Here is a 120,884-nt window from a genome sequence, read left to right on the forward strand (position 1 = left end):
GTTAACGTGATTGAGATTAGAAGAGTATTGGATTGAGGATAAGAAGGGTTGGTGTCTTGGAGTTCGTTAGGATTAAAGGTGGATTACGTCGAGTTCGGATGGAAGATTTAGGATTCTTCTCGTAGTACTTTCGACGGTAAGTGATTATAATATTGTTGGAGGTTGTTAATTGATTATGTAGAATTTCTTTCTATATATAGATCTGTGAAAAGAATTTCTAATTGTATATTTAATAAATATTAGAGTATAAGAATATCCTACTATTAGAATATAAAAGTAGGAAGCAAATTTTTTTGTAGATAATATTACTTCTTTGCATAATTTGCATGGAATTCTATACGTTTTTAGTAACACAGTCGTTAATTTTTTTTTTTTATCGATAAGACAGGAATTAGAATGGGAGATGAAGAAAAAAAAAAAAATAAGAAATCAAAGTCAGTCAGAGTCGAAATTGAATTTTGATTGCCAAGCTAACAGATTTTCTGACAATTTAAAATTGAATGTGATAAAATTATAGGTTGACAAACGATTGATTTATCTGTACAAGGAACAAGTATTATTTGTTATAACGTTTTCAAAATCGATTGTGCAATAGGACACCGAGAACAATTAACGATCACGATCACTCTTGGTGATAATTAATACGAACTGATTTCGTACAATTTCTCGTTCCAGATCAAACTAAATCGATCCTGAACGTAGCACAAAAACTTTTTTCCCCCCAACCAATTCGGACGTTTCCTCCGCTCGGGGTCTCTTAATCCTAACAAATCGAATTCAACCGTCTCGACGGCACGAGCATCGTGGAAAAAGAAGCGGGAAACACGATGATAGCGGCGAAACGATGCTGGAGGGAGGAGGAGAAGGAAAAACGGCAGACAGAGATGCGAAATAGGAGTTGAGCGCGGAAGAAAAGGAAATAATAAAGCCTCGAGTCGATGCCAGGTGCATGGACGGCTGGCGTAAGAACGCGTCCAAAAGCAGTGCGTGTCATTAGAGAGCGTGAAAGACGTGACAAATGACAGTCTGTCTCGTCTTGAATGCGCATTGGCGCCCCCTATCGTTGCCACTCGTTTGTTTGCGGTCACACATTGTCGTGTGACGGAGAAAAGGTACTTCCACTTCTTCGTTGGAACGTTGGCTTCTTCGGGTACGGCCTCCTCTCCTTCCTTCCGTGTCGCTCACACCGCGTGTGAGAATGTGATTCGCCATGGATCCTTGGGGATGTTTTGACGGCCGGTTGACGAGCGATTGTCCTTCCTCTCTGCCTTCAGTTCACTTTTTTTTCCCTCTCTCCCCTCTTCTCTCCTTTATCGCGGACGGATCGTTTTCCATTCCACCTTTCGAGTGGCTCCTCGATTAACGAGCGCGCTTTTTCTCGCCCCTGATGGACCTTCGACGTGGAATATAAATCGACGCAGGGGGATACGACGCGTTCCTTGGAAAAAGAGAATTTCTACGATCCAACGAGACAGATCCAACTATGTTCGCACACGAATCGCTGTACTTCATCCACACCTACGACTCACCCCCCACTGACCACCACGCATTCCAACGTTCCTTCCTTCCTCGAGAAAGCCCTTCCTCAACGCAGCGTAACTTCATCGGCCCCCTGGATGGGGCCCGATACAACGGCGCGATAAGGGGTTTATCGAGTAATCGTAACCTTAAATCCAATAAAGTCGGCCGCGAGCAACGACCGCGCTCCACGTTGGTGGCCGAACGTTTAACAACCGCGGGCGCGTGTCCAGCGATCCGAGAAGAGGGAAAAATCTGATCGACCACCCCGACGGGTGGTCATTGCGCTATTTCGCAATTATAGGAAGAGAGGAGAGTGGTGGAAGCCCGGTTGAATGGAGCTCGGTGGCGGCTCAGCTCTCACGGATCCATGTTAACACGGACGGCCACTAATCGTTCACGTTTTCGCCATAAGGGCTGATTCACTGGCAGCCCCGCTTCTTTACGGCATTGTTCCCGGTCGGCCCGCTCGGATCGCTATCTTAACTAGCCTCGTGCGCGCCGCGAGGAACCGTAGCCAGCTTCAAGCTCTCGAGGTGAGGTGGTGGTAGCTGGTAGCTCCTAGCTACCTAGCTCGTAGACATGATCGTTCCTCCGCCGTGTTCTACGCCGTGCCACGGCCTACACGTGACGGCAGTAAAGTAAACGTTGGCCGGCCGGGTCCGGGTGGATCGTCCGGGGTCGTCTGGAAGCAAGAACTGGGGGGGGGGAGGGGGGAGCAGCAACAACGGCCGCGAGCGTGGAAAAAGCGTTCTGGGAGAAAGAAAGAAAGATCGGGGAACGATAGGGGGGCAGAGGGAGGGAGGAAGGAGCTCGAGGAGTGTGCAGAGCGAAAGGTGCGAAGAGATGGGATTGGCCGGTGCTACTGTGGCCCCCCCGTGGAACCCCTATCGCGAGGATGCGAGCAAAGGTCAAGTTACGTCAAGTTGTAACCCTCCTTCTTCCCCTGTCGCTTCCTCGCCACGAACCGATGCGCTCTCCGCATCCCTGTCGCGTGCACCGTGCTGCTCCTTTTTCTCTTTCCGCCCGCCTCCTCCTCGTACTCCGCTTCCTCGAGGTCACGTCCTTCCCGCGCGAGACGATTTGCGGTTATGGGGGCCGCATCGTGATCGCCCGATCGGGTGCGAAGCAACGCCGTTTCGTGGCTTGCGTTGGTTAAGCACGGTTGTTTCGGGGGTTGCCTACACACGATTTGAAGATCGAGATCTGACAATTTTCTGGATGAATTATTGACCATCGCTCGCCAGTTTTTCCTTTTAATTTTTAATTTTAGTTACGTGGGTTAGTTTTGATCTTACCAGTAATGTTACTTTAAGAGGGGAATGTGTTGTAAATTTGATAAATTTGCACAATTTAACACTCGTTTCGGGGGGGGTGGGAGGGGAGGAGGGGGGACAGGACGATGCTTGCTATTAAGAATCGATTTTTTTCGAGATGGATTATTTAGAGCGACGCATGTGTGCAGGGTAAACAGTACGACGTTTGAATCGTAAGATATCGATCTTAATCGATTGCCCATCAGCCATGATCTATCATCGACGGGCTCTTTTCGAAAGAATCAACGTGTGGCGGTTTTTGCTCGAGGTAATTTTCGTTTCGAAAGAAATACAGGGTACGGCGATAAAAATTTGTAAAGCATCGGTGTAAATACGTCGATCATTCATGTCGATCCTATTAAGAATGACACGTGAATGGCATCCCGTTGTATCCTATCCAAGATTCGATATTACTTTTTATAACAAAGCCATATCATAATTTCTTCTATCTGGAATATATTTTTCCAAAACTTAAACTTTGAGATAATTGAAAAATGATAAGTGACTTCTCTTTAACGAAGAATCATCATTATATAATTCTTCTCTACATTAATTTAATTTATTAATTTTCTAATATCATTAGTCAGTTTATTTCGCAATAGAGTTTAGAAAGGATAATTAGGATATGCGTTTTCGAGAAAGTTAGAGAAAGAGAAGAGCAAATCGATGAAAAATAAGTTACGATCAATTAAAATGCAAATAAACGTCTCAACCTATTTGAGAAGCACAATTCTAATAGAAATATTTTACGCGATAAGATCACGTTAAATTTCCATTTTGCGAAACGACAAATGCAATCTCATTATTTAATCAGCACATCGTACAACGATATCTCGTGAAACGACCAACGAACGGTTTGAATTTACAATTATACCGCGGTTACAATCGTCGTAAACGTGGCCCACGTGGTTTTTTTCTTTTGCGGCTGCACCATGACTTTTGCCCGGTTTGGAAAAAACGATTAGATGACCGCCAGAAAATTTCACTCTTCACTTCGAATAATAATCGATGATGGAGGACACCGCGCGGATTTAATATCGTTCCAGACAAATTGATTTCACTTTCATAAGTGAATATTACCGTTCTAATGATGACAGAACCTTTGTGTTTCATCCGCGTTTCGGCGATGAAATATCGGGATACTTTATCATACATCGTTGCCTCGTGGTTTTTTGCCACTTTACAGGTTTCGAATCGGTCTCTATAATTCAACGTCATGGACACTATCGACGTGGCAACGTCCGTTATATATAAGAGAGATTGAATTCCGACGTTTTTTTTTTTTTTTTTTTTTATTTTATTATCCGCTCGTTAATTTGTCTCGACGAGGATGATTTCGAGCTGTCAGCTCGAAAACCTAGTTTCGGATCGAGAAACGATGGGTAACGATTTCCTTATCTCTGCTACAATTAGTGTTCCGTGTTCAGTATAAAAACGTTCCTTTATATTTAGAAAAAATACGCATTGTATAAATAAATTTATTTATTTATTTTTATTTATATCAGATCGTATTAACGAAATCTCGAAATTACGACACGTTTCCAAACGTTGGATTGATGGAAATAATTATTCGTGAACATTAATATCTGAGAGTATCAATTACAATTATGGCAGATATTTACGAAACAATTTAATCTAATCTAGCCTTAAATCAAATCATTTTAATATACGTAGTATGGGATAGTTTCCACGAGTTTAAACAATTTTTCCAATAATAATATCGCGATAAATATCAATTTTCGCGAAATAACTGTCTGCTCGTGATCCATTTTTAAGTATTAACGATTAAAACGATTTAAGGGTTATAGCGAAAAAGTAATATATCCATATGATTTATGTTAAAATCGTTGGAACTTTCTCGAAGTATACTACCTTGGTTTAATCGATTATTGAGAGGACAAATTCGAGAAAGGCTCGAAATAAAAATTGAAATTACTTCTAATAGAAATTCTGTCTGAGAAAATATATCAATTATTTAAATGGTTATTGCCAGATAGAAGATTAGAAAGCGATACCAATATTTTCTCTTTAACTTTACCTGCACTTTTTATAAATGCCAACAATGCCAGAAGTATGGTTAAGAACCGTTATGGACAATAAAATATTTGGAGCGTCCAGAACAAGTTCTTGGAAAATTCTTTTATATTCTTCAAACTTTGTGATATTCGATCAATTGTGCGGTTTTAAAATGTCATAAATAAATTTAGAGATTAGAGACGAAATCGCGAAAGTTACTTCTCTCTCTCTCTCTCTCCCTCCCTCCCTCCCTCCCTCCCTCCCTCCCTCCCTCCCTCCCTCCCTCCCTCCCCCCTCTCTTTTTCCTACAAAGAATTCCTGCTGTGCTTCATCCCTTTGTATCCTTTTGTATTGATCGTGTTTGGTTTCCATCGGAGTCCTAAATAAAATTCGACCGAATGACATGCATCATAATGTCTCGCGCAGATTTACGATTCGGTAGTGCGATTGTAATTCTATCTTGGAGGTTAAGATAGCTTTGTTGGCGAGTACAGCACACGAGATAAATTCTCTCTTTCGAGGTGGTGGAAGGTTAACGGTCAGATATCGGACACATTTCGAATTTTTTATTTTATTTTTTCGATGGCCTTTTAGCTTTGCCAAAAGGTGATTAAACGTTTCTCCAATTTTTACACACGTTGATCCAGAATCGAAGATTCTCTCGAACTTTGGTATTCCATTTCTAATTTTCGCATAATATGGTAAAGGAAAGGTAGTTGAGGGAGTTGAGAAAAGATGTGGGCGATAGCTACGCGTTCAGGTAAAATTCCTGAAACAGGCATAAGCGAAAGAGATTCTTGGGAAGAGATTATCTAACAATGGAAAGTACGCGATCTCTTCGAGATTGCTCATTGAAAATCTACGCTTGCCCACAAAATTTGCGTCAACAATCCTCAACAATCCTTCTTCAAACTTCCCTCTAATGTTACGTCGTTCGAACGAAATTGAATTCTATTCTCGAAACACGAAAACATACGTAAATGAAATTTGATCCTTTTCTTCGAGTTCAAACCATAAAATTCTCTCTCGATCCTCTAAAATTAAAAAAAAAATCACTCAGAAGGTAACGATTCGGAAGCGTTAAACAAATTAAAAGGGAAAAAAGGAGAAATTTAAAAATAATGAAAAGAAAAAACAGATCTGTCTGTTAAAACAAACGCAAAAGAGAAGGGTAGAAGCTTATTATTCATTGTTCTACCGGTGAGCAAGAGACGACAATTTCTCAACGTATTTATTAGTATTAGGATAATCCCATTTCTCGCCAATGTCAGTGGAACACCACGCCCCGCGCGTCCACGATTCCGGGGGCAAAGTCGCCTTTAGAGCACGAGGAAGGGTAGAGAACGGGTCGGTGCTACCGATGGATGCGTCCCCGGGGATACTTGCAACCGCGTTTGTTCTTCTTCCGTCGTGGCAATATTGAATATGAACGAAAATGGGCTGAGGCGAAAAAGCCAATTCACCGGTTCTTAAACCGCGTACCGTTACAGATGTCGAGCAGAGGAAGGAAGGGACAACGATGGCTCGGTTCACCCGACTTGTTGTCCGCTTGTCTCTGCGGGAACGAACGAAAGGCTTGTCCTAATGCTGGAAAATTTAGGGCCGACACTTGCTCACAGATGGAACACTCTGCTCGTTCCGACAATTTGTCTTCGTCTAATTTCTCGTTGTCGTCGAGCGATCGATCCGATCCTCCTGAAATCCTAATACCTCACGTATTACATTTCCTCGATTCTTTCCTGACGCAATTAAAGTTTGCAAACATATTAGAAGAAAGATATTTTAAACTTCGCATCGTCGATTTTACAAAAATTTTACGTTCGAAATATAAAAATAAGATAAATTTGTGACAAGTTGCTCCTCCAAGAATAGGAGGCAAGAAATCTCGAGGAAGCGGGGACGAGTGATTCGCAATTGCCCCTAAGACGCGCATAGTATAGCCACCCTTAATCCCATCTCGACCGATGTGTAATCCCATTTATGGGAATTGTGCGCGTGCAGTATCGTCGCTCGAATCTTATCTCGGGGACTTTGAACCAGCAATCTGGTTAGCCGGCACGCCGGCTCGCCTCTAATCCGCGGATTGACCGTGGAGAGGAGAGAAAGAGAGGGAGAGAGAGAGGGAGAGAGAGACGGGTTAATCCTCGCCACGGGGTCACCGGTCGTGAATGATCATACCGAAAGCAAATAATCGTAAATATCGTGATGGTGTTGGTGCACCTACGATTCCTGCGCTGGAAAGGTGCGCTGCGTTAATCCCAATTTAAATGGGATCCATCTACGTGGACAAAGGGTAGGAACAAGAGGCAAGAAATGGGCGGTGCTAGCTCCGTGGATTAGGATGAAAATCTGAGAAAGAAGATTTCGAAGCAGGTCTACTGTGAAATTGTCAACATTTCGAACGGACGGACGGGTTGGTGGATAACTGTGAAACGCTCGTTTTGTTTCGGTTACACCCGCACGGTGTATACCAATTGGGAGTCTTTGGTGTTTTGGGACAAATGGTGCTCGATTTTGATGGTGATTGATTTAGGAACAAGTTTCTCGGTGGACGTTTCATTGTTTATAACGTCGAATGATAATAATGGATATCAATGGTGGTGGTAGCTTTTGCGGTTTCGGTGCTATGATATGAGAGAAATCGAAACATCGTTAACAACGAGGTATTTGCTAAAAGGATTCGAAGGATTTTTAATTTATTTCGTGATGTCACCTCTCCTTTTTATTTCCATTCCAACTTACTTACACTTTCATGAATAACGTTAAAAAGGATTCGTGAAAGGATAATAATTTGCGCTTTTCTTAATTCATCTATTCATTCATTGTCCTATCACAATAACAATAATAATAATACCACCACAATAATACCTCGTATTTAAAAAGTGTATATAATACCATAAAAATTCCCAATGACGAGTTGGAAAAAAAAAAAAATCGAATTAAAACTCCCTTCCTCCGATTCTTGGTGATTAGCTATTCGCATCAGAGGCATCGCGTAAACGTCACCCGTGCTTCCAGTGATTGATACCGCGCCTCGAAACGAGTGACGTTAACGAGAATAGCCGGCGGAGGGGAGGGGAGATACGAGGCGAGCGATTAGCGTTTTCAAACGTTGGTCGAAAGCGGAAACACGCTTTTAAAAACACGGTCGTAATTGCCGGATCGCGGCGCGCGCTAGAACGAAGTGGAGAATCGTGTCTGCGTCGATATCGCAATCGGCCAGCCGGGATCGGGGCCTCCCCACTTCCTAGGCTTCTAGGAAACGAGTTGACGGCCCAGTACGACGAGTATACGATCGAATTTAACGGTGGATCGTGTCGCGAATACTATAGCGCTTCGCGGAAATGAGGATGACGCGGGGGCAAAAGAAGCCGCCGCGAAATTTCCCGCGGCTAACCTTTGACCCTTCCCCTCGAGGAGCACTATTGCTCACCTTTCTCCGTGCTACGGATCGCGAATACCGATTTTACGATTGTGTTCGGGGAAGCGAATATTTATCTATGGATTTTTTTTGTCTTTTTTCCCGTTTTTTTCGAGCCAGTTGGATTCTCTCGATATTCCAACTGTTGGTTGGAGCGAAGTTGTTGCTGGGAAGTGTACTCGTTCGAAATTATTCGAGCAATTGAACGGGAGAAGTGAAATCGAGGATGGATATATCAAATTAGAAATTTCTCTAGAATTTAGAGAAGAATTATTTTTTGAAAGTGAAGAGATGATTTATTATTTGTTGCACAGGTTTGTCGGAAAACATTTGGACGATCTTTTGATGAGAATCGGTTTCTTGTTTAGGAAGGTGAGCATTTGGGGAAAATTAATCGAGTAATTTAATGGAAGTGAGATTGAAAGGAACTGCTAAATGAATTAGAAATTTCTCGAGTGAGGATTTCTTGCCGGAATTACGCATTATTGCGTAACTTTTTAAAAATGAAATGATTTATTATTCGTTAGATTGATCAATTTCGCTTCTAGCTGAGATAGATGGCAGATTTTCTTGATGTTAACTATTAAATATCGTTTATTCCCTCTTCGTCCAACTGCAGATACGCGCTATTGCAATGTTGCAAGTTTTTATTCTATTTTTTTACTTTTTTTTTTTTTTTTTTTTTAAACTTTCTTCATCGTATAATTCAACGGCTGAATATTTCACAATAATCTTATTTGTAATTTTATAACTACTAGTTATTGATATCGAAAGAAAAATAAAAAAAAACAAAGAAAGAAACAGGGAAAAATAATGATAATAATAAGATGAAAAAGAAAAAGAAGAAGAGACGTGAAAAATCCAAACGAATAAGATGATATCAATTATTGTGACGAATGAATATTTTGTAATCTGTTATCGTATTGATCAAATATCAATCATTACGAATATTTAATCTCTAAAAAGAATAATGCAGAAAATCATCCCTGATACCGTATTATTAAAACGTTTAATCAAAATGTTCAGACATTTTTTTTTTTTCTTCTTGTATGCCAATAGAAACGAACAACAATCGAAATCGATCGATCAATTACAAAATCCTCTACTAAAAGAGGGAAGAGAGAATTCGAAAAATTTATGCCATCTATACGCTACCTGCTCATGCATTTTCTCTCTAATTAGCCATTTCTCCATCATTTCTAATCTAAAATTTAAAACCCTTCATTCTTTTTTCGTTAATTGACAATGCACCATTTGTATTGCGGATGACCACATGACTAGAAGAAAGGATGCCACAAAATATAGTAGAGAACTGCTCATAAATCTTTGCCTCACTCATCATTGTGGTACCGTAACGAAACAGGATCGATTTGATTTTTCAATGAAACACGAAACGCCTTTCTCAGAATTTCCTCTTTATATTTACATTCCATCGAAATCGAAGAAAGGACAATGTAAACTGTACACTGATGACAAAATGGCTTTGTACTCGGTACAAATGTAGCCTACATTCTATAAATATAAAAGTAAATATAAATATACAATAATAATTGAATTCGTTCCGTGAATATTTCGAAATGATTTCGCTTCGATTTGTTCAATTAAACGAGAAATAATTTATTTATTATTCAACACTCAAGCGTACAAGTTCCAGACAAAAAGCAACGTGCTTTTCCAACTTTGCGCCAATTTCTGACTCGCTCAACGATTGTGAATAATAATAATAATCTCCCAAACGTGTGAACAAATCTACACCACGCTGTATAATGAAATCCTCGAATTCTGTTTCATCTTCTTAACCCCATCGCGTCAAGTTATCGCATCGAACGAACACGCTTCTTTTCAACGGTGTCGGCTCGAAGAAAAATTGCAAAATCATCGAACGCAACGCGTTAACGAGAATCGAACGCGTTGCACCGTCCGCGAACGTTATAATTTTAGTGATGAATCTCCTTGGAGCAGAGAGGATTACGCAATTACGGCCTCGTGGCCGTGCCGATCGCGGGATCGTTCTAATGTAAACCGCGATGACGACGCGACTTTTCGATGTAACGATGATTTATTAATCGGATGCAGCCGGACGCGCACGGCCGCGTTTCCCGAATCGGCGCATCCCAGGCCGATCGGGTTTCATTGGAAGCGAGGCCGAGGGGATTAGCTCGAAAGGAAAATCGGGCGAACAACTGGATTTCCCGACTCGATGACACTGTAATCCGCTTACCATGTTTCGCACGATCATGTTTGAACCGGATCGATTTCATCGAAGCCGATTAATCGTTAATTTTCTTGAATAAATTAACGATGTACCTGCTTCAAATTTCAAATTAGTGAAGCTGGGCTTGCGATTTTTATTAATTATCGAACATAAAAATATGTACTTTTCTTCGTGAGAATTTTTTAAACACGTATGACGTTATATTTTGTCGTCCATCCTGGATGAATCGTTTACATCATAAAAGTTCTATATAAATTGCACGAGTTTACTGAACAAATGATACCAGTAAGCCACAAAGGAACGGGAAATTAATATCCGTGTTCAACATATTTATATTTATATCTTGCCTCGATATTCCAACAACCGAAGCATGTATAAAATGTATAGATGTATAATTAAAGAAAGCCGTAACATAACTTTTCTTCCAATTCGACTGAAATTAATCGAAGACATTAAAGAACCTATTTAAATTATCCATCCAAGTTTCATCGAAGCCGTGTGGAATTCGTGTGAAAAGAAATTCGTACGCGTTGCGACATCCGAAACATACTTCCTCGGTTCTCGAGATTAAAAATCGAAAGTTAAACCCGTTCCTCCTAGCGAAAATACATCACGGAATGGATATGGTATCGATATGCTTGGGCAATTCATTCGCACAGGTATGCGTGTCTCGTTAACGCGTTTCCCGTTTCTTCCTCTCCATCTTCATCCAGGTAATCTCTCGAGGGGACACTGTTGACCGGCTGTGTCCCTTCTTCTGAGGATGCTGGCCCAATTTCTATGGCGACTCGCCTTATAAATCGGCCTCGGCTTTTTTACGAGCTTCTTCTTCTTCTTCTTCTTCTTCTTTCTTCTTTCTTCTCTTCTCTGGGATCGTTTCTTTTTCTCCACGTCCACAATTTCGAGTTCGAGCAATATGTGTATCGTTGAAACGGAAGATCGGTGTTTCTTTTTTTTTTTTTTTTTTATGATTTCCATCGCATTCGTAGGAAGAAAAAGAAAAGAAAAACATGGAACAACGGGTTGTCACTATTAAAACGTCGCGACCTCGTTCCTACACGAGAGGAGATGTTCGATTTAACGACCGTTCATTTCGGGTTTCGAGAGGAGATCGGTTGATTTGTATAATCTCGTAAAAACAGGTCTGGATACTTTCAGGTTGATTATCTTTCTGTTATTGGACGGATATTTAATAGAAATAATTGCGTTATAGTGTGAATCGTTGCGAGCAAAACGATGTTTTTCTTTCCTTGAGCTTGTTTAAAATTTTTTCTCTCTCTTTCCCTCTCTCTCTCTCTCTCTCTCTCTCTCTCTTTTCGATTGGTCATATTTCGTTTCTATTAACGACCAGTTATGTTTTTACGTGTTTTTTAATTGATAAATAGGTGTCGGATTTATTACGACGTTCGGGTGATTTATGGGACAGTTAAATGCCGAGTTTCAGAATCGAAATTATTTAAATTCCGTCCTCCTCTCTTTATCGATCGAGTTTGGAATTCAAAATTAATAGGGGAAGCGATTACCAAATGATTCTCGAGTTTGTCCAGAATCGGAACTCTCCATAGGAGAAATAAATATCCCCCGTTAAATTTATTAGTATGCCGAGTTAATGTCCGATAATGCAATACACATTATTATAAATTTCACGTGTTACAATCCCCGTTCCAAATTTTTACTAAAAATTCAGGGAACACGCTGCTCCCGTGATATCATTACAAACGGATCCGTTTCACTGTATAACTCGAACCTAATTTCCCATATAATATATATTTCATAAATTTTCACACCGAGTAATCCTTGCAACAACTCCTCGTCGTCCCTTCGATCAGTACAGCTGCAGTACATATATTTCCTCCAAATTTCTCCAAAGTTCCCTTAGCTTGGTTTCGAAGCTGCTGCTTTCCACTCCTTGCTCCTTGTTCCACAATACCAAGAGAGGAGGAAGAAGAAAAAAAGAAAAAAAAAAAAAAAGAAAATAGGGAACGGGCCGAATGGATCCTCCACTCCCTCAATATTTTGACTACCGTGTCAACGAGGCGGCGTGGCGCATTCAGCGTGCTCGTCGGCCCGTGACGCCATTCATTCATTCGGCCGCGTTAACGCTCCCGAACGGGGCAGATTTATCGAACGGCGCGCGTCGCCGCGCTGAAACGGTGCGCGTCACCGTGCGGTTAGATTTGTGGCCGTTGCGGTTTTGTCCCGCGGGATGAAAAGGGACGTCCTCCCCGCAAAAGGGCAATTACCGAGAGTGGCGCAGCAGCCAGGCCACCGTGCTCGCATCCTCCTCCCCTCGATTACGCGTCGCCGGACCGTATCTGTTCGCGCGAGCGGCCCGTTTACCGGATTTTATACGACGACCAGTCTCTGAACCTCGTTGCTATTGTCACGGTCCACGCTTCCATGATGCCTCCTTCCTTCGACGCCTGGTTTTGCCGTTTCGTTCTTCGGACGAATTTCATCGAATTTATACCGATTCGTGGCTGTTCTAGAATTAGTTAACAATTACGTCCTTTTACAAACATTCCCTTTTTTCTAAGTTTCTGAACTGATATTTCGTTCAATTCGTAGAGTTTAATGACTATTGATAATATTGATTGTCATAAGCTTGATCCTCCTTTTTATTCGAACGAATTTTATCGGTTAGAATTGTTAACAATTATACCTTCTTCCATTGATATTTCGTTCAATTCGTAGCTGTTCTATAGAATCCAGTGGCTATCGATAATATATCGGGTTAATAATTATACTCTCTTCCATTACAAACATTCCCTTTTCTCAATTTTCTGAACTGATATTTCCATGATATTTCGTAGTGTTCAATTCGTAGGCTATTGGTGTAATATTGATTACGTATCATAAACTCGATGATCGATACGATTCATTAAACGGCGAGAGAATATTCACGATGGTGGGCGAGAGGGTTGCCGAGAAGGTCTCGCTATAGGGTGCATTTTGTAACGTGGAGAAACAATGGGGGAGCGAAGCGACAGCGAAGAGGTTGATCGAGCGAGAGTGAGGCAGTTACGAGAGGTACCCTCTCGAAGGAGCGCTCAATCGTGCGGAACGATATTCACCGTGTGGTTCCGTGTTATGTACTAGCCCGGTAGTTTATAGTTGTCATCCATTAAGCCTATTTAGACGGAGGGGTTCCTCGCCACTTCCTCGCTTTCCGTTGCTTCCTGTCGTCGATCCGAAAATATCTGAGAAAGCCTCGGTATTCGGATCCCGATTCGAAACGATCACGTTGTAAAATTGTAAATTCATGATCGTGAAGTGTATTTTCCATTTATAGGTGTATTGTATTTAACCCTTTCGCCGCTACGAGCGACTGTAATCGCTCTGCCGCATATCGTATAATATGACGATTGGAGTTATTGCACATCGAATATCTTTCTCTAGAAATGTAGCATTTTTGATATAGATATGATGTGATAGAATTTAATGAAAATTATTTTCGAAATATCTTCACATCTCTTCAATTTCAAAATCTCATGATAAATCTCGTGAATTAGATACAATTGGGCTCCATTCAACTAAAACCTCGATCATTTGTCCAGTTCGCGGACAGTTGAGGGCTGCGAAAGAAGGAGGTGAAAAAGTGATCTTTCCGAACGAGATAAAATCTGAGATGGATCGAGCGTCCCGGATGGAGCAAGGAGGGGTCGAGCAAGCGGTAATTATCGATTCGTTCGCGTTCGGTTCGTCCTTTGCGGGAATTCATTAAGGCTCTTTTGTTCGAGGATGGAGCGGGTTCACGGACAGCGCGTCCGATTCTGAAACATGCCCTCACTCGCGGCGTGGACGCACGTGAAGGGAGGTCCGCGCGAAGGTCGAGCGATTTTCTGTAATTAAATATGCCGCGAGTGGGCGGTAGGCGGTGGGCAGTCGATTTATCGCGAAAACCGCGAGGACGCGATATTAAATTTCAGATAGGGCCCTTGGTAGTCCCTTGCGCGTCGCCGGATTACGTTTCAGGGCCCGTGCCGCCCTCCATGCATCGGGCCTTTTGTCTCGATTCGTAGCTGTGATACTCTTCTTCTATGGAATCTTTTTCGAATATATTTTTCGTATCGACAACTTGAAAGAATTTAATTAGCAGAGAATAGTATCGAAGTGATTTTTTTTTTGATAACGAATCAAGAGAAAAATTAAGGTAATAAATTAATTGAAACGGTAGAATTTCGTTAACTAGAATTAGCCAGGAATGGAACTTAATTAAGATCCATTCAGATTAGACAGATAATTCTTCTTCCTTCGATCATTTCATTATCCTCTGGTCGATCGAAATTGGGAAATTTTCAAAAAATACGGGATAAATTCGACGTGGATAAATAATACGCGATTCTCCGTATTTTCACCCCTCGCGTAATCAATGTAATCAACCGCTACTATATCCCAAGCAGTAGCGCGTTGATCGCCGCTCGTTCAAAGAAGAATCTGCCAAACGATTAATCAGAAGTCGGCGATTATTTAGTCGGGCGTTGAAAAGCCGTTTGGATGGAAAAAGCAACGTACGGATTTTCACCCCCGTGGTCATAAATTTCTGCTGATTAAGGGCGCGATACAATGTACGGCTCGAGAGGCTTAGGCTTCGTTATTACGCGTATCGAATACGTCTGAAACGCCGTTCTCACGGATCCTCTTCCGCCGGCCGCAAAACGCGCGCGATTCGACGCGGCTCGAGAGAGAGAGAGAGAGATTGTTGGCGCGCGTCGTTCACCACTAGAGTCTCATTAGCGTTATTCAACAATTATTCACAGGGATGCCGCTGTGTCGAAACGGTTGTATCGATACACTCTGGAAAAACGTCACCGTGACAAATGGAACAGATGTTTTGGAGGGATCCACTAGTTAGGCCCGGGCTACTTTGTCACTCGAACGTCACGATCGATGTTAATCATTGGCTCGATCGTCATTGCTGATTCGTCATCCGGAGATGCCAGCACTTTTCTCCTTCGCCGGGGGGGGTTCTGCGATTTCCTTTTTGAAATCCAGAAATCCAGTCGATCGAGGGTCGATAGAAGAAAATAGGAAATTCAATTTATCGTATTCACCGTATTTTCGTTGCGACTTTGATATTTCTATATAACGATAGCAAGATCTAGATAGTGGAGAATTTTCGAATCAAGATTGTGGATAAAATAAAATTCGCAGAAACATTGATAGTATTTTACGTTTCATCGTTTATCAATGAAGAATAATAACCTAATATATCTACGACTGGCAACTAAAACTAAAAAATATTATAATTATTTCCTAAAAAAGGAAAAGGAATAGTTTAGTTCATAATTCTCTATTGATTGACAAGTTTAAAGATATATATATATTTCATACAAAAAAAAAAAAAAAAGAAAGAAAGAACGATCAAATATTTGATCTATATACGTTTCACGCTTCGTTTTAAAAATTCTCTTATTACCCGGATCGATATACATCGCGGCCAATAAACCTGGACAAACGACGTCCACGGGGGCGACGGATCTCGCGACCTCTCGAAAACTCGGGTATCTGCGGGATATCGGTGAAAGGGTTCAGCAAGTCCGTGGAATCCCGCGGGGGCTTCGATCCAGCCTGGCCGTAGATCATTGAAACGTATATCCCGGCGATCGCCGGCCTGTACCTGCGCCGCTCACGGCTTGGAAGGACACAAAGTAGATTCGAGATATCGAAGACGGTGCACTCCCAGTTCCCGTGGGGTCGCGGCGGTCGTATATGGCTTGACTTCCAGCTGCCGAGTTTCGAGATCAGAGATTCGCCTACGCCCGCGGAAGGATCCCTCTCCCGCGACGAAGGACGCCACGTTCGAGATCCTGTTTCCCCGCGAATCACTCGAAATAATTCGTCGGCCGTGGCTGAAATCGATACGCCGATGTACGACTAACTGTTGGACCCCCCCTCCTTGAAAGAAGAATTATTTCCTGGGGGGAGGGGAGGGGGTGGTTGCAGTGACCGATAAGTCTCGACCGATCGCGACCGGTCGCCCGGTTGATAGCGGCCCTCGTGCTGCTGGGAAAGGATCGTGGCCCTCGTGGCCTTGGTCCTTCGAACACGTGGAGATGCGAAACGAAAACGAAACCGGTTGATCGAAATATCGGCGCGCGATAACAATCGTAAGTTGGAGACCGGAGCGAAGGAAATTCTATTTCTTCCGAAGTTGGTACGCGCGTCTCGAAGAACACGTGAAAATTAAATAAGAAACTTTTCGATTATTTATATTTTGGATTTTAATCTCTTTTCGAGGCGAGTAAATCCAACGATTGTCCACCATTGGCAAAACCGTTTTACCATTTTCAACGATATTTCAAATCCCAAGATTTGGCTTTGAATAAGATGAGAAGGTTGAAAATACGAGGAATCTCGCATTTCTGTCGCAGTTGGTAAGCCAAGATATCCGTTACGCGGCGATTTGGTCCGAAAGAAGCTCGAACTGTTTGGCGGATCGAGGAAAGAGCCGCTTTAACGAGGCCTAATAGGATTCTCAGTAGCGTGAATTTCTTTGGGGAATCCGAAGGGATTCCGGTCAAAACGTCGTTCGAGATCAAGTCCAAACAGCGTGAGCCACTTTTCCGACTGCACTCGTGACTGGCCGGTGATGATCCTTTGACGCAGGACCTCCATTGCAGTAGGTATGGCCTGAGTGAATGGTCACTCGAGAGCGGGCCCGTCCACTGACTAAGCGATGTTTGGCCACAATACGATCGTCTCCAAGATGTTCAAAGCATCCCTTTAACCGAACCATTTCTCATTTTTCATTTCTCGTGTTCCATCAGGTTTTGTTTTGTCGATAAGCAGGCGCTTTTTCAAGTATCTGGATACGAGTGGAAAATTTATTTTCGGTCTTCTTCTTTTTATTGTAAAAAATTGGAGGGAATTTTATGCAAAGGATAGTAATGAAACGTGTGATTAGATTTCTATTTGCCGAGCAGCACGTTTGTTGTGTAAATGCTTTCTAATAAAGTTGTAAGAGATTTATGGATTAATTAGAAAGCGTATTCTGATCGAGCTCGATAATTCCACAAACGAACGTTTGTTGTTAATTATACCGCACGGTGGAATATAATTTATTAACGGATCAGATAGGATATCGAATCAGGGATGCCGCATTCAATATTCATTTCCGATAATTCATAACGCGGAGGAGGTTTCATCCTCTGTCCACGCCAATGGAAGTACGACTAAATTAAACGATATGAAAGATGGCTGTTACAATCGAGTGTCTTCACACGCGAAAAATCCTTATATATCAAAGAAACATGCCGATTTTTTTTTAAAGAAAATTCCTTTGCGAAATATATTCACAAATTCTCTCGAGAGAAAAAACCCTCTCTTCACCTTTCAACCCGACGATTCAATTACGTTCGACCACGAACGAATCATCCCTCGAGAAAGCACCGGTCAACAACCGAATCCATCTTCGTTTAACCCACGCCAACAATTTTCCCGGCTGAGCCAGCGGCGCTCGCAATTAATAAGCGCGATGCTTTCGAGACTTTAACGCCGGCGACATGCGCGCGTGAGAGAAGTTTTCGCGGCGAGAAGTCGCGTCGTGTCCCTTTGACCTCCTCGCGCGTTTCCTCGGCTCGCGAGGAACTCGGCGACGCTTAATAATCCGGCGCTGGTAATCGATTATCTCGACGACGACGACGACGACGACGACGAGCGTACGTCGTGCTGGGTCGTCGCGACGGCTGGGAAACCCGCGCGAAACAGCTCGTACGACATTCCGTACGCCGTACGCGTTCGATTAATGAGGTTGAGAGGCAGGTTTCAGCGGTGCACCGCGCATGTGCCAACCCCGCGGAATTCAATTAATCGTCGCCGCGTTCTTGAAATCTCGGGGATACCGCGGCCAATCCCGCTCCAGGGATACCGCGCCACGGCACGCTTGAACGTCATAATTCAGCGGCACGGATAGCCTGAATTTCAACGGATTGTAATCATCCGGCTCGATCGTGCCGCGGCGAGATTGATCGCGCCGCGATCAGAGATCCCAGCCCGAGATTCGTGGAGATCGAGAATCTTTCGAGGATTCGCGGAAGGAAGGATGCGCGTGAGAGATTATTTTGTTGTTATCATTATCACGTCTTTGTTCCGGTCTTTTGTTTTTAAAATTTTAATAGTGTGGAAAATAATAGTGTTGCTTCAAGCTTCGTAGGGATGGAGAAAGGTTTTTCGTATTATTTTAAATTCATTGCGGGTGATTAATTGGTACGATAAATTGGGAGAATAATGACGTTGTTAATCATATTCAGAAAATAATCAATTTCGAGAATTCAAAGGAGAGAGAAAAATGTAGGAAGATTTTGAATTTGTTGTGATTGTGAAAGATCGCGTTTATGTGCGATTTTTAATTTATTTTCATTTCGTTTGATTCGTAGTCTAGAAATCTTGCATTTTATTTAAAATAATTTAAAACGGGCTGGATTAATGATCGCGCCAGTTTGTCATTCATCATGGAAAAAATCGTGAGTGTGAGATTCACTGGAACGACTCTGGGCTTAAAAAAATATGTCACGGCGAACCGTTTTACCCGACAGGAGGTGACCGCTCTCCTCGTGCTCGGAGAGAGGACGATAAATCTCGTTTCCTTCCGTGTCGATGAGCAGACACCTTCTGGAAAGAATGAGTTCATATCTTCGGGGGCAGAATCGAGTTCATATTAGCCCCATCTGCCTCCTCGAGAAGGGCTTCTGCATGAGCGAGCATACACACAGGGACGAGACAACGATGGACAAAACGACGAAAATACATCCGGATTATTTTCGACCAATTGATCACGAATCCGATGTAGCTAGCCGCGCCTCTCGTGTTTGATACACACCGTCGGACATACCGTGAAGCTCTTTTATGTCGCTTCTGTTCGTTGGCCGACAGTCGAAGAAATTATTTATGACGCTTCGATATAATATCTGTTCCTTTTTTTTTTTTTTTTTTTTTTTTTTTACGCAACAGGAACATTTTTTAAATGACTTGCGCGAATCATGTGGATCTTGAGTTTATTTATCGAAAAAGATTTCTATCCGATGTTAACGATCAAAAGTTATAAACATTATTATAAATTATATTAACACAAATGGTCAAAGTAATTTTATAATACGATACGAATATTCCATGTTTCGTGGATAAGATTATAAGTATAACAATCGAATCAAAATTTGAAAATTCTTTAAAAATTCTTTATTATTTTCTCTCGAACAAAATGATTCGATCTTTATTAAATTACACCTTCCTGTTGTGACACGATCAAAATATTCATTTATCTGAATCACATCTATTCGTGCGTATACATTAAGATTCGACCGAGCAATGTTTTTCGATCGATGACGAGAAAAAGATCCCCTGATCTATCCACGTGACGCAATCCTCACTTCGGGATTCTCCAAACCTGAAGAAACATTTCGTAGCCTGTATCGTTCTCCATCCAGAGGACATTAGATCCGACATCGACATCATCGGCTATCAGGCTCGTAAAAAAGAGAAGAGAGAGAAAGAGAGATCGAACACAGCAGACTTTCCCAGATTCGTAGCTCCTCGCTCGTTCCTCTTCTTCCCTCGGGCGCTATCTCGATAAAATGAAATCGGTCGTTAAACGAGGAAGAAGCGAGAGACAGCTCCGAGGAGAGGAGACACGAGCACAAAAAAAACAGCGGCCTCACGAGGATTCATAGGGTCAAGGCGCGGGTAGAGGGGTCGAAGGGAGCGACAGAGAGGCGAGGATGAGCGTGGAGACGGAGAAAAAGAGAGTTCGGGGCCGAGGGATCGAGAGCAGAGAGGAGAGAATCGTTTTACGTTCAGAAACCAGTTTCTATGGTTTAATTTCTACGGGTGGACATCTTCTTTAATTTATGGCGCCGTCCAACCCCGTCCTTCCTGCCCTCCTACTCTCCCCCTTGAACGCCTTTCGACATTTTATTGGGTCGACCAGTTTCTCCGTAACTCGTATATGGGATTCCACACGAGTGCCACCTTCGAAAAATATCTCGAACGTGATATAAACGCGTCTCCAAGGAATCCCAAAACCCTCGCTCAACTCGCTCCATCTCCATTCGATCCTCTCCATCCTCTCTTTCCTATGCGACTGCGATTAGACGCCGGCCCAATCTGATTTCGCAAGGCCGATTCGTTCTCCCAGTCGCACCTGTGTGCACCAAGCGACAAGATCAACCAACTCTCCAACTGTGTTACATCGGTTCTGTACGTTAATTGAAGCAGCGAGCGGGCAAATAGCTATGATTACGTCTTGCAGACTAAATTATATGGGCGAGTCTCCTCTCTCTGTGTGTACAAGATACTACACACGCCGTTATTGGAGCGAGACGGTGAGGAGGGGTGGCTCTCCGGGGACGAGTCTATAAGTTGAAACTTTAGAAAGGATATTACGAAGCGGGATAAGGATCGTTATTATTGAGATTATCGCGTCTCATCTTATTTACGCCACGAAAGCGTAAAAACGATGTCTAGATTTTTCTCAACTCCCACTAAGAAGAACAAAGGGAATCGCATCGATCTCGAGACGCTTAGAACGAGGTGTTCAACAAACGCATTCCACGCTATCGATGCTTCTTTTTATTAATATTCTTCCATGTATAATTTCAGCTCCGTGGTCGTCATGTTTGAAGGAGTAGAGATCGTTCCACGAGTGGGGAGGGGACGGGAGATCTGAACGCGAGTCTGAAGGAAAGGACGAGAGGTTGGCCGTTTCTCACACAGGCCGGGAAGCAGCTCAGTCCGCTCGGCCGGCAATCGGTTCTCTGCGGGGGCATCACCGGCGACGCGAGAAATAGCGGAGGCTCGAGAGTGGAGGAGCGCACGACCTCGGCCGAGTGGGGAAGAGATGGGTGGCACCTGGACAGCCGGTCTCCAGGGACCCAGCCGCGTAGGATTGGCGGAGAGACAGGGGCCAGTCGGGGCCTATTGGCAGGCCAGGCTACAGGCGTGTATCGGGGGGCAGGTACAAATGGCCCCTACCAACGGGGGAAAATCGGTTCCCGTCGGTAAACCCGTGGCTCTCCTTAGGCGCCTTCGATGCAGTCGAACAGGTCGCAGCGATCGCGAAGCGCCAGTCCTCTCCCGTCCATCGACGTGGCCGCACCGTGGATCGTGGATGTTCGAGAGAGACAGAAAGAGGGAGAGACGAGAGAACAGAGAGAGAAAAATCGGGGGAAAAAATCGTTGGATCGGGGACGGGCAAAGAAAGGAGGGAGAGGGAGAGGGAGAGAGAGAGAGAGAGAGAGAGACGATTGGAGAGAAGGAGGCGCGGTGAGTAGAGAGCCACGCGAGTACGAGCGTGGATCATCCGGAGCAGAGTTACTCGGGGGCAGTCGAAGGATTTGCATCGAGGGGAACGGTGCTTGAGAGACGGTCGCGTGTCTTTTGAAAAAAAGGAGACGAAGGAAGGAAAAAAGGGAAAGAAGGAAGAAGAAGAAGAAGAAGAAGAAGAGGAAGAAGAAGAAAAGGTGTAAATCGATCCGCGTGACATCGCGCTGAAAAAGAAAAAACGTGAAAAAAGAACGGAAACTAAGGATTTGGATCGAAGATCACGTACGTGTGTGCACGGTGCGCGGTACCACGAGCCATCATCACCACGTGACCGACCGAAGAGAAACATTGGGAACATTGTTTTTTTTTTTTCTTTCGGGCAGTGTGTGACTCGTTCGAGAATCCAACGATTCTTGTGAAGATTCTTCGACTGTCGGGGAGGAAGGTTATGGTGTGTAACGTGTGAAAGGGGACTCGGACAATTGTATCGTATAGAGGAGAAAAGTTATTTTTGTTCGTTTGTTAGTGAACCGAGACACCGGTTAGCCTGCTCGCAGTGTTATCGTCTGCCCTCTAAGGTGAGTGAAACTTTATATTTATGTTATGTTTGTTTAGTGATTCTGCGTCGCAACGTCCCTGCGCGGGCGTTGATGTCTCCGACAAGAATTGCGCCCTGCGTTCAAGTCTCCCCGCGCTTCTCACTCTTTATTTGGGAATTTGTGAAATATCGTAGAAATATCGCTTCTAATTTTCTATTCTATTCGTGAATTCTATTTGTTACGAATGTGCGATTTTTCTTTTCTTTTTTTTTATTTTTTTTCCTTCTTCTTTGTTGACTCGTGTTTACCAAAACTTGGAGCATCGTGTTCGACGGGGGAAATTGAATATCGTGTTTTGTTTCGTGCGGTGAGAAACTATAGGCGGAGACACAACGGGAGGGGACAACCAAAAAAAGGACAAAAAAAAAAAAAAAAAAAAAAAAAAAAAAAAGGACCGACTAATGATAGTTATAAAAACTAGAGAATAAATCATTCGCGTTCAGCCGGTAATCACCGGCGTTTCGTCAATCTTACAGTCCATTCACCGCTCCATTTATCCCTCGTAAATTAAAGTCTACATCCAAAGTGTCTGCGTTGCTCGCGATTATACCATGGCGTGAAATTGATAATGCAACGTAATAGCAGCCTAAGTACGCTCGGCCGTAAAAAATATCCCTTCGACTAGTAAATTTTGATTGGATTATAATTGCGAAACCACGAGGCCGCGTGCTGTACGCCGATCGTTGTTATCTCATCGAATGAAAATAACCGCGCGGGGTTTACTATCCCCCGGTTTTATTCTTAACACATCGAGTTTTCAATCAGGTAGCCAAGTTCCTTCCGAACGTGTCGTTTCATAGATTCATGCGCAAAATTCTATAAATATTTATCCTATTTTATTATTCTTTATAACAATCCTCACTTTAGTTACGAAGAAGCTAGGGATCCTATCAGATCGATTAATTAATTCTCTTCAAAGAAATATTCGCAGCTCGTTTATCTTTATTTTTTTTTTTTTAATTTATAACTTATTATCGTTTCAACAACGATCGATGGATAAACAATTTCAGAAGAAACCAATCCGTCATTTTCGTTCGCGGATTTATATCGCGCGTTCGATATAAAATTTCGTTTCATATTCATATTCATGCTTGAACGGAACAAACATCCGCGCGACGAAATCATCGACCGCAAACTTTCATGTGTCCCTTTCGTCCCTTTTTTCGCACTCTTGAACTCCTTCGAAACGATGCGGTCGGGCGATGGGGTTAGTCGCAAATGAAAACATTATCGTCACCCCTCGCGGCATCCTGTTGCTATAATATTTGCCTACTGGTAGACAGTGGCGTAATTCGGGCCGCACAAAGGCCAACACTTTTGTCGTGGAATAAAAGCGAGCAAGAGTCATGCGGAAGCGTGTATACGCGCGCACGTGTGCACCGACGACGAGGAGGGAACGAGAGAACAAGGAAGCGAGACAGATCGAGCCGAGCGTTACAATTACTATGCATAGATGCCCCGTCTAGGGTCTCCCATGTCAAAATATATTTATTGCTCTCCCCCCCTCCCCTCCCTCCTTCCCTCCCTGCCCTCCATCCCCTCCCTTCTTCCTTCTCCTCCTTTTAACCTGGTTGCGGTGTGTCACTCATCATTGTTACCCTTTCATACGGTTATTACCCACTTGTACATCTGTAGAAGCTTTGAAGAGCCTTTGAAAATAAAGCGCCGGTTTCTTCGCGGTGTTCTTCGTGCGGCGTGTATTTAAAAAGCGGTAAATCGAAGTCGAAAAAGAGAGTTTCTCTCCTCTGAGAGGAAGAATTTTTTCGAGGAAGCAGAAGTTTTCGTGGCTAATTTTTTTTAGGAGAAAGTTCGTTCGTGAAAAAAAAAAAAAAAAAAAAAAGAAGAAGAAAAAGAAAAAAACTGCACAATCGCTGTGAACTTTGAAAACGACCGTCTCATCGGGAGAAAGCGTGAATATAAATAATAGGTTTAAGATTTCATCGGCGACTCGAGTCTCTCGGGGAAATAACGATCAGCCTTAATTCGAACGATGGGGACAGTACATTGCTCTCCTTCTACTTTCTTCCCCCCTCCCCTTCCTTTTTTTTTTTTTTTTTTCGAAGGGACAATTAACGGCTCGGATCCCTTGGTCACGATCTCCGTAAGCCGACTAAGAATCGTCGATCCTCATTTGCATGTCAACCCCTCGTGTGTCGTGTCGCCGACCAGGGTGTTTGCGATCTGACTTTAACGCCTTTTCGCCTTCGCCGTTTTCCCTTCCCTTACAATTGAAATCGTAAAAATCCTCGCACGAATCCACGCATACTTAAGTACTTACGCGTCTCTACCATTCCCATTGGCGGCAGAGGACGCAACGGAGGATCATGACCAGGTGGATCATTTTCGAATCCAATCTGTTGAAAACTGGTCACGTCGAATCGAACTTTTTTCTTTTTCTTTTTTTTTTTTTTTTTTTTTTGGTAGTCGACAGAATTCGAATTTAGAAAGCGTTTCAGAAGGATGGCGCGTTTTCCAGTTAGTCCTTATCTCGACAGTCCTCCCGAACATGCATTTAACGGTACAGGGAATGGCTCGATTCTACGGATCCGTTACTTTTCTAATCTGAGCCGATGCACTCCAATCCGATACGCGATAATTCGCGAATTACAGGGAATCACACTTCCCCGGGCTTCCTCCCATTTGCATTTTCCAAGTGCACGGGGAGGGGGGAGGGGGGAGGGAGAAGGAGGAGGAGGAGGAGGAGGAGGGAGGGGGAGAGGTGGAAACACTCGGTTTTATCGCGTGTGCTCGACTCGAGTTTAAGCCAATCGCTTAGAAAGTAACCGAGAGAATACGTTTCTTTCTTTTTTTTTTTTTTTTTCTTTTTTTTCTCTCTCTCTCTCTCTCCTTCTTTTATCTCTCTTCTCGTACGTGAAAGAAATAGTCGATCGTCCCGTTGCCGCGTGTGAACGCGGGAAAATGGTACAGTTTTCACCGAAAAGAAATTTAACGGTCATCCTGTGCCGCGCGTAGTATGCGAGAAATGTAGCTAAGAAACGCTTCTTTTACACGGTTGGTTATTCCGTTCGGACGCAAAGAAATGGTTGTTTATAGAGATTAGAATAGAAATTTAATTTTCATTCCGTATCACATTAAAGGAAACACGCTTCTTTCTATCCATTAGTAATTCCGCGTGGACGCAGGAAAGTAGCGAAGGAATTCGTTCGTTCACGTGTTGAAAATCCGCAGTTAATGCGGATGGATACGTGTTCAAAATTGTCGATTATTCATCCGAGCGCTAGATAATGTTGCAAGTTTTTAGACATCGAAGTAATCGAATACCACATGCGTCACACATTTTTATTAGTACACTTCTTACGGGAATATTCTTTCGATCTTAAAGGTAAAATACGCTCGAGTCTTGGAGATGTGGCGCGTTTACGCGAAAAAAAATTCGGAAAAAAAAAACTCATTCGAATAATCATAATTATTCGCGAGTATTTTATGCATTTATTCATTTCCAACAATTTCGTTGCAATAACTGAAAATGATTATTCCTAGAACCGGAATAACTAAGTATCCCCGATAACCTATCATCAGGAAGGTTAATAGTCGATCATTTTTCTCTAAAATAGCATGCCATTCAGCGTTACACATTTTCAGAAACGAGCAAAGCCATTTAACCGTTACTATAAAAACTTAAAAACTTATTATCCAACCCGAAAGAAGTTTAATCTTCTTTAGAGACACAGCTAACGTAATTTTTCAAGCGGACGAATTTGGCGCGATTTCCCGTAAAATAAAGAAGAAATTTAGAGTCGATACTGCGTTCAAGTTGAACGCTTTTCGACTTTGCGCACGGCCGTCTCGAGCTTCCGAGACAATTTGAACGCGATATCCTTGGGGCCGTTTGCGTCGCGCGTTTACGATACCGTAAATCAACGACGCCGCGCTTAATCGTCGAATAAAAGGAGATTAAATTGCATAGGGACCCGCGTCGCAGATCCATGGATCGTTCCGCCGGCGAGAAAAGCGCGCGCGTAAAATCGCGTGCTCAAAATCGAGCGTAAATCAATGGAGGAGCGCGATTAAATCGAAGTTTACGACTGTACGTTCATTCTGTTGCTATTTGCCCATATGTAAAGCAAATTGACAGAGATTTTTCAAAAGGCTCCATTAAACGGTCATTGTTTAATTTAACATTCCATCGTACGAGGCTTTTCATAAAGCCTTCTCCGTTTACGATATAGGAACGTGCATAGGAACGGGTAGAGGAGGTATTATTCAATTTTGCAGTCGATGATAATTGTACGAGTCCATAAGAATAAATGTTAAGTATCGTTTATCCTCGATTTTTCTATTCAACAATAATTCCATTTTCTCGCAAGAAATTCCTTCTCCTACTTCGATGTATGCGCGTATTAGATACAGGTCATCATCGACGCTCCCACCTTAGTCTCTTGCTCTTGTTTCGTCTTTGCTCTTTTTCTTAGCGAGACGGTTCGTAAACTTGGTCATTTTACGAGACGAGACGGTTTCACTTCTCGCTTCGTGTATCGTGTTTTGAAGCAAACAAGTTCATCGCATTTTCTTATGAAAAAATTCAAGAGAGTTATTATTCGTAAATTGATATCGAAATCGATCGAACAAAAAGTTCTCCATATTTTATCACCGAATCAAACTCTTTTCTTTCGTATGCAAAAAAATGTTGTGCATCGATGAACGTGCCACACTCGAGATCCTTAACCCCTCGTCTCTCACAATTCCTCGGCATAACGAATTCCTCGAATGCTATTCCGGAAGAGGATTCTCACAGGCGGCAAGGGTTGGTCGCCGTCGATTAACTTCGAGTGGTTGAGGAAAATCGTCTGCAGAGAGAGAGAGAGAGAGAGAGAGAGAAGAAGAAGAAGGTAGAGAGACGGTGTTAAAAATTGGATCGGTCACGGGACGAGGAGATGAACAATACTCTTGGTCGGTTCGTCAGCAGCGAGGTTTCTCCTTCACGTAAGTAAGAGAGAGCGAGCGGGTTCGGCTTCGTGGGGCTAAACTGTCGCGATAAATGATCCTACAGAAGGTTATTAATTGTCTTTGACTCCCAACCGGGCGCTTTATGGATCGCGAAAACATATTAACCGAAAAGAAGCTGCCGTCCTCCCTTGCCATATGCTCGGATGCAGCGCCAGTGTGAGTGACAATCCGTGGACTCGAGTGTCTGAACGCGTATACAACGATCTGGAGCATCATTTTTCAAGGACTCGATCGACGTGCCGCAGCGAGGCGCAGCAGCCATCATCCATCAAACCGATCGTTAAAAACGCATCCAGAACGATACAAATTGCGCGACCTGTTCCTGTCCCTCGCATTCTCACTCCAGTTTTCCTTTCTAACCGATTTTCCTCCATCTTCGTCCCTTTTGAAAACGTCGTAAGAGCCTGCGGTGCAATTTCCAAGGCTAAATTAATTTTTACAAATCTTGTAGAAGTCGGATGGATAGTTGGATGGATGTTGGTGCAAATTTTTTCGTAGTTTTCTCCAGTATAATATTGAAAAGATATCGCCCCACGATTTCGTGTCACCGTGTCTCGAATTATAAATATTATTGTCAACAATATTGTACAATAAAAATTTCCTCCCGCGATATAATTCAATTTCCTTCCTAATTTTTCCAAATTATTCCGTTACCATTAATATCCTTGCAACGTTGTTGCATTTCAATTAAATTCACCGCGAATTTCACCTTCGCCAATTTAATCTTCATCTAATACGAGTAATCCCTAATTTATCGATACACGGTAATAAAGTGAACTACTCCTCGTAGAACATTCCCCACCCATCTCCCTACGATAAAGTAATCCAGAAGCAGTAAACGATCTTGTTCCAAGGCTCGCGCCTCGGGTAATAGCAAACGAAATCGTCCCGTCCGCTCCCCCTAATTGGCGATAAACGGGCATAATCGTCGGTATATTTTAACCAGGCCGCATGATCCACGCGCTCGTGGCCGCGTAACTGCGCCTCGCGATAAGATCGCGAGCACCGGGTGAGTTTCTCGCGCGAGAAATTCCCTCGACGTACGTACACGCTCGTGCGCGGTGATATATCGACTCGTTCCTTCGACCGGACTCATTAACTCATTAACTTAGCGAGAAAAATGGCCGGCCGTATATCAAACGGCGGCCGGTAATCAAGCGGTCATTCTTAACGCGGTCGTAAATTCGCGAATTAATATAACCGCCGATTAATTAAAATGGCGCGTTACGCTCTCTCTCTCTCTCTCTCTGTCTCTTCGAGACGGAATTGTAACAATCGTTGCCGCTCCTGTCAACCCGGTTAATTGCGCATCACGCGAGCCGGGGAAACTCGTTTGATGAGGCGGGGCGCTGCCATCGCCGTGGGGAACTCGCAATCGACGAAAGATTATTCCAGCTCTCGAGTTTAATTGGACGATTATCTCGCGCGCACGCTTTTCGAGTTTTTGCCGTGTCCCTTTGCCGCCTCCTGTTAGGGGGGAGGGGAAATTAATTTCGAGGAAATGGAACGGTCGTCGAAGCGAGCGACACGCGTCTCACGGTTTATGGACGGCTTGCTTCTCGGAACTTGGATCTTGATGAAGGTGTCTTCTTCGCTTTTCCTCCTTCCGTTTCTCGGAAACTTTTTTCTTCAGGCATCGTGAATCCGATTTAACGATGTTTATTAGGAGCTGTAGAATTTTTAGATGGTCGAAATTCTGAACGACACCGAGGCACAAGATTCGGAATATAGCGTATGAATTTCGAAAACAAGTAGAAGATTCGAATTCGAATCATTCAAGTTGTATATACACACTACTCTAGGAATATAACTCTAGAATTTTTTTTTTTTTTTAACATCGAGCAAACAAATTCACGATTTTAAATTTATAAATTACTATCGTATCCTCGACGTACGATCAACGAGAAATCCGAACGTCCACACGTATCTTCCATCTCATCATTCTTTTCTATATATATCCGTTCCTAACAAAGAGAAGATCGGAGAAAGGGTTGCACGAAGGGGTGTCGGGGTCACAATGGCAAGGAGGAGGAAGTCATCGCGGGGATCGTTCTTAGGAAAGGAAAAAAAAGGAAGAGGAAAAAAAGAAAAACTCTCATAAAGGGATAAACGTCACACGGGACTCGAGTTTAATGGCGCGTAAACGTTCGACGTGCCCCTGGACGTGCGCGTGGAAGAAGGGTCTGTTCCCCCCCTCCCCTCTCTCTACCTCGTTCCCTTTCGTGATCGTTCCTCTTTGCACGGATACGCGGGCCGGCTTCGACCGTAAGCCGATATTTGGAGCAGGTCGATCGACTTCATTAACGGACGAGTGGCGGGCAAATATTGACTCTCCTCGTGGAAACTGGGGTACGAGGCGCGCGTGCAACACAAGCCTTTGTGCAACGTCCGCCGATGAGAAGTCGATGGGCAGATTGTGGATTCGTCCGCCTTTTTGCTCCTCTCCATCGCCTCCGGGCACTTTTGCATATATCAATGCGCTCGTTTATCCGATGCTTCGTGATAAGCGTCGTGATATGCAGTACTCCTGGAAACCATGAAAAGAAATATTTCACGATATATCTTATTGATCTAATTAACAGTAACGTTGGTTGGTAACGTTAATTCCTCTCGTCCAATAAATATATATATGATTGTATTTCACGATACTTTCTCTTTTCTGTCGTGCAAAATTTAACGAAAATATATCTTGTGGAATATCTATGAACGAACGATCCTGTTCCAATCCATGAGAAGATCATCCAGGAAGCCTCGCATATTTTAGGATAAGGATATTCATTAAGAGAAGGAAAAAAGAAACTTCGAGATGCATAAATCTGGTAAATTTAACGAGACACTTTAGGGCCGATCCGGTCGGACTCCAGCCTTGGCCCGAATCACGCGAGCTCGTGGGATAGAATCGATATCGGGCCGTGCACGCTTGTCCAGATCCTTTGTAAAATCAATAGGCTCGGCTACTTAAATGGTACCGTTCGCTGGTTATAGTCACCGGTCGGTTACGGGCCACGGATACGGTTACTGAGAAGGCTAAATCGATGCGCTCTGTGATTTACTGTTAATCGCGAGACCACTGTTAATCAACGTCGGTCGGGCACTCCGATATTCCTCACGCGGTTGCGCATCGATGGAAAACAACACGTCTCCCGATATTAGCTCCGCGCCCCGCTTTTTGCACCGCTTAACCTTTCCTCCTCCTTTCCTCGTCTCTCTTCCTCGAAACACGGATAAAGAGAGAGAGAGAGAGAGAGAGATATCCGCTCGAAAGCTCACGCTCTCACGCGTTCCTTCGATGTGTGTTTCTGCCCGCCTTGAAACGGAATTATGGAGGCTTGTATTTCGTTGCTCCAGGCAAATGTCAGAGTTCGAAGTGTATTTTCGGATTTAAGGAAGACACTCGAGTTCTCCCCTCCCTCTTTCGACGAGAGGATTCGAATTGCCAAGAGGATTCTTCCTTTCTACGTGTAATATAATGCAGGGAAGATTGATGAAGAGAGATCTTGCGGGGCTTAATGAAATCTACGTAATATGGTTTTTCAGTGGAGGAGGCTCGTTAAACCAAGCAACCTTTAGATGACATAATATATTGCAGCTTTTAACGCGGTGATCGTCAGGTGCATCGTGTTTTATATCATCGGGGTATAATATAAATAATCTCTTACATAATCCCGTTCCACTGTTCTGCCTCTTATTCTTGACGCATCATCCCGGCAGCGGCAATAAAACAGATGATAATTCTTTTTCCTTCGAGGGAAGAGGATATTAAGATCGATTTTGATATTGCATAGAAAAAAAAAAAAAAAGAATCTTACGATCATAAGGAAATCCATCCAAGTGTTATATTCCAAGGCAACGACTTCCGGTTCTCTCGAAAGAAACATGGCGAATAGATCATTGTCGTGCGGTGAAAAGGGAAACATGGAAGAAGGGAAAGGAGAGAGAGAGAGAGAGAGAGAGAAATAAAAAAGAAGAAGAGACACCTATAGCGCTGTCTGTTTCTTCGAGGGGAAGGGAAAAGAGGATGGTCTCGGCTCATCAGCAAGCGGAATGAAAGAAAGAGCGGGCGTCAAACAACTGCGTCGAGGAAAAAACTTGGAAACCTTAACGAACCCGTGAGTCGACTCCTCTTTTTCTCCATACCTCTTTCACGGGCCTCTCTTCGATGCCCCATACCGTTTCTCCGTGTCGGTCGGTTTAATACAGGAGACTACCGTTCGCGGGCGCCAGCCCCCTTTCCTTTCGAAGAACAATCGTCGAGGAGGAGACGATTAGAAAGAGGAGGACTTAGCTGTGTCTTGGCTGGACACTAATTACGGTCACTTTGAATTCTCGTCGCAAAAACGCCCCTTTCCACCAGATTACCACCCTTCGAGGGCTCGTTTATCGCGATACAATACGCGATACCTTGTCTATTTCTTGTCTTCGAATGTCTCGAACGGGTATACGTATATATATATATATATATACACGCCCGTCATTTAAACATTCATCGTGAATCAATCAGCGGTTTATAAAGGTTGCGTGAATAAGGATGGATGGAATCGATCGTGTTTAGAGGCAATCGTGTTTCTCCCTACGATTCCTCCCAGTACGGTCATTTTTTTAAGTGGCGACAACAAGAGGAATGAAAAGGCCTGAATCCTTTAGGCTAGAATTGGAAAAGTTGGACAACTCGGTTGAATTTCAAAAAGCCGGCACAATTATGTAATTAAATGTCCCCTTTTCCAGCATATTAGAGAACACAGTTAGTTCGGTTGTGTCGCGTTTCGCAAGGTCTTCGCGAATGATTTGAACCGGCCATCTTTGGCCAAGATAAACGCGTTGCGACATTAGAGGAAGCCAGGTGCGTGTTCGAGGCCCCTGATAGGTAAGCTTCCCTTATCGGATCATCGATGGTCTAATTTTATTCCGGTTTTACCCGAGAAACGCGACCATCGCCCTGACACGGGACAGATGGCGATGCCTTTTACCCGAGATAGCGCTGATTTATGAACGCCATTGCTGCGATCTGGCTCGATGCGCTGACACCGAGAAAAAACGGATTCGATTGGATTCTGGTCAAAGGAAAAGCTCTTTAATGATTCTCCGTCAATATCGTGGCGATTAAGGTTGGGAATTGAATGAAGTTAAGACCGGGATTAAGAGCTTCGATAAAATGTGCGCAATAGAAATGCAAAAGTGTAAAATGAAGGGAAGTGTAAAATGTAACAATTATAAAAATTCTCTATATATCTTTTTTTTACTCGTTGTATAAGAATAACATAATACACAAGATTGATAGATATAATAATATATTAATGATATATCCTTAGAAATAACTTTAATATTTTTCTTCAGGGCCATATAACGCCACGTTTAAATGTCGAATACGTATGAAAGTGGAAAGTGGACGTATAGATAATCGTTTATCTAATTAGAAGAAACAATTGGAAAGGAAAGAGGAAAAAGTTATTTCTAATGATAGAAGATTAAAAGATGCACAATGGAAATTCGTCGCAGGGAAATTGAGTTATTTTTTAAAAGGCAAAGGTAACAACTATCATAATGGATACGAGGAAATGGCTTATTGATCAGTGCCACCCTCTATGAAGTATTTATAGAAACAAGAGAGTTGCATATTTGCAGATAGATGTCACTCGTGTATATTGCATAAAAGAAATTTTACGTATAGCAATCTTTTTTTACCAATACTTTTGAAAACTGTGTGACAATTATAGAATACATTTTTTTCCCCTTCTCAAACAATGAAATTTCGTTAATTCCCCTTTTTTTCATTTGACACAAACCAATGTAAAATTATAGCAACAAATATAACGTACGATCGATCTTCTTTCTTATTATTAAAGAATTATACATGCGCATAAAATATAAATATAAAATCTTATCTTATCTTAATATCTTATTTGCGTATTGTCTTTTTCAATGTTTAAATACAGCCCAAACCCTTGGTTAAAATTTTTATTTAAACCACTACGAGGAAGAGTCAAAGATCACAATGGGCGAAGGACAGAGGATAGGATGAGAAGTTGAAAAAGAAATCGATCGCTATGTGTGAAGGATGGCTGAGGCATTAGCGCAACGTTGAACCGTGTCGGGGGGCGATAATGGTCGTAAAGAAAGCTCGGCTCAGCTAGAGGGGAGAATAATTTTTCAGGCTGTTCTCGGTAATCCAAATAGCATTGGAACATCCGTAAGATATTGTGGGAGGAATAAAAATCGAAGCGAACGTGGAGAACCGGTTCGTCATCCCTCCTCCTCTCCCCCTTGAGAGCCTCCTTCTCCGTTCCATACTCCCTGTTCCTCTTCCTCCTCCTCCTCCTCCTCCTCCTCTTCTCGTCTCTTTATCTCGCCAAGGATGGGACTAAACTGACTGACATGACGCACGTCCTTCGAATAATATAATTTCTATAATTGCAGATGAACCAGCAATGCAAGGTTTGCGGCGAGCCGGCGGCCGGTTTTCATTTCGGAGCGTTCACGTGCGAGGGTTGCAAGGTAAGGGGTGTATTTAATCATCGTTTGAACGCGTATTGTAAGCTGGTTTATCACGTTTGAAGGAATGCGTTAGAGTAGTAGGTATTACTACCCTTATTGATTTCTTTGGAGATTTTGATTTCTTTCTTTTTCTTTTTTTTTTTTTTTTTTAAATCTTTATCGATTCATTATTCTTTTCTTTCTTTGATGAGTTTGTTAATTATTTGTATCGTTTCACTTTCGTTATAAAAATTGAATAGAAACGGGAGAAATCAGTTATCACAGTTAACTCAAGGAAGGTTGAAACGTCAATTTACTGTTTCGCTTATCGCGTGAAGTGAAGAAATTTATTTCGCTACGAATTGACGCGTCACGCGACCTCTTCACCCACTCGTTCAAATCACCAATGAGAGATCGAAGCGACGTGTATATATATATGTATCTCGTATCGGATCGAAGTTGCGCCTCATCGCGTTCACTCCGATTTAAAAAGGCGGGAAGTTTAATAAGCCATGACGAATCGCGAGAGGGAAGAACAGTCACGTACACGTCGGACTATCGGCGTGGAAGGTGAGAAAGTCCCATTCGAATGGACGCGAAAAACATTCGCCCGGCTCGAATTTGTAAGTGGACGGGAGAATCGAGCGCGACTAATCGATTATCTCAGATCGTCCCCCTTCTCGGACGGTTTCGTGGGCACAACGCGATTGTCTTAGAAATCGTGACACATGGCGGAGACCATCGTGACTTTTTTCTCTACACGTGCCATACGTGGTTGTCAGTCGAGTGTTTCACTCTTTTTTCAGTTTTTTTAGCAATTATCAGATTCTTCAATTAATTCAATAACGGAATTAATCGTGAACGTGTAGTATAATAATGATTGATAATCAATTTGCGAAGAACGGATGTTTTACATCAAATGTACGAATTTCTTTCCTTAAAGGAAAACTTGAAAAAAATCTTCTTCGAAATGCATAAACAAATTCGAAAGAGATTTCGAAAGATCGAGAAAAATATCCGCGAATTTCGTCATTGATTGCGAGCCAGGTTTCGCTCAATATGCAAATAGTTGTTCGATCAACGGTCGTTTCATTTTCAATAAATAATTTTCCAGCAAGAAAAGGCTTAAGCACGAATATCGTAATGCAAGGAAAATTCACGTATTTATTATACATTTATATACAGATTTCAAATAAGAATTCATGAACTTTGAATTAATTTGAAAAAAAGTCCCAATAATGATTAGAAAATATCTGTATGTGTATTAAAGAAATACCAACTAATCTCAACATCTTGCAAAATAGAATAAACAAAGTTGAATAAATGAATGTTTAGCGACAATTAGATGAATATTAATCAAAATATAAAACAACTTTTTCTCGTATTTATTGGACAATTATGAACTTCCGATTATAAATTGTTATTTTATTTATCTAATCTTTCACAATATATTTCCAGCACACATTTTATGCCGTAATGCAACGAGACCTTTACTTTGTTATAACCTCTGTATTAACTATTTTCGTAACAAGAATGGATAAATTATATCGTGATAGAGTAATATTTTCAATGAATAATTTCCACATTTTTGAACACAAATTCTTATCGATTTACACGCGTAAACGAAGGCTTAATTAAATCTTATAATTAAATACGTATTACATCTCTGATGAAACGTACATATATTATTAGTTGTTACAAAATTAAGAAAAAGCAAACAGATCTAAAGATCCTTATACTCGTTTCACCTAACCAATTTACCCGCTTATCTCCGTAGATTATTTTTCTTCGATTTTTAGAGAGAAAAAAAAAAAAAAACAGAGAGAGCTCAAAAACCCAATCCCTTCTTATTTCCCAGAATGATCTTAAAAATGATCCTCCCCTCGTTCGACGAGTCCCTGAGAGCCGCGTTCGGACGTCAGAATGGCAATAGAACGTAGAGGTGAACACGGCAAAGCGGGGACCGCGCTTTCATCGCGATGTCCTTCGACGTTCCCGCGGCGGCAGCGATCGATAAGGGCCGCAAATAATATTCAATCGGCGGATTCCGCGGCCGCACGTGCGCGTACGAGTCGTGAACGAGCGACAGGAACGAGCGTTTCTCTCTTTCTCGTTAGGCCGCGCGTTCCCTTCGCAAGGGTGTTGACCCTTGCCTCTTCTTCCCTCCCTTTCCTCCTCCTCCCTTTCCCCTCGTCCCACTAATGTGGTGCACCGTGGAATATCGGTACCGCATACTAAGTGACCCATCCGATAGTAATTGGACCTCATTAAGGCAACCACGGGGCCACGGCTGTCTCCGTTTTCTTCGCCGCGTGCGTTCAGGTTTCCCGGAGAGACCGACCGAGCAGATAACGCGTTTTAGGTAAATTAGAATCCCTCTCTTTCCCTCGTCCCATCGTGGAATCGTGGGATCTCTCCTAGGATCGAACGTACCTACGAAAGAAAATACGGCCTACACGTGATACGGATTTATGTGTGGATGCCTATCGGTGGCTTTGAAAGCCTCTTTGCCCGCGATCGACCTCTCTCTCTCTCTCTTTCCTTCTCCGTTGCGTGATACGCTTCCCTCCTTCCTCTTACGGTTTTCTCGCCCTCGTTCTCCATAGTGGATACACCTTGAAGATAAGAACGGCGACGCTTACGTGTTTATTAGTGGTTGATGAGTGGAGAATGGAGTTTTGAGGTTATCGGGTGTGGTTTTTTTTTATTGGGGAGGGGGGACAGGTTTATGGGCGACGTTGAGCAATTGTGAATAGTTGGTCTTCTTCTTAACTTTGGTTAGGTAGTATTTAAACGATTCCTTTTTCGGGGGGAAATTTCGTCAGAAATTTTAATACATGCAAATGATCCTTCGGTCCAGATACACGTTGTAAATGGTTGTGTGTGTGTGTGTATTCTTTCTTAATCATCCTCGAGTAATTTGTTCAAGTACATCGAATCTCACAATTATAATCGAGCAAAGAATTTAAGAATTTACTGGAAAAGCGAAGGAATGGAATTAAAGTAAAGATAATCTCGATTATCTACATTTATCTCATCGAGTATCTCTTGCAATATCGATGTATCGAACCACATTACGACCTCCTTTCTCGGGCGAGCATCATCACGGGCGAATTTTTTTCGTGCCTCAGGTTCCCGTTAGGAGGACAAATCGCCGCTCGCCGCGTTCCCGGAACCTTTTTCCCGCCCCTGATCCAACATCGATCAACGTTCCCCCGGAGCGAGGCTGGGTCGATCGCGAAAATTTCTCATACAAATTGAATGTTTAATTAATGATCGCGGATCGCCGCCGCGGGATCGCATGAAAGACGATACGCCGGCACGAGGAATTAATATTATCATCGTGTACACGGGGCACGAGAGAGAACGAGTCTGGAACGTTGCTCTCACGCCGTTTTCGATCTTATCTTGCCGGGGATATATAACGGCGCCATCGGGGCCCTGATATCGAGAGTCGCCACGAAAGTCCAGAGGTGAGAATTAAAGGCAAAGAAATAAAGGCCACGGCGACCGATCTTTCATTACACACACACACACACACACACACACAAAAGTCGTTGTAGAGCGTCGCGCGCGCCTCTCTCTGCCGGGCGGGAAGATGGTCGGCAGGGGCTGTCGTTCGTTCAAAGGATTTAATCGGTGAGATCAAGTTGTTCCGATATCACGAAACTGAGATTATTTTTCGGAATACAGTATCGAATATGATGCTGTTCCTCTCGGTTCGAGAATTAAGGATCGTCGAAAATAACGTGCAGTAATTAAATCTTGGATCCCAGAAGAATAATTCACGATAACTTTCGAAGTTGCAACGAAAGTAACTGCCTAACCTTTCCACGTGAGAGTCGTGCGTAATATTCCCAAGCGTTTGTCGAGTGGGGATCTAAGAAAGAAAAAAAAAAGAAGTTTCAAGAGAGGACATACATGCAAGCAGTTACAACTTCGCGCGTTCACAAAGAATTCTACTTTTCCATTTATAGTCCAGTGAAAGGAGAAAAAATGAGGGTCAACTTTGACATTGTCGGCTCGAGCGTCGACAAATCGCGCGCGATCTATCTAAACTTTTTACATGTATTCCGTTTCAACATATAAGAGGAGAGCCTCGTGGAGGCGCGCTCGATTCTCACGGAGAGACGCTTAGAGACGTTGATACGGGGAATAGGTGGGGACCAGTATTCGGGAAATATTTGAAATAATTTACCGAACCACGCATTACGAGAGCGAGCCCAGCGAAGAAACGATGGACACTCATTAGCATACTAACGACTGCCTCGAATTCTTGGCGCTACATCAGCCTCTCCCCCTTTTCCCCTTTGGACTTCTTCCATTTTTTCGGTGACATCACGTTCCCCGGATATGTACACGAGCCACGATATTTCGAGCCTTCGATAGATCCGAATAATTAGATTCAATAATTTCTTTGAACACGCAAAGGGAAGCATTTGATGCTTAAGTTCATCCTTCATCCTTCATGTCATGTATCCTTCAACAAGGCTTGGATACAAAAAAGTGGTGAGGCGAACAAATTTTTCTATAAATGTACACGAATGTTTGTACATTTAATTCGATTCACCGTCCGTGTTCTTTGTACGCGCGTAAAAATTATCTTCGTAAACTAAAAGAAAGGAAAAGGAAACACATAGAGAGCATAGATAACGTAAGATATGATACTTTTGACACAAATTCTCAATGCCAATCACACAGCGAATGATCCACAATTCTCCAGCCCACTTATCCTCCGAATTCTGCGACCATTCCACTGCGTGGCGGCGAAGAAAAACAAGTCACATCGGTCGGTGGAAGGTCGTTGGAAGCGAATGTATAGAGGCGAAGCGTATGAATATTAACATTCGTGGCCCGGCTTCCATCCTCCACCTCCTCGCTGCACCTCGATCTCCAAACCTCGACACGCTCGTTAACGTGTCCCCCGGCCGGAAGGGGAGGAGAATTCGGGGATTCGCCGCGCGTTCTGATGCAAATCGAACCCGCGAGGACCATTGTTTTCCGCAGCCCGATTATGCGCGACCGACATCGCGACAAATTTTTCGCTCCGTGGCCCCGTCTCTTATATATATATATATACAATGATTCACGTTTCGGGCCCTCGTTATTCATCGGGCGACAATGGAGCCGCGACGGATCGAGGACGCCGATTTCGTGGCGAAATCGCTTTTCACGCCGTCCTCGTCCATCCTTGCCGAGCCGGTGTCGACGCTTCGGCCTGGAATTCGAGCCACTTCCGCTGGAAGTACCTGAGAAAGCACTTAGCACCGAGTGGAAGTTGTCGAGTTTTCCGGACCGGTGATTACCGGGAAGAGCGTTTCATTGCGGAGGAACGATTAGGCGATTGGGTGGGTTGACGTTTTGTGCGACGGAGAAGCGTTTATTATAGGATATTCGCAAGTGGATCTTTTTTCTTTTTTGAAATGTGTAAATATAATCTTTTAGAAGTCACTGCATTGGAAAAATTGCTCGAAATGATATTAAAAATCTTACACTCCTAATAATACTACTTGTGTATTGTATGTACAGTGATCGATGCATGATCGAAACCTGTAAGAGGAGAAAAGAGAAAAAGGAAAGAAGAAAAGGATTAGCACGCGTATAAATCAATCATCGCGTAATTGATTTATATATTCGTACGAATCCCGCCTTTTGTATTCCCGTAATAACCGAAAGATTTATCACCATCGACGCGAGACGTTCCTCAAGATCAAATTTCCCATTCAGAGCCGGCCGCCAGAAACGATCAGTCCTCTCCTTATGCAACGCAACAATACAACGACTCGTGTTTCTTTCGCAAAAATACCCCGGAATCGGATCCAGCCGGCGTACGCTGTGTTACATCACGAAGAAGTAGATTACCAGAACGATCGTTTTATGCAACGATCCTCGAGGAGAACGGTTTCTTCTTCGCTTCGTGTCCAAGTGGCACACGGTAGAAGTCGATAATGGCACGGGACCAGAAACCGTTTTCCAGGGGAAACGTAACGATTTCCATTTTCGTTGCGGATTTCTCGATTAGCGTTCCTCGTCACGATCGACAGATTAGTTGGACCGGTTCCTCCATTTTTTTCTCCTCTCTTTTCCTTTTTTCCCTCTTCTCTCCACCGGCTTTATTGCCTGGGAGTGTCACCTCGCCTCGCCGAAGAATATATCGACTCGATAGTCCCTCTATATATATATATATACGAAACTGTCACGTGCCGTATTTTATCCTAGCCACCACGGTGAGAATCGGGCCTCTCCTTTCGTTCCGTGCACGCTCGTCGCAAATCGTAACGATTCCGCGGCCGACCGACCGACCAAACGGTTACGCAAACGCGTGGAACGCCGGGGACTTTCGACGTTGGCTGCGAGTCTTTGCAATTGTATCGTCGACGCGCGTTTGCGAAATCGCGCGTTCGCCTTCGCGAGCAAATGAATTGCCAACGACAATCGCGACCCCTCTTTTCCTTCTTAAGTTTTTTAGATTGCTCCTTCAAGATCGAGGAACAATTGTGGATGAAATGTGGAAGATTCGATTTCAGAATCTTCGGTTCGTTGAGAAGAGGGATGAGAAGGTTTTATCGCGTTTTTTAAAATCATCATCAGAACCGCCGTATCGTTTCTTCCGTGCATCCGGATGCGGAATTCATAAAAGGTCGCTTCTGTTATGGACGATCTCCGTGTTTATCAGGAGGATCTATTTGCAGCGGCGGCGGTGTTTAAACGGGCGGCAATTAAGGGGACGTAATGGCGGCAGTTAAGAAGGAAGAACACGAACGGTGTTGCACGGACCGAATTACGATTTAAGACGTGGAGAGGAGGAAAAGTGGCACGGTGGAGGCGGAAGAGCGCGCACGGATTCCCCCCGTGTGTTAACACGCGCCACCTTGCGCGGCTAGAGCCCGTTTTATGAGGGAGCTAATTGTACCAACCGAGATATAGAGGCGAGATTAGCCTGGTAATCGAGTTTACGGCGTTGTTCGAGACGCTGGATGGAACTGGAATGGTCGGTTGCGTTCAATTTCCCTGTGGTTGATTCGGTTCGAAACTGCGTGTTTTCTTGTTATTCGGGTGTATAATACGATTTAATAGAATTGGATGTAATTTATATCGATCAACAGGGAGGGGGAAATGTTGTTTCTCAAATCAATGGCCTTGAATTTATCCATTAACGTTGTTATTAACAGGTACGGGATATTTAGATTGATTTTTAACGTGTTATTATTTTATTATTAGAAACATGCGAATCCATACGCCGATTTTCATCAAATTTGTGGGAAAGGTAGTTCTCCAATTCTCGTGTTATTATTTGATCAATCTACGATACCAGCAAAGCGAATTCAATCGGTTTATGAGTCGATTTTTTACTTTCCTCACTTTTCATTGTGTTGTTGAAAGTTGAAGCCATATATATATATATATGTGTGTGTGTGTGTATATGTGTGCGTGTATATGTTCGCGGTTTCGAATATACACACAGACGGTACGAAATCTGTGAAATTAACGAAAGAGTTATTGATAATGAAAGAGGTATATAGTTATGAAAAAAAATTTTTTTCCCTAATGTTTCTGATAACGTAGTTTTATTACTCGATTTCAGGAAAGGATACAGCGAGGAGGTTGTACAAAGACAAACGCAGGAGGACAAACAATTGAAAATATAAAACAATTCCAAAAGATATGACGCCACACTTAATCAACCTCTTGACTTAGGTAGGTCGCATTTGGAAAAATTTTATCCGTAAAAAAAATTGGTGACCGTGCTAAATACGAGATTTACAACTCGAGAATTAATATAATTGATAAAACGCAGTCGTTGATCAATTTCAATCGAAGCTACATATTACAGGCAACTTGGTTTCGCTTGATTTCACACCGGCTATACGAATAATCGATCGAGAAAATTTAATAAACCCTCTACTCTTCTACTTCACCACATTTCCCATAAATTTCATCGACATTGGCGTGTGAGGATTCGATAGTTTAATTAATTCAGAAACTCGTTGACGAAAATTCGATGAACGGGGAGAGTTGCAACGTAAGAATCGAGCTGAGTAAATTCAAAGTGAAATTTTTCTCTCTATTCTAAATTGCAATTTGGATATCCTGAGTATTTCGAATGATAAGTAACAGTCAGACGACAAATGTGACAAGCGAGAATCGAGTACGAAAAAAAGAAGAAAAGAAATTTCTGTTGTATAACATTAGACGGCAGCCATGAACGTGTATTGTTGGAAGCAGCGTTAAAGCTTCGACAATGGTCATGCATGTCGAACGTGAAACATATGACGGGGAGGAAACCGCGAACCAAAGTTGCGTCGCTGGCATAAAATCGCCATTTACGACCAAACAGGATGAATATCATCGCGGAAACGCCGCTTTTCTTCTACGCGAGCCAAATTGTGGCGACGTTTTCTCTACCTGCACTTTTACGAGCCAATAAATCGCGATCTATCGATCGTCGCCAACCTGCTCCTTCTTCTATGCCTCTTTCGAAAGCGTAATATTTCGCGGCATAATTCAACACCTGCTGTAATTTACGATCGCTTTGCAAATTAGAATTAGTTAGTCAGTTAGCCGAGAGAGTCTCTTTTCGAATTCGAGGGGCGTCGAAATCTTATAACGGAACCGAGTTTAGTTTTTCGATTAGCTTCACAGGAGATTCGATTTTTCGACTGCTCTTTATTTAGAGGTGACGAGAGCTGTGAACTTTGACGATGATGATTGAAGAATGGATAGATCGTGGTGAGAGAGTGTGGATTACGATGCGTTTCTCTTCTTTCTTTCTCTTTCAGGACGAGGTTCTTACTTCTTAGGATGAAGTTGAGATAAATTATTTTATAACAAGGAACTCGAAAGTTTATTGAGAATAATGGAATAATAGTAGATCATTAAATTATTATACGTTATTATTAAAAATTTTATCTTGATTTCTCGATTGCTTCAAGAATTCATATACACACATATATACATATATTTATACACACCGAGTCAAGATAAAAATGAAATCAAATGTAATTTCACGACCTCATCGATACTTGTAAACCAAAGAAAATCAATGCTACGTAACATACGTATAACAACGCTATATAATTATGCCTGATAAACACTTCAACAAAAAAGAAAGAATTTACTTTTGAAAGAATTCTACCAACAGAATAAAAAGTTTCTTTGAATTTAGATGACGTCTGAATTTAAAAGCAAGATCGAGATGGCCCGATTCACGCCCGAACGATCGCCACGTCGCGCCCTTGAGGATGCTCGTTTAACATTCAGAGCGACGCCCTGCGACGCTCACGTCCCGATCTTTTTCAGAACAATTGCGCAAAAGCGGAGCCACCGATTGACGCAACCTGCGAATTCCTTCGAAACTCACGGCTCTTGGAAGTCCCTAGACCGAGTCTAATTCGCGGGGGAGGAGGGGGAGGAGGAGAAAAAAAAAAAGGAGACGACGTTCCTTTCGACAACGTTTCAATGGACAACTGTCGAAAAACGGCGGCGCTCGATGGAACGGAAACGCGTGATGAGTTGCGCGTGAAATCGTTCCAACTTCTCTGGCTGAATACACGACGTCGGGAGAGAAGGAACATTTGCATGCGACGCGAGCATGCTAGTTAGCGATGACCTGGATGGATCCTTGAAATTATCGATCTCTCGACGATTTCGTGAACGATTTTGGGAACGAAGATATTGCGTAAATGATGTTTAAAGATGTAACGAAAAATAGAAGGAGATTTATAATGCCGTAAAGAAAAAGTTGCGTGGAAATCATGCGACGAGATTCAATTTAAATTAATTCGAGAAAGAAGCGTATCGACGCATGCACACATGTTTTAATCCGCGAGCAATGATTACACGCGCACCTGGCCAAACGTTCATTAACTATTCAACGACTTCCTCGTGTCAGCGTTTAATCATCATTTATTACGTTTTCAGTTAATCATAATCGGGCACTACTGAAAAATCATCGTGCCCGCCTGTCCTCCGCAATCTTTCACTCTTCTGCTTTCACTTTTCGAAAGTCATCGAAGACCCGGTTAACAAACAAAAGATGTTCATTTTCAACGGTTATTCAACCGATAACGTGCCGCGATACGGCAAATCTCGGAGAAAACGACGTAACCTCAGCCGGGTCTCCTCCGAGTTAAACTCCAAACTGCCAGAAAGGCAGTTCTTTCTCGATTCGAAAGATAACGCTTGGTTGCTCGCGTGAATCCCGATCCTCCTCCCCCCTCGTGATAATCGTTGGACGAACGCTTTCCACGACTGCGCCGATATTTCATCCGTGGCTCGCGTGACTGAGAGAGGCAACCGGTGGTCGAGGCCAACACGACGATTGTCTCGCGGACAGGGAGACAGATTTAGCGAAGAGCGGGGCCGCCGCCAACGTAGAGCCAGCCTCAACCCCGAGACGACCGTTTATTTACGAGGTTGAGAGCTGCCAGACGCGTGTCTCTTGGCCGAGGACTTCCGGTGAAAGCCGGAACATCGTCGGGAAGTATCGATACCCGACGATTTATTTCCTCCGAGATTTTGAATAGGAGAAACTTTGGATTTTAACTTTGGTTGATAATTTTTTTCTAGACAGACGTTTTTGTTTCGCTCTTTCTTTACAATTGAATTTCAATACATTTGAATTGTAGATATCATCAACACTGTCAACAATATGGCGTGTCCAAGCTACTTTGTTACAGAAGAATAAATTCTTGTCGCTACTTTTTCTAACGAAACGATTAGAAAGATATACTATATGTGTGTGTGTGTGTGTAAGTACACGTCACGCGCAATACAGCATGACCCAATTCCACCCTTCCGACCGGAATCGATGACAAATAGCAAGTACGAGTTGCGCCATAAGCGACACACGATATTCCACCCTTCCGTACATCCACCGCACGCCAGGTGAAATTTGATACGGGCATTCTTTCCCTCGGAGACATAATGGAGAACGTAGGCAGGGAACGATCGGAGATTACGACTCAAGGATTAAGCAACAGTTCGGTAGCGATTCGATAAACAATCGATGGCTGTCCCCTGTGAACCCGTGCAATTTATCGCGATCCTTGCGAAATCCCCCCTCGACGCTGTTGTCGATCGTTCGACATTTTCCACGTGCACTTTCCTCCATTCCCTCTCTCTCCCTCCCTCCGTTGAATATGATCAAAGCAATTAAATCCATCTCGCGGGACGTAATGGCATGCGCGCGGCCTTTACGCCGCGACATCCGCGCGGGTAGACATTTTCCAGCCGCGCGCACGCAACGAATAAATCACGGAATCCCCCGATCCATCCCACAACTCTCTCCTTTTTCGGGGTGACCAGGCTTTCCTCTCCTTCGCCATCGTGTTTCGACACATTCTTCTTCGAATTCGAATATCGCAGACTCGGCCAGATTCGATCGACTCAATCGCCTCGTGTCACACGTAGTTCCAACATTTTATTATTCGATGGCGTTCTCCTCTCCATTTTACCGTTCGAGAGACTCGTATCTCACGCAATCCGAGGCGGAGATCCGCGGCTAATGTAAGCAAATAGCTCGCGCGCGGACAAATTCCCCATATCGGAGGGGAAAAAATCGGTGACGTACGAGCGTGCACGGGGCCATAAAGCGCCCCCGGCTGCTCTCGAGACAGACACGGACGAGGAGGAGGAGGAGGAGCATTGAAACACTGGCTCGTCCCGTCGCCCCAGGATCGATGACTTCCTGAACGCTGCTTCTTCTTCTCCCCCTTCCCTTCGATGTCGACGAGTGTCAGATCGGTTTGACTCGTTTTGGAAATTGGAAATTACGATTTTTAGCAGTTTATTTTTTAAAATTAAAAAACTCTTTATTTCTACTCGTTGAAACTTGAAACTTTTTCGAAGAATTTCGAAAAAAGGATAAAGTGCCGCAATAATGCAATTAAATCGATGAAGATTTAATTCTTTAAGATATACGTATATGTTTCGAAGAAATGTAATGTGTGGGGATAAAAATATTGGGAATAATCTGGTTTCGAGTTGATGGAAAGATTCCTCGAATGCGTAATATTCAGATTTTATTATAACGCGGTTTCATCCGGAATGGAAGAATGTAGTCGATGTGTCATAAATTAGATGCATCGTGCTCGTCGTGTTAGCATAAGCGTACGCAACCTTTTGCCATTTTATCGCTTCAGATACAAGTAATAGACTAGTGATAATCAATTGCGGCCCGTCTAATGCTATGCCTCGTACGTAAAGAAAGATAAATTATGATGTTGCCGGGCACGTGTGCTTAAACCAGGAAGTAAGCTGGATCATATTGTTAACGTCGTGAATCGGAAAATATGCTTCTAATAAGCTATGTTTATTCAGCAGTTTTTTTCTCTCTCTCCTCGAGTTAGGCTCCATATTTTCCATATTTTAATATTCGCGTTAAATTAAATGTCAACAAGTGATAAAAAAAAGATATAAAAGGAATTCTTCGATTTTTTATACATAAAAATATGTATACATATATATATATATATAAGAAGCAAATATAAATATAAAAAATATAAGATTAAAGTTGCACAATTAAAAAATATCGACTTAGAAATCAATTCAAAATTAAAATAAAAAGAAAATACGATACACGAATACACGAAAATTCCAAAAAAAAAAAAAAAAAAAAAAAGATAATGCAATCACAATATTTTTAATTCAAAACGATCGACTCTGCTATTTGTGCTTTGTTTAATTCAAGATGGATGAAATGACAAGAGAAAAAAAATTATGTAAATTTTTTTCCAAGTAAGAAATTTGCATAATCAAACAATTCCAGATTCTCAATTATTTTTTGTGGAAAACGTTATTGAACGTTTACGGCGTCATGCTCTTCAGAAACTTCAGATCGATCTTAAACGTTCCACGAGCTGTTGAATTTCCCCGAACGTTCGAGATTATTAAGAGATTACCACGAATTCTTCGCGTTTCGTAGAAGAAAGTAGAAAGAGTAGCTTCAAGTTCGAGTTTCGTTGAACTTTGTTTCCGTCGCACGAGCGAGACAAACCTACGAAATCGCGATACAGAACATCAGCATACAATGACAATCGTTCATTGTTCCCGCAGTTACGAACTGTCGACACACAATCTGCAATTCAATCTGGTATACCAGATAGGACATGGAAGCATTCAGTGTCATAAAAAACGCGCGAAACCGCGCGAACTCGAGTGACGAGGCATTAAAATTACTGTTAACACCGTTGGCGACGTGTCTATGATCGGTGGTGTTACTTCCGGTAAATTATTTTTTCGTTCGAGAAAATAGAATTCATTGTCCGTTAGAGATAGGCGTTTAGTTTCATAGTGAAATTATGATAATTAAGATTTTCGACCTGAAGAAGATTTTAAAAATTATATGGGGCAAAATTTGCACCAATATCTTTTTTCGAACAATTCAGATTTCTTTCGTTATAAGAAATTCCAATTTTCTTTCTTACGATACGATTATCTTGACGGATAATTTTACTATTTTGGTTATTAATTTTAACCAACTTCGAGTTTCCATTTATAACATTTATTATATATGGGAACGAACGTTGGGCTAATATTTCGTTTCTAATTTTCTTTCCGCGAATGTCTTCGCACGTGACGAGACATTTACTTCATTATCACGTAGGAAACCGATCCTAACATTGACTTTAAATGCGAAGAGAAAACCCAACGTCCTCGCACATAGAGAGAGACAATTTTTCTAATTCAATTTCTCTATCGCGTTTCATCGAACCCGTCGAACGATGCCGCAATCGCGACGCTCGATCTGTCGTGCGACGCAACGCTTCAACTCGACGAAACGAAAACGAGAGTGGTGACGGCGTTCAGCATGCAGAGCGTACATCAGCCAAGGTCTCGCTGGTGGCATGATGTCAGACCGAGTCCATCGCTTTTCAACGATCCCGTTTCAGCTAGGTTTCCCTGGCCTCTTGCCAAAAATCCCCTAGATTTGAATCTGACTCGAAAAAGAAGAAGAAGAAAAAAAATCTCCTTCTCCAACAACCGATCTATCTCATATTCGTTTCTTCTTTCGTGCAATCGAAACGCATCATCAGTCAAATCGAGTAATTTACTCGAAATGATCCGATTGACTTGAACTTGCAGAGAAATCGAATCATCGTTCACTCTATGCTTTTCCTTTTTTCATTTATCTCTTCAATCCTCGGAACCAACCATGCCTCGGCCAATTAAGACAATTAGAAGCTAGAACCTTGTCCAGTTTCTGAAAAACCAAGCATCGTTAATATTTAAAAATTAAATATCCTCCACAATGATTATTCCGATTATTCACTTGAGATGCGATCACGGAACTTCACAAGCCTTTCATAAAAATAACATCCTATCATCTCTCTCTCGTTTCTCTATTCTTACCGTTGCATCGATTAAATCGCGGTGCTTAACCCAATCTCCCAGAGCCGGAAAACCGGAAATCCCAACGTCGCGGGGGAAAACGTGTATCGTTCCAAGTGATCGTCCATGCGTGGAATCGATCGATAAAAGCCGCGGGACGTGCCGTTCTCGCGTGGCGGCCGCCGGCTCGCTAGAAATAGCCGCCAGAGATCTAGATAACTCGTTACGTGGAACGCGGCGGCCTTTATCATCGACGGGAGGAAAACGCGATTTCCCGACGGCTTGGAGGGAGAGGAGGGGAGGAGTGGAGGGGGCTTAGCTCAGCTCGATCCTGCGGACGAGCAGGTGGTACCACGTAGTGCCAGGGCACGGAATCCAGAGCGCGGCGAGTCATCCCCGGTGCGGGAAAGTGAGGAAAGGAGAGGAAGCAAAAGGAAGCGAGGATGACGCGCGTTCCTCGAATCCGCCGCTCGTATCAGGGTCACCGTGGACGAGTCACGCGCCTCTGGGAGCAGAAATAGGCTCGGTTCGTCTGCCGATTCGACTGCGGTGTTTCCGGCCTTGCTTCTCAACACCTCGAGGAAATTTCGAGGATTTTGATTGCGAACATTCGACATTCGGAATTCCAATCGAAAAATTGTCAATTTCGAGGATTGATCGAGGAAATTAGACTTGTACGGAGGAGGATATTTTGTGGAGGCGTCGTAATTGGAGAATTGATATGTCGCACTCGTGAGTTTTAAATGTATGCGAGAGCGAATAGAAGTGATGATCGCTGATAAAGTTATTTCGATGTTCTTACTTCGTGTCAAGCTCGCTCGCAACAACGAAACACTTGTCAGAAAACGAGAATGAGAATCCTGTTTTTAGGCGAGAAACTTTATTTCTACACTTAAATCATTCCGTATCGTCCGGAAATAAGGAAAATTATTGTATACCAAAATCAAGAAAATCAAGAAAAATTCGAATCGTCGCTTATATAATCCCAATCCTTCTTCTTATCGCCCGCAAATGGAAAACCTGGTTGTCGTAGATCGGGTGTGAAAATTGCTTCAACCTCGAGGCGGTTCATCTCCCTCTCTAATCGCGTTAACTCGCGCATCCGTCATCCGTCTGCCGGCTGTTGAGAGCAACGTGTTTGCAATCTCACTTAGCTCGGCCGCGCGACAACCCAAAGGTCGCGGTTATTCGCGGAAACCGCGATCGGGGCATCGGCCACCGGATCGAAAATCGAGTTCCCAGAAACTCGCTGCCACGCTCTCCCCTCCCCTCCTAGCCGCGCCAAAGGCGGGAGAGTGTTTACAATCGCCGTCGTCTCGATACGGCGCCGATTGCCGCTCGATTCACGTCACGTGCGGGGAAATGCATCGGCATGCTCGCGTTTTTTTCCCTCCCATTCCCTCCTTCCCTCCCTTCCCTCGTTCGATTCCGCTCGAGGAAATTGTTCCCGCGGCTTGAACACGCCGTGCCAATCGCATTCCCGACGCCGGCGCGTAGGAAACGTTGGCTATGTTGGGCGCGCGACGAAATTGATCGACGCTGTAATCGACGTTGTCGTCGACCCGTTGCGTCCGTGATCCGCGCTTCGAAACGTATATATATATATATATATATACATATATCCCAACCTGTATTTTTCGTATTCGCCCGACCGAAATGGCAGTGGGAAAATTTGCGGCCGATACTTGGAACCGGCCAGAGATCGATACCGATATGGGCGCGTATCGGTGTATATGCTCGAACGGTGGGCGAACGATTCGAGAGTTAATAACGAGGCGGTTGTTTGCCGTATAAACGGAGTGCGAGGATGGTTGTATATCTGGTTTTGGAAGTGGCGGTTCACTTGTTGGTTCGGTTTCTTTTTCGTACGTTTTTTTTTTTTTTTTTTTTTTTTCCCCTCCCCTTTTTCCCCTTCTTCGCGAGCAAATTTGTCGTAACAACGCCTGGATAATTGTGTAGGATTTAGCAGGAGAATGATAAATTGTATTCGATGGTTTCTTTTTTTTTTTTTTTTTATATACTGGGAGTTTTTTTTTCTTGGAATTATTTTTTATTCTTGGATCCACGAGTTTTTATTATAACGAGCGTTTGGATAATTAGGAATTAATGAGAGGTATAAATTATGTTATGTGGGAAATATATTTTTTTATTCAAACGCTCTTCGTTTTACAATTTAGCGGAAATGTGAAGATACTCTTGGCGGAAATTAACATTCTATTTTATTATTAAAATAGATATTTAATTGCATGTATGTATGTTTGTTTTTATTTCGTTATTTATACATAAATAAAAACGAATTATTGGTATTGTTGATTCTCGTAAAGGAAATCCTTTACGATACGAATATACGAGTTTTCAAATTAAAAAATTATGACATATTGTAATTCAAAATTTTAAAAAAAGATTTTTTAAAAAATTATCCTAAAAAATTAAAAACCTCAACCTTACGATAATTTTATATTCTTTCTTAACTCTTCTTCGCGAGAATTAAAGATATTCGTTGTCCGAGAAATGTGATATATTTCAGATATTCCCGACCCGATTCGAGGAACGACCTCTTGAATTTTTCATCGGCAATTTGTTAAGCTTTCCCGCGGCCGTTCACGATCACGGACAAACAGTTTTCCCCGGCGGCGTTTCTATATGGCGTTACAAATCAGCCCGGGATTCCGGGCGTGCCGGCTGATTTGCGCTAATCTCGAGATCTGTCCATGACGGATTTGTCGCGGTCGAGGCCCTAAATGGCTCGCTCCAAAGTAGCGAGGGACTTTTTCCCCCTGTCTGATTCTGAGATCTTTTCTGGTGTCCACGATACGACGTGATTCGCGATCGGGACCAGCACGGTATAAGAAAAAGAAGAAAAAAAAAAAGAAAAGAGGAAAAAAAAAGAAAAAAAAAAAACGCCGCGAAGTGTTGCGCAATCTCCACTCGCGAATCCACCTTGTTGTTGTTGTTTGTTGTTGTCCACCTTGTTTTTTCTGTCTACGGTCGTGATATAGCACACAAGTACAGCTGTGCGCGACGCAATCGCGCTCGTGATTTATTTATTCAAGAGAAAAAGGAAGAAAGATTTTTAAATTGTATCGAATATAAATTTTATAAGAGTTACAAGTTATATATTATTTCGTTAGATGCATTCTATTGAAAAGTCATGTAGGAATTTCTTAGCTTCTTTCGTGTTTACGTTAACGAAGAAGATTAAAAGGGTGAAGATACTTCTCACCGACACACATTTTATCAAATCTTTTTCACCATTTGCAAAATTAGGTGCAGATTCAGAAGGAATCTCTCTTCCAAACAGGCTTCCATCATTTTCTCCCTCATCTTCATTACCTTTAATTCCACGATATTTCAAATCCCACGAACGCTCAGCCGCACAAACCACTTACCATCCACGCACATACTTCATCATATCCTCGAACAACGTGTATTTCATAGGCGGAAGAGATCCAAGCAGCGTTATCTCCCGCGTGCACACGATGGCACCATGACCCCTTTCGCACACAGTCTCGATGACAGGCAAGGATCACCTGGCGTACACAGGAGTCTTTCTCCTGTGCATCTAAGATCGGCGAGATTACCGGCGGATCCGTTTTCATCCTGCGATCATTACCACTTTGTCAAGCGTTCGCTGTTCGTTGTTCCTGAATCCAGCCGATTAATCAACGCCATCTGCCGCCACTGAAAATCCTTCCGATTCCACGTTTCTCCTCGATCATCTCACGCCTTGGATCTCTTCTCGTTGGACGCTTCTTCCTCGTTGCCCGACTCTGTTGCAATCGTTTCGGGAGGGAAGAGGAGAGAGAGAGAGAGAGAGAGAGAGAGAGAGAGAGAGAGAAAGTCGGTGATACACGCTACGAGATTATTGGTAGCACCGAGTGATTCATTGGTGACACACGGTCGGATAATTTGAACGCATTATCGAAATTTAAATTTGGGGCACACGGATCGATACCCGGTGGATGATTCGTCGATCTCGTTTGGAACTGGTACCGTTACCTGGTTGGTGACGCCCACATGGTCGAGCATCGAAGCTCCGGTTTTCCGGTTCTCGATGACACGTGGAATCCACTTGGATCCAGTTTCTCCCTGATTTCGATATGAAACTTTCTCTCTCTCTCTCTGTCTCTCGCGAGAGAGAGAAATAAATTTCAATTTGGACTTGGATTAATCGAGAATCAAAAAAGGGAGAGAGGGGATTAGAAGAATGTTAACACCGATGTATATTATAATAATTGGATCGCAATTATTTATTATTATCCTGTAATAATGTAACGATATTTACATTTCATCGAATTCGCGTGTGCTCGATAAAAGAGGGAAACGCGCGGGGGACATTCGATTAGCGCAAGGCGGCTCGAGGCGCAGCCCAGAACGGAGAGGTCTCCGCGTCGTAAATTAGTTCACGATGCGCCGCTTTCAAGGCGGTTTTATCGTCGGCCGACAGGCGTTTAACTTTACGACCAGCCGAGTACAACGCTCCATCTTCCACCGTCCACCCTTTCGTAGATCATGCCTTCGTTCCTCGATCTTCCATCCTGGGAGGAGGGAGGGGGTCGTGCTAATTCCCGTGAGACGCGTAACATTAACTCTTGACGTTTAATCCGAGCCGGAGAAATCTTGGCGACTTGGGTTTTATGTAGAGTCACGCTATCAGGGTGCGCAGGGTCCTGGTATCTCGGGGCATGTTGAAAAAAAGAAAAAAAAAAAAAAAAAAAAAGAAAACGATAGATTGAAATAGATTGAAACGAGACGAAGCAAAGCAAATGCCAGCCTTCAAGCTTTTCTTTCTTTCTTCTGTTCGCAGTCTTTCTTTGGGAGAACCTACAATAACTTAGGCAGTATATCCGAATGCAAGAACGGGGGAGTATGCGTGATAAACAAGAAGAACCGTACGGCGTGCAAGGCGTGTCGGCTTCGGAAGTGTCTGATGGTCGGGATGTCGAAATCTGGCTCGCGGTACGGGCGTCGCTCGAACTGGTTCAAGATCCATTGCCTTCTCCAAGAGCAGACGAACGGGAACCAGAACGTGACGTCGGGCGCCGCATCCCCCTTCGGCCCGGGTTTCCTTCCGGGATTCCTGCCCCAGACACCAGGCCAGCAAGGTAGCGGAATTTACGGAAAAGACGGAAAGGACCGCGCCTCACCTAGTCAAGAAGATCTAGCCCTTCAGTCCCACTTGTTGCACGTGGCGATGTTGAAACAGGAACGCGACAGGGGGAACAAGTCCCCTCACCCGGACGACGTCGCGTTGCAGAATCAGCTTCGACTGTTGGCCTGGCAGAAAGAGCGGGAGAGAGTGGGCGGCAATCAACAGCCACCCGGAACGCCACCTAGGGACACGTTAACGCCACCGTTCTACAAGCAGCAACAACCTCAACACCCCTCCATGTCCCCAATATTGCCCATGAACTTCACGCAGAAGGACGGCGTCCCGACCAGCCCGTCCGACGTGTTCCGGCCGTTTCTGCCTACCTACAAGAGGACAGCCGACACCCCGAGCGACAGCGGGGCGTCGTCCGTGGACGGTGGCGACGGCCAGGACACCGAGTCGAGGAGTAACTCGGCGTTGAGCTACTTCAAGGCGAGCACCTCGTCGCCAACCCTGTCGGAACGCGAGTTCCCGGCCAAGAAGATCAACGCCACCGTCACGTTGACGACAGGCTTCCATCCCCATTCCAGCCTAAGCCTGATATATCCACCGCCGGGTCTGATCACCCCGGCGGCGTCCCAACTTTCTCCCAGAGGCGGTGATCTGCTTCTGGTCAGCCCCAGCCCGGGCGGCCTCGCCGTCGAACAGGACGAGCCGATAGACCTGAGCGTCAGGTCGACACGGACTTCCCCGAAACCGAGCCAATCGGCGGAGGAGGAGAACAGGTCGAACGACGTGGAGTGCGATCGTGACAGCCCCGCGAAAGAGGAGACCACGACGAAGAGCAAGCCGTTGGATCTGACGTTAGGGGTGAAGAGGCCGGCGGAGCTACCTATGTCGTTGTGAAGGGTGTCACCTTTGGAGACGAAGGTTCTCTCGAAAGGTTCACGATGGGCTGGTCCCGGAACATGGCGCACAATACCGGTGTCGCCGAATCCTCGATTTGCAGATTCGATTTTCCTGAAATGAAGTCGAAACGAAGAGGGGGGGGAGGGGGGGAGGGGACGGGCGTGTGAGAAAGAGGAAGAAGAACACGTGCAAAGAAAGAAAAAAAAAAAAAAAAAAAGGAAGGGAGGAGAAGTGGCGCGAGGACGGTGGAAGGAGGACGGAATCGTGGCAGAAATCCATCGCGAAATATAATGTGTTCAAACTTGTACATACGTAATTGACATCGATCCGACTCGGAAGACGAGAGAATTAATTTATTGCGACCGAATTACACGTGGATTGAGAGATTATCTTTCATTAATTCTTCGCTTCGTTGGACATTGTATCGCGTACGCGGAACACGTGAAAGAAGCAGGAAGACTAGGTGAAGTAAGTCCTTGTATAAAAGTAAAAAGAAAAAAAAAAAAAAAAAAAACACCATAAAGTCGCGGATATATCGGCCAGTAGTGGAGTGCCTTAATATAATATATTTATATTCTTAAAATATCGTATATTGTATATGTATATTGTATACTTGGAATGGACCGCTTTAGAATCATTTTATTTTTTTATTGTTAAGCACGATCCTATGCATCGTGAATTGTAGTCATTCATCAATCGTACAGCGAGGTATCGTGTAAACACGGTAAAGTCACACGTCGATCAGTGATCAAATCACGACGATATAGGCCAGTTAATAAAATTGTACGAGAGAGAGAGAGAGAGAGAGAGAGAGAGAGAGAGAGAGAGAGAAAAGAGGAAAAAAGATTCGCGTGTAAGTTAAGAGGGGAGAGGATTGCGAATAAAAAAATATCGCTTCTATGCTTCCGCTTGGATCTCTCGACTGGCGTTAATTGGCCAACGTTTTTACCCATGCTCTACTCTTTCAAGAATTCTTTATATCGGATTTACTTTTTTTTTTTTTTTTTTTTTTTTTTTTTGTGTACATAATAGCACGTAAGCGGCGAAGCGCACGAGCGGCCAGTAACCAAACATAATGCGAAATTAAAATATTTTTGTTTTATCTATTAAACAAGCTTCTGTGTAGTTTCTTCTTAAAAAAAACCTTTCTCTTCCTTCGTCACCTGTTTCGACGAAATAGAGGAAATATAGTTGTTTTTCTCTGTGTAATACGATTTTAATTATACTTTATGTGTATATATATATATATATATATACATATATTCTTCTGTCCATCCTGTTGTTCCAAATACATAATATCATAATTACTGCCTTCCTCTCTCTCTCTATGTAACCAGATTTCCAAGTAGTTGTTTCAAACTAATTCGTGATTCTTCGAAAACTTTTAATCCATCTCTCTTTACACGAATTACTGAACATTTTCAATTTTTCTCAAATCAAAATCAATTTCCATCATATAATTATCCATATTATCGAAACTTTCAGATATCATCCTCTCGTGATAAATGTCAACCCAGAATATATAATACACACACACACACACACACACACAAGTTCCAGTATTCAATCTTCCAAAAGCAGAAAGATCGAAATCCGGCAAGCGGTTCCACGCGCTAACCTTGAAGATGTTCGTCCACACGCTTCGATTACATTGCGTATATATATATATCTTTAGTACAACACGACTCATCGCAATTAATCAATTGCAGCAGGAAGCTCGAGAGCGTTGCAAAATCATCGAGTTACGGATATCTGCCCACGCCGTGGTGGCCTTGCCGGGTCGAACGCGATCGTCGCCACTACCTTCTCGTGTCACGTGATGCATCCTCTTCGCGCAAGCCTCGATCATCGATGCTAATCGACCATACGCCCGAGCGATAATCGTTTTACGTAACGCCTAGAACCCGAGTAGTAGATGAAGAACGATTCTAACGAATGATTTAATTCAACTTTGAAGAGGCTTTCGTGTGTAAGTTCGACTAATCGGAAAACAGGTGAAAACGGTTCGTAAATATATGAATGGAATATAAATATTAGTAGATTTTAGGTTTGCTGAAGAAAATAGGAAGAGTGGAAGAAAATAGCATGGAACTAGCGATTCAAAAATGGAAGATTATTATTTTTTCAATGAAATTTTCTGATAAAAAAAGGACACGTAATTTTCACCTAAGAGCCTCGTAATAGTAATCCCTCGTGAGAGTCTTAAACGTGCAAGTTGAACGTAACTTTCGTTCGAAGGTTTTGCCTTCGTTAGATGATCCAAATTCATTAGAGGCAACTTTCAAGGAAATGGCCATAACTCACGCTATGGTATGACGCTGTGGCTCGTACGAGGAATCATTCATTTCACGCTGTAATGTATACGGGACATAAAGGGACCACGTTCCGCGCGCGCGGTAGGTATCTGCTCGAAAAAAGTGGTACACCCTGAAAAATCGCGGCTACGTCCAAGTCGATTTGTCCGACTAGGCGAACGAGAATACACGCACGAGCACGCCGTGTACCACCGTGTACAGTATATATATATATATATTCGATAGTTATATCTAGTTTAGTTTCTGGCTAACTCGCCAGGGAATATTACCCAAGTATGTTGGAGATCGGTTTTGTTCTATTATAAATACACGTATCGGCGAAGAAGAAAGAGGGCGATGGATATCAAGGAGTTTCGTTGTGGTTCTATTCGAGATTGATTAGTTTCTCGTTGAACGATTTGAAAGATTTCTCTTGGGGGGGGGGGGGGATTTCTTTGCCAATGTTTCTTCTTATTGGACAAGTTTGAAATGTAAAGAATAGAGAGATCGATCGTGAAAAGTTCAATTCCTGAAGTTCAATTCACGTTTCAAAATTTCATCCTTCTATTTCCCTTTCCCTTCCCTGAATTTTTAATTTCATCAATTTAACAAATGAAAACGACGTAAATAATGATCATTAATAACGATAGAAAAGATATTGGAAACAATCTGTATAGATATAGATATAGATTCACCGTAATTTAATCGAACGTGTTAACGTTATTCGTTTATTATTCTATTTATTCGAAATTATCATTATCCAACTCAATGTCCATTACTCAAACTACCCTTAAAGGGATATCGGGAACTTAAATCATCTTAAATCAACCAATCTGTCTTCCTCCTCAAAACTCTCCGTGCTTTCTCCAGATCATCCCGCGCTCCAAGGGGAGCAAGCACCACGACAGACAGACTTGGATAATGTCCCACGTCGGCGTAATGTCCACGGAGCCGTGTAGAGCAACGGAGCCTGTATAACAAACATGCGAGACTCGATACAGCGCGTCAATCCATGACGACTGGTTGCAGCGGCAATAAACAATCGCTTAGATCCGTCATGACTCTATGCATGAGAGTGGTTGGCCAATATCGGGACGATTTTACCGGACTCTTGCCGAGTGAAATATCGACGGGCCTCCCCTGGTTGCTGGTCAACTATCCGGAGATCGACGTTCCCCGTTCGACTCGCGCTGCGGGAGAAACTGGAGCGATCCAAGATCCAAGAGGCTTCCACTGCGTGGAGAAGATTGAGCCTCTGCGAAAAGAATCGTAATAATTCATAGAGATGAAGATTTAGAGATCTTGGATTTCACTTGGAGGTGAGTAATTGATATGTGGATTGGATTGATGCCTGGACGGGAAGATTAAGATTCTGTGTAAGAAATTGTTTCAATATTTAATATTACGAGTGAAGAGAGAGAAAGAGATTTGAATATCAAGTCTCGAATATCAACCGTTCGGATCTGGAACGATTTAAAAGTTGGTGGGATCTACTTCATTTTGATTTTGTAAGTTATTTTGATCGTAACGAGAGAGAATCTGAATCGAAGAATGAATTTATAATCGTAAATGTAAATTAATCGATACAAAATAATGATTCTTCGATTGTTAATTTGTAATCTGACAATCTTCCCGAAAGAATATATCAATACCTGTCATAAACGTTATATCTTCGAATCGAAAATCTATTACGAAATACGTTATAACGTTATCCTGAAAGTAAACTTTGAAACGTCAAAAAATGAACGAGACCGAACATCTTCAAATAGGAAACACGATGATTACCAATAAGCGATCGAGATTACGATCGATATTCCACGCACCGTGGCCGCTTAACGAGCCGGATCGATTAAGGAGAACGAGCGTCGACATTGATAGGTTCATTTGCACAAAACAAAAAGCGCGATTGTTCGATTGCATTCTCATTGAGAAGATGTAACCGGAAGCGCTTTGGGACGCAACAAGAAGGCGGCCGAGCGAGATCGCGATACCGATTTTCCGGTCCGTTTCCCGTGTTCAATGGGGGAAGATCTACGAAAGGAGAAACGGTTGTATAATAAATACGAGAAACGGGCAAACATAGCGCACCGGTGCTCGTCGTCGACAGCTCTCCGGGGACCTGGAAACTCCGTCGAACACGAGGAGCCATTGATCGACTGCTTACTCACGTTCTACGCGGCTTGAATAAGAACTCGTGTATACACGACGATCTTCTATCTCGTCTATTTTTTATTTCTCTTTCTTCCGTCTTTTATTTTCTCCCTCTCCCCCTCCTCTTTCCTCTCCTACGAGGAACTAAAGAGAATTGAGAGAATTAACGATCGAAGGAGGGATTGAAGTGGAACGAGGAGGAGGAGGAGGAGGTACAGGACGAGCGTAATGAGGCTTAATCGATTACGACGAACTCATACTCTCTCGTAACGACTCTCGGCCGCGATAGCGGTGAGTAATGAGCCGTGTCCTAGGGTGAGTATTATTTTATATTGCTTCGATCGAGAAAATACGATTTTGATGAGGCCTGGTACGAGGAAATATGCACGAGGAGATATCGTATTCTTTTTTAACGGAGAATCTTTACGGTTTTATAGATCTCCCGATATATCTTAATGTTATATATACCGATTTAACAAATCATCAGTATGCGAATCGTGATTTTAATTCATTTAATTTCGTCTTAATTCATTTTTTGTTTTCAATAATCGATAATCCCACGATGTGATACTTTTTCTAAAATTTGTCAATTTTTCATTTTTTTAAAGAAAATTTTTACATCGTATATAAAAATATGAGAATATATAATTTTATATATATATATTTTTACGATTTATTGTTACGAGATTACAACCATAATATTGTATCGTATAATATTGAGATTTTAAAACCATAATATTACGGTCATAATATCACGGAAATATAAATCGCGACACGGAAAGCGATAACATTGAACGTTACTCGTATTCAAAATATTACGACTCAGTCGTTTTTCGAACGCGGAGCAGAACGCTCGTGTTGTTGTTTTTCTTCCCGCACGAGTATTATATCGCTCGTTAAACAAATTACTATCGCGTAAATAATTATAATTATAAACGATCAATTATAAATAAATTATCGCGAAGAAAAATTTATCTAAACGTGCATCACAAACTCGCGAGTACTGGAACGAAATTAACGAGTAAGATAAATCGAAGCATCGAACGATATCTTCAACGACGAATCTTCCCCAAAAAAAGAAGAAAAAAATATAACCATCGTCATTATCGATCCATCCCTCGAAACCGGATGGAAAAGCGCAATTACATCGTCCCGTAAGGAGCGATCGACGGTGTCAGAAATCTCGATCGAGATTTCGATAGTCAAAAGGGGACGTGTCACGAAATTGGTCCGTGGCGCGTGGTACCGCTTCCTGCATGACCATATACGCGACTCGTTGAAGGAAAGAGGCGACATCGACGGACGGCACGACGAAGAGAAGAAGAGGAGAAGGAAGCGTGGCGTGCACGGAGAGCGTTAGGGGTTAACGAGGGCCGATCGTAGCCGATCGGCCGATCTTTCCCAAGAGGCAAGGCGGCCCAATTAGAAGGCACGTAAAAGCCGGGCGCATAATCAGCAATTTGTATTGTCGAGGGATAAGGCTCGACTCCTTTACAACCGACTCTCTTCCCTATCTCTCGGTTCTTCTCCTCGTCTATCGACCATGCACGCTACGTACATGGTATCGTCCCGTTCGCGAGTTCCCCTCCGAGGCTTAATCCCCTGTTCCTCCGAAGACCACTTTGCGGAATAACTTCATACGCGAGACGAGAAGAACACGTGGGAGGAGTGGGGCTGAGGGATGTCGATTAAGCTGTGCAATCGCCAATTATAGGCAATTTGATCCGGTTATAACTCAATTTATAGTAATTGGACCGCGTCTCTTTCCTTTATCCTCCTCTTCCCCCTTTTTAAATTTACCTTATGAAAGTGTATGTAAATGTAATGTACGTTCGAAATAATTCTCGAATGATGATGATGATAATGAGACGAGAAGGAAACGAAGACACGTTAATTCTTCGATCGAAAGATATGAACAAAATTTAGATTCGTGTATCTAAATAATCTTTTTCTCTTGAAAAGAAATCTTGATCTAAATAGTGTTGCAAGTGAGAGTTCGTCCGCGTCGTTTCGAATATTTTCGATAAAGAAACGTAGAAAACGAGAGAAGAAGAAGAAGACATCGCGTATTATGTTACATAGATCCTCGCTTTTATCGCTTCTCGATGATCGTAAATTGAGAATGGGGTGAACGTGCACGCGTACGTGATGTTCGATGATCGAGGAAAAGATACAAGGTGCGTGATACAGCCGACCTAGCACGCAGCGGAACACGCGGTTCCTCACCGCGGATGCAACCGCCACTTATACCGGGAAAAACGAAACGTCTTATTATCCGCGTGCTCAAATTTTTCGGATAGATTGTGGCTCGAAGAGAATCACCGGTTCTGTTATTTCATTTCGGGATCGATGCAAGCAACCAGCTGCCCTCGACGAGCTTATATTTAGTGATATTTTGGAGATAGTGATACGTTTCAAACTGATGTTCGTTGCAACAGTTTGAACGGATTCTGATTCTGTTCGTTCTTAACGAAATAATAATACATTAATGATCAAGTTTTTGCTGAAAATATCGTTTATTCTTGATTGAACACGAGATTCAAGGATTTACGTTGTCCATTCTATTGCGTAATGTTACGCAAGATGTTTCCGTATCTTCTATTTCTTCATTACAATTTTTCCTAAGAATCTATCATTCTCCATTCTCTTATATATATATATATATATTTCTTCACCACGTATCGTATAAAAAATTATCATCTCGTTCCACGTTGCAAATTTTCCTCCAAAATATTTCATTCTTCGCGTCACGCTCGAAAAGATACAGAAAAGACTCGTCCGTTCGCAAATTCGCAAACGCCATTCCATCCGCGGCCGAAGAAAGCTCTCTGGCAACCCTTTAATCAGCCCGAAACCGCGCGCTCTAAACCTCGACTTTCATTTATAATACGCACCGATCCACCGTCACGCTTCCACTATATAATCCTATTCAATATCCACCCACGCAACCATCCCAAAATTACCTCGAGTCGAAGTCGCCGAATTTTCGATCGAGGCGAGCGCGCGTGCCGTCCCAGACACCCGCTCCCTCCTCCTCCCCCACCCCTCAATTCACCTCTTCTCTCCCCTTCCCTCGATCCGCGTTTCGCAATCGAGGCCGAGCCGAGGGATCGTTATGTCTGCGGCCGGTTCGCGCCCGTTGACAAATTTGACAAGACACGCAATCGATCGTTCTTAACCGGTGCTAATCGATACAGCGATCGGTTCATTAGGCGGATCAGGCTCGTTTCTCGGCCTGCGGCCTGAGCGGATCGAGCGCAATCGTGGTATTGGCTTTTCGATCACGTCGGCTCTCACGGAAATCTCGCCGATTGCGCCGCGGCAGACCTTCCTTCTTAGACGTTGTCGCACGTTTTCCAACCGATCTTCCACATGGAAACAAGGTTACACAGCCGTGGAAAAGTGTCCTGGATTCGGTCGAGATTGATAGTTGGGTAAAGATGTTGGGTTTTTCTGGGTTCTGGTCTTTTTTTTTTTTTTTATTATTTGTTGAGAGTTGATCCAAGAGTTGATTTGAGTTTGGATTGCGAAGAGTTGATTGATCAATTCGATATTTGATAATTCTTTTAAGCAACAGGAATGAAAATTCTGTTCCAAGTTGTGCGTAATTTTAAACGGATAAGAGATTAGAGATTCCTAGTTAATTTTATTTTTTCACAAAGATTAAACGAGTTTATCCATATATATATAATTGAAATATCGCTTCGATTCAAAATATTTCGAAAGAAGTTCGGCAAAGAAGAAATAAACAATAAAAATTTACTACAAACAAAGAAGAAAGAAATCGAATGTAAACGACGAGAAGGAAGTGAAAAGCAACCACGCCAACGAAGGAATGCTCATCTCGTCGATCGACTTTCGATTTTCTTCCCCTCTAATTGAGTTCCCTTATGAATTCGTTAATGACTCGGCCGGCACGCACTCGTTAGACATCTTCATCCTCCGTCCTCGTTGCCATGCTTCGAGGCCACGAAAGGAACGCAACCGCGGAGAAACTTGATCCAAAACGAAGAGAGGCAATTATTAATGAAGATCCGAAGGACCCGATGCTCCGCTGCAACATTCTTCATCTCCTCTTCATCTTCCTGATCCGCGTGCACGCGGTTGCGTGCTATCTGCGCCCGAAATCGAAGACGACGCTTTATCAGAGGAGAGGAAACGCGACTCTCGTGCGACTATACGTGCGCCTTCCTAAATAATTTTCCTAAATTGGACGATGGAAGACAGAGAGAGAGAGAGAGAGAGATTAGGATCATTTTGCTGATTAAGTAAAATGATTTCGTTTTGAAAAATTATCGCAGTTGATCGATTCGTCGCTTGTTAAGAGTTTGGTGTGCTTCTACGATAATACATTCATTAACAAAAAGTAATCGAGAAATATAGATAAACGTATTAATATTTATTTACGTTCCTTTTCCAACTTAATTTCACAGAAGATATCTCGCCGAAACGCACGATCTCTCGTGCCCATCTCGAAGCAATTTCCCTCAAAACCCCGTTCCCTTAAACCCCTTATAAACCTCCTCGTATAAACGGACAGACAATCTTTTCGAAAAGGGGACGATAGGCGGAAGATCGCGCTTGTCGCTCGCCGTTTCCCTACAATGTTTCATCATGCCTATCCCTCCCCGCCCCCCCCCTCCCTCCCTCCTTCCCCTCCTCAACATAGTTGATCGTTCCATGGCTTGTTCCAAAGTAGTACGGAAAAGAGGGTGGGGAGGAGGAAAGAAAGGCGGTGGCGGGAGAGAGGAGGAAGAGGAGCTGGCGAGGCAAGGGTCACAACCGCTTATGTAAACCATATAGAAGCGCACACTATCTAGCGGCGTGCCGTTTATCTAATAATATTACGGTGCAACGCCAGCGCATCCCATAACAGGCGCTCGAGATGCACCAGCCGCGATGCATATAGATACATTTACGGGGGCCGGGCTTACACGCCTCTGTGGGGTAATGCTCGTGCACGGCGTGGCGTGGCGCAAGGTGTACGCAAGGCTCTATGGGGTTGTGCGAGCAGTTGTAGAGATAATATCGACAGATATCCGGATAGAGGAATATATACCCCCGCCGATATTATCGCATGGCGGAACCAATACGCTTTTCGCAACAACGCCTTCGGGGTTAATCGAGGAGGAGAGAATCCGTGAGAATAGGCGCGCGATCGACTTTTTCTTCTTTTATAGCAATTCTAACGAATATTCTGTGTGGTCTGAGATATTTTCAGGTTGTATATGCGAAATTGGATACGAAAAACCAAAGAATTGTTTCATCGAAGTACAAAAATTGTCGAATTGAACTTTATCACGTCGAATCCAACGATCGCGCCCACTTTCATCGTCCAATTATTATTCATTTCCCGCATTATGATATACAGTATTCCTTATCCACCGCAGCTTTTCATTTCCCAATTATCCATCCGCTTGCTCGAGCGGGGCGAGGGGGCTCGCCGCGTGAGATCCAATCCACGGTTTCGCCGATCGTTAGCGTCGAAATTACGAGGCGTTCTATCAGAGGCGGAGGCATGCGACTTTGTAACCGAACCGTTGCAGACCTCGGCGACTTACGAGCCGCGTAAATTACACGTCCGTGGCCGTGGCGGCCGCAATCCTCTAAGTCATTACACGGGAACTTACGAGCGTCAAAAGCCCGCTCGCGAGCTTGGGCAAGCTCGTTGGAGGAATATGGCCGGATCTTACGATCCGTGAATCTCCTGGATGGGAGATGGATTCGAAACGAGGCAACGCGATTCGCGAATCGCGACTTTATGAACTATTAAGCTGGATCCGGACGGTCGATTGATCGAAGTTTGCATTTTAATGCTTGATTGCCTGGTCGTTGGATCGGATTTTTGTCGACGAGGGAGTGGAACGATGCTTGGATTTATTATTTCGTTTCATCCTCGATAAAGCGAGCGATAATGATTATAAAATTTTTGTTCGTTAAAACAGCGAAGATGTTAACGATTTAAGATTTAAGATCGTTCTATATTCGACAATATTGAGATTTGATAATAATACGTGAAACTTATTCAAATTTTTAATTCTAATTTTAATTCTTAATTCTGTTAGTAATTTAATTTATGATTATTAATTTTTATCCAACTGTAAGTGTTAATTTCATACATCGTATTATATACATACGTGTAAAATTTATTATGATTAGCGGTACGTGAAAGTGGTGAGTCTCTAATTATTGTTTTGCTTGTAATGTTTCCCGATTCAAATTACATATTATAGGAAAGAATAGTGAGATTTTTGTAGCTTCTATTTTTTACTCGCTTTCTCTGAATACTTTCTCAATAAATCCACATTAGGAGATACTTCTGGCGCACCAATCAACCTGTCTACAAGTACCAGATTACAGATACTTTCTTTCATGTTACAACCAAATCAGATTTGTTTAAATCCATAAAGGATGGATTCAAGTAGAAATCGGATAAATCGAGAATACCGGCTTTGAAATTTTTCTCTACATTATGGTTATAAAAAAAGTTCACAATTAATTATATCCCTTTATTATTCTTTATTATCACTAAATTGTATCATTACGCTACTACTTTCTCTTTAATTTTGAAATGTCCAAGAAATCTAATTACATGCATGATCGTTTAATTTATTTTTCTTTACAGTTTTATTACATGGGAATAGAAGTTACAAGAACATTTTCAAAAGTTCATTATCGAATCACGATTAAAAGAAATCAATATCACACATTCTATTATCGAAACCCATATCGTTCTCTCTCAACATCCAAACTCTTCCTAAATCGAAGCTTCAATGCTCGAACTTTCCTCGAATACTCTATAAACGTAGCAATTAAAGTTTTTCTCCATCGTAACGAAACGAAACTACCCTGGTTTCTAGCTGTAGACCGCACACGATCGTGTCGATTCCAGAGTGAATCCAGAGGAATGGATTATAGTCAGCTCGCTAATACCAATTCCGTTAACAGAGTTCCCGATAATTCCTCGATCCGTGTCCAATTTCTCTGCACGCGCGTTTACGCCGCTCTCGAGCGCCACCGTCGTCTTTTTTACCCAGTTTGCACCGCGCGCCTGGAATGGCGATCGGCCATGCAACCGGTAGCACACGCGACGCATTAATCCCGCCATTTTTCTGGGATCGCGGCATTAACCTTTAAAGTAGACGGCGTAATCGCCCGCAATCACGTGTGCCACCGTTTCAGAGCCGCCTATCGTTCCACTTAGATCGAAGGATCTCGCCTTGTATTCCTCCCTGTTCCTCGTTTTTCTCCGACTAGAATCGGCCGTGTTACCGACTCTTCGAAAGGAGTGAAAAAGGTAGCGATCGATCTTGGGGGATAGTTGATGATTTCTGAAGTTTCTGAAACGTGAGAAGGTAGAGGCATAATTTAGGCCTGTTAAGGATCGATTCTCTCCCCTTTTGGATCCTTAATAGACTCTCTTCTGATTTTGTGGATGGGTTGGGTAAAAGTCGATTACATTGCAATCTTGCCTCCCTTCGTTTGTGCGCGTGTAAAAATTTTATAGATTTTTCTTTTTCTTTTTTTTTTTTTCAAAGTTATACAAGTATATTTTAAAAGTTGAATCGAAATGAATCGTCAATCTGTGCACGTCAAACGATTTATTTCTGTTTCTTTTCTTTTTTTTTTTTTCTTTCTTTTTAGTTTCTTATATTTTAATAAGTATGGCGCGGTAGTTTCAGGATTTAATTCTATCTCAATTTTAACAGTTTCCAAAAGTTAGAAAATGAAATATTCCTGTTTACGTTAGATTTTCGGAAAAATTATACGGAATATTGCGAAAAGTTTGAAAAGAGATAAATCTTTTGCCCTAATCAAAAACGAAGCATCGTAAAGGAATAGATCTTCTTCCTACATCTATCCATTAAATCTAATTTTATCCCTAAATTGAATAAAGCTTTAAAATGCCTAACTTGAAGCAATCAGTCCTTTTTAAAGAAGGAAGAAGCAAATATACAAAGTGGTAACGATTACACCTCACCCTCAAACTCATCTTAAACGCTATAAAATTCTATCAAAGAATGGTGTACTCACGGTACATCGATCCGTCGTAAACGTAATTCAATCGCTCGGCGTAAAAATGGCGCCGCGGGTCGTAAAGATCGATGATCCAAGGATCGACTCACCGCGCCTCATCTTCACGCATGAGCCACGATGCGGATCGAAGGAGATTAACAGCTTTGCTCGAGAGGGAAACTCGAGTGTGCGCGAGCCCAATTCGAGCCGACAAACTTAATTACACTCTCCAAGGTTCGCGACTTAATTTATCGCCTGCCTATGCCTCGAAATCGAGAACGACGTCGACTTTGCGCTCCACGACAGCTAATTGTTCCACCGTCGATCATTCAATTAGAGATTTCATCGAGTTAATTGAACGATTGTTTGTCACAATACTCGATAGAGGCCTTTGTCTTGAGAAACATCGAATGAGAATTGATCGAACGTTAGATTGAGATGGCAGAGAGTTGACGTAAAGTGGGTTTAGATGATGATGATAATGAAAACGAGAGGAAAAGTGGATGGAATTGTTGAAGACTTTTCAAGCGGCGGATTTATATATATATATATATATGGATTATATAGATTGAGAAATAAGTCGCTTCAGAAATATAAAAATGGATTTGTAACTCTGTGTAACTTCTTAAAGAGAATCAAGTCATAGTTAAACGTTTTTGGATCGTTCGTCAAGTGGATAATCAACGATGGGGAATATTAAGATAAAAAATTGAGAATACGTGTTAATCCAATAAGTAAGCTTTGTACTTACTGTCAGTGAAATTGATACTTATGGACAAGTATCGATTAGAATTAAATAATTCTATAACGATTTTTTAATTCAAGAAAAAATCTTTATGAAATTTCCTTTCCTGACCTCTCATTGATCTTTTTTCGCAATCGATTAACGAACAAACCCTTTAATATATTATTTCATATTTCATTTCCTCTATAACATTCAATTACATACGATTTATAAACTCTCCCTTGATTACATTCCCGGTTAAAGATCCAGTTAACAGACAGACGGAAGCAACCGGTCGGGTAACACGTAATCCGCGATTAGCAACGCGTCGATTGGTTTCGTATCGTGGATCGACGAGTCGGACGATATTTCAACGTGATCAGGGCCATTGGACGGGTGAAACTCGATCTCGTGGATCGGGCACACGGATCCCCCGATCGGGAAAGCCCCTTTGAGAAGCCGGCAGCGCCGGTGGACGTATCGCGAAGCTTGGTCCCGGTTGAGTGATATAAAACCGGCATCCGCGAATAAATACTCCATTGGAGGAGCACGGAGGGGCCCTAAATATTCATGGGGCAACAGGCATCTCGATCCCCTTAGACTCTTCCCGTCTCTCTCGCCTGTCCAAGATCGATTTCCTCTTGCTTTAACCTCGACTATGGCCGTGGCGGGGAAACGTCACGTTTATTGCGACCGCGAGAGAACTTTACCATTCGTACGATCGATCGAGGCTTTTGCGAGGCTAGTGCCGATTCGATAATACGTTATCGCGGAAGTTGTGCAGTTTATTATTCCCTTCCGCGCGGATCTATTTGTCAATTCATCATGTGTGGTTATTTTACATAATTATCGAGCAATTTATTATATTTGTTAAGCGATAGTGAGTGCGAGAATTTTTCAGGATTTTGGATACGCGTTGCGGTTTTTTTTCTTTTCTTCTTTTTTTTTAGAAATAATTTATTTTCGAAAATAAAAAATTACGCATTCGCTCGTTCCATTCAAACGTTTCCACTCGCGAAAAGAGAAATCACAGTCCGCCTATCATAAAAACACTTTGTCCTTCGACAAAAATTTGAATAAATAAACCTCCATACTTCACACTATAATTTATTGCCTGCAATTTAATAAGAACTCTTTCGCGACCTTTGATGATATTTAAAAAAAAAAAAAAAAAAAAAAAGAAAAAACCATTAGGCACCGTCGCATCGAAAGAAGAAGAATGGGATACATCGCCTGTGAACACAACACGTTTTCCCAACTTTCTCGTCCTTTTCTCCAACAGCGCGCGTAATTCGACCCCTCTCCCTCCCTTCTTTCCACTTACTCCAAAGCACCTGAAGGTGCAAAAAGAGAGTCATCATCAGACGTCGCAATCGCCGTGGCCGCAATTATCGGAAAAGTCAACTCGGCCGCGATCGATGCAATCGCTACGAGCCCGTGGAAAAATTATTTCTCCTCCTCTCTGCTCCGTGAAAAGGGGAGAAAGAAAGAAAGAAAAAACAAGTACACGTGGGAAGAGGAATGGGAGAGAAGGAAAGAATCGAGGGGAAATAATATCGCGGCGTGTCCTCGATGCCTTTCACCGTTTCAGCCGCATTAATGCCACCCTTCGAGGAGGCGCGTGCACGGCGGATGAAATTCAAATTCAAATTTCGCGGCATACATCGAAAGTGGTAATTCCATGTCATTTTGTCTGTAACGTAGGCCTCGTTTCATCATTCGCCACCTTCGAACCCGGCAACGAGACGACAGACAGCTCCCCCGATACCTGCGCACGCAAGCGCTCCATCCGATCCATCGTGGCTGGAAACAAGCTCGTAAATCCTCCTCGACAAATGTGGAACCCCGTTGCCACAATGAACACATTGCGAATTAACACGTCTCCGAGTTGAAACGTGATGATCGCCGTAAGATTGTGCGGATAATTGTAAAGAGTTGAGAAATTCGAGCGTTTTTTCTTTTTCTTCTTTTTAAAAAATCTAATGCACCTTATAACGATAAATCCATCCAGTTTCATCGTTAATTCGTATTTACTATAAAGATTTATTTGATCGTTTTCACCGTTTACATGAAGAGAAATTTGTATGTCATAAGATTAAGTCGAGTCTTCCTTATTATCCTCATACTTTGCCCGACTATAACACAAGACAAATTTATTTTATTCTCGATACTCCAGTTAAAATTACAAACGTATATTTACACGTATTCAGAAAGTATCCAGCCTCTTAAATATTTTATGTACTCACTTTTCCATTATACTTTTTCGTCATTCTATTTCCCTATTTCCCTCTCAATCCATCGTGGTATGATATAGATAATAAATTTCTTCCTATCCCATCGACACGATAATTTTTACCTATTTTTAAAATATATATCATATCTTTGGAATATCTCCGTAACCCCATCTCATCACGTCCAATCCCAGAATTCAGAATTCTACTTATCGATAACGATTCTACTCCTCCGCCGCGAAATGTCGCCGAGTTGACCTTTCGGATCGACCCGGTTTCCGCGATTTCTCGAGGTTTCTAGCCGCTCTAGACGAGCTTCGTTCCTTCGACTTCGAATAGAACCGCCGCCGCGATCCGAATCGTCGCCGCGTGTCTCCCCAAGAAGAAAGAGAAAGAGAGGAGAAGAAGTATCGCGGTCCGATTGTCAGAGGGGAATTTCTCCTATTCTGGGAGTATCCGCGGTCGGGCATCCGCGCTTCCAGCCTCCACTAGACGGCCGCGAGCTCTCTCTAAATAAGGCCGGCTGCCTTTGCCCGGTGTTGTAAGGAAATAATCGATGGGACGGATAATTTATTCCGGTCACTCGACCGCGCTCGAGATGGAAAACGCGGGAAGATCCGGCTGATGAAAATCGCAAGATACGATCCCTCCCCTCCCCTTGAAAAGGGAAAACCGAGTGAAACCCAGAAAGAGAGAGAGAGAGAGAAAGAGAGAGAGAAAGAGACCCTGTAATGTGGAAGTTTATTAACTGAGCCTCGTGATATTTTACTCGGGTTTACAGCCGTTTTTCTTGCCGTTTTCTAGGGCCGGCTCCATGCGTCGGCAGACATATTAATGATCTGGGAAAGCTCGCCTCACCGAGGCGAGGATACGGTCGAAGGCGATTCTGCAAACGGGAGGGAATTACGCTGTCGTAAACGCGCGATTAACTTTTTACGCTTAATTGGCCGCGCTCGGACCCCCCTGTTCTTTTTCCCCTTTCGCGGTGTGCAGCCTCAATTAATTCTTGATTTTTATGCACGTCTCCTTGACGAAAGCGTTTACGCGTATATTTGTGCACGTATACACGTACACACGTATAACGAAACCGCGACAAAATACGCTGCGCGGCATTGGAAATGTTAACTGCTGTCTCTTTTCTTTCTTCTTTTTTTTTTTTTTTTTTTTTTTTTCCCCTCCTGTTCGATAGAAGAAGTGTTATTATATTACAGGGGGATAGTGTTTTCTCAATCGGTTCGTAATTAATTTGTTATTGAATAGTGATAGTTGTAATCGAATTGCGACGAACGATTAAATAATTGTCGAATTTTTTTTCCTCTCTGCAAAAAGTATCGTGAGTTTACACGATGATGTTATTGTGTTCGTTAGCCAGTTGAGAAGAAGAATGTTAATCGAAGACGTTTTACTTATTCTTGTTTTAAATGAAACCGTGGAATTTCGTTTCTTTTTTTTTTTTTTTTTTTTTTTTGCGACGATTGCGAAGACGAATTTTATTTATACGCGTTTTCTTTTTTTTTTTTATTTTATTTTACGATCTACATTTCACGAAAAATTGGACGATCAATTTTATACTCGTACTTGTATATCCAACTTTTGCTTTATAAATTCTTTCGAACGGGGAAGAAGGGAAGCAAGATATTTTATAATTACAATTTTTCATGTTCTCGGTGTAAACAAATTTAAGAAAATTCATACCAAAACTGTACTTCGAATACGTATCCTATTTCCTCGATATAAATTACAAAAAAACGATAAAAATTTTATGTACAAATTCATCGAAGAGAAGAAAAATTGAAAAATATTTAAAATTAAAAATTCGACTTATCTGCATAAACGTTCGCGGAGAGAATATAAAATTGTACAACATTGTACGACCTTTCTCTTAAAACTGTAATTTATAATTACGCGTGATTAAAATTCATAAGTAAAACACTCGAGCTCGCGTTTCCAATATAAACCACGCACAGCCCTCGCACACCCCGAATGAATCTTCCTCCTCCCGGCTATCTCACCATCTTTTTCTCGTGGATCTTTGATTAACTTGTAATCTTCCCCGTTGATTCTCGATCGAGCTCGAGCGACATCCTGTACGCCCCTTCTTCCCCCCTCCCCTTCCTCTTCTCTTCTCTCGTTAAAAATTCCATCGAGGCGAGTTGGAAAAAATTCTCTCAAACTAATTGACCAACGACTCTCTCGAGCGGGAAGGATCGAGGATAGGACGAGTTATCGGCCGATCGATAAATTACATATCAAGCACACGAAAATACGATGCGTGTCCCCGATCCTCCCTGCTACCGGTAATAATTTGGTGGATGTTTATCCGCGACAACGATGGATTCGTATCAGGCGGTTGATCAGTGATAAATCGATTCACGATCCAGTTGGTGAGGAGAGAAAGAGGGGGGAGCGGAAGAGATTAATCCTCCCTTTAGAATTTGTCGTCTGCAAAGAGAGGTGGATTCAGCATTAAGGTTTTTCTTTCCCCTTCGAGGGCCGCCTCTCTAATAACACGTTGCCGATGTTGGTCGGCCAATATATTAATTACCGCGCGATATATTAATTATCGAGCCTGTAATCTCGAGCCGATGGTGCGCCAACTTCTTCGCATCGTCTACTTTTTGGCAGTTTGGTTTGTCGTCCCCGCGTTTTTTTTATCATTTTATTTTCGCCCCTCGAGATATCTTTATCCCCGGACGAGCGAAGATTGAGACGGCGGATCAAATTGTGATTAAAAGTTATTATTGCGAGATGTAATTTACAAACGATGGAGATATTCGATCTTTAGATTTATTTGAATAAATAAATGGGATTAAAATCGATGGCAATTGAAAAAGGAGGAAAGAGGGGGACGAGCCAAATATGTGTTACAGTTAATTGAGTAATTCCCTTGCGAAAGCATTGAGAATTCTAAAAATTGGAAAGAAGCAAGCCACCGCCGATTAAATCAGCGTTTACTTTTTGCCGCCTGTTGTCAATCCGTTCCACTGCTCGATCCACTGTGCGCGCATACTGGCGATAAATCACATCTTTGGAATTTCTCATTGCCCAACCAGGCACGAGAGAACTTCCAGCACTTCGAACTTCGCATTAAACGTTTCGCTGCCTCTTTCTTTGTCACCAAGCGCGTGGCAAAAAAAGCTACGCTTTCGCAACAGGAATTCGACACACCACCACATATCCACGTATCACTTCCAGGCAAGGAACAATCTGCTCTCTATAACTCCATTTGGTCTTACCGATCAAATTCGATTGCCTGCTCGTCGCTGCAAAAGTTGTAAAACGCAAGGTGGCTCGTAACAATCGCGCCCCTCTCCGCTTATTACTGCGCTTGTAAGGACGCCACGTGTGGGACGAGGTTGGGGGGTGAATCTGTTGATTTTTGTCTCATTAGTCAACGACGACGAGCGACGACAGCCGGGATAATACACGCCCCGAATGGAACACCCACGTGCACACGTGGAGGCGAAGGATAACGATTGCACGCGTTCTAGAACGAGCAACAGGGAACGTGTGGAGGTAGGGTACGGTGTCGTCGTTATCTTCGACATTAGCTAATTTGCTACCTTTTTTACCGTGGATGTGGATAGTGGGTGTGTTGGCAGACAGTATGTACGTATATGTGAGAGAGAATTGGTGAAGATAATACGATAATTTTCGCGAATAATCGATGGATATTGTTCTCATACTCGAACAATTTCGGTAACAATTTTACGTGGACGTTGTAAAAGAAATCCGTTGTAGAAAATCATTCTCGCTATTTCCTTTCTAATACTTTCGCATCTTGGAGGCCGAATTAATCGTCGATTTAGCCACGAAACGAAATCACTACCTCTAAACCCCGCTCACGATATTCGAGAAGAATATCCACGGCTAGCCGCATTCCACCGGCGATCCCTCTGACCCAGGTAAACATCCGTTTTACCCAGATCGTCGATATACGAATCTCTTTGATTGCGTGGAAGACGTAGCGCGCGGATCGTGGTCGAAATCGCGAAACGCTCGGTTCACGATCCTCTCGCATACCGAGCAGGTCCTTCGATCGAGGGAACCGATACTCGATCGGAATTCAAATGAGACACCGTGTTGTCGACGTGGCCCAGAGGTCCCATACCGCATACCGCGCTCGCGGCCACGTATACACTGACTTCTCGACGGAAGTCGTCCAGATCCCGTCATCTCGAGGTGGTCTTATTAAATCAAAAGGTGACCGATCGCGATCGTTGACGATAAAGCGCCTTTACCTGTCGACAGGTGGATTCGTTTCACATTCGTTCGAACGGTTGTTGCGCCGCCAGCTCTCGATCTCGATCTCCCGGCCGAGATAAAACGAAAGGCAGCTTAAAAACCGGGGACGTCACGAGTGTCACGCACGCCGCTTGTAACTATGAGTGATCAACACCGCCTGATACGAGGGGGTGGAGGGAGGGACGGTGTGATTAACAAGCTCGAAGGGGGAATTATGGTTCGATCGTGTCGTAGATGGATTTCAGAGTGAGTGGGTTTGTGGGTGGAGAAATGTTTGGGTTGAATTTGTGCTTGTGGAGGATTTAGAGAGAGACCTGATTAGCGGAGAAAACTTCTGAATTTTTCATCAAATGGATCAGTGTGCAATATACTTGCTTGTTAATTTTCTTCGCGAATGTAAATGATGTTCGTTTTCAATTTTTCGATTTTTCGATGATATCGTCGCTGCCGTGGATTCGTACATTCGTATCGAGGCACGTCCTCCACGATATCTCGCAATCGACTCCTAATACAATTCACATTCGCCTTTGCGTCCGCGAGAAACAATCGATCGGCTCGCGATGTGGCTGCAGTTGCTGACACAAATCGGCCCTGGCTACTGGTAATTACCGGCTACAAGAATCATTTGGCGTAATTGATGGTTTCTCGTGGGCGTTTTAAACCTCGAACCCCAACAATCGCACTCCCATTTCGCTTCAACAGAATGTAATTTCAATCTTGGTTGTTGAACGATCGAATTTCGTGCTTCGATTCATAAATGTTTCGTTTGTAACATTGTATTGTGTCCCAGATTCTTTTAAATTGTTCTGTTGTTAAACAGTATCTCGATAATTCATCGAGAATGACGAAGAATCTTGTATTTTTTAAACAACCGTCAATAAAAATTCGTCGTATACGATATAATTTTATTAGCAATATTTCTGAAACGCGATAACGATCTCTTCTCAACAAATCGACGGGATTGCACCCAATAATAGTAATAATATTTTTACTATCATTTCTCAAATTATATATATATATATATATATTTTACTCTTGTATAATTCATTTTTATATCCACTCCGTATCGTAAAATTATCGTTTTCGATTAAATACGAAGGATTTCGTTTCGAGATTTCACGATCGATTTATTGTTCCACATTTTAAGCCGTGTTCACATTGGCCACAATTCGTTACTACGTCTTCTAAAAAACTGCGCGTTATAGTCAATATAATACTACAATCAAGTAAATGAGTTAATCGACGAGCCAAATCAAATCAAATAAGTCGATCGAGTCCATCACTTGAATCAACAGACAAAACTACTCAATTCGACTAACTCAAGCCGCGTTCTCTTATGAATCCAGCTTTAAAATTCTCCTTTTTACAGTCCCCTCCGCTCGAATGGCCTTAGCCTTCGAACGATCGTCTCGTAGAAATTAATCCTGTTATTTTTTTTCCCTCTTCCTCCCCTACATTTTTTATTCGCGCGCGAATAAAAATCGGAGGTTTGACGAATCGAGCAACATCGGTGGTCCATCTGGACCGAGCGAGAAGGCCAGGTCGAAAAGTCATGCGTCGTGTCAAGAAGGAATCGGTCGAGGAACGAAGAAGAGGAGAGAGAAAAGAGAGAGAGAGAGAAAGAAAAAGGAAAAAATAAAGGAACGAGAAGAGAAAACATGGGGAAGGTTGGGCGGATCGAGGTTGAATCTTCTCGTGGCCGATCGAGCAAACGAGGCGATTTAAATGTATCGAGAATCTGCGACGAGCGCGAAACGATCGCAATCGGTCACGACGCCTCCACCTGCATTCCGATCTCGACGCAATACGTCGGAGAGATTCCTTTGTTGCGTCGATCGGATGGACGTATGAAGCTCGAGGAGAAATCGTTTCTTCTCTGATGGAACGCGTTCCGTTGCGACATTTCAACGTAGGTGGAAAATGTTGCGAAGGGAGTACGGTGTAGTGCTCCTCGAATAGTAAGTCTTTTTTTTTTTTTTTCTTCTAAATGTTTCACAAATTAGCTGGCGGATCGCGAGTCGTCGTCGCGTTCGAAGGATATCGTGGAAGCCAGATTTTTCTTCCAGCAATTCTTGGAAACACAAACGGAAAGATCCCTCGATAAGACGGATCACTATATACGGATCGCGCAATGAATAATATGATTCAATGGGGAAACGAAATAAACGAATCGTTTTTTATTACTTATTCAATTTTGTTGCGATTTTTTTATGATTTTATGGATACTTTTATACGCGCGTTTTTTTTTTTTTTTTTTTTTTTTATTTCGCACAGCCCCCTAAATATTTTCCACAATAATTTAACGTGTGAAACTTCTACTTTCCAATTCCATTTTTCCAAAATATTTTACCAATCGCATCGAATCAAATTTCGTTTCATCGACGAAAGGAGACGACACCACGTCTCGACGCTCACGAACCAGATCGAAACGTTCACACGCGATGCCAAGACACTGGCCCAGATATCTGACCGGCGTAACATCGTTAGAATCTCCGCGGACGAGGACGAGTCGTGATCCACGCTGGGATCTTTTGCTTTCTAATCATCCTCAAGGTTAAACCCGTGGCCGAACCTGCTGGCTCCCGCGCGACGTGGGTTTCGATCCTCTTCCACGGGGTCCACCTTCTTCTCCCCACCCCTCCATTATAGCACGGTATCGTATAAGGGTACGACCTTAGCCGCGGGAATAAGACGTCGTCGACCTGCTCTCCTCGGGCTCCGCGATTGTCCCTGTCGGCCGAGTTACGAGGATATTTCTATACCGTTAAGCGATTGGAACTCGCCTCGTTCCATTGTCCGCGCCTCGAACTCTCCTTCCCCGTGGCGCATACACACACACACGCGCGCGCGCGCATCGTATATGCACGTGCACACGCGTCACCGACCCGCTCACGGTTCAGAGGACTCTCCTTCTCTCCTACTTTATAGGTTAATTACCATCGGCCGATGGACTCTCTCGACGATCCATGGAGAGAATCTACGAGAGCCGATGAGGCAACGCAACAGTTGGCATGGGACAGGGGAATTATCGCGGAAGGGGAATCGATCGGCACTCGCGATAAACGTGGTGGACGAATGATTTCAATGAAGGTATACAATAGAGAAGTGGAAGAATTGCCGTGATAGCTCGATGGGTCAATGAAGTGTTGCTCGATTACCTTCGAGAAGATGTAAATTTTATTGGAATCAAGGTTTAAAAAGATTGGAAAATTTTATATATTTTCTTCTCTACTGCTACTAGCTTGAGGAAAATATTTAATTCTCGGGTGGAAGGAAAGGGAAGAAAATTTCAGTTCAGGAGAAGTTAAGAAGGTATTCTTTGTACGATTACGCGGTTTAATTTCGCCGAGTCATTTCGCACGATATATAAAACGGAGAAGAGTTTCGCGGGGCGTTTGAAGCGCCGTCCCCTTTCCCGTGTGACGCGTAGAACCACCCAGGTAGCCGGGTGTAAGCAATCCCCAACACGGCGTACCGGTGAATAGGTGAGAACGAATCCGACGAATATGTTGGCCGTGTTACGACAAAGACCACGAGCCGCTCGCTATCGGTGTTTCGCGCGAGCGCGAGATAAGTAAGTGCTTTAATTTATTCGAAACACCTCGGTTATTAATCGTCCGCTCCGTGGACTCTACCTGTCCCGCTCGTACCACCTACCATCCATCTCCTTCCACCTTCTCTTTTTATTTTCCACTCTCCTCCTCGCGTCCACTCTCCCTTTCCAACCACGTCGCCTCTATCTCTCGCCAATTCTCGTTCCTTCTTCGGATCACTCTCTCTCTCTCTCTCTCTCGTTTTTTCTTTGCGACAAGTGTTCGATTATATATCCCTCCACTTTTTCCTTTATTTTTATTCCTCTCTCTTATTCCTTTTCTTACTCGTTCATTTCCTATTTATATTCTTCATAAATCCAAACAAATTATCTGTTTACGCGCACACGCCTCTGGTGTAAACTTGTATATTTTATAATTAAGAGAAAAAAAGAAGTTCAATACTTTTTTCCGTGTATCGATATATTTTCAATATTCCATTCTTAACGATATTATTATCTAATATAATAATGATTAATACGTTGAAATATTTCCAATGTAACGATTCAACATCACAATTTTCTTACTATTCCAATTCTTCGAAAATTAATCCCATTAACAATCGATATTCGACGAGCAGTTAGAACACGTTAGAGCGTGATTTAAAAGAAGAAAGAATCGCCAAAATTCAGGCTCGAGTTCGCGATCCGCACGCTCGCACGCCATAACCGAGATCGTATATACACGTAGGTAGTTATATATGCATATAAATACGTGGGTACAAATAACGAACACGCGGCCGTGTCTCGTTGGAGGCGCGCACCGGAGTGCCTGAACCAGAGAAATGTTTTAAGCGAGCCACTCACAGCGCCCACGCTCGTCCGCGGCAACAGACGCGCCGACACGCGCGCGCACACGCCGGGCCCCTTATTTCAACCATAAATTAATGTTCTGTCTTCCGCGGATGCATAATTGTGCGCGCTGCTCGCCCCGGCTTTTCGTGTCCAAGCCGCTCGGACACACGACCAACGACCGGACGGGGACACCATCGTCACGACCACGACGAACGGCTGATATCCATGGCAATGACACGTAACGAGCCTTCTAATGGCTTCGCAAACACGCCGTGTAATCCGCGCGTGCACCATCATCCGCGCGAATACTCCACTCTTGATACTCTCTCCTTCTCTCTTTCTCTGCAAATCCACCTTTCGGTAGACTTTCGGTGGATTTTGCTAGTTCCTTTTCTCAGGGAGGAGGGATTTCTAGTGATTTATCATAGAGGATGATCGGGGAGGATGTCGATGAATCCTTCGGGTTAAAGATTATTATTTTCTATGTTCTATATTAATTGATGAAGGGCTTTCCAGTAATTGTTAGGAATAATTTTTCATTGAAGAATTTCATTCCTTCTCCTCGAATTGGATTATTCAATTTTAAAGTTGGAAAGAAGGATGTAGGTTTTGGTGACTCTCGAATTTCCCCTGGAGAGCGAAACAGAAACGACGTTTTCCGTTCGAACGAAGCTCACTGCATTCGAGATGGGACTCACGTTCGTGCATTTACATTCGACCTATTGTCTCCTCGTCCCTCTGTCTACCTCTCTTCCTTCCACCTCTTGAGCCTTCGCTCTTGAACTCTCCCCGATTCGCTTTCAACGCTATTTTTACAAACAGCCACGCTGTCGTCGTTGTCATAGTCGTCGCGACTGCTCTGATTTATACGATTCGTCCAGAGACGTCCGATCAAATGATCCATCACGCATATGCAAAGTGATAGGAAAACACGCTGTTGACTGTCCTAGATTTATGACACTTGTGTATTACGCATTTAGACGACGAAACATCTGTATCTGAAACGATTTTTACGAGCGATAATTATCTATCCGCGTGCGCTCGTAACAAGGCCGCGTAACAAGAGCGGAAGAATAATGTAACGTGGAGAGGAGTTTGAGTGAGGATGAAGAAGATCTTAGATGGCGTAACAGATTCGTATCCGCGATAAACAGATTCGATTTTATAAACGATAATTATCCATCTACGTGCAACGGGAGAGGAATAATAATAATAATGAAACGTGGATGTTTGCAAAAGAGTTTGAGAATGGATGAAGATCGTTGAAGATATAGTGCTACTGTGAACGCGATAACAATTATTATTTTCTGATACTTGAGTAGGTTGTGAATAATAGGTCTGGGACTCGCGTGGTGTTAGGAGAGATAAATTTTGGTATGGCGAAAGGATAAGTGATAGGGTATCGGCGGTATAATATTAAATAGGAAAATTTTTAACGAATCCGTACGATCGATTTATCGATCGTTTATATTTGTAGTATTGTGTAATGCGATTATTCAAATTAATCTTTCGCTCGATTGAATGAATCAGAAATGAGTTATAAAAGCTTATCTGTAATATATCCATGGCTTTCGAAACAAAGACTTTCTTTCTTTCTTTCTTTCAGGAGAAAAGAGGAAAAATTGAATAATAGAATACGATATAGAATTTATTTGTACATCCTCCAGTCTTTATTTCTCATGCTTTATTGATCTTTCTCGTTGTTTCTTCTATTCTCCCAAAAACCCATCTCGAACATTTATTTATTTTCCCAAATACTACGGAGAATAGAATTAGAAACAATTAGACAAAATTACATCTTCAATTAAGCAATATCCACAAATCCGTGTCATTACTCTTACGATGGTTCAATTCACAGCCTCGACTTCGCATATTATCATCGCCCCTCCTCGCGAACAATCAGAAACAAAGGAAAAAAAAAAAAAAAAAAAGAAGGAAGAGAAATTCAGCGCGCGTGCGAAAGTGGTCGAACGATAAAATCGGATCCCCATAGGTGCTCGCGTGTTCCGTTGAGCGACAGGCCGGCTTCGTCACCGCGGGGATGCTGCGGCGAGATAAACGAGGGGAGCGCATAACGAGGCGAAACCGTGGCTCGCGTCTCGCGCGCGTATCTCGCGCGTTCGAGCGATACAATTATCCTGGAGCGCGCGCGCGACCACTTGCCCCGGCTATCTTGGTCGAGTGGGTGCTCGAGATGACGCCGGCCGAGCGAGCAACCGGAGCGGAATCGAGATGAAAGCGACGGGTGTGATGTAAGGGATAATCGGCCGCTTTGGGACGATTCGCTTCGAGGATGAAGGCTGTTTTCGTTTCGAGAACCGGAATGTCGGTGGGATTTATTTCTTTTTTTTTTCTTCCTTTCTTTTTCTTTTTTTTTTTTTTTCTCTCGAAGGGAAGGAAGAAGAGCTGATGCGATACAGCCACGTGCGTTTCTTATACACGAAATTGGATACGAATAAAGAAGGAGATAGGAGGTTGAAATTTTTATCGTTCCATTTTATGGTAAAAATGGCACTCGACGAGTTCGAGGATAAGCCGGTAAATTAACATGTTTTCAAAAATATCAATCCAATGAATTCCTCTCCGATCTTTAATGAAATTTTGTAATAAACGCGTAATCAGGTGTTTTCGAATCGAGTTTCGATACTTCATTTTTTTCCTTTTCTTTAAGTATGCGAATTCAACGGGCTCAACGAGATTCCTTCAACTGAGAAAGAATGACCTAATACGTATGATACGTACGTTTCATTTTTGTTGTTCGTATTACAAAGGGACAAAAAATTGATCGATCTCGCGATTCACGAGACCATCAAGAATCGCATGATTAAAATTCAATCGACAAATCGCATAACCTCAAATCGAAAATTCCACTGTCCAAATCGCGAGAAGGATGAGAAAAAACGAACGATTGGGTATTCCGTCGGAATTCGATCAGGGTCAGACGTTGCGGGATTACCAGGAGCGCGAGTAGATTCGCGAGTCGAAGCTGATTTTGCTAGGCGGTGCACGTCTGATGTCACCATCAAGAGGACGACCTCAGACGAGCGCATCAGGGCCGCTCACGAAGAACGCGGCGGGGAGTTGTGGCTCGATTTTAAAGCGTCGAATTAACGTGCAGAACACCGCCTGCTCATCGATCCCCGTGACCGTTTTCGGTCGTGGTTGGCTTCTATACTTCAAGGACGGGAGCAAGGTATAGCGGAGGCGTGCGAATCGCGTGCGCTGAGCTCGATCGCGATCATCAAAACATTACTCAACCGGAACTTATTACCGGATAGCGATTAAGACATCAGAATGATAGAACTGTCGCTCGAAGCTAACTGAAGCTAGGAGAAAACGAGGGGGGGAACCCGTGTTAGAATGAACGACGTGGTAACGAAATACCACGTTTCTTTTTTATGTCTGCAGCATCGAATGAATGGAAGTTTTTAAAAATTAAATTTAATTTTGCGCTGCGACGATGTCAATTCTTTCATTTATTTATACTATTGAATATTATTTGTGATGATAATTAGCCCCTTATTTTTAGATCGATTAAAATTTGTGTAATCTTCGATTCTTATATCTTTTATTTCTTAAAATATTATGTCTCGTTTCATATCAAACTCTGAACTTTCGTAAAGATGGTCAATGAAAGTGTTTATATAAAACACTGTGTTATAATTCGTATAATCTAAATTATCACGATCCAAGAAGAATAACCTTTGATCCAACGTTATATTATTTGAGAATTCACGTTGAAATATCGTATGGAATTATTGAGAATTACGAGAAATAATGATTTTTGTGTTGGTGCGGTAACAAGTATGAGCAAAATAAACACGTTCCTTTCGAAGTCGACGATCGACTGGAAACGATCGCCGGATCGAATCGTGGATCGAGTCCGCGTGTCAAGAAAGTGGTACGAGTAGATCTTGGAAACATGGTCCGAGGTGCATTATTTGCTTGTCAGTTAAGGATATTGCGATCCAAAGAACGTGACTCGACTTCACTTCAGGGAGTAAATTGATCTTCCGCGAAGTACACAGGAAAGAAGTTCGTTTCTTGGAAAAATTAAATGAAACCAGCATCTGAATAAATCTTCTTTTATCTACTATATAGTTCAGTTCGGATTTCCATCTCCTCTAGAGTAACTTCTTCCAAGGATGGTTTCAAATTTCAGATATCAAATTGCACTTACTCTTGCAATTTATTATACATTTTTTTTCGATTGCATAAAATCATAATACATAAAATTTATTAAATATAAATTACAAAGAAATATTTTAAGAAAATGCAAATTTCAAGAAATGAAAAGTTATACACAAAAGAGGAAATTTTATTCTTGTGGAAATGATGCATATAAATATCGTCTTGATTTCATCAAATTGATTTAATGATATGAATTCAAAAAGAAGAAGGAAATTGTCTCTTCTTGATTACGTTTCGAAATTCGTATCTTTCTTTTTTTTTTTTTTTTTTTTTTTGAATATCGTTCGTTTATTTCGTTCGAACATGCACCGATCGCCAACACCATCGTCATTAATGCAGCGATTAACACATGCCTCTTGATTTATTGCGCCAAAAAGAAGATGAAAACGATCGGTGCATGCCGATAATTCCGCGGCTAACAGCAGCTCGAAGAAACATCTGAGTTTATAACTGTGAACACTCGATGAAATCGAGAACCTCTTCCTTGAATTTCTTTCGTCGGTTCCAGTGATAGAAAAGGAAAACAGTGTAACAAGTTTCGATTCATCTTGTTCGAATATCGATTTGCTCGAATCACGTGTATTCACTTCCGTGGACGGATCTGCCAATTAATCATCGGATGGTTGATCATCCCACTACCGAGCAATTATAGACGTTAAACCCGTCTATCATCATCGAGATCTTGTTTAACCCTTGCTAAATTATTTGACTATTCGAACGTGCGAAAGCTTGTGCAATTACGGTACGAGATTAAAATTAGATTAATTGGAGGAACATTAAGTAATTATAAGTGAAAATGAAATAAAAACATGGTATAACTATGTGGAGAATGAAGTAAGAGATAGATTTATCGAACGATGATAAATTAATCAAAAAAATTAAATCTGTCTATACGTCAAATTAATCTAACTTTCTAATTTTCATAATATAAATAAATCTATCAAATTTTTTTATAATTTGTATTATATATATATATATATATATAAATATCAAACAGCTGACATGATACCAGGAAAAGAAATTGATAGAAATTTAATCATATTGATTTTTTTTTTAAATTCAGTAACATATACGCATATACATCATTTGATATATAATGATGATTAGCATCGATCAATGGCATACACTTTTACGTAATTTTATATTTTTTTAATTGAGTTATTAAATGTCAATTGTCTTACTCAAAATTATTATATAACTCTGTATCTTTTTTAATTGGCTTTCAATAATTTCAATTAAAAATATCATATCTACGTACATGAATCTTAAGAAATGTCAACGATAATTTCTAATAATTAACGAAAAAAAGAAATCTTCATCGAAGAGGAACAAAAAATGTACTAAAAAAAAGAAGAAAAATCAAAGAGACAGAACAATATTTATTAATTTAATTTCATCGACTTTAACAATGTTTAGAACTGGTAGATCACTCTGAAGTCCTTTCTCGAGTGCGAGGATCTGGTACCTCATTCTTCCTGTTTCTCTTCCTCATACCAAGATCGGTGACCAGCGAAGTAGTCGAACGGTTTGAACCCGCGAGCGAGAGGTCCTTGTAGGGCATAATCTTTGAACCGACCTCCTCGTACTTCTCGAGTTCCCATTTAGTTTTGATCTTAATTTTCTTCAATTACGCGCGCTTACGACTCTTTATTAACATATATGGGAAAAATTGTGTTTATTACGGCTGCAGAACTTTTTTCTTCCTGTTTTCAGAGAAATTAAGTAATTACTTAATTTGTACAAATCTAATTTTTTCTGAAAACGATTCATCTAATCTAAGGATCATTTTATACTTAAAACTTTCGATCGATGAATAAATTAAGTCTGTTGTTATTTTTATACGTAAATTACAGAATCTTTCGCAAATGTGCTAAAATATTTATGTTATAACGATTCTCCAAATAATCGGTGCGGATCTGTTCTTCAAAAAAATCGAATAAACAAATTCCACTAATTAAATCTAATCCTCCCCAACCTGTCACATCAATTTATCAAAAATTATCAAATTCCACATCGCATAATCCCCATCTTCATTTTCGTTCTCCATTCTCCAGAGAAGGCAAAGGCGTTGTGTCGAGTAATTTCCAGTCGGAATCGAGGCTCATCAGTGTTTAAAAGCTTGAGTCAACAACGAAGCGTTCGCGTTCTCAGCAACAGACGTTTCCATAATCGTCTCTGTACCGTTCGATACTTGGCAACGATGATCGTGAACGACACCGTGGCCCCTTTGCCTATCAGAAGCATCGTCGTTTCGCCGGGTAATTACACCAGGTCAAGATAATTTGCAATAAACCGATCTCCTCCACCGACATCCCTCGTCCTCCGCGGTGCATTGTTTTCCAACTCGGTCAATCGAGATGTCCTTCGATCGAGGATCGGCCGAGATAGCATCGAAATCTCAGGGTCGCTCGGCCGTTCCCGGGACTCTCTCGTGCTAAACGACGGCTGCACCTACCTCTAGACACCTGTCCACGAACCCAGCAACAATCTAATTTCGTTAATCGTTCGAGAGATGTTCTTTTCATTTCGTAATTTTCATTTAGATAATCGTCAGGAATCGGTAAAATTTATAATGTGCAGTTATTGACAAAAGAAATAATGAGTGTAATATATATATATATATATTTTCAAATTGATTAAAATAAGAAAATTAGTATCAGATTTGCGTAATTTTCCAAGGAAGGGAAAAGATAGATTTTTATATAGAGCATATATTGCGTTATGATATAAAATATACACGATAAAATATTCACATCATAAAATATTAAATGTCAATACAATCCAGACGAAGGCCGTAATAGTTAAACGAATCGCTATTATAATCAATCCCCATCTCACAGTTACATTTGTAATGAAACAAGATTCATAAAGATCGAGAACGAAGTCGAGCAACATCTTGATATTACATTCGAACGAACCACTTGGATAGATTCATCAAATATTCCAGACGCAATTAAACTTCGTTGCAGAGAGAGAGAGAGAGAGAGAGAGAATGAAGGATCCGCATTCGTTTACACGATTATCCCGCTTTTCCTCGTGAACGTTTGTTACACGATATTTTATTTCGACGTGCACGCTAGGTGTGGACGATCGTGTGTCACGTGTGCCGTGTGTGTCACCTCTGGCATCCGAGCTTCTCTGGCCGTGGCTCTCCTCGTCATTATCTGCCAACGATGATTACAATTATTATTCCGATCGGCCGATAATCATGTCCCGTGTACAATTGCGATCGAGGATCACGTAGAACGATCATCCCCACGTTTTGCACGCTTTGTGCAAAACCGGACGCACGCTCCTCCTCCACGCGCGTGTGTGTATCATTTTCTTGCGGTTTATTTTCGAAATTGGGCAAAAATAGAAGAATAATACCAAAAATTTTATATTTCAAATTCCATATTCACGTGTTCCAATTCTAATTCCTTTAAATTAGTTTCTCCTTAATTAACTTAATTACATCTACTACTACCAACTTTTTCTCTCCCAAATTTATTTTATTACCCCACACGATTGTTAGACTTCCGGTTACAGGTTGCCATTATTAGGCGGATTAACGAGGCCTGGATCCCCCTGCGAGATTGCCGCGAGACGAGGGCCGCGAATACGCGCGATGACGCGCCGCCACGATAGGACGCCTGAGCGCGTCATGAGTCAGATATCCTCCAGGTTTCAGCGTGCCGGGTCAAGGGTCGATTGCATTTGCTCGAACCGCCCCCACCCTTCTTCCGTCTCGGCGGCCCGTGTGTCTCGGAGTCCTTGATATTAGAATGGTCCAGGGGAACACGCGCGCCTCCAGTGACCGTTACACGCTGCAACGTTGCGCCGCACACACCACAACCATCTTCGTCTCTTCTCTTCGATCGTTCACTGACGACATCGACTCTCCGTTACGATCACATGAGAGTTCCTCGCCGCGGAACCATTTAATCGCTCGTCTTCGCGATCGTTCTTCTTTGGTGGCGTTCAGGTTAGGGGACGTGGAGAGAATTTGACGTTTCCTGGAAGGGATGGAATCTTGGTGGAAATAGAATTTTTGTCTATTGTCTAAAAAAATGTTAATAATCGTTATTATATAATTAGCTATGAATAGCTATGAATAATTCGAGAGAAAGAAATGTTGAATTGTTTCGAGGACAGGATAATCTCTTTGTTTTCCTGGAAATGGAATCATTTTTTTTAAGTCCTTTCCATTCATTTACGAAGAAATTAATAATATCGTAAAATGTAATTTTTCTTCGAAATTATATCCCACTTTTATCTAAATCTTTTCTTAATATTTCTAAAAGTACATACAATTATTAGTTAGTAATGAATTCGTAAAATAATTAATTAAAAATTTCATATTTCTTTTGGAAACGTTATAATTGATAAATATTCCTTGCGAATATTTTTATCAAGTGGCTCTTCTGAAATGGTTGAATTCATATATATGTAATAAGAGTTAAAAATGAATATATATCTCATACATATATATGAGATACTGCGTTATATTGTGCAGCATATATCGCAAAAACCAAAGCTGTAATAAAATGGTATTTATAGTGTTATGATCGTATGTAAACACACACCTTAGTGATTTACGTTTCCATTTACATTTTGAAAACAAATTCTTATCAGAAATAGATTTCTTACGAACACGTCGAAAGTAAATATACGCAACAAAAATAGTTAGTCTGTTGTGAAACACGGTCGGGTAAAGTGATTCAGTAATTTTTGAACGAGCGTGAATTCGTGTAAATTTTCATCAGTGTCGATTAATTTGAAATATTTAGTGGAAAAAAAGTGAAATACTTACGATGGATAGATTTCAATATCTAGATATTTTAATTATTTTAAAAACAAATTTAATTGCAAATATTACAAAAGTTCAGTGTTGCCAGATTCGTGGATCTTTCAGCAAGATCGAGATTCTAGACGTAGAATTGGTTGCAACAGAATGCTCCAAATTTTATTTTTAATTAATCTCAATGGAATATTAATCAAATTATTGGCAATCTTTACGATTATTCAAAACAGATTGTTAAATTGTATCTTCAAATTGATATATATTCCCTGTAACGAAAGGTTAGTAAAATGATCAAGCATCTTGTTTAGCGAATTCTGTATTTCAGTGCAAATTGATACTCTTGATAATTGTCCATATAAATTAACCATATAATGTTTCAAAATATTAATATTAATGCAGTTTTGATACGCGATATTGGTAAAATTTTTTATCGATTAATAATTAGATCGTATTCCTCAATATCGTAAATTATGCACGGGAAGGCTGATGTTTAAATCTGATAACGATTGCTTCAGACTGGGTGAAAAAACTCACATCAAGATGGATAAAGACTACTGGCGATCTAAGTTCAAGGTTTTCGTGTATAACGCGTCAAACGATCAATCATATTGCAATGAATGACCGACAAGAAGTATGAAATGCGCAAAAACATGGTGCTTAATAAGCTGAGTTCAGAATAAATATAATTCCATCGCGAATTACGATTAGAAGTTAAAATTGGTACGCATTATTATTGCAAATTAAATGCTCAATTATGATACTGAACGAATATTAAAGAAAAATTTTCCATTTTCTCGTTCAATATTTTGCTCGATTTTTTCAATTCTCATCAATCAAATTTCAAGGATTCAAATTTTTTTCTCCCCAGTTCTAATCTACATTGACAAATAAAGCTAGAGGGAAGACACACTTAAAAAAATTTATCAATTCATGAACTTGATTTTCAAATCGATGCGATACATCGTCAGATTTTATTTTCATACTTTCTTTAAGATCCTTGGTCTTTCGCACTCAACTTTTTCACCCGCCATACCATTTACTCTGCACAATATGGATGCTCAAGGCCACGCGCCGATTCAGCCCAGGATCGATCGCTTTTCCCGATCTTTATCTGCCCGAGCCGCTTTTTTTCACATTGCTTCGTGATCGAACACCGTGAATCGACCATCCTATTCTATTTCAAGATGTTATCGATGGCTTTTCCCCTCTTCTCGCCGATTTTTTCCTTTTTTTTCCTTTTTTTTTTTTCCTTTTCATCCCATTCACCAATGACCGTGATTTGCTTCCCTCTGTTCACTTTTAACTATTATTAGAATCGTCTGATTTAAAATTATGCATATACAATCGGTAGCAACCTATCGGTAGCAATCTTGATTTTGTATTTGATCTTTTTTTTAATTGTAGAATCGAAGAATAAAAGTCTGATTGTAGTTCTCCAATCACGAACTATGATGATGATTCATTTCAAAGATACTGATAAAAAATTTTGTACTTTTAGAGATATAAATACAAGCATCTATCTGTGCTCATCTTGTGGCAAATAATCATAAATATAAATATTAATATATTAGTTAAAGAAAATCATCATTTTTCATTATTGGTACGTCAACAGAAGAAACAACATTTCTTTCTTTTCAAAGAAATAAAAATAAGTGTAGGAATAAAGTTCGTTGATTCATATAATTATAAAAACAAGATGAATTTTTCTCATTTATATTGATCAAAGTAAGTTTCTCATATAAATTCGTGTTTTTATAAATGCATCTAAGAAAAACTAATATTTAAATAAATATTTCCTTTATATACTAGATATTATAAACACGTATTTTAGGTTTTACTCGAATTAATAAATATCCATTTTTAGGATTCATCAATGATTCGTTCAATTTTGATTTAAAAGAAATCTAATTTCTTTTCTACTCCCTTTTATTCTCTTTATTCGCAGAAAAGAGATATAAACAAGTCAAAGAAAAATATTTTTCATTAAAAAATAAATGTACTTGGAAAAGTATATGTATTGATCGAAGATATCCATCTTCCACAGGATCTCTTGTATCTCGATGAATCTTCACAATCAGCGATCAACGATGGATGGAAAAAAAAAAAAAAAGATCGATTTATAGATGCATCATTGCTGTAAATAATCGTTCGATTGTGCCGATTCTTAATCGATTAGTTCATAGGGGAAAGTGTTTATTGTCGGTGCTGAAAATAACGCGAGGCATTCGGTCTGGGAAACCGCGAGCTGACGCGAGGTTGCTCAGAGATCAGAGATGACCAACGCTGATCGACTCTGTGTAGGAGGTGAGGGAATTTAAGAGCGATGCGCGAACGTGATGTTCAGGAAATGAGGATGCCGCGTGGGAGTCGGTCTTTCGAGGGTGAACGGAGAGGAAAGATGGGGATAAAGCCTTCAGGTTTTAGAGCAGAAGAAGGAAGAGGCTTTTGAAGAGGAATTGGATATTGTGAAACTTGTGCTTGTTCTGTCATCGATAAAAAATCGTGAAATAACATTAAGAGAAATTAAAGGAAAAAAGAATTAATACATTAATACCTTCAAATGTTTTCTAAATATAAATCAAAAACTACTATATTAACTTAACGTAATTTAGAAAAATTATATAAAATTTTGAATTTCTTATTTTTAGTTAATTATTTAATTTTTCGATTTTTAAATTTATTTGTTTAAGAGTTTTTCTTAATAATAAAAATAATTAAGATATCCACAAATTAAAATATAATATTGTTGCGTTAAAGCGTCTTTAAGACTTTTATAAGTCTGCATTATTTCGAAAAGATACATCATCAAATAACTCTTGAAAAAGATTTTAATAATAATTCTAGATAAATTATTACTTTAACTATTTTATTATGGCTTTAATTTTAGTAATAAATCTTTGACTTTTTGCGCAATTACAATCGTTGCTACGATTAATAAATCCACACGATCGTGATTGCATATTCAATATGGGTGACAAGTTCAGAGCACGTAAAAACAATGAACATCGAGCACAAATCGCATGGGCTCATTTGCAAGTTGCAACCTATAACATTTGTTTTTTGCTCGTTAAAAAAAAAGAACTTAAGAAGATTATTCTTCTTTTTTTCTTTTTTTTCTTTTACGATTGCTTTTTACGATATATGGTACATAACGTGTCGTTAACGTTGTTTTGTATCAATGATTTAAAAGTCAGCCAACTGTCAATGAACATTCTACAAGGTTGGATTAGAAAAAGTCGAAACTAATGACAGCATCGACCGTCAATCGTTTTGGATCGAATCGTTCGATCATGACGAGTGATTCGGTTTTAATTCGTACAGCTTTCACGCGCCATAAGAATACTTCTAACACGTTTTAATCCTTTTTTCGACGAACAATTTGACCCAATGATGAAGGTTAAACGGTTTGCCAAAAATAGAAACTGGAGATCGAATTTATAGCTCGATAAAAAGCTAACCGTTTCAATTATCCAGACGTTTGTTCGACTTTTGAGTTTAAGGCCCTCGACGATATCATTAATTTTGAAGACTCGCGACAGGTGGTTGGAAAGTTGAGTTAGTAGAGATCCGTGGTATCTATTTTTAATGTTGTTAGGAGATTTCATCATTTCATTCGCGTTTGTCATTTATAAAGAAGTATATAAGTTAAATCGATCTAAACAGCTTACTAATCTAACAGTATCAACGAAGGGATACAAATTCAAATTAAATCTTCTTAAATGAAAATAACTTAATCCAGTCTCTGATTCAGTCTCTTATTATCCTCTATGACTCGACTTGATTTCGAACGTTAAATTGTATCGCAGCATATAATTTCACGTTCAATTATTTCTTCACGAAAGATTATAACATCGATATAAAATTTCTCCCGATTCACAATAACATGAATTCGCAGCTGTAAATAAAACTTTGAACTCGCATAATTTATCTCTCCTTAATTCATAGAAATTAAAATATTCACGCATTAGTCAAACTCGAGCTCATCGAGGCGAAATCGAGATTATAAAAAAAATAGAATAAACGAGAATTCTGAGCAAGATACGATAGAAGATAAAATAATGTCGAAGATGCAACTTTCAAATACCAGTTTTCACCGAATACAAGTTGTTTCGGATCACGTTTCCCAGCTAATAAATGTAATAAATGTTTTCTGCGCTCATCCTGGATTAAGGACAAACGGTACATAGCCTCGCGTGAAGATAATTCGAAAAATGCGCAATACACGGGTCTCAGAGCGAGGATAAGCCCGAGAAATGTTCTCTCAAACGAAACGGTGGTTGGAGAATTCTTCACAAGCGTGGAATTAGCGAATTACCAATAATATTACCATATCCCGATATGTATTTCGACCGGCCACGAGGTGCTCGATTGCGCAAGGTGAAGGCAGGATCGTCGTAGCCCCGTAGCTGTTTCAGACCCAGTTCTCATCTATTAATGCGCAATTACCGGCAAACAATGTGATTACAGCCGCGTTTAAGTCATTACGCGACGGCTCTTCCATCCTCTTCTGTCCACCAGGCTTTCCCCCTTGCTCGTTTCGACATCTGTTTCTACGTTTTACGGTACGTTTGCGGCCGATTTTACCGTGACATTATATTATCAGTGAAGGAAATTGAAGCCTCGTGTAGTGTTAATAGTATAATGCTACAAGGGAAAATGTGCTTTTTTTCGTTTGATGGTAATAGTTTTTAATGTGTTGTAACGAAGTGGTGAGAATTTTTTGTAGTTTTTTTTTTTTTCCAGAATTGCATTAGAAATCGTAAGGATTTGTAGCAATACTTATGAATCTTTTTTACTTTTTTACAGGGTAAAAAAATAATTTCAATACGTTTTAACGTTAATTAATCAAAATCGTTTAATTGTCATGTCCTATTGCTCAGGGCAATAATCTTGATAATGCATGAAGAAATCATCACGAGATCGAAGGAATGGTACCAAATATTATATAAAAATACTTTTTTATCTTTAATTTCAAAATGCAAGGAAGACATATATTGCAGTTTATTGCACGTCCACTGTCTGTGTACGAATTCACGTTTCCTCATATATTTTTCCAAGCACCCAACAATCCTCCTTCACTTGCACCTTCACCGTTCCATCGAGATCAACCTATTTGCAGAATTTCAATCGTGCCGCACAGAGAGAAAGAGAGAGAGAGAGAGAGAGAGAGAGAGAGAGAGAGAGCAACGCGAAAAACGTTCACCTCGAACCAACGTTCAACCATCCATCTCGATGGGCCAACCGATCATTAAACCGCGTCTCCCGATAATTAGAATTTCATGCCGTTCCATCGACGAGCGATCCCAGCGGCTACATCTTCATCAAGAAGGCCCGTTTAGCGAAATCTCTCGCGCAAGAAACAACACCGACGACAAGTGGCGCCTCGAGTCGTACAGGGCCCTGGAAACCGTCGTCTTCTTGCGCAACGAGGCACGCCGATCCGTCTTCTGGGTGACGACGATCGATCGGTGCGCTCGTTCAATTACTCCGGCGTGCATTCTACGCGAGCGAAGGCAAGGTTCAAGGACGTGACTGAATGCGTTCCATACTTACCGGCACCGGTCTCAAGAAGTTCCGGTAAGTATCGATGAGTCAGTGGCTGAAGTAAGCTGAATTATATACGAGTGAGATCTCTGAACGTACGCGCGGAATGAAAGAGACGGAAAGTGGAGGAGGGAGATGCCGTAAGATGGTTTCGACATATTCGTGGTAATCGACAACCTTCGATCCTCCTTTTCTTTTAATTAGGGGAAGAGAATGGACACGGTCGATCGGGTCGAGCGGGCCTTCGAAATCCGAATCTTGTGTTCTTTGTTCAGTTTCGCAATTGGAGCGCGAGAAAGGGAAAGGGAAATTGTATTGTGGGAATAACACCTTTTCGCTAGGTGTTTGTGCACCTGAGCGAGATAGAGAGATTTCTAAGAAGGAACGATTTATTTTAGAGAATATAGATCGTCATAGAATATTTTTTAACGAAGGTTACAATTGGATATTTAAACCTTTTCTTTAAAATTACATTACTCTACAAAACGAAAAAATTTTTATACGATAGTAAATATATTGAGATGATTTTTTTATACAACATATATACATATTTTATTATTTTAATAAAATATAAAAATTTGGCACGACAAGGATCATCTCTCAAACGCGTTATTTATTCGTATTCGTGTCATACAAGGAAAATTCTCGTATTACATAATTTCCTATAAAGCGTAACATATTAAACATATTGTAATGTATGCAACATCATTTACGATGCAAGAGAAAAAAGATTCCGTATTTGCAATTTCAAAACCCACGAAGCGATCCTACACGAAATCTCAATTTCACCACCCAGTTCTTTGTTTCCTTGAAAGAAAGTCAAGTTTCCTATTCACTGTGTAATATATCTTCAGTCTTACTTATATTTTCGACATCACGGAAAGTTTCTCCACAGTTCAATAATCCATAACTCACCTATGAAAAAATTCTTCACTGTGAATCGAAACCAAGTTCGACAGCTGTGAAGCTCGTTCGCATGTCCTTCCACTGAATGGTCAGGTAAAGGGCGCTATTTCGTAACACATCATTGGGAACACCGCTGTTTCGAATCATTCTTAGCTATGCTCTCAGACGATATAAGAGGCGCAGTCTGTTCGATAATGTGAGTCATGGTTAATTAATGGTTGAGCGTGATAATTTGTGATCCATTGATAATCCGTTTTTTTTTTTTCCATTCGATAAACATCCTGGATGATTCAAGGAAAGAATTCATGGATCGATTACGATCTTGCGAATTTGTAAAATTGTATTTAACGATTGTTTAGAGATTGTGCATTCGTATGTACATATTTTTCTAATGGAACAAAAATCGTTAATAAACGAGATAAATGTCTTTTTAATTATAACATTGGTGCAAAGTATTATCTTCGTATATTATATACGTATATTTGTATAAAGTGTCTTATTTTTTTTTTTAATTTTAAATAATTACGATTCAATTAACCTATTATATTATTAACATATATTTATATTTCCAATACGAAGGAGGATATAATTAGAAAGAAATGGATTATCAAAAATTGATATACTATCAAAAATAAATCTGAATAACTTTGCAAAAAATGAATCGAAATATATATATAAATCAACATGTAACATGTAATAAATATAAACCTGAATTTCCTTTTATATTTTCGACTTGCACAACGCATATACAATATATAATCAGACTGAAACAGTTACAATTAACCTCCCCCCTCCACTTTCATTTCCACAAACCTCCAGTCCCATAACACCTATCAAGGAATTAAAGGCGACTTCACGTTCTCTCCTTAAAAAAAAAAGGGGGAGGGGGGGGGGCGAGAAAAAAGAAACCAGTCAAAGCGACAATTCCAAACCCACCGTGAGCCGATCGCTCTCCCCTCGATATCTCTCTCTCTCTCTCTCTCTCTCTCTCCCTCCCCGCGAAACAAGAGGAAAGAAACGGAGGAAAAAATCGGCAAGCGCGCAAGAACTCGTTCCAAAGTAGTCCCGTCGCCGTCCAGCCAGCTTTCACCGGTCGAATATTTTCGTCCGGTGTGAAATCCGCGAATAATTGCACGCGCGCGTTTCGCGGAAAAGCCCCCGGCCTCCCTTTGTCCCCGTCCTGGAAAAACTGTCCCCTTACGACTTAATAGGTAAAGAGGATGCTGGATACGCCGCGTTACGTCTGTGTAATGAGAAAATCTTAATCACGCGCGTGACACGCGTGCCTACGTGCCTGCACGTTATTCGCGCGTGTAATAATCCCCGCCACGATTTCTCGGGGAACGCATCGCGCGCGGTTCGACGCGTAGAACGAATCGGCGTGGACGCGTTGTGTGCACGCCGCGCGGAGAACCGTGTGAGAAAGGCCGCGCCAGAATACGCGATTAGAGGGCCGAAGATGAGAGGGACGCCGAGCGAGGCGAGTGAGCGTTGGGAACACGGAAAACGAGCGAGCCCGCCGGCGCTGATAATGCAAGCTAGCGGTTACGAGCTTCGTGTGTTACGAGGCTTTCGAGTCCAATTCCCGTGGGACACCTACCACGGCCCCTACGTCGCCATGGGAAAACGTGTACGCGCGGCAATTGTCGTACATGATGTTTCGGTTGTTGGGTGTTTCGTCGAGGAGGAATCGAGGCGAATGCTTCTTCCACGTTTTTTTGATTCAGGATTTAGTCTTTAGGAAATTGTTGAATTCGTTAGTATATGTATTTGGGGCTTAAAAGGGGGTAAAGTAAAAGGATAGGATGATCGAAATCTTAAAGTGAGTCTTATACGCGATTGAAACTGAAATATTTTTATGGTGAAATAGGTGAAGAAGGTAGAATTGAAAAGACATTATTTATATTTTACGCGAGTAAGTGTTGGATAATATTTATGTTAAAAAAATATCCAGTATTCCCCCCTCCCCTCCCTTTTAATAGAAATGTTGAAAGAAATTCCCTTGAAATCAAAATTTTCGGAAGTGAGTGAATTTGTAAGTGACAATTAATTACTTCTAAATCTTCTATCTTCGTGATGAAAACAAAATTCTTCAACTATATGTACAAAAGATTCAATATGGATTCGTTATCAATCGCAAAATCCTATCGAGGAAATCGTTGATCGTTGGTAAACAGACGTTCGTCTAACGTAATATACGATGTTGTCCGGCTTGTTAACCGGCATACTTGCTCTGCGCTAATATACGCATCGAGAGCCTCTAATTACGAGAAGCCGCGCAGAAAAACCGATCGCATTGCGCACGATAATCCCCTGTCGAAGAGTAAATGATACGCAAACAGCGTGACGTGAAAAATAATCGATACAAATTGCGACGATCTTGTTGTCAAGTCCCGTGCAACGAATTAATTAGCGCAATTAGCGAATAAATCGGGAGGTGAGCAGCCGTCACGATTCAAGTCGCCGTCGAAATAAAAAATCATCGATCTGATGCGCGATATCCACACCCTTCCTGCGCGTCTCTTTATCGCTCGAACCAGTTGTCAGCTCGTGGCACATAAGAGATTTCTTTGCGTGAACGTGTGTGTTTTGCTCCTGTTCGATTGCTGAGCGTGAAGGGAACACGGATGGTTAATTGGATGGATAATTAATGAACTTCGAAGAATGTAAATGGGACGTTTAATCGTACGAATCGTTGAGAATTTATACTCTTATATGTTTAAAATGAGAATTGTGATGTCCACGAATTCGAGAGTGAAAAAAATTTTATTACTCGATGGATTAACTCTTGCTTAGAATCACTTTTGAGCCATGTTTCTTACGATATAAATTTATAATTATCTAGTAACAGAGACGACCTGGATCGATCATTCTTTAATTGGAAAATAAATTTTTGATCTAAAGTGAAAATTTTTATAAGTTTGCCAATGCATTTACGATATATCAATGTGTCCCGACAAAGAGAATATTGGATTTTCTGTACGAGTACGAGAGTTCGTTAACCCCAAGGAAGTTTTTTTCAATGTAACCAAGTTCATTCGACCTTTAACCACGGTGCATACCGTGACCGAGGGTGAAAGAATTTATTGGAGCATCTGGAGGCACCTGAAACTCGTTCACCTGCCAGCTGGTCAGGGTGAATTGGAATTTTGGCTCGAATGAGCCGGTAGTTTCAAGCTGTTCAAGTACCGTCCCGATACTTTGTGGCAAATGGAGCGAAACGCGATCCAACGAATACGTCTCAGTGTAATTGCATTGGTGGTTTCTCGATTATCCGACCAGTAATCGTTATTTAATATTTTTCGTCAGGTGAGATACGTATCTTGGAGAATGTGAAGATGATAATCGGACGATTTTCGATATATAATTTTGACATATAAATTTAAAATTTGTTAAATTCTTTTTCAAAATTTATAAGCAACGAAAAATTGTTAATGCAAGAATAATTTGTCTAATACATTTGTCTAATGTTGATAAAAACTAAAAAAATCTCAAGTTTAAAATATTTAAAATTGATTGCAATTCATTTGTATTTCTAATTACTTATCATTATTATCGAAGGATTTATCAACTCTCTACGGATAGACACAGACGTGTCTACACAAAATTTCACGTGTTTTCGATAAAAATACGAAAATAAATATTGATTTACATTAATTCTTTCTCGGATAAATTTTACCATTTTCGAAAAGAAAATCATCACAATCCATATAGTTGCACAATAACTATTCCACCGTAGATCACCGTACCGTAACACTGCCTATCGGAGACACGAACGCTCGGTTAGGCGAGTATAGTCACCTGCCGCGGTCGGATCGTGACCCGGTTTCCAGCTCCTCCGATCGGCATTCATCACTGTCACGAATCTGTAGCTGATAAATCGCCGTTTAATCGCGACAGAATCCAGCGGGCATCTGTGACACATCCCGAGGAGATAAAAATGCCACTCTCGAGGAAAAGTCACTCTCCCCGTACAAGCTCGATCGTAAAAAGGTTCACTCGGAAGACTTTCCCCTCCGCTCCTCCCCGGCAAAAAGCCGCCCCAGTTTATCATCCGTTTCTGCGGACGACACGTACAAATCTCGACGAAAAAAGGAGACGCGGCGGTTTTAAGCGGAAATAAATCAGCGCGGCGCTTCTGCGAGTACTTTCCCGTTGTGAGGTCGACAGGCGGCGAGGAGCGGTTACTCGCGAGACGTCGGCGAACAAAACGAGTCGGCGCGAGCGCCAAACATGGTTTAATTGCCGGTGCATTGACATGCGTGCGGCTCGCCCTCGACGCAACCGCACCTTTTGTCTTTCTGGCTACGGGTGCTGGCTTCGTGGAACTTCCACGTCGGCCACAGGCCAGGAAAGTCCGCGCGGCCGTGTTTCGCAACCTCGCGGAAGCGTGCGTTCCGGGGACTGTGTTGGGAAAGAGACAGAGAGAGAGAGAGAGAAAGAGAGAGGGAGGGAGGGAGGGAAAGTCGGGTGTATTTTTCATACAATGAAAAACGATGGCCGCAGGCCAGCTGGGCGAGGTGGTGATTGATGGCTTCGAGTGGTCGCGTAATGGATTGTTTGGTTATGTTTGATTGGGATCGATTTATTTGCAAAATGAGTTTCTTGTAATCGTGCAAATTATTTATTTTTGAAATATTTTTCTATTCAAGGAGTTGAACCGTGTAGCTTGAATGTTTTCTACTATTAATTGGACACGGTTTAACTTGTTTCTAGAATATTTTATTCTTCTTTAATTTGAACGATGATCGGTGATTTAAGAAAATGTTTTCTATACCCGTTCGATAATGTTTGTCTATTGATTTTGTGATTAATGTGGCTGTCATGTTTTTGCTTGTTTTATTAAAATATTCTTCTCGAGCCTGAAAAAGTGTCTATCAAAATCAATTGGTAAACAAATTCTATATTTATTCGTATTTCTCTTGTATATCCATGGCTCGAAGATATTTTTATACTTTCATACATAACGAATAAACATTGCAACTTAAAAACACGCGACACAAAGTTCTATATAGAGAAGAATTAATAAAAAGAGTTTGATAAGTAAACATATAAAAGTTAATATCGCAAAGATCCTAAAATTCTATATATGAGATAAAACGAGTTCACTTTAAATACAAGTTCCAGGAAGCGTTAAAATAAAGCATTAAGCATTTCTCGAAAAGAAATTGTGCCATCAAGAGTTCGAGTCCCGACCTTCCTGTTCCGCTTATGTAATTCCTCTCCGATCGAGCCAATTCTCTTTTTACTCTTACTCAGTCGAGATCTTTTTGCTCGTTTGCACCTGCTTTTATCCCACACACTTGCCGGGTAACATCGTTCGAGGAAAGAAGGCCTTGAGCGGCCAATTAATGTTGCTCGATCGGTTCGCAGGTTACTCGGGGGATACACACCGATGCGTTTTCGTTTCGGCTACCTGGGGCTCGAATCTCGAATCCTCGCCACGGCCAGCGCCAGGAATAATACCACCCCCGGCCTTTCGCCGGCAAAGATGCCGCGGATTACGGGATTCCTGACTTCTTTCGATCCCCGCGTAGCGTTATTCTTGCCTTCGAGCAAGGTCTATCGTGGGATCGTGAGAAAAACTAGTAAACGCTGATTCAACGCTCCGTCCGATTCATGAGCGCCGTATATTGCCAGGATCTAGCCGTAAAGACCGTTTACGATAAAATGACATAATTGTGATAAATTTGCCTCCATTTCAGGGCGCCTCGAGAGAGGGACTGTGTTTGTAATACGATGAACTGCTTGATGATCGTCGAGAACAAAATTGGTAGACGCATTAGGGGGAATTTATGTTTCGAAGGTGTACGGTCATGCGAATAGCCTCTGTTCGTTGTTTAGGATAGGGGGACGGGGGTCTCTGAAGGTGAAGTAATTCAATGAGGATGCAACTTTCTTTATGATCGGTGGGGTCAAAGGTTCGTCAGAGAGGTTGTTCTAAAATTTCTCTCTCTCTCTCTCTCTCTCTCTTTCTCTCTCTCCAAGCTCTGTATCGCGTATTAAATTTTTACAAATCGCGTAAATTTTCATTCTCTGCTCAGATTAGATCGGAATAAAATATAGACCGCTTTAACATTTACTTTACCGGAGTTCAAGAACGGTTAATAATTAAATTAAATCCCGCTTAAATTCCAATATCATCCTAAAAACTAATAGACGAGTGCTTAATACGAATAAATAGTTTGTCCCTCCACTCTATCAGGAATGACAAATTAGACTTTCATACGATCATTACCAGCCTCTGAAAAGAAGCTAATATAAACGAATAATTCAAAGTGTTCGAATTACGGGTAACACCGCCTCGTTTCAACATAATAAATTTTCCATTTACCAATATCAAGACCTACTAAATCACAGGCAGTCATCATCAATTCAACACATATACACGCGTGACATTCAAATCGATGGAGCAAAAGTTCAATACGACTCCTGGATCTGTACCGTTTCGCGCCACGCGATCTGTGCCGATCACGACACGATCGAACATACGAGTACAAAGTTGACTACACGTATCGTATCGATCCTCTGTATCTCGATCACAGGGCGAATAAACTTTCTTCGGACGAAGCGACAAAGGGGGTTCGAGTTGCCGGTGATCAGTGCCTTAGTTAGGATCGGCAATGACAATCGATTCCGAAAGGATCGAGATGCGCCAGTTTCTCATGATGCGCCGTTCTGTATAGCTGTCAAGGAACTTTCACGGCCCTGAGAGAACGAACGAACGCGCTCTAACTTGGTCCTTGACCGTTTCTCGCGATCCCTTTAATAAATTACGCCAACGAGCGATATGGAAAGCGATTGGAACGCGGCCATTCCTCTTTCTCTCTCTCTCTCTCTCTCTCTCTCTCTCTTCTCGCCGCTTAATCTCTGCGTTGCGATCGAGGCCCGTGATCGAGAGATGAAAAATCGCACAATCGTCCGCCACCATCGGGACGCAATTACGGCCACGATCAGATACGCCGCCCAATCACCCGTTTAGACGAACTTTTTTTCCACGCGAGATCGACGGTGGAAAACGCGGACGATGGATATACACGAGAGTTGGTAAGGAAACTATATGGATATTGTTTCTTTCAATTATCGAATCTTGAGAGAGCAATTGAAAGTGGTATTTCTTTTGTTCTAATATGCATTCAACAACAATTTTAAGATTAATGTTTTTTTTAATTGTGAAGCGTTTGCGTATCACAATTACATGGTTTGTTGTATACCGATTAATTACATTCAATATTTAATCAGTATTTTCATACGTTCCATGTAAAATATTTTCGTGAGATAATATTTGGAGGATCGATTCGGAGAACGAAACAATAATAACACGATATTGCTCAATCGAAGTAGATTTAACTCTTGTATCAGATAATCCCTGTGTTTATTATTCGATTATACGAAGAATCGCGTTATGTGAGAGCAGTAGTCGCTACAATACAATACAATAAACAAGAAATATAAATTCTGTTTCGCTTCACGCAAATTTCAATTCCTTATTAACTCGATGAATAAATTTTAACCGATATTTTTATATAGCAATTTTTGTTTTGACAATAAACCTTCTAAAACAAGAAGTCCTATAAATATATCGATATCTTGCAATATATTTAAATTATGGATATTTCGAGTCTGAATTTCGATTCTAATAGATATTAAATAATACGAGTTTCTTTATTTTATTAAAAATTTCGCACGTTTGAAATACCAATTTAGTTTGAAACAAAAAAATTTCTCACTAAATTTTTATCGATTCCGCTATTAGAACGGATCTATCGATAGCATCGCGTTCAACAACGTCGAAGATCAAACCTCGATATCGGTCATACCTGAAACCTGATCGAGTTTCACGAGGAATTCATCATACCCGATCTGACGAGACGGAAGATCGAGGCGTTAAGACCCGTGTCTACGAGCGACTTTATTATCTGCGAAACAATAAAATTGCCCGATAAGGATCTTTGGCGCGCCCCGGTGGAGGCCCTGAAATATTTCCTCCGGTCCGAGGCGCGGATGTCCGATTGAAATCGATTTATGGTCCAGCGACAGCGACTGCGAGATATCGGTCGGGGCGGGGTCGAATCGAGACGCAGCGCGCGAGAGTTTCGGAACGTGGGAAGTTCACGATTATTTTTCTCTTTCCTTCTTTTTCTCTTCTTCTTTTTTCTCTATCTCCGACTGTTCCTCCTTCACCGTGGACAAGGAGGAGATATACGAGTCGGGTAGGAAGATCGGGCGGGTGAGTCACCTATAAAGGAGTGGTGACTCGCCCCACGATCGGTGTGATCGGCGGCTCTCCGATCTCGTGTTCTCTCGGCAGTGGAGCCAGACTTGTTAACCGTCAAAACGAATGACGTCCCGACGTTTTACAAGACGTGCACGAGTTCTCTTCCTTCATGGACGACGGTGCGAGTCGATCGCTTGGAAAACGTTCGATCGTACGAGTTTGGAGAATCCGGTCACTAGACGAAGAATCGGAGGGTTGATACGGTTATCTCGTTTTATTATGAAGCGGTAATTCGGCTTCGAATTTGGAAAATTTGATAAAAGGTATATATATATTTCGTTGGATGTAAGAAAGAGATAAGCAATCTTCGTCAAAAAGAAGATATATGTGACGAAATGTGTTAATATTTTGATTAACATGATAAAGTTCTCTTTTTTTTCTTTTAAATTGTATGTATGGATACATAATAATCTGAAATGGAAAAGGGATCAGGGGATCGTACTAACGAAAAAATATATTTTTAATAATAAAATTCAACAGATTGCCTAATATAATTAACGAATAAATAGGAAGAGTTATAGGTATTCGAACTTCGAATAATCTAAAATATCGATTTGTTTCATTAGATATACACGTCCCTGACCCATGCGCGATGGCTCGCTGCCGGGCGTCAAACGTTTAGCAAACGATCGCGTGAGGATAATGGGCCGTAGCCCAGTTAGACGGCCATGGAAAACGAAACGGGATGAGTCGTGTGAACCGATCCCCCGATTAAGTAAACCTCATAGTGACATTTAACCAGTATCTGTCTCTAGCTTCCAGGTCATCCTCAGACTCGAGACCCGGAGGACGCGATTGCGATCGACGACGATCGACCGTTTCTTCCGACCAGAGCTCCACACCAAGCATTAATCGTACTTGAATGTCACGAGAATTATATTACTCCCGCGTCTGTCGATAAAGAATCACGACGAGATAATGACCGAGCGAAGTGACGGGGCACCGTGGGCTTCGAGGCTTGGTTACGAGGAATTCATATAATTAGCCTAAGAAAAGGCGCAGGTGGTAAAGCGATTTATGAAATGAAATTGCAAAATTCCTCAGCCAATTCATTTTTCAAACGCGAAACATTCTCCCCTCCCCAAGCGTCATCAAACAAGACGATCTCCTCCGCCATACCTCGCAACCATTCTTGCTACTCACCTCACAAAGCTGCCAGACGGGAGGGAGACGAGACGAGAACGCGTTTCGCGTGTCTAAAACTCCGACTTTATTTCTCACGACTTTGCCGGTCGAGGGTGATGGCCGGCAATTTTCCCGCGAGAAATCCGGTAAATCGCCGGCGTCGATGCGGCCGATCTTGGGCCGATACCTTTGAGCGTGAACCGGTAGTGGGTGCAGAGATGGGTGGACACGGCGAGGCGCGATTAGCCGGCCCCGATACGGCTATCTACGGAGCACAAGGGATCGGGACGGTTGCACAGAGTTTCGCGCGCCTCGAATTCTTTCAGGTTTGCGCCTCTTATTCCGCGCTGCTTCCGATTCCAAGCGGCAGATAGGGCGAGAAAAAAAATCGATTCGCCCGTAAAAATCGGCCGGGTCGAGTGCGCGCGCAGGATAGAGCGCGAGCTCTAGCGGTGGCGTCGGTTAATTAACGCGCATGCGCCTACCACCTCGGCAACAACCTCGCCAAGATCGCGAGATGCGATAGCGGTTGGAACGGGACCCTCTTTCTCCACTTTCCACCCGGTTCTTCCCCGTTTCACGCGCTCGTTTTTTCCAGCCGGGCCGCGAGCCGCCCGATCGATGCCGGCACCGTCCCTTGCATCGATAAATTTCGGAATTGGCGCCTCCGTCGACCCGGGCCCACCTAATTAAGCGGTTCGCCCCGTAATTACAGCCAATTAACGTCAAACTCGGCCGACGAGACCGCTATCGCGCGAAGATTGCGCGCCCTTACGGCCACGTTAACGTGGTGTATCCGACCACGGAGCACGCTAAAGCACGCGACGCTCCTCGTCATTTTTGCTGCACGGGAACTGGCGAGAGGTGTTGCTTGGCCGAGCGATAAGGGATCTGAGAGAGTGTTGGGATTCGAGATGTAGCCTCTACAACATGATTTAAGACGATGATAAAGATTGATAATAAATATTTCGGGGCGGAATTGATGGTTGACGCTCTCTTGGCTGCTTGCAGTCACAATGTTGCGGGTATCGGATACCGTTCCATCAATTTCAGCTTGAAACATTTATCGAGGGTTTATCAAGGGTTTGAATCATGTCAAGCGAGCTGCCTCTGAAGCGGACATCGATCGATCGATCAAGCATCAGGGTAATATTAGATTGTTTCCGATTTCGCGATGAGTCGTATTTCTTTTTCTTAATTTGTTAAGAGATACTTTAAAGATTAATTTCCATCTTTTTATCTCCGCGTACGGGTAATCCAAATCCTGTAACTGTTTAATTTGTCAACGCTCGATCCACCGGTTCTCCATCAATCCTGAAAATTCCCCACCCCAAGTTTAAACAAGGACATTAGCATCGGAGCGCGTTTCGCTCAAGAATCACTTAGACCCCTAATGAGCTCGGTGAGCGTGCATAGCGTACACCGCTCGCCGGTGGAAAAGGTTAAAATCCATCAGCGAGCTCGCACCTCGTGGTACCCGGAGGCCTCAATTAAACGAGTTAAATCCCCGAGAGATCTCGCTACGCAAGAAGCTCGAGCCAGCGTGACGAGAGTCGGTACACCGGCCGCGCTCGATTATTCAGACACCCTAATGAACCGCGGGACGATTTCGACGGGCGTTCTCAGCCGTGGCCTTAATATCGGTCCTCCCGGCCGAGGACGTTACATAAGCCCGCGCTTCTCGCATACAAACTCGAGGAATCCGTCTATGTGTGCGTGCACGTGTGTTCGCGAAGACGTGACCACGATGAGCACGGTGCTGGGACCGTGCTCGTGAGCCGTGGGCAGGCGCATGGCTCAGAAAAATCCCATTAATTGCTTCTATGGTGATAAATTTCCCCCTGGCGGTGCACGATTCCTCTCCGTCTCCCTCCTCTCTCGTTCTCCCCCCGAGAGGTAGCTCCTCTTCTCGGCCAGGACTCGCCTCTCCAGAGACCGTATCGGCCGTCTATGTTAATTTTCAGTTTAATAAGGTACACCAGGAAGTGACACCGGGGCCTGTTGCCGCGTCGTCGGGGAACGCGGCAGGCGAATGCCAGGTGAAAATGTCGCGGCGGGAGTGACATTTCAATTAATGTGTACCTGCTGCCGCGTGCGTGGGAAGGGACACGGTGGCGTGTGTGCTTCTCTTCTCTCAGAAGAGGGAAGAAGTGGTTGCAGGTGCAGGGAAAAATTCGAGGATCGCGGGTTGGGTGCAGGTTAACGCTCACGTTCGATCGGAGAAATCGTGATGGATGATCGTAGTTTGGAGAGAAGCGGTTCGTTAAATGGGATTATTGTTGATCGAAACTCGGATGGGTTTGGTTGAACAAAGGATTACTTATATTCAAATTTTACGTATTCTTTTGAAAAAATCTAAGACTCTTCGAGTATAGGATTTTACATCGGACCGTCTCTTTCACGGTTTAAAAATAAAGTACTTTCTTAATACAAATGTAATAAAAAGTTTTAAACGAGAACGTACTTTTTAATACTACAGTGCATTATTTAAAATTTTGATAAAAGGAAAATATGTATTTCATGGTAATCGATCTGCCTAGAATTCCAAATGATTCCTCTTACGTAGAAATTCTACGTAATGCGGTTACGAATAGAACCAGTTTTCGGTACCTGGAACACTTTTCGAAATTTTTATCTCGCTAATTCTCTCGTCGCATTCTCGGAAATATAATGATTCATTAACCAGTTTGTTTTCAATATACATTTTTCAATTTTAATATTCAACGATAAAGCTACAGAGGAAACTTGTGGAATCTACAATTCTCATATATTTATTACGAAATATCGATTGCTCGAGATAATTCGTGCGTGCAATCAAACACATTTGAAAACAAATATTGAAATAATGATGTATGAAGTAAAATTCAAAAGGTATTAACATCGATATCTCTGAAATTTCCTCCACAGAATTTTTACAGACCGGTGAATAAATCTACGAATCTCCAACACCTCTGGAGACTCGTTCAAAGGGCAAAAAACGTGCAGCTCCTCCCAGCAAAAGCAAACGTTCGCATTCAATTTTCAATTTGCGGCATAAGAATGCATCGCGTTCCCTCGTCGTAATAATATCTGTGTCGCTCGATAATAAATGGCAAGCGCCATCGCGTTCGTCGCGCATTCGAGCACGTCAAATGATTATAAGAGCGGGACGAGGGGGAAGAAAAGTCCAGATGAATCATCGTGTACCGTGGAATGCCCTCCTTCCTTTTTGCGCTCGAGAGTGCTCGAGCACGCTCGAACACGAGCGTGGTAATGAGCGACGACGCGGGCAATAACGCAGGCGATAACTATTAACCAGATTGTTCGGTTAACGACGAAGGCGATGAGAAGCGTACGCGAATCACGTCGATTGAAACGAGCCGCTTTCGTTTATCAAGGACACCGACGAGAAGCAGTGCAATTCTAATCCGTTTGTAGCACCGAGCCGAATAATAAAGGACGATCGGGATGAAATTATCTCGCTCCCGGACCGAGAGACGCTTCATTTGGTAACCTCGTGAATGGGAAATCGAGGCAACAGGGAAACATTACGCCTCTTTTCAACGTTGCGTCTGACTTCATCATTCTACGCTGCTACTGTGTAAGTTGTGTTTGTGTTTCTGTATTTTCATTTTTTCTCTTTTTTTTCTTTTCTTTTCTTTTCTTTTTTTCTTTTCGTTTTCTCGTTAAGCGAGTCGGATTGAGGAAGGGAGAGGGATAAAATAAAATCCCGCGTTGCGCAAGATTTGACGAGGGTTTATTATCGTTATGAGTGCGCGTTCTTAGGTTGTAGAAATGTCAGGTTTGTGTTCCATATTTCTTTTATACGGAGGGGAATACGTTCGCTGGACTCGAAGAGAGATGGATCTTCGAGCACGTTAGAGATTGATCGATCTTGAGATTGATTTAGTCGAGATTAATTTGGATAGATTAGATAGTTATCGAAGCTGCAACCAATCTTATAATGCTTCGCGTCTTGTAATTTAATATGTTGAGCTCGAAGAAAAGAAACGAGAATTCAACTTCTTAATAAAAGTATTCTCCTACGATTCTTGCGCGATCAGAATTCTATGAATCATTTTTCTGTACACTTTATTTTTAACAGGTTTTCAGTCCATTTGTCAATAACTTTATCTTGTTAAAAATCTAGATCCAAGATATAAATCGTACATCTTGCATATAATTAATTAACAGCCTCTTTCATTGAAATCAAAATTTCAATTTTTCACAAAATCTTATAGATCAACTTTTAAAATTCAAACAAAAAATTCTTTGACATCCTATTCCCTTCCATAAAGATATAATTTATAACTGTTATAATAACAGACTACATATACACTTACTAATTTTCCAGATACCGTCCCATATACCAGCCAGCCTCTAGGAACTGGATCAAGGCCAACTCTTACACAAATCTCCCACCGAAATTCGACTAAATCGTCCCTCCGCTTTCTCCTCGGCTCACCATGGAAACCCACCGCTACGAAAAAGGAGGAACGAAAAGGAGGAAGAGAAATTCCACGAAGTGGCAAAGGTAGAAACGAGTCCTCGCCGTCCAGTTGCCCGCCGTTTAAACGATCTCTTAATTACTCGGACACGATTGAAAACGATCTCGCGAGCATCCTTTACGGGCCGACACCCGTGTACCTCGTAGACGAGAGGGGAAAGAACAAGTGGACAGGGGTCCAATTTCGGCGAAGCAGCAATTACAAGGAGAACGTCGCCGGCCAATTGGCCCCCTTTTCTTCATTTTCTCTGCCCCCTATTCGACCGCCATCTCGTCCACCATCTTATCGTGATTATCGCGACCATCGACACGAGTGTGGTATACATCTCTGCTTTCAGTGTGACGCAAGGCCAAGAGTCGTTTCGGCCCAGCTTTCCATCTCGACGCTTCTTCGTCCCGGAGGCGTTCTATCGGCCCGTCACGGTTCTCACGATCTCGATCGCGCCGAAAATGGCGAGCGTTGGCCCCACGAAAAAAATCAATTAATCTCAATCGAGGCGACCGTGCGCGCGCGGAAGGGTAATTTCCAATTTGTCGCGGCCCCGAAACCACGAGCGAGGCCCCCGGGTGTGAGAACGTGGTGGGAGAAAGCCTCCGGTGATCCCGCGCGACCGGAGAAAGTATTTTTTCTCCCGGATAAGAACATCGCGGGCCGCATTGTGACGAACGACGAACAAGTGGTTAAGTGTTCTTCGAAGAATTTGGAACAATTTTTTTCAAAAAGTTAAATCTTCGTTTTTTGTAATATTGTAATAAAATGTGTAATGTAATATTGTAATATGTAATGAATATATATGAAATAAAGAAAATAAAAAAAGGAAATCAATGTAGTTTCATTGTAGTTGTAGAATGATCAGTTTTATTTTTAAGTTTTTTAAGTTTTTTTTATATTGGAACAAATAAATATCATCAAGTGAATACGGCAGCAAGGAAGAACCAGTTCGAGAACCACTGCGTTATTGGGATCCTGCTGATGGGACTAATTAATCATACATTGGTTATTTTAAATTTTCGGATAAAGCTTACGGGTGAATTAAATAAAATTAACATTCGTTCTTGTATTCCTCGTTTTGTTCGAATTTAAACATTTTAATTAAATAAAAATTAAAAAAATGGATAAAAACGCATAAAAAATGGCAGCGTTCATAACATAAGGTAAGTATACAAAAAATGAAGATACAGATTAACGTAAATTGCGAAAAGAAAATATTAAAACTCTAAAAAAAATAACAGAATTAAAAAAACAGTAAAAAATTAAACACGGGAAGAGTAAATAAATGATAAAAATAAAAAAATCGCAATAAAATAAATTCTACACAAAAGGATATTGGACAAATATTTCCTTCACTTGAATAACAAGTGAGAAAAAAATTCCACGAATCTGACATCATTTCTACGAATTTTAAAAATTCCGAGAATTCGACGTCATTTCCAAGAATTTCTGGGATTCCAAGAATTTGACGTCATTTCTTGGAAAAATTTCTCGATCGACCTCCTATCGTATCATATTCTCCTAATACAAAGTCGAATTTTCGTAGCCGAAAGTTTCGTTCGTTCGAAATTTCCAAGAATTTGACGTCAGTTCCAAGAAGTTTAGGAATTCTCGGAAGTTGACGTAAGTTCCAAGAATTCTAGACGTTCCGAGAATTTGACGTCAATTCTCGGAAAAATTTTTCGATCGACCTCCTATCATATCATGTTCTCCTAATACAAAATCGCATTTTTGGACAAAAATTTTTCTTCAATCCCGGGAATTTCGTCGTTAATCCTCTTTGTTAAATATCTCGTTTATTATTAACAATATCGAAAAAAGTTTCGAATAAAAGTTGAATGGTTTCGAATGGGCTATAATCTGGTACCCTCATTTTTTTCGCAAGTGCACTCATAAAAAACTTTTAAAGGTCAACTTTATTTTTTAAATAGCATCGTATACTTTTTATAGCATCTGTCGATGAACCATGGTATCTTCTATAAAAAAGTATTAAGACACTTTTAGCAAAAAACCATTAGTTAAAAAGATATTTTCAAATTTATTTAATTGAATTAAATTTGTTTATCTCTTAAACTGTAGGTTTTTTACTATATATGGCTTAATACTTTTTTATAGAGAATGCCAGGAGGCACCAACTGGTGTATTAAAAAATGTATAGTTTCATTTAAAAAAACGACGTTCCTTTTTATAAATCCTTTACGCTTCTACTTATAAAAAAATAAATGACGTCATAATGTTCCTCCCTCTAAATCAAGTAACTTTTATTCGAAACATTTTTTAATATCTCCAAAAACAAGCGAGATACACGTCATTTTGTGGAAAAATTTTTCGATCGACCTCCTATCATATCATGTTCTCCTAATACAAAATCGCATTTTTGGACAAAAATTTTTCTTCAATCCCGGGAATTTCGTCGTTAATCCTCTTTGTTAAATATCTCGTTTATTATTAACAATATCGAAAAAAGTTTCGAATAAAAGTTGAATGGTTTCGAATGGGCTATAATCTGGTACCCTCATTTTTTTCGCAAGTGCACTCATAAAAAACTTTTAAAGGTCAACTTTATTTTTTAAATAGCATCGTATGCTTTTTATAGCATCTGTCGATGAAACATGGTATCTTCTATAAAAAAGTATTAAGACACTTTTAGCAAAAAACCATTAGTTAAAAAGATATTTTCAAATTTATTTAATTGAATTAAATTTGTTTATCTCTTAAACTGTAGGTTTTTTACTATATATGGCTTAATACTTTTTTATAGAGAATGCCAGGAGGCACCAACTGGTGTATTAAAAAATGTATAGTTTCATTTAAAAAAACGACGTTCCTTTTTATAAATCCTTTACGCTTCTACTTATAAAAAAATAAATGACGTCATAATGTTCCTCCCTCTAAATCAAGTAACTTTTATTCGAAACATTTTTTAATATCTCCAAAAACAAGCGAGATACACGTCATTTTGTGGAAAAATTTTTCGATCGACCTCCTATCATATCATGTTCTCCTAATACAAAATCGCATTTTTGGACAAAAATTTTTCTTCAATCCCGGGAATTTCGTCGTTAATCCTCTTTGTTAAATATCTCGTTTATTATTAACAATATCGAAAAAAGTTTCGAATAAAAGTTGAATGGTTTCGAATGGGCTATAATCTGGTACCCTCATTTTTTTCGCAAGTGCACTCATAAAAAACTTTTAAAGGTCAACTTTATTTTTTAAGTAGCATCGTATACTTTTTACAGCATCGGTCGATGAACCATGGTATCTTCTATAAAAAAGTATTAAGACACTTTTAGCAAAAAACCATTAGTTAAAAAGATATTTTCAAATTTATTTAATTGAATTAAATTTGTTTATCTCTTAAACTGTAGGTTTTTTACTATATATGGCTTAATACTTTTTTATAGAGAATGCCAGGAGGCACCAACTGGTGTATTAAAAAATGTATAGTTTCATTTAAAAAAACGACGTTCCTTTTTATAAATCCTTTACGCTTCTACTTATAAAAAAATAAATGACGTCATAATGTTCCTCCCTCTAAATCAAGTAACTTTTATTCGAAACATTTTTTAATATCTCCAAAAACAAGCGAGATACACGTCATTTTGTGGAAAAATTTTTCGATCGACCTCCTATCATATCATGTTCTCCTAATACAAAATCGCATTTTTGGACAAAAATTTTTCTTCAATCCCGGGAATTTCGTCGTTAATCCTCTTTGTTAAATATCTCGTTTATTATTAACAATATCGAAAAAAGTTTCGAATAAAAGTTGAATGGTTTCGAATGGGCTATAATCTGGTACCCTCATTTTTTTCGCAAGTGCACTCATAAAAAACTTTTAAAGGTCAACTTTATTTTTTAAATAGCATCGTATACTTTTTATAGCATCGGTCGATGAACCATGGTATCTTCTATAAAAAAGTATTAAGACACTTTTAGCAAAAAACCATTAGTTAAAAAGATATTTTCAAATTTATTTAATTGAATTAAATTTGTTTATCTCTTAAACTGTAGGTTTTTTACTATATATGGCTTAATACTTTTTTATAGAGAATGCCAGGAGGCACCAACTGGTGTATTAAAAAATGTATAGTTTCATTTAAAAAAACGACGTTCCTTTTTATAAATCCTTTACGCTTCTACTTATAAAAAAATAAATGACGTCATAATGTTCCTCCCTCTAAATCAAGTAACTTTTATTCGAAACATTTTTTAATATCTCCAAAAACAAGCGAGATACACGTCATTTTGTGGAAAAATTTTTCGATCGACCTCCTATCATATCATGTTCTCCTAATACAAAATCGCATTTTTGGACAAAAATTTTTCTTCAATCCCGGGAATTTCGTCGTTAATCCTCTTTGTTAAATATCTCGTTTATTATTAACAATATCGAAAAAAGTTTCGAATAAAAGTTGAATGGTTTCGAATGGGCTATAATCTGGTACCCTCATTTTTTTCGCAAGTGCACTCATAAAAAACTTTTAAAGGTCAACTTTATTTTTTAAATAGCATCGTATACTTTTTATAGCATCGGTCGATGAACCATGGTATCTTCTATAAAAAAGTATTAAGACACTTTTAGCAAAAAACCATTAGTTAAAAAGATATTTTCAAATTTATTTAATTGAATTAAATTTGTTTATCTCTTAAACTGTAGGTTTTTTACTATATATGGCTTAATACTTTTTTATAGAGAATGCCAGGAGGCACCAACTGGTGTATTAAAAAATGTATAGTTTCATTTAAAAAAACGACGTTCCTTTTTATAAATCCTTTACGCTTCTACTTATAAAAAAATAAATGACGTCATAATGTTCCTCCCTCTAAATCAAGTAACTTTTATTCGAAACATTTTTTAATATCTCCAAAAACAAGCGAGATACACGTCATTTTGTGGAAAAATTTTTCGATCGACCTCCTATCATATCATGTTCTCCTAATACAAAATCGCATTTTTGGACAAAAATTTTTCTTCAATCCCGGGAATTTCGTCGTTAATCCTCTTTGTTAAATATCTCGTTTATTATTAACAATATCGAAAAAAGTTTCGAATAAAAGTTGAATGGTTTCGAATGGGCTATAATCTGGTACCCTCATTTTTTTCGCAAGTGCACTCATAAAAAACTTTTAAAGGTCAACTTTATTTTTTAAGTAGCATCGTATACTTTTTACAGCATCGGTCGATGAACCATGGTATCTTCTATAAAAAAGTATTAAGACACTTTTAGCAAAAAACCATTAGTTAAAAAGATATTTTCAAATTTATTTAATTGAATTAAATTTGTTTATCTCTTAAACTGTAGGTTTTTTACTATATATGGCTTAATACTTTTTTATAGAGAATGCCAGGAGGCACCAACTGGTGTATTAAAAAATGTATAGTTTCATTTAAAAAAACGACGTTCCTTTTTATAAATCCTTTACGCTTCTACTTATAAAAAAATAAATGACGTCATAATGTTCCTCCCTCTAAATCAAGTAACTTTTATTCGAAACATTTTTTAATATCTCCAAAAACAAGCGAGATACACGTCATTTTGTGGAAAAATTTTTCGATCGACCTCCTATCATATCATGTTCTCCTAATACAAAATCGCATTTTTGGACAAAAATTTTTCTTCAATCCCGGGAATTTCGTCGTTAATCCTCTTTGTTAAATATCTCGTTTATTATTAACAATATCGAAAAAAGTTTCGAATAAAAGTTGAATGGTTTCGAATGGGCTATAATCTGGTACCCTCATTTTTTTCGCAAGTGCACTCATAAAAAACTTTTAAAGGTCAACTTTATTTTTTAAATAGCATCGTATACTTTTTATAGCATCGGTCGATGAACCATGGTATCTTCTATAAAAAAGTATTAAGACACTTTTAGCAAAAAACCATTAGTTAAAAAGATATTTTCAAATTTATTTAATTGAATTAAATTTGTTTATCTCTTAAACTGTAGGTTTTTTACTATATATGGCTTAATACTTTTTTATAGAGAATGCCAGGAGGCACCAACTGGTGTATTAAAAAATGTATAGTTTCATTTAAAAAAACGACGTTCCTTTTTATAAATCCTTTACGCTTCTACTTATAAAAAAATAAATGACGTCATAATGTTCCTCCCTCTAAATCAAGTAACTTTTATTCGAAACATTTTTTAATATCTCCAAAAACAAGCGAGATACACGTCATTTTGTGGAAAAATTTTTCGATCGACCTCCTATCATATCATGTTCTCCTAATACAAAATCGCATTTTTGGACAAAAATTTTTCTTCAATCCCGGGAATTTCGTCGTTAATCCTCTTTGTTAAATATCTCGTTTATTATTAACAATATCGAAAAAAGTTTCGAATAAAAGTTGAATGGTTTCGAATGGGCTATAATCTGGTACCCTCATTTTTTTCGCAAGTGCACTCATAAAAAACTTTTAAAGGTCAACTTTATTTTTTAAGTAGCATCGTATACTTTTTACAGCATCGGTCGATGAACCATGGTATCTTCTATAAAAAAGTATTAAGACACTTTTAGCAAAAAACCATTAGTTAAAAAGATATTTTCAAATTTATTTAATTGAATTAAATTTGTTTATCTCTTAAACTGTAGGTTTTTTACTATATATGGCTTAATACTTTTTTATAGAGAATGCCAGGAGGCACCAACTGGTGTATTAAAAAATGTATAGTTTCATTTAAAAAAACGACGTTCCTTTTTATAAATCCTTTACGCTTCTACTTATAAAAAAATAAATGACGTCATAATGTTCCTCCCTCTAAATCAAGTAACTTTTATTCGAAACATTTTTTAATATCTCCAAAAACAAGCGAGATACACGTCATTTTGTGGAAAAATTTTTCGATCGACCTCCTATCATATCATGTTCTCCTAATACAAAATCGCATTTTTGGACAAAAATTTTTCTTCAATCCCGGGAATTTCGTCGTTAATCCTCTTTGTTAAATATCTCGTTTATTATTAACAATATCGAAAAAAGTTTCGAATAAAAGTTGAATGGTTTCGAATGGGCTATAATCTGGTACCCTCATTTTTTTCGCAAGTGCACTCATAAAAAACTTTTAAAGGTCAACTTTATTTTTTAAATAGCATCGTATACTTTTTATAGCATCGGTCGATGAACCATGGTATCTTCTATAAAAAAGTATTAAGACACTTTTAGCAAAAAACCATTAGTTAAAAAGATATTTTCAAATTTATTTAATTGAATTAAATTTGTTTATCTCTTAAACTGTAGGTTTTTTACTATATATGGCTTAATACTTTTTTATAGAGAATGCCAGGAGGCACCAACTGGTGTATTAAAAAATGTATAGTTTCATTTAAAAAAACGACGTTCCTTTTTATAAATCCTTTACGCTTCTACTTATAAAAAAATAAATGACGTCATAATGTTCCTCCCTCTAAATCAAGTAACTTTTATTCGAAACATTTTTTAATATCTCCAAAAACAAGCGAGATACACGTCATTTTGTGGAAAAATTTTTCGATCGACCTCCTATCATATCATGTTCTCCTAATACAAAATCGCATTTTTGGACAAAAATTTTTCTTCAATCCCGGGAATTTCGTCGTTAATCCTCTTTGTTAAATATCTCGTTTATTATTAACAATATCGAAAAAAGTTTCGAATAAAAGTTGAATGGTTTCGAATGGGCTATAATCTGGTACCCTCATTTTTTTCGCAAGTGCACTCATAAAAAACTTTTAAAGGTCAACTTTATTTTTTAAATAGCATCGTATACTTTTTATAGCATCGGTCGATGAACCATGGTATCTTCTATAAAAAAGTATTAAGACACTTTTAGCAAAAAACCATTAGTTAAAAAGATATTTTCAAATTTATTTAATTGAATTAAATTTGTTTATCTCTTAAACTGTAGGTTTTTTACTATATATGGCTTAATACTTTTTTATAGAGAATGCCAGGAGGCACCAACTGGTGTATTAAAAAATGTATAGTTTCATTTAAAAAAACGACGTTCCTTTTTATAAATCCTTTACGCTTCTACTTATAAAAAAATAAATGACGTCATAATGTTCCTCCCTCTAAATCAAGTAACTTTTATTCGAAACATTTTTTAATATCTCCAAAAACAAGCGAGATACACGTCATTTTGTGGAAAAATTTTTCGATCGACCTCCTATCATATCATGTTCTCCTAATACAAAATCGCATTTTTGGACAAAAATTTTTCTTCAATCCCGGGAATTTCGTCGTTAATCCTCTTTGTTAAATATCTCGTTTATTATTAACAATATCGAAAAAAGTTTCGAATAAAAGTTGAATGGTTTCGAATGGGCTATAATCTGGTACCCTCATTTTTTTCGCAAGTGCACTCATAAAAAACTTTTAAAGGTCAACTTTATTTTTTAAATAGCATCGTATACTTTTTATAGCATCGGTCGATGAACCATGGTATCTTCTATAAAAAAGTATTAAGACACTTTTAGCAAAAAACCATTAGTTAAAAAGATATTTTCAAATTTATTTAATTGAATTAAATTTGTTTATCTCTTAAACTGTAGGTTTTTTACTATATATGGCTTAATACTTTTTTATAGAGAATGCCAGGAGGCACCAACTGGTGTATTAAAAAATGTATAGTTTCATTTAAAAAAACGACGTTCCTTTTTATAAATCCTTTACGCTTCTACTTATAAAAAAATAAATGACGTCATAATGTTCCTCCCTCTAAATCAAGTAACTTTTATTCGAAACATTTTTTAATATCTCCAAAAACAAGCGAGATACACGTCATTTTGTGGAAAAATTTTTCGATCGACCTCCTATCATATCATGTTCTCCTAATACAAAATCGCATTTTTGGACAAAAATTTTTCTTCAATCCCGGGAATTTCGTCGTTAATCCTCTTTGTTAAATATCTCGTTTATTATTAACAATATCGAAAAAAGTTTCGAATAAAAGTTGAATGGTTTCGAATGGGCTATAATCTGGTACCCTCATTTTTTTCGCAAGTGCACTCATAAAAAACTTTTAAAGGTCAACTTTATTTTTTAAATAGCATCGTATACTTTTTATAGCATCGGTCGATGAACCATGGTATCTTCTATAAAAAAGTATTAAGACACTTTTAGCAAAAAACCATTAGTTAAAAAGATATTTTCAAATTTATTTAATTGAATTAAATTTGTTTATCTCTTAAACTGTAGGTTTTTTACTATATATGGCTTAATACTTTTTTATAGAGAATGCCAGGAGGCACCAACTGGTGTATTAAAAAATGTATAGTTTCATTTAAAAAAACGACGTTCCTTTTTATAAATCCTTTACGCTTCTACTTATAAAAAAATAAATGACGTCATAATGTTCCTCCCTCTAAATCAAGTAACTTTTATTCGAAACATTTTTTAATATCTCCAAAAACAAGCGAGATACACGTCATTTTGTGGAAAAATTTTTCGATCGACCTCCTATCATATCATGTTCTCCTAATACAAAATCGCATTTTTGGACAAAAATTTTTCTTCAATCCCGGGAATTTCGTCGTTAATCCTCTTTGTTAAATATCTCGTTTATTATTAACAATATCGAAAAAAGTTTCGAATAAAAGTTGAATGGTTTCGAATGGGCTATAATCTGGTACCCTCATTTTTTTCGCAAGTGCACTCATAAAAAACTTTTAAAGGTCAACTTTATTTTTTAAATAGCATCGTATACTTTTTATAGCATCGGTCGATGAACCATGGTATCTTCTATAAAAAAGTATTAAGACACTTTTAGCAAAAAACCATTAGTTAAAAAGATATTTTCAAATTTATTTAATTGAATTAAATTTGTTTATCTCTTAAACTGTAGGTTTTTTACTATATATGGCTTAATACTTTTTTATAGAGAATGCCAGGAGGCACCAACTGGTGTATTAAAAAATGTATAGTTTCATTTAAAAAAACGACGTTCCTTTTTATAAATCCTTTACGCTTCTACTTATAAAAAAATAAATGACGTCATAATGTTCCTCCCTCTAAATCAAGTAACTTTTATTCGAAACATTTTTTAATATCTCCAAAAACAAGCGAGATACACGTCATTTTGTGGAAAAATTTTTCGATCGACCTCCTATCATATCATGTTCTCCTAATACAAAATCGCATTTTTGGACAAAAATTTTTCTTCAATCCCGGGAATTTCGTCGTTAATCCTCTTTGTTAAATATCTCGTTTATTATTAACAATATCGAAAAAAGTTTCGAATAAAAGTTGAATGGTTTCGAATGGGCTATAATCTGGTACCCTCATTTTTTTCGCAAGTGCACTCATAAAAAACTTTTAAAGGTCAACTTTATTTTTTAAATAGCATCGTATACTTTTTATAGCATCGGTCGATGAACCATGGTATCTTCTATAAAAAAGTATTAAGACACTTTTAGCAAAAAACCATTAGTTAAAAAGATATTTTCAAATTTATTTAATTGAATTAAATTTGTTTATCTCTTAAACTGTAGGTTTTTTACTATATATGGCTTAATACTTTTTTATAGAGAATGCCAGGAGGCACCAACTGGTGTATTAAAAAATGTATAGTTTCATTTAAAAAAACGACGTTCCTTTTTATAAATCCTTTACGCTTCTACTTATAAAAAAATAAATGACGTCATAATGTTCCTCCCTCTAAATCAAGTAACTTTTATTCGAAACATTTTTTAATATCTCCAAAAACAAGCGAGATACACGTCATTTTGTGGAAAAATTTTTCGATCGACCTCCTATCATATCATGTTCTCCTAATACAAAATCGCATTTTTGGACAAAAATTTTTCTTCAATCCCGGGAATTTCGTCGTTAATCCTCTTTGTTAAATATCTCGTTTATTATTAACAATATCGAAAAAAGTTTCGAATAAAAGTTGAATGGTTTCGAATGGGCTATAATCTGGTACCCTCATTTTTTTCGCAAGTGCACTCATAAAAAACTTTTAAAGGTCAACTTTATTTTTTAAATAGCATCGTATACTTTTTATAGCATCGGTCGATGAACCATGGTATCTTCTATAAAAAAGTATTAAGACACTTTTAGCAAAAAACCATTAGTTAAAAAGATATTTTCAAATTTATTTAATTGAATTAAATTTGTTTATCTCTTAAACTGTAGGTTTTTTACTATATATGGCTTAATACTTTTTTATAGAGAATGCCAGGAGGCACCAACTGGTGTATTAAAAAATGTATAGTTTCATTTAAAAAAACGACGTTCCTTTTTATAAATCCTTTACGCTTCTACTTATAAAAAAATAAATGACGTCATAATGTTCCTCCCTCTAAATCAAGTAACTTTTATTCGAAACATTTTTTAATATCTCCAAAAACAAGCGAGATACACGTCATTTTGTGGAAAAATTTTTCGATCGACCTCCTATCATATCATGTTCTCCTAATACAAAATCGCATTTTTGGACAAAAATTTTTCTTCAATCCCGGGAATTTCGTCGTTAATCCTCTTTGTTAAATATCTCGTTTATTATTAACAATATCGAAAAAAGTTTCGAATAAAAGTTGAATGGTTTCGAATGGGCTATAATCTGGTACCCTCATTTTTTTCGCAAGTGCACTCATAAAAAACTTTTAAAGGTCAACTTTATTTTTTAAATAGCATCGTATACTTTTTATAGCATCGGTCGATGAACCATGGTATCTTCTATAAAAAAGTATTAAGACACTTTTAGCAAAAAACCATTAGTTAAAAAGATATTTTCAAATTTATTTAATTGAATTAAATTTGTTTATCTCTTAAACTGTAGGTTTTTTACTATATATGGCTTAATACTTTTTTATAGAGAATGCCAGGAGGCACCAACTGGTGTATTAAAAAATGTATAGTTTCATTTAAAAAAACGACGTTCCTTTTTATAAATCCTTTACGCTTCTACTTATAAAAAAATAAATGACGTCATAATGTTCCTCCCTCTAAATCAAGTAACTTTTATTCGAAACATTTTTTAATATCTCCAAAAACAAGCGAGATACACGTCATTTTGTGGAAAAATTTTTCGATCGACCTCCTATCATATCATGTTCTCCTAATACAAAATCGCATTTTTGGACAAAAATTTTTCTTCAATCCCGGGAATTTCGTCGTTAATCCTCTTTGTTAAATATCTCGTTTATTATTAACAATATCGAAAAAAGTTTCGAATAAAAGTTGAATGGTTTCGAATGGGCTATAATCTGGTACCCTCATTTTTTTCGCAAGTGCACTCATAAAAAACTTTTAAAGGTCAACTTTATTTTTTAAATAGCATCGTATACTTTTTATAGCATCGGTCGATGAACCATGGTATCTTCTATAAAAAAGTATTAAGACACTTTTAGCAAAAAACCATTAGTTAAAAAGATATTTTCAAATTTATTTAATTGAATTAAATTTGTTTATCTCTTAAACTGTAGGTTTTTTACTATATATGGCTTAATACTTTTTTATAGAGAATGCCAGGAGGCACCAACTGGTGTATTAAAAAATGTATAGTTTCATTTAAAAAAACGACGTTCCTTTTTATAAATCCTTTACGCTTCTACTTATAAAAAAATAAATGACGTCATAATGTTCCTCCCTCTAAATCAAGTAACTTTTATTCGAAACATTTTTTAATATCTCCAAAAACAAGCGAGATACACGTCATTTTGTGGAAAAATTTTTCGATCGACCTCCTATCATATCATGTTCTCCTAATACAAAATCGCATTTTTGGACAAAAATTTTTCTTCAATCCCGGGAATTTCGTCGTTAATCCTCTTTGTTAAATATCTCGTTTATTATTAACAATATCGAAAAAAGTTTCGAATAAAAGTTGAATGGTTTCGAATGGGCTATAATCTGGTACCCTCATTTTTTTCGCAAGTGCACTCATAAAAAACTTTTAAAGGTCAACTTTATTTTTTAAATAGCATCGTATACTTTTTATAGCATCGGTCGATGAACCATGGTATCTTCTATAAAAAAGTATTAAGACACTTTTAGCAAAAAACCATTAGTTAAAAAGATATTTTCAAATTTATTTAATTGAATTAAATTTGTTTATCTCTTAAACTGTAGGTTTTTTACTATATATGGCTTAATACTTTTTTATAGAGAATGCCAGGAGGCACCAACTGGTGTATTAAAAAATGTATAGTTTCATTTAAAAAAACGACGTTCCTTTTTATAAATCCTTTACGCTTCTACTTATAAAAAAATAAATGACGTCATAATGTTCCTCCCTCTAAATCAAGTAACTTTTATTCGAAACATTTTTTAATATCTCCAAAAACAAGCGAGATACACGTCATTTTGTGGAAAAATTTTTCGATCGACCTCCTATCATATCATGTTCTCCTAATACAAAATCGCATTTTTGGACAAAAATTTTTCTTCAATCCCGGGAATTTCGTCGTTAATCCTCTTTGTTAAATAT

The 120,884-nt window shown here is 40.7% G+C and overlaps 1 protein-coding gene and 1 long non-coding RNA gene across 5 annotated transcripts; both read left to right on the top strand.

Annotated features, from left to right (window-relative positions):
- The first annotated feature begins 21,487 nt into the window (after positions 1–21,487).
- LOC100868611 (uncharacterized) lies at positions 21,488–55,226 on the top strand. 4 transcript variants are annotated; one of them, XM_086904102.1, is made up of 4 exons: positions 21,489–22,323; positions 33,727–33,804; positions 41,369–41,481; positions 52,922–55,226. In XM_086904102.1, exon 4 carries the CDS (start codon positions 53,045–53,047, stop codon positions 54,110–54,112), a length of 1,068 nt encoding a protein of 355 aa, XP_086760228.1. In that variant the 5' UTR covers positions 21,489–22,323; positions 33,727–33,804; positions 41,369–41,481; positions 52,922–53,044; the 3' UTR covers positions 54,113–55,226. The 4 variants fall into 4 exon arrangements, with proteins under 4 accessions (XP_086760227.1, XP_086760228.1, XP_086760229.1 ...); XM_086904101.1 differs by lacking the exon at positions 41,369–41,481 and having other exon boundaries at positions 21,488–22,323; XM_086904103.1 differs by lacking the exon at positions 33,727–33,804.
- Positions 55,227–57,000: 1,774 nt separating this feature from the next.
- LOC116413983 (uncharacterized) lies at positions 57,001–108,295 on the top strand. The gene is made up of 3 exons (XR_015290926.1): positions 57,001–57,728; positions 105,895–106,567; positions 107,321–108,295. It is a non-coding gene; the product is annotated as an uncharacterized LOC116413983 (long non-coding RNA).
- The last annotated feature ends 12,589 nt before the right edge of the window (positions 108,296–120,884 follow it).

The sequence above is a fragment of the Apis florea genome, unplaced genomic scaffold (genome assembly GCF_048593485.1).
Source record: "Apis florea isolate Af1SG1 unplaced genomic scaffold, ASM4859348v1 contig_2295_pilon, whole genome shotgun sequence".
NCBI lineage: Eukaryota > Metazoa > Arthropoda > Insecta > Hymenoptera > Apidae > Apis > Apis florea.

What these genes read in the sequence shown, in the direction of transcription:
- LOC100868611 (XM_086904101.1), top strand. Translation starts at nt 33,727, where the DNA reads ATGAACCAGCAATGCAAGGTTTGCGGCGAGCCGGCGGCCGGTTTTCAT. An exon ending in TCACGTGCGAGGGTTGCAAG is followed by an intron (nt 33,805 to 52,921) that starts GTAAGGGGTGTA and finishes TTCTGTTCGCAG; the next exon opens with TCTTTCTTTGGGAGAACCTA.